The sequence below is a fragment of the Ursus americanus genome, chromosome 26, assembly GCF_024610735.1.
Source record: "Ursus americanus isolate L20-20 chromosome 26, mUrsAme1.1.p, whole genome shotgun sequence".
Classification (NCBI taxonomy): Eukaryota; Metazoa; Chordata; class Mammalia; order Carnivora; family Ursidae; genus Ursus; species Ursus americanus.
Window position 1 is genome coordinate 11,582,749 of NC_142152.1, and position 130,668 is coordinate 11,713,416.

The 130,668-nt window shown below is 47.6% G+C and overlaps 4 protein-coding genes and 1 long non-coding RNA gene across 10 annotated transcripts; 2 read left to right on the forward strand and 3 right to left on the reverse strand.

The window, feature by feature from the left end:
• Positions 1-895: 895 nt before the first annotated feature.
• On the forward strand, positions 896-16,621 carry CHURC1 (churchill domain containing 1). The gene is made up of 4 exons (XM_045810584.2): positions 896-1,048; positions 5,875-6,010; positions 7,432-7,502; positions 14,188-16,621. Exons 1-4 carry the CDS (start codon positions 929-931, stop codon positions 14,278-14,280), a joined length of 420 nt encoding a protein of 139 aa, XP_045666540.1. The 5' UTR covers positions 896-928; the 3' UTR covers positions 14,281-16,621.
• Positions 16,622-19,985: 3,364 nt separating this feature from the next.
• Positions 19,986-23,431, reverse strand: GPX2 (glutathione peroxidase 2). Its single transcript, XM_045810583.2, has 2 exons — positions 22,923-23,431; positions 19,986-20,662 (listed from the first exon to the last, which is right to left on the reverse strand). Exons 1-2 carry the CDS (start codon positions 23,142-23,144, stop codon positions 20,312-20,314), a joined length of 573 nt encoding a protein of 190 aa, XP_045666539.1. The 5' UTR covers positions 23,145-23,431; the 3' UTR covers positions 19,986-20,311.
• A 2,515-nt stretch (positions 23,432-25,946) lies between these two features.
• On the reverse strand, positions 25,947-48,354 carry RAB15 (RAB15, member RAS oncogene family). Of its 6 annotated transcripts, XM_087856016.1 has the most exons (9): positions 38,789-43,588; positions 38,518-38,667; positions 38,353-38,427; positions 32,281-32,341; positions 31,409-31,469; positions 30,872-30,949; positions 30,092-30,181; positions 28,849-28,914; positions 25,947-28,686 (listed from the first exon to the last, which is right to left on the reverse strand). In XM_087856016.1, the coding sequence occupies exons 2-9, from the start codon at positions 38,606-38,608 to the stop codon at positions 28,528-28,530; spliced, it is 681 nt and encodes a 226-aa protein (XP_087712142.1). In that variant the 5' UTR covers positions 38,609-38,667; positions 38,789-43,588; the 3' UTR covers positions 25,947-28,527. The 6 variants fall into 6 exon arrangements, 5 of the variants coding, with proteins under 5 accessions (XP_087712142.1, XP_087712141.1, XP_087712140.1 ...); XM_087856015.1 differs by lacking the exon at positions 38,789-43,588 and adding an exon at positions 48,068-48,144 and having other exon boundaries at positions 38,353-38,667; XM_087856014.1 differs by having other exon boundaries at positions 38,353-38,667.
• A 10,192-nt stretch (positions 48,355-58,546) lies between these two features.
• Positions 58,547-120,053, forward strand: FNTB (farnesyltransferase, CAAX box, subunit beta). Its single transcript, XM_045810579.2, has 12 exons — positions 58,547-58,772; positions 72,351-72,415; positions 83,079-83,151; positions 85,420-85,511; positions 92,839-92,985; positions 93,087-93,170; positions 97,861-97,947; positions 104,081-104,210; positions 107,086-107,218; positions 112,890-113,001; positions 113,801-113,915; positions 118,537-120,053. The coding sequence occupies exons 1-12, from the start codon at positions 58,629-58,631 to the stop codon at positions 118,666-118,668; spliced, it is 1,314 nt and encodes a 437-aa protein (XP_045666535.1). The 5' UTR covers positions 58,547-58,628; the 3' UTR covers positions 118,669-120,053.
• On the reverse strand, positions 96,290-102,409 carry LOC123800742 (uncharacterized). Its single transcript, XR_006782004.2, has 3 exons — positions 102,068-102,409; positions 97,770-98,000; positions 96,290-96,407 (listed from the first exon to the last, which is right to left on the reverse strand). It is a non-coding gene; the product is annotated as an uncharacterized LOC123800742 (long non-coding RNA).
• Positions 120,054-130,668: the final 10,615 nt, after the last annotated feature.

Genomic DNA, 130,668 nt, shown 5'->3' on the forward strand with positions numbered 1-130,668 from the left:
TGAAAGTATCATACAAGTGGAAGGCATTGTAATTATTCCAAGAATAGAGTGAACTTTGAAATAGTTCTTAATCTTTTCTTTAAAGAATCTGGATCCCACAGTCTCATATGCTCCCTGATTCTTCACTGACTTGACTACAATAGGCAGGGTTGAGGGAGGATGCTGATGGTCTTATTGAATATCTCCATTGGAGTAGCTGGGTATGATGAAGACAGGTTGTTCAGAAACACAAAGACAGATTTTGGATATTCGTATTCAGGTTCATTATGTTACTGTGAAAAGTAAGATGCTTTCAATACGGAGGAAAAGGAAAAGGCAGAGTTCCAACCACAAGTATTTTCAGCCCCTGCAGGATCGACCTGGTCATTTTCTATTTGCATAGTGTGTGCCTGTCCCGGAGGTGCTTCTGTGACACAGAAACACGTTTCCCACCGCTAATGGGATAAATAATGGTCATTTATTATTAACATTTTAAGAGTTCTTTTTGGGAGTTTTAGGAGATTCTCTGCAGAGCTGTAAGTGCCTCTTCCCCGACACTTCGGTTATTGCTTATTCACCTGTTGAGAGCTGATTTATCACTATCACCGATATGATGTTGTATATAAATCATTATAATTTCAACTTTATGTACGGAGTAAGCCGAGGAAGAGAAACAATTCCCTTTCTTGTGTGTTGTGACTCGCCTTTCTGTCAGCCCAGACTCAGGAGGGCGCCTGTAGGAACTCTGCTCCGTGGGAGCTCCCTTTCGCTTTCCCGCCACAGGCTCCACGGTCCCGCCCTTCTTCCTCCTTAGGTTTCCCAAGTCCCACTCCGGGGCCCGGCGTCGTTGCCTAGGAGACCAGGCGCTGCCCGAACAACAGTGGCTAACGGGCGGAGACTTCGCGTAAGTTCCGAGAGCAAATACTCCAGAGCCGAGTACTTCGGGCGCATGCGGCAACCTTCCCTTTGCTCTCGCGAGGTTTCGTCTTCCCGGAAGCGCTGGAGGACCGTCTTCGTGAACGGCGTCGGGATGTGTGGGGGCTGTGTGGAGAAGGAGTATCCCAACCGGGTGAGCGAGTGGGCGCTGAGAACTTCTCGCTCCCTTGGCCCGTGGCCAGCCCCTGGGACTTCTCGTGGCCCCGGCTGGCCTTCCCTGAGAGGCCGGGTGTAGGCCGACCCAGCCGCTCTGCCCATTCCAGTGACCCGGTAGCTGTATTTAGGCACTTGGCGGGGGTGGCCTGTGGCCGTCCGTTCCGCCGGTCCCCGCCCTGGCGGCTGACATCAGCGGTCACCCCGCTTCTCTCGAGCTCCAGGGGACAACCAAGGAAACCCCATCACCACCAACAATCCAGTACGACGCCAGAGGGACACGCTTTCCACCCCTCCCACACACACACTCCTGGTTTCATTCTCAAGCTTGATTTGGTGAAATTCACTTTTCTTACTGAATTCTAGCTCTGGAAGGGACTTCTGAGGCCATATGTTATAACCCAGATTTGCAGATGAAACTATTGCCCAGAGAGGGGAAATCATCACTTGCCCAAGTTCATAATTCTCTTAAGAGGAGAGCCAAGGCCAGAATTCAGGTTTCCTGGCTGTTACTTTTTGAAAAATCTCGTCTCCTCTCAAGCTCGGGAGGTTGCCGAAGCTTGTTTACTCTCATTCATTCCAGGTATACTTACTGAACATTTATGTGTGCAGCTAGATTACTTTGCTAGGCCAGAAAGGGATACCAAAGAAGAAATCTGCAGCTTTCATTGTATCTGAGGAGTATGTGATTAACAAAAAATGAGTAGTACAGTTCATAAATGCTGTTCAAGTTCAGAGAAAGGGGAGAGAAATAGCGCTGTTCTCCCAAAAGGAAGGTGGACTTCATTTGGGACTTGAAGGCTAGTTGTGACTAGGGTAGAAAAGAAGGAAAGGAGGAGCCAGAGGTTTGGGGAATATGACAAGAACAAGGATTCTTGTAATGGTTGGGAGGTAGGAAATCTATAGTTTCTGTCTCTTAATATCCTAATACGTAGTTTTTGGGGAAGGATATATAACGAGAACACTCATGGTACAACCTCCTTGGAAAAAGGTTTAGCATTATCAAATGAAAATATGCATATGAATGACCCAGCAGTTCCCATTCTAGAGAAATAAATGCATTACATATGTTCCTGGAGACTTGTATAAGAATGCTCACAACAGCATTATTTGTAGTGGTACACTGGAAAAGTGTGATGCAGTCATAGAATGGAATGAATGAATAATGAAAGTGAATTAATTAGAGCAGTGGTTCTCAACTAGGTGAGATTTTGCCTCCCCAGGGACACTTAGTACTATCTGTAGACATTTTTAGTTGTCACAGCTGGGGGTACTACTGACATCTTGTAGGTAGAGGCATTATACTGTATATTTATGTTTCATATACTTTATTGTGTTTTATTTCATGCTTTTTTAAAAGTGTAAAATTTTTTTATGAATCCAATAATGAACACTGCACGTTTCAGAGACCACACGAGGGAGGTGTTTGTAGCAAAGAGTATTAAAGAGATTGGGTTGGATTCTTAAGAATTGACCTAACTAATCAAAAGACTTAAAAGTTGTATTAAGTTTAGATTCTACACTTTAGGCATTGGGCATCCATCAAGAAAATTGAATAGGTAAATAATTCTGAAATCTGTTATTTAGGAGAATGGAATCTTATGGCTGTATATTGAGGTTATGGTAGGGGGGGAAATAGAAAAGGGAGAGCCCTACAGAGTATTTGGGGAGCCATGGTAATAGTAGTGTAGGCATGAGATAACGAAGACCTCCTGTCAAGGAGAGAATTACTAGAACTCAGCCAATTTAATGGAGGGAGGAGCATAGATGATCTTAGGGTTTTCAATCTAGGCAGTTGGGAAATTGGAAATATCATTACAAAAATTGGAGGCATATGGGAGAAAGAACGAAAATTGGGGTGCACATGGTCAGGTTGTTTTTATCATGTTTCATCTAAGATTGAGAATGTAACATCCAAGAAGTCAAGTGAAAATACAAGATTGCATGCAGTTTAGGTGTGAAATTCAACCAGATGAGTTAGTGGAATAAAAGTGTCAAAATAGAAAGGATTTGTTTTCTTGGGAAAAGAATATGGAGAATCAAGCAGGATCAAGGACTGAGCTTCAAGGAATAATTTGGAAACTGAAAATAAAGTATAAGAAGAAGAATAGAGAAAAGGATTGAGGTGATGGGGAAACCAGAAAAGTGCCTTTCATTGGCACTTTTTTCTGACTTAATTCTGTTCTAAAATAATTAAAGGGCTGTCATTCTGGAATTTCAGAAGGCAGATTTAGAAATCATTAGTGGGTGGATGTTATTGGTTGTAGGCTTTGAATCAGAACAAAACTTTCTAACAGATTTTCAAAAGTGGAATGGGCAACCCTTGGAGAAATTGAACTCTCTTTCTGTTGTTCAGGAGGGACAGACCATTTGAAATCTGAAAGGTCCTTCCAACTCTTGGAGTTTTCGAAGTCATGCGATATTTCTGAGGGCAGTAAGAACAGAAGCCACTTTGAGCTTAGCAAAGGAAAGGACAATAAGATGATAGTAGCAAGTATAGCGTACTCATCCAAAAAATTGTTGGAGAAAAATAATGGATTAGCATGTCAAGAAGTTCTAAGTGCGGAATGAGTAGGTAATAAATATTTATCTTTGGTTTCGTAAAATTTTCTAGAGATTTGTGGTAGATATTTTTCATAGACGAAATACTAGTCTTAGAAGACAAACACAAATAGTGAAAGAAAAAGTTTGATAAATTGGACTTCATAAGAATCAAAACTAACTGCTCTTCAAAAGACATTATTTAAAAAACGGCACGCCAGTAATAGGGAGAACATATTTGTAATACAAATCTGACAGAGGATTTGTATCTAAGATATATAAAGAACTCTTACAACTCAATAGTAGCTCTTACAACTAGATAAGATAACCTAACTTTCAAAAAATGGTCAAAAGACTTGACTAGACACTCCACAAAAGAAGGTACTGTGTAGGCACCATGAAAAGATGCTGAATGTTACTAGTCATGAGGGAAATACAAATTAAAAACTACTGTGAGATACCACATGATTAATATGGCTAGATAAGAAAAGACACAGTACCTCAAGTTGGTGAGGATGTGGAGCAACTGGAACTCACAGTGCTGGTGGGAAGAGAAAATGGAAAACTAATGGGCAGTTATGACGTTTATATGGACCGTATTTTTACCATCTGACTCAGCAACTCCACTTCAAGTGTTTACTGAAGAGAAAGATATATGTTTCCACAAGACTTACTGAATCTTTGTAGCTGCTTTATTCATAATAGCCCCAAACTGAAAAAGACCCAAAAGTCTCAACATGAATCCATGCTGTTTGGCAATGAAAAGCAATGAGCTACCAGTACAACAACATAGGTGACTAATATGGACAGAGCAGGAGAAACTGGATGCAGAAGAGTATACCTCATGGTCCTATTTGTATAAAATTTTATAACAGGCAAATCTAATATCTAGAGATAGTAATCAGATCAAGGGGTGCCTGAGGCGAGATAGGGGTTGGAGATAGTCTGCAAAGCCTGAAGACTGTCCTAGGAAGATAGAAATTTTTATATCTTGGTTGGGATAGTGATTACCTTGATACACATATCTGTTAAAAGTCATTCACCTATACGCTTACAGTGTGTGGATTTTATTGTATAGAAGCTGTACTTCAGTGATGTTTATTTTTAAGAAAATCAAAGCAAAGCACCTGTTCTTAATAGCTGGAAATTTATACTTTAACCCTAAGGCCGTTTTCCCCCTTTAATAGTTATGTTGATGTGCCTGTGATTTAGTATCTCCCAACTACATAGATGGATTTCCTCGCTTCCACCCACCCCGGCCTCCAGAGTTAATCTCTACCTTAATATATAGCATCAAGGAGTCACTCAAAAGGGAGAGGTTAACTGTGGTGCTGGGAATCCAGGAAGGCTTCACTGTGGCATCACTTAAAGCTGGTCTTCCTGATAGTTCATAAGCTCCTTGGAGGAAGAAAGAGGTGACTCATTCTCTGATCCTTCACTTGCTCTTGCACAGTATCAGACACATAGCTGCATCGGAGAAATGTTGCTTGGACTGGTTTTTAGTCACATGGACTGTTAAAAATACTCTCTGTATTGGTCAGAAATGAGGTTGAGTTAGATTCTTTATAAAATGACTTTCTGAACAGTTATTAGTAAGCCTTCAGCAAAGACCTCCCTTGAGCTAGGAGCATAAGGTGTTTACAGTTTCTTCGTGAGGAAGCAAATCCCTTTCTCTTTTGAGTGCCATGGTGTCAGTCTGATGAATTGCAGAGCTTATCTTCTCTGCCTGAATCACACATACCCTAAAGGACTGGCATCTGTAGAGATGAGAGTTTATTCTTGTTTGCTTATCTCGTGTTATTTTTTAAGGCATCAGAAAATGCTATTTCAGTAATTAACTGAGCATCACACTGTATAAGATCGTTTTTATCATTAGTTCAGTATTTCCATTTTGATTGAATTTTCATTCTGGTTTTATGCTATGCCTCATTGAATATTGTTGGCTATTAGATTTTTCTCATTTTTCCTTTTCACATTTTATATTATTAAAGCTTCATTAAGTTTCTAAATATCCATTTGCATTTAGTCCTCTCAAACACAGTTGCAGTCCTCGGAGACTTACAGCTTTAACACCGCTTCAGTTTTCTTTGCCGTAAATAGCACTTCTAAAGGAAAGCTAGTAATTTCCAAAATTACTTGGTGCAGACTTCAAGCAAGTAAATTCTAGCCATGTTTTTTTGCCTTTAGAAATTTTTAGTCTATTAATTATTTTCACTAAGGGTTTTAAAATAGGAGAAAATTAAATTCCTATTTTTAATATTTTAGGGTAACATCTGCCTGGAGAATGGATCTTTCTTGCTGAACTTTACAGGCTGTGCAGTGTGCAGTAAGCGGGATTTTATGCTGATCACAAACAAATCTTTGAAAGAGGAAGATGGAGAAGAAATAGTTACCTATGATCGTAAGTAGACTTTTTTTTTTCCCGCAAGTCTGGTAGCAGATACTGGCTTTTGAAAGCTGATAGTGTTGTACCTACTGATATGTTGTGTTTTATGAGGCCTGTTTCAATATTGTATTGCAACAGAGTTGCTAGTTTGGTTTTTAAGAGGAAAACAGAGATGATGCTAGCATCATCAGACTCTGCATAAGTGACTTTTGGAGATAACTGAAGCTTATGATTCAGGCACCATTTTTTGTTTATTTTTAAAGTCTTTATGCCTTCTGAAATGAGAGATTTTTTTTTTTTAACCTTCGGGTCATTCATGTGAGTTTTCTTTTTTTATTATAGTCTAATACAGTGATGTTCTCCAACAGCTACCGAAGTGTTTAGGGCTCTTTGCTGCCATGCTAAATGACCCTGGGATGTTATGGTTTTTTTAGTCTTGTTTCTGCTCTCATAGCTTTTTTTGTTTTCTATCTCATCGTCTGTCTGTTGTTTCTTTTGCTGTGCTACCTTCATCTGCTGCTCCTCATCCTCAGCACTGGGGAACTAAATAAATAAACTGAGGTTGGCATTCTAAGAATTTTTATGAGTAAATTAAGTATATGTACATTTTAGTTGCCAGGTATGGTGAAAAGAAATTAAACTGTTCACACCCCCTTTTGCATGTTTCCTGGTTCTTTGGTATGTTCTGAATATATGAGGAATAGATGTGCAAATAATGATATTTTTAAAAAGGAATATGAAGGACACTAAGCCTTTAGAATTGAGTCAGACTATTGAAAATATTCTAAAGTAGAACAATCTTTTTCTTTATTTTAGTCATAACCCTTTAAACTCTGTTTTAAAGAGGTAGTAGGATATAGTGGTTACGAGCAAGGGCTCTGGAGCCAGAATGAATGGGTTTGAATTCTGTTTCCAACACTTCCTACCTCAGTAGTCTTGCTAATTACTTAACGGTGGTGTGGCTTTGTTTCTTTATCCTTAAAAAGGTGATAACAATAGTATCTGCTTCTCTGGGTTTTGAGAAGATTAAGTAAACAGATAAAAACTATTTAAAACAGTAAGCACTCAGCACTCAATAAATCATAGTTATTATATGTTTTTACTAGAGTCTTTTGTTACTATTAAATTCACTTTAATGTCTAGCATTGGCTTTTTATTTATGATTGTTTTTAGTAGCACAGTGTCTCTAAGTCCTGAGAATGGGAATTAATATATGCCTGTTAAATGTCTGAGTTGAGGCCCTTCGTTATGTAGCATTGCTATGTGATGGATTTTGGATTTCTTATCAAGGCAGATATTATAATGGGTTTCCCGCTGCTGTGTTAAATATATCAGTTAAGAGTCTTTTAAAGCAATACCATGCTGAAAATAGAAATTTTTCTGTCTTAAGGTACATTCCAAGGCTTAATTATTTAAGTCTCCCTCTGTTTCGGCAGATCTGTGTAAGAATTGTCATCACGTAATAGCCCGGCACGAGTACACATTCAGTATCATGGATGAATTTCAGGTAAATGTATCAATGTGGTCTGTTATTGTGGGGAAGGGGGAATAATAAAAGTACTTTTGTAAATCTAGATATAGTTTTAATAAGTGAAGTACTAGTAAATATAAAAAAGGAGACCATCCTTCTCTTCTACTTGTGTATGTTAAGAGAGACACTTTAGACGTGAGTATATCTGTTCAAATCTGTCTCCATAAGAGTCACAAATCAAAATGCATGCCTTACAAGTAATATCGCAGGCCTGTCATGTTTGTTTATAAAGAACAGCACATTGTGGCTTCTTCTGAGGTTACAGCTGTGCCTGTTTTTTCTCTATCCAGTTATGTAATTGCACAGTTGTTGGTTTTATAAGTGTTGGCTTGCCCACTGCCCCCATGCTTGCTGAGCATGGAAATTTTGATAAGGAGGTTATCTTTGTCTTCCCCCACAGGCATGTAGAGTTGAGCAACTCTGTAGTCTCAGTTGTGGTAAGGCATTTTAATATAACTCACTAAGTAAAGTGACAGGGTGGGTGTATCAAGGTTGGAGGAAAGAAGCTGGACCGCCATAAGGGTAGAGAGTAAGTACTTATAAGGACGAAGCCCTGTACAATCATGAGAGCACGTGAAGAATTGTACGGAAGGCTACTGTATGCCTGAGTTGTTGATGATTCACAGATCTGATGGTCAGGAAGAAAAGCTGGACAGTGGGGCGGAGCCAAGGGTAAACTGGAAACCATAAGGACACACTGGAACCTCTGACTGTCCCTTACTGCCTCCATTTTCAAGCTTTCAGATTGAGTTACTTGCTTAGAGTGAACTGTGTATTCATCTATAGGATATAAATATCAGGTTGGAGCTTTTCACAGGCAGGGGAGTTTTTTTAAGTCCTTCAAATTTGGGTAGGATTTTAATGAGAAAAAAATAATAATCTTCCATAACAGAATCTGACAATGTAACCGCTCTCGTTCATTCGTATTTTAGTGTAGAAGAGAGTATTCACCTGTGAGAATCTGGTCTGATATGTTGTGGTTCATCTGTAAAACATCTTGACCACATCTTCTCAGCATCCAAAAATTATGCCTCAAAAAATGTTTAAATGTTATATGTAACAAGGCAAAATCCAGATTTCAGTGAATGAGTAGTGGCCAAATAGGGGAGGGAGCTTATCATGGGCTTAAAGGAGCAGCTCTGTCCTTTCATGAGAGGAAAGGAGGGCTTATAGCCATTTTGCAGAAGCTTCTGAAGCCCCTGGGAGCTTTTTAGAGCCCTAAATGGATGTTAAGATTGCCCTAATTAAGCCATTGTCTATCACTGCCATGAAAGCAAAGTCTAGCTGATTTTCCTTTATGACTGAACATAGCCATCTTCAAAGCTGCCCCAGAAATGACTGTGGGGTAGGAAGAAGAAGATAAAGGAAGATGGCTGGTATTCACAATGCCTAGCCAGTAAAATTCTCTTGCAAAAAAACCCAACTCTTAAACTGGCCTCTCCACCTCCTCTTCTCTCTCAACATCTGCTTCCCCCCACCTGTATTCTGTATCCTACCATCAGATTCATTTCCTGAAAGTGATATTTTAGACGACCGCTTTGGCCTTTCCATAGCTCATTTTAGCTACAGTGTAATATATCTGAGCTCCTCATTTCAGGGTTCTTACGGGGCTGGCCACCTTCCCTTTCTCTTCTTTCCCACTAGTCTCTTTGGCTCACCACGCATAGCATTGTCCAACCTCAGACTCTTCCCTCTGTCCCAGTAGAGAGGAAAATTTTTATTCCTTTCTAAGGCTACCCTTTCTGCATTTCCTCACCAATCTGCTCTCTACCCAGCATATTCTTTGTCTCCCTGGGATTTAAAATATTTCTTACAGTAAATATACTTGATTCTTCTTTGGTTAAAAAATAAGTTAAAAATCCTTTCATTTCACTCACCTACCTCTGTGATTCATCTTCTAATCATCTCTGTCCTTCCTTTTGCTTCTTTACTTGAGTAGGTCTTTACTCTATTTTCCTTATTTCCCTGTGCTCCTCTTAACCACCTGCAAACTGGTTTTCATTTTCACTTTGCTAAAACTATTCTCTCAGAGGTCTCCTATAATGTAGCCAAATGCTGTGACCTTGCCTCAGTTCTTAGCTCTTTTAGTGTCTCTCCTGGGTCTGGTTTTGTCAACCATTGTGGTTTTTGAAGGATTTCTTCCCGTGAGGTCCATAGGGCCAGACTTTTTTCTTTCTTTTGAAATCATTCTGAGTCCTCTTATGCTTTTTCCCTGGTTTCCTTTCCTATTGTTGCCTAACTGATTTTTCCCCTGAGCTTTGGTCTCTGGTCTGGAACCTTCTCTTTACTTTCTCAAATAGTGAGCACGCATACACTCAGGCTCACCTGAAACCTATCAGCTGTCTCCCAAATGTCCTTCTTTGATGCTAACACTCTGCCTGCCCTCCTTTCTTCCTTTGTTTCTCTTGCCTTTTTTGGCCCTTGCTGCCACATGTCATGTCAAGGACCATACCCACTCAAACCTAAATTACTACAGCAGCTCCCAAACTCTAGTTCTACGCACTGCCGTCAAATTAATCTTGCTCAAATATATCATCCTGCTGATCTCGCTGCTCCATGTGGGAAATGTTTGCCCTTTCCCTCTCACTGTCCTTATTCCTGCTTTTTCCCTGACTTGACTAGTCCCTTTCTCTACCTTCAGGTCAACTAAATCTTACTTCTTTCAAGCAGAACTTAAATTCTGTCTCCTGCTTGCTCTTGATAGTCCAGCCCATACTGCTTTCCCCCTTTCCTTATACCGACAGCGGGCCCTGACTCATGTTAGTAGCCACTTGGGAACTTCCTTCTCAGCCCCACGGGCACAAGAACTCTTTGTTCTCAGCTTCAGCAGTCTACTTCCTCATTCCCACCCTGCCCCAGCACCTGTTTCACTCCAGCAATAGTTCAGGTTCAAGGTGGGATTCCCCACATTGGTAATGTTTCGTTTTAAATGTCTTATGGGCGAAAGTAGGCAGAATAGTGTTTTAACCTCCACCACCCAGCTTCAGTTTGCTTTACTTTGTATCTCACCATTCCCACATCGCCCTACAGGATTATTTTGAATCAAATCCCAAATATATCACTACTTCTGTAAATATTTCAGTACATATCTCTAAAAGATAAGAATTCTGTTTTTAAAATAACCATAATATCATTGTTAAAGTGAGATTTTCCGATGGCACAAGTAGGGGGGGAAGACAGAAGTACAGAGTTTGAACAGAAAATGCATTATAAATGATTACTGGTGTCCTTTATTTTTTATATCACCCTAAAAGCCATTGAAAGGACTATGTGTTTGCCTCAGGAAACAAAAGGGGAACTGTGAGACTGCCTTCTCTTCCTCTGTGGACTAGGGAAGGAGAGGAGTTGGGGTCAGAATTAATAGGTAGTAATAGAAGAAGAGGGCCATGGGCCCCTCAGAATAAAGCAAAGGATCTGGCCTTCCCAAAGGTGATTCCACACACTCCTCCCTTCCTTCCAGATCTCTATCCCTGTGCTTTGCCCAGGTGGAGACTTTGAGGGTTTCCATGAATGACTTGAGGGGGGTTTTTTATCCTCCCAACTTGGCGAGTTTTGATAAGAGGTGTCCTGATCCTGGCAGCACGGGGGGATGTGTTCCTGGCATTCCAAGTTAGAATTCTAGATTTTCCCACAGAAGCACTGCTATGTATGTTTAGATTCTATGGTACTTACACAGTATGAGTTTGAAAGACTCCCTGGAATTTCCTGGCAACCTAACTGCTGTGTACAACATTGCTACTATGGGAAACTGCTTTTGAAATCCAAATAATTGACTTACATTGAAACTTGGATTCCAGACCAACTATAAATTAAAGATTTCAGGTGTAATTGGTCTTACTTATTTCATAACCTTTCCAGAATATACCATGTGTTAAGTTTTTTTCTTGCTCTCAAGTTAGATTGTAAATTTTGAAAGGTCAGACCTTGTCCTTGCCTTCTCTTATGTCTGCCAGTGCACCTAGCTTATTGCAAAGCATTTAGGCACTTAATAAAAACTTGTCAATGGATAGATTGGGTGAAAACTCAGATGTTTGTCTCGCTTCACACATTTTTCTGTTTTGACTATTGTTTTCTTCTTCATTTCCAGTGAAAGGTTCACATCCTACTGGTAATGTCTGGCAGGTGAAAGCAGAAGTATTTGAGAGCAGTAAAAGACCTAGAGGGTGGATTTTTATTTCATTGTTTTAGAAAGATTTCTTTATTTTGGGGGGGAGGGGCAGAGGGAAAGAATCTTGAAGCCGACTCCCTGATGAGTGCAGAGCCCTGGCCTGGGGCTCAATGTCATGACCCTGAGACCATAACCTGAGCCAAAACCAAGAGTCAGACACTCAACTGATTGAGTCACCCAGATGCCCCTATTTCATTTTTTAATTTATGAGACCCGTATTTGTTCTTTGAGCTTTAGCCCCTATTTATCCCTATTGTGTGTGTAGAGTAGACCTTGAAATTAAGTGTGGTCTCTAAGAAACAATCTTTCTTTTGCCACAAGTAAGCTCCCCTGCTGAACTCACTCATACGAAACAGAAATGCACTTGCCTGGGTTCTGAGTCTCTGAACCATAGTCATTGTTTATCTCTGTGACCCTCTCTCTAGTGACTGTTCAGACCCATGAAACACAAACTGCCTTGACTGACCAATTCCCAGACAGCTAACAATCTCAGTTTGAAGTGTGGAAATACTAGTAGATTTGGCATTAGGTTTGTTTTCCTAAAGAAGATAAGAAAGTTTTTAAGCAAAAGCTTGAAAGGAAATATGTGTGTGTAGTTTATGATCTATATTAAATATTCTAGAAGGGGAGGACTATAAAAACAGGACTTTGCCCTAGGAGTTTTCCCTAAAACAAAGCTTCTTCTGTCACCAGCCTGGACATTTTTTAAAATTTTAATTCCAGTATCAGGAACATACAATGTTACAGTAGTTTCAGGTGTACAAGATAGTGACTTAACCCTTCTCTACAACACTTGGTGCTTATCACGGCAAGTGCCCTCCTTAATCTCCATCCCCTATTTCCCCCATCCCCCTGCCCACCTCCCCTCTGGTAACCATCATTTTGTTCTCTATAGTTAAGAGTCTGTTTCTTGGTTTGTGTCTCTCTCTCTTCCTTTGCTCATTTGTTTCGTTTCTTAAATTCCACATGAGTGAAATCATATGGTGTTTGTCTTTCTCTGACTGACTGACTTCACTTAGCATGATATACTCTAGGTCCCTTCATGTCATTGCAGATGGCAAGATTTCGTTCTTTTTTTTTTTTTTAAATCAGCCTGGACATTTGTTAAGCCCAAGAAACATAAACTCCTGAAGTAGATCAAATTCCAGACAGCTAGCTGTCTAAATATGAGGCATGATGAGTGGATTTAACTTAATTGTTTCTTTTCTTGGAGTAGATAAAAATAGTTGTTTTAGTTTGGGATCTTTCTTTCTTTCATTTTAAAAAATCATTTCTGTTGCTTAGTAGTCTTAAATAATCTAGAAAGAAGCAACTTTAAGAATAGGAATTTGTCCTTAGGGGTCCACACTCAATTTGCTTCACTCCTTTATTTTATTTTAATTTTTTAAGATTTTATTTATTTATTTATTTGTGTGAGAGAGAGAGTGAGCACAAGCAGGGGGAGTGGCAGAGGGAGAGGGAAAAGGAGGCTTCCTGTTGAACAGGGAGCCCGATGCAGGACTTGATCCCAGGATCATGACCTGAAGGCAGATGCTTAACCGACTGAGCCACCCAGGTGCCCTGCCTCACTACTTTAAATAGCAGCACTAGGGCACCTGGGTGGCTGTCAGTTGAGCTCTTGGTTTCGACTCAGGTCATGATCTCAGGGTCGTGAGATTGAGCACCCCTACTCCCCCCACCCCATGGGGCTCCATGCTGAGTGTGGAGCCTACTTAAGATTTTCCCTCTCCCTCTCACCCTCCTCACCCCAATCCCCCCCCACTAACTCTCTCTCTCTCAGTTAATTAAATAGCAGTACTAATTAAGCCCAATATGTGTTTGGATTTTTTTTTTTAAAGATTTTATTTATTTATTTGACAGAGATAGAGACAGCCAGCGAGAGAGGGAACACAAGCAGGGGGAGTAGGAGAGGAAGAAGCAGGCTCATAGCCTTATAGCGGAGGAGCCTGATGTGGGGCTCGATCCCATAACGCCGGGATCACGCCCTGAGCCGAAGGCAGACGCTTAACCGCTGTGCCACCCAGGCGCCCCTGGATTTTTTTTAAGAGAGGGAAGGTGGGAAGGGGCAGAGGGAGAGGGAGAGACTCCTAAGCAGTCTCCACGCCCAGCATGGTACCCGATGTGGGGCTCCATCTCATGACCGCAAGATCGTGACCTGAGCCGAAATCAAGAGTCAGACGCTTAACTGACCAAGCCACCCAAGCGCCCCTAGCCCAGTATGTGTTTTATGTCCAAGAAATAGCCATGCATTTCCAAGATGACATTCTTGTATACACAGTAAATAGAGCATCAGCATGTGTTCAACTTACATAAACAAGAGACTCTAGGATACGCAGAATAAACCTAAGACATCCCTGATAGGTATTGAAGAAATCGATCTAATGTGCAGAAGAAATATCCATTTCCATTTATAGAGAATAGCTTTACCAGAGTAAGTTCTGAAGGTCTTTCTCCCTGTTCCTCAATGTAATTATGCACTTTATCTTGTTCTAGGAGTACACCATGCTGTGTCTGTTATGTGGCAAAGCTGAAGATACTATCAGTATTCTCCCTGATGACCCTCGACAAATGACTCTGTTATTCTAAGGATCCTTCTGCAGTTCTGTAGTAACTATGTTGTGTTGGGTTACAGTACAGCAAAGCAAGCCTCATGGTTTGTCTTCCTTCATTTATAATGGAAATTATTTTGCATATTTTTTTCTGCTTAGACTTAACTATCCTTTGAAAGAAAAAGTAATTTAGGGGATTAGGTTCTTCTGCTGAGCTCTTCTGCTAAAGTTCCCAGTTCACATCAGAATGAAGAATCTCTGTTAGAAGCTGTGTGGCTGGAAAATAAAACTAGAATGGGAGCACACCTAATGCTCAGGTCTTGGTGCCAATAAAAGGAGCCAGGGCTCCTTGGAGAAATGATTGACTCTAGGACTGGGGCAGTAAATATACAAGATGAGCTCGGAGCATTTTATGCCACAAGGAAAGTGCCCAAAAAACCCCCCAAAATCCCCATAAAACACAATGATTGGGAGTATGGCAAAAGGACAAAAGAGCCAGCTGAAGGAGCTCCCAGTGACTGAAGTTGGAATAGTTTCAGCAACAAAATAAAGGAGTATTGAATTATAACCCAAACATTAAATATCCATGAGCCCTTACTGATATAAATAAGTGATTGAATAAATAAAGACATAGATTGGAAGGATAGACATGCAGAAGAATTTCAAATAATACATGTAGATATTCCCCACTCCTTAAGGGTGGGTTATGCATAGCAACTTCCTTCCAAAGAGGAGAGGAGAGTACGCCAAGGGAGAAGAGTAACTTTAAGTGGAAAAACCTGACAAACACTAGCTCAACCAAGTGACCACGGTTAACATCCTCAATGATAATCCTATCGATAATAGCATGTACTCTTGATATGATGTGGTGAAAGGGTACTTTACCTTTATGCTCTTCCTTCCCTAGACCCATAACCCCACTCTAATCATGAGAAAAACATCAGAGGAATCCAAGTTGAGGGCCAGCCTGCAGAATAACTGACCAATACTCCACAAAATTGTCAAGGCCATAAAGACAAGTCTGGGAAACTCGCACAGCCAAAAAGAGTGTAAAGAAACGTGACAACTAAATTGAACAGAGTGTCCCGGGACAGAAAAAGGACGTTTGGTTAAAACTAGCAAAATCTGAGTCAAGTGGGGACTTTAATTAATATAAGTAAATAGAATGATTTCAACTGCTGTAAAGAGGTCTTAGAATATCTCACCTTGTATAGTTGAAAGAACACTGGCTTGGGTGTCGGAAACCCTGGCATTTAGGTCTCTCTGCCATTTGGTAGCAGGATAACCATTAAGCAAAGCATACCTCTGGTCTTTATTGTCCCATTTCTATTAGATTGGGCTAAAAAAAGTTGATATTTTACTTCCTTCACAGTATTGTTAGAAGATCCAAATAAGCATATAAAGTACTGTATACAATGAGATGGCTTTTGGTTAGTTCTTCTCATTCTAGGACCAAAATTTAAAGGATCAGACATAAGAAACAAAATTGTTTCCTCTTCATATCTAAGAAATTAGAAAATTCTAAACTAAAGCTTTGCTCATAAGGGAAAAAAGTGAGTCAAGTGTTCATTGTTGATCCCAGGGAAGTTTTGTTACATAACAGGAATAATAATAATAATAATAATAATAATAATAATAATAATAATACTGAGGTTTATTGAGTCTTTACTATGTGCCAAGGCCTTTTTAAACACTTACTTCGTCCTCATTAACAATGCCATGAAGTAGGTACTATTGTTATCCCAATTTTAGAGCCAAAGAAATTAAAGCACAAAGAGGTTAAGGAACTTAGGTCACACAACTAGTATAGTGACTCCGTCTCAACACAACTGTTCATGACACATGAAGTATAAGGGTCTGGCAAGGTAAGGAAGAAGTTGAAAATGTCGGCGACAGCACCCTAAGGAATCTAGGCATGTCAGACTAAGACTTGTTATTCAGAAAAGTTAAGTCACCTGTTCCTTAGGGATCAGTTGCATTATTCCTGGAAAATGTTTCCCACTTTTCTGCGAATCTATATCTGACCTGCTGAGGAAATCGTTTGGTGAAATGGATCCAGAAAGCAGAGAAAATGCTTCATTACTTTAAATAGCAGCACTAAGCCCATTATAGCCTCTGAATTGTCCCTTCTTGGAGTTTGCTAATGCTTCCAACTTAGTCATTTGGAGCTCAGGAGTATGATTTTATAAGCCCCAACTGATATCCTCATCTATTACAGGCTGTATAATTATCTGTTTTGGACTATATATTACAAAACTTAAAACATGAGATCCTATCCATATTTGCCATTATTAAACTAACTTTGTGCTGTGTTTTGTGATACTTTATTTTCTAAAATTCTTCTATGGATCTAATCAAATAAAGACCTTTTGAACCCAGTTATACTGAATCCATATTTTTCTGTTCAGATAAAGGGGAGCCAGGCAAAAATATCAGTTTTCTTTACTTCCCTTCTGGAGATACAGGAAAGAAAAGGAATCATCTATAGATGTAATTGGGAAAGTAATTGGGCTTGTCCTAGCACCTCATTCTTTGTCTGCTTGCTCTATGATGTATAGATCTGGAGTCTGTATACTTAAGCTCTTGGAGTCAGAGCTCAACGTGTTTGTTTTGTTATTTTAGCTGGCCCAGTCTTTCTCAAATGATCTTGGCTTCTAATACTAATTAATTGATATATGATATATTGTGGGCACAACCAGATATGGTTTGTTACTTAGCAGTAATTACTAAGAAGTATATGTTCCCTGTTCTTTATCAAGGTATCAAGAATTCTTTGTTTCATTCCTCTTTTTTTTGTGTGTGAGCAAGGTTAAGTTACTTCACTGAATTTGAGGCTCTCAGTTTCAGTTGTGTGTTTCTCGACCGTAGTACAGTCTCTATTGTGAGATACAGTATGGTTGAATAGAGAGGAAACCAACAGACTTAGGTCTAAAATTAGCTTTGCCACCTGCTCGTGTTGGGATATTAGGCAAGTAACTTATATGCACCTCGGTTCTTCAATGGAACAATAGAAATAATCATGCCTCCTGCAGAGTTTTTAAATCAAATGATGTAAGTGAAAATGTTTTTAAGTTGTGCAGTGCCGTGTACAGGCAGCTAACAGTGGTCTTTCTGAAGGAACTCTGAGATAGAGGCACTATTGTGTTGTATTTAAGAGTGCAGGCTTTGGGCCATCTGCCTGGCTCAGTTAAGCATCTGACTCTTGCTTTCAGCTCAGATCATATCTCAGGGTTGTGGGATCAAGCCCCATGTTGGGCTCTGTGCTCTGCTGGAGATTCTCTCCCTCTCCCTCTGCCTTACCACACCCCCAAATAAATAAATAAATAAATCTTAAAAAAAAAAAAAAAAGAGTACAGGCTTTATAGTTGACTGACCTGAGTTTAACTTTCACCTCTGCTACTTGGAGCCCTTCGTCCTTGGCAGGTCTTCTTCACTTACCTTCTCTTTAAACAGAAAAATTTCTCATAGGGTCAGTATGAGAATTAAGTAACCTAATATATATAAAGTACTTATGCAGTGTGTGAGTGTAGTAAATATTTCATAAATGATAGTTTGGATGACAGTTGTAATGGTGATTATAAGAAATCAGATGTGAAATCACCGATTAGATTTTGGCCCAGTGTTTCTTAAACTAAGGAGATTTAGCTGTGGGAACATAGTCATGGAAATAATAAATTTCAGTCTGTGTACCTTGGTTCCCTACAATCATTTACCCCAAGCTTTATTTTTTTGTTCGAGCCCTCAGAGAAGTGATTGTCTCTGTCCCTCCTCTAAATCCAGTGGCATTATCTCAGCTCTCGGGGAAAGCTTGTTTGTGAGACACCTTCCTACTTCCTGAGTGCCCCTGGGGAAATGTGATGAAAAGATTGAAAGTGGGTGATGATATTAAACTTTGCCATATCTTGTTTATGACCATATGCTGATACTTCTGAGGATGGAAAAGGAGACAAACGAGATGAAGAATAAAGGAAACAGTTTCTCACGTCTCTTCATCTTAACAACAGCACAACTAAAGATTCAGTAAGAACGAGATGTCCTTGTAAAAGAAGTTCCTCCAGTCCTGCCTTCCCTGTTCCCTCCTGAGCCAGACTGGTTAGGTCCCTTCTGAAGCATGTAGCATTCTCCCTGCCCAAGTGGGGAGCCCTTTTCCTAGCTTTATGGCCCTTACTGACTCTCTGCAAAATCACTTATACTGTTAATTCCTGATCCTTTGGGAATCTTTAAATAATTCCTTCAACTCGAGCCTCATGGGAAAGAGCCAACACGTTGTACTGGCGTATCAGCCCTAAATTGCCTGTGGCATAATGCCAACATCAGGACAGCTGCTCTGTTATTAGACATAGCAACAGCCTTTAGCACTATGGAGATGTTGAACAAATCATGCTGGTAGCATCCAGTATGAAATCTTTATTTCATTTCTTCGGAGAAGCGATTTGACTTTGTAGTTATTACTCTAAAATCAGTGCTTGGTCCTGCCCTCCAAAACCCACACCCCAGCTGTTGGCTTTAAGAGCAGGCATCTTCAAAGGCTTGAGTTTTCGAGAGTCAATTTAAGGGTAGCCTTCATTTAGCAGAAGGCCCTGCAAAAGGGTGCCAGGGGATTCCCACTATAATGCTCAGGTTACCCCTTTTGAAATAAAGCACCGCGGATGGCATAGCTTTAGTTGAAGGTCAGGGAGGATCCTTAACCTCTATTCCACATTGACTTCTCAGATGATGCAGGTGCTTGGAAGACAGTTATGGGAACACACAGGAAAGGGATCTCCCCTCAGCATTGGGGTTCGTAAGTTCGTGTCCAGTTTGGAGAACTGTCTCTTGAGGGCTTCAATGAAGAAAGTAAAATATTCCAACTAGTGGTCAAAGAAGGAAAGGTGAAGTGAGCAGTTTCCAGGAAAAGGTTTGTGAGGCAAAGTGACAGGGCAGTGGCCTCTCAGCAGGTGTCTCTTCCAGAACATGATAGGATCTGGCCTTGGTGGTGTTGGTGCCTTTGGAGTATGCCTGTACTAGCTGAGGAATCTGGGTCACCGTCCTTACAAAGCCATTTGGCAGAACAGAGAAGAGCTGTCCTGTTGGCAGGTTATGAACAGTCAGACTGTCTAAAGGGAGGCCCTCTTCCATTCCCACCCTCATGGGAGAAAAAATGAAATCAGTCATTCATGCCTACAACTGGTCTGTCTTGTGCCTGGATCTGTGAACATGTGAGTCTGAGGAAGACAAGAGTAGCATGTGAACTGTGAAAAGGACGGAGTCAGTCTAGCAAAGGATCAAAAACAAATGTGACTCAGCAAGGTGATCAGGAAAATAAGTACTCTTCGTGTTCCCAGGAGCTGCACCCTCCATACCCTTGCTGTCAGTTAAAGTTGACCAAATTTATGTCACAGCAACGTCTCAAAGTGTAGGTAATGCTTGGCTGGCCCAGTACTTACAGTGATAGTGACATCTTCCTGATTGAAGTCCTCTAACGAACCCCCCAGTACTCTCCACTGAAAGGCCCGCTGTCTTTTCCTCTCCTTTACCTCCCGTTACCACCCCCTCCCCCGCCACCTTCCGTTCTCGGATTTAATAATACAATTCACACTTCCGGCGACTGCACCTGCCACCACAGACCCTGGCCAGAGGCTGAACAGTCATTGGGGTGTCCCCCTGATCAGAGCCTCCCTCTATCAAGCCTTTGTGTGCTGCCAGCTCTCTGTCCCACCTGCGGTTTTGTACCATCCCTCTACGCTCCGTCAAGGAAGAAGACACAGAGAGCCTGGCCATTTGCATGCCTGCCCTTTATTGGATGCATCTAGCAGCGTGGCTCTAAGCCCTTCACACTTCTCAGACACCGCCCACACAGTTTAGGGAGGCGCCATCATTCTGCGAAGGCCCAGAGCCACCCAAATCTTGGAGCTCCAAGTGGAATCACCAACCCGAAGGTGGGGGAGGGAAGGGCGACAGGCGGACTGGAAGGGCAAGGCTCTTCGAGGGGAGGCTTTGGTCCAGCAGGGTCTCCTGCGGGCACACTGGACCCTAAGGAAAGATAGCAGGGCTGGATGGAGTAGATCTGCGTGCTGAGCCGCTCGGGCCTATATGGCAACTTTGAGGAGGCGCTTGATGTCAGGCTCGATGTTGATGGTAGGGAAGGTGCGGCTGTAGCGGCGGAAGGGCTCCCCCTCCGGCCCAATAAGGAACTTCTCAAAGTTCCAGGCCACATCGGAGCGGCGCACCGGGCTCCAAATGACGAACTTGGGATCGGTCATGAGGGAAAACGGGTCATCATAAGGGTAGGGGAGCTTGTCTTTCAGGTAGGCGAAGACAGGATGCTCGTTCTGACCGTTCACCTCACACTTTTGGACAAGGGTAAAGGTAGGCTGGAATCCACCCCCGGGGCGGACATACTTGAGACTGTTCAGGATCTCCTCATTCTGACAGTTCTCCTGGGGGAGGAAAGAGACACAGAACATGGAAGAGGGAAGGCGGAAATGAAGGATCCACAAAAATCTTGCACCCTCCTGTACTCCCTTCCCAGGATCATTCTCTTCTACGTAGCGCCCCCCACCCCCACTCTATTCTTTCTCTTTCCTTCTTCACTAGCTTTGTCCTACTCTTGACTTGGAGATTCCTCACGCACAGCTATTGTTTGATGGTTTGCTAGGCCATTCCTGAAAATTCTTGCAGTTCCTAGCCAGGCTGTTCTTACAGTGAATGACTTAGCACTTTCGAACTGCTGAACGACCCTGAACAGTTCTTAGGGTATCTGTCTGAAACTTCAAGCAACCTTGAGCTCAGGGCAGTAGAAAGAAAGGAAAAGGAGGCTTAGGTGATGCCACCTAGAACTCTCCCTTCCATTGCTCCCCCCCACACACACTCACACTCCCACACGCGTCCAGCCAAACCTTCCCTTTCCCTCTGCCCTGATTTTGCCTCTGTTGCTTCTAATTACATGTGAGTGTTGAGTATAGCCTCTGTCTCTATCCTGCTCATTTTCTCAAGCTAAGGGTGATAAGTTGGAGATAATAGTGGACGTACCCTAAGTGGAATTGCTCGGTGACCGACAGGGATGTACTCAACCGGGTAGGGTGTTCAGGGTTCTGGAACAGGCCAGGCCGTAGGAAAGTTAAGTGCGGGCTTGAGGGTTAAAGTTTGTAAATGTGTAGTTATCATTCCGTTTACTTCCGGACTGCTCTTGCAAGACTTCTCACGCTCACTCGCTGGACTCAGCTTTGAAGGCTTCAGCTCTGAGCCTGTTACCTGTCCACCCCCCGCCCCATCCCTGTCCTGGCCCCACTCGGCATTCCCCACCCCTGACAACCCCCAAAGGCCCATGGAAACCCTTATTTTCCACCCCTCCCCCTGGGTCTAAGAGTCCGATATCTCCCTGTGGGAGAAAGTTCTTGCCTCTGACCTACTAGAACCAATCAGTACAGTCAGTTCCAGGCCATCATGACACCTTGAGCCCAAAGGTGATCGCTATTAGACTCCTTATCTCTTAATGCAAATGGCCGGCCGGCTACCAGCAGGTTACGGATTCCCTCCAGCCACTAGCTAGCCTGAAGTGATGGTGTAAGGGTGGAGGCAACTCTGGGGCCAAAGAGACACCCCTAAAGATGTTTTGCCCTTTCCCTCTCCAGCCCTGGCCAAGCCTAGAAACAGACTGAGACAGGGAAAGAACGATGACAGCAGTGATGGTCTGGGCTCAGGTTTGTCACAGCCAATAACACTTCAGCCTTCCTGCTGTATGTCGGCTAATCAAGTCCTTGCCTTCACGCCACTGTGAATTGAACTGAGGGGGTAATAATTAGAGGGTTCACTTGAGGACATTCTGCCTGCTGGTACTGTTAAAATGATAAGTGAAAATAGAGGAATCCCTAAAAGACAACTTGAGGTGTGTGGGCTGAAGATCTAAAACTTGACCCAGTAATCAGAGACAGAGATTTGATCCCCAAATGGGACACACACACACACACACACACACACACCAAAAAAGAAAAAGAAAAAAGAAAAAAAATCAGAGACAGAGAGGTGCATGTGACACCCACAGGAGACCCGTGCACATTGCACACCCTCAGCTTTCCACCAAATCACTCTCCACTCGGCTGATTTAAAACAAAGTCCTTCAACCTAAATAATACAGTTGCTTTTGCTTTCACTTGCATATTACTTTATATTTTTAAAGTTATTTTTGTATCTCTTACCCTCTGAACCTCACAATTATCCTATAAGTGGCGTTATCCCCTCCCCACCCATTTACAGATGAAGAAACTAAAACAGAAAAATCAAGTGACTCTTCCTAGGGCACAGAGCCGTGGAACAGCAGAACCGCGTCTAGCTAGAACTCAGGTCTCCTGGGTCAGCTCAAACCTGGTTTGATTGTTGATCTTCTATTTCCTCCACTTATCCGCTCCGCGGGTATTTACCAAGTGCCTTCTCGACAGTGGAGGGAAAAGCAGACCCGGTACCAGCCTTTGTGGAGCATATGGGAAGACAATAAACAACAACCCCCCCCCCCCCCGGCGCTGAAGCACAGACAGAACTTCGCATGCTTCCTCTGGGTAGTCACCTGTACCCACAGACCGGGATTAACAAAATGTACCTACGATTCCAGACGCTCCGACACACGGTCCCTCTCCCCCTCCCCGTAGCCTACCAAAGCTTCAGCAACCCAGCTCCTCGGGTACGCGACAAGGCACCCCTCACCTGATGTCCAAATTGGTTGCAAGGGAAGCCAAGAACCACCAGGCGCCTGGGAAAACGGCATTGCAGCTCGTTGAGCTGGGTGAAGTCCCGGGTGGTCGTGCCTCAGAGCGAGGCCACGTTCTCAATCAGCACGGCCCTGCCTCGGAACGTATTGAAATCTACCTTCTCCCCGTCCAGGCTGATGGCACTGAGGTCGTAGAAGGACTTGGCTATGTAAGCCATGGTGAAGGGGCAGAGTGAGGCCTGCAGAATGGTGGAGCCGACTTCAGGGTCTGTTAAAGGGGTGGGGAGGAAGGAGGAGCCTGGAAGGACAGGCAGGGTTTCACAGTGGGGCTCTGAGCACCCCCAGGATGACTTAGCAAAAACAGTCACCCACCTGTAGGAGTTTCCACAAGGAGGTGCCTCCTCCTATTTACAGACTCTGAACAAAGCCGCCTGCCTGCCCCACCCCGCTGGCAACCTGGGAAGGGCCAATTTGATATCTATGTGCAAATATGAATAATTCACTACTTGCAGGAAACTGGAGCCCCAAAGGTCAAACGGGGAGGAAAAAAGGGAGGGAGGGATGCCGGATTGACTCTGACTTGCCGCAGCAAGTCGTTCTCGCTTGGCACAGACATTTCTTGTCGGCTGAAGGCCAAGCCCTGAACTGCGCGATTGAGAGGTCAGGGTCTGCCAAGATCTGAAAATGAGGAAGAGAAATGGGGTGAATGTCCCCTTAACTCAGACCGTAAACTAAATATACATAGGCCTGTGCACATCGCTTTCTTTGGCTGTTGTTTTCCACAAACACACAATCAAAGGGATCCTTAGGAGGACAGTCTGATTTTCTAGAAATAATGACTTTTAGTGGTCAGCATGTGCCAGGCTGAAGAGCTAAAGTTTGTCATGAAGAGTCTTTCAGGGAGTGATGTTGCTTCTGCTGGAGAGCACCTTTGCTCTTGCCCCCTGCATGGCACCGACTCCTACACTACGTCCCCCACTCTGCCTCCACAGGCTCGCGAGGAGGCCATCAGTGGTGGCCGGGGCGATGGTGAGGAGTCACAGAGCAGGTGGGTAACTCCCAGGACATGAGCCACACCTGCCTCGTCTCAGACAAAGGCTCAGTCCCAAAGACTTCTCCCAGCAGGCTTGTGCTGCCCATTACCCTCCCCTCCCCGAAGGAAGGGTTCAGGGAGTCAAAGCTGTTATGGTTCTAAACCCAGCGGAGCCGCCCAGGTTTTCAGCACCAGCCACAGAACGTACTGCAGGATGTCTGAGGATGTAAGCGAAGGCCTAGGGCTTCACTTCATTATTCCAAGCACCCACCCGCTCAATAAATCCGATTTTTAAAAAAATGTCTAGACTTCACCATCAGAAAGACTGGCATTTAGGCTTGACCTGGCTTTGGGATTTTTGGAGTGTTACTTCAGTAACAATGCAAATGTTTACTCGAGAGTGTTTTCGCGGGTACACATCCATTGGGAACTCTCTTCTAGAACAAAGAATAAGCAAGGCTTGGGAGCAGCTGGTATTGAGAATCTGATTTGCTGAGAAGATGGAGGAACTACTCACCAGGGAGTGCCCAGCTTTTCTGTCTTTTGTAACCTGTTCTGTGGCTGTTCATAGCACGTCAGAACCCATGTCCCCACTGGCTGCTCCCTCAAAACAAGCCTCCATGACTCGAGTGGGAATGGAATCTTTGGCCATTAAAAGAGGTGGCAGGAAATGCAGTATGAAGTATGTTCCCTGATGAGACCGGGTAGAGTTCCTAGAAACAGCCAATAAATGTCCCTACCAGGCCACTGCATCAGAAGAACTTGGCCCTGCCAGTGGGCTGAACCTCAACGTGACCTTGCCAGACTTACCTGCATGCCCAGAGCTTCCCCAGGACTCCCAGGCATCTGGACACCTCATATTGGCTGCCCTTCTGGGCCTCTGTCCAGGAAGACCATGGAATTCCTGAGCTGGGGGCTCATGGGGGCTCCCTCTTCCTCAGGGACACACATCCCTTTTCTCCAAGAACAACTTAGGACCCTCTGTCATGCAGGCTCTCACCTTTCACGATTGAATAAAACTGATGGGCTCTCTTAAAGCACCTTTGTCTCCAACTTTACCTCAAACTGTCCCACTTTCCAGAAGCTTATTACTTCGGACATGCACTAACAGGTGTGTGATTCCCATGGCTTTCCACAGGGACAGTGGTTCTGGAAACTGCACTGGCTTAGTAGGCAACAAGTCTAGGTAGGTGGTTCTCCACTCTGGCTACAGATGACAATTGCTTATCGAGATTTTTCTAAAGAGAGATGCTAAAGCTTTTCGCTCCAGAGATTTCAGTTCTGATGTTTCTGGCCAGGACTCTGCCGCTGCTACTCGTGGCCCTTAGGCACCTCTCCGTAATCACCCTCCTTATCTCCCACAGAGATGATTGTTAGGATGGAAGAGATGAAGTATTGCAAGTTCTCCATAAACTGTAAAGTGCAGGTTAAGATCTTAGGCTACCATTGCCCGTCTTGTTTGACTCTTTCCTTCTTCATCTATCCTGACTCCCATTTTCTGCCTCTTCCGTCAACTCTGTGCCCCAAAGTATAGTATTTGGCACCCCCAGGCCCCCGAGATAACAGTTTTCCTTACTTCGCTGGAGTACCCAGTCGCAGGGCTAGGACAAACTTCTGAAAGATTTAATCCCTCCTGGTGCCTTCAGGGAGACCTGTTCCTGTTCCATCTCAGACGGATGAGAACCTTCTTGGCTTTAAAGACTCCCTCAGACACAGGTATCCGGCATCCTGCCGGTGACGCCGTCTTCTTTCTGTACTTGTAGGCCCGCTGCAGAGCGCCGGGGGCTTTGCTGGGGCTCCCCTGCAGGTGGCGTTGGGAAAGGTCCAGTAAGGAAGGTGACAGCCTTGATGCTTCTGTTGTGATTCTCCTGCTGTTGCTTTCTAAGGTTCTGGAGCCTCTTCTGCCAGCACTGCCTCTCCCCCTCCCCCTTAACTGCCAAGGTCCGAGCGAAAACACCTCCTAGGGACTCATACAGGCAGGCACACCTGTGGTTTGAAATATTCTTTATTTTGTAAACATCTGTGTTTAAAATAGATGAACCCTGCTCACAATTCATATATTGGACCCAAGACACAGTACACGAAGTTCACCCGTCACAGGGAGATGGTGGGGGCTTGGGAGCAGGTGGAATGCCTGGGGGCTGGGCTGAGTCTCAAGACAGCAGGTGCAGAGGTGGTGAGGAGTAAACAGGCAGGAGCGCCTGCTCAACAGTCTGGGCCTAAGGCCAGATCCCAGGCCACCTCCCGGACTGGAGAAGTTTATGAGACGCCGACTCCGATACCCGGTGAGCGTAGCTGGCCCTAAAGCTCCAACCCTCCTGCTCCCACAGCTCTCCCCAGCTGTGGCCCTGGTGGATGGGGCTCATCGGTTCATAAAATCTCCACCCCGTGTTTTCCCTTCCAGAACCCCTAGGTACAGTAAAAATATAGTCCCTGTGTCCCGAGGGGGTGAGGAGGGAAAGGCAATAACGCTCTGCTGGATCTTCAGGGAACACTGCAACACTGATCCACAGGTTGGAGCCGACGCCCAGCACAACGTCTGCTTTCTGGAGCCCCTGGCGGCCGGCACCCCGCAGGCTGGCGTTACCGTCGCCCCACCCCTGGTGCGATGCTGTGTCCTGACACCCGAGGAGTCAGTCCTCAAGGAAGCATCCCAGCCATAGTCATGACTTCATCCTAAAGAGTCCGCTATCTAAGTTTCTCATGAGCTAACAATTTATAACTGTCCTGTCCTCCTTTTTCTCACACTATGTGAGCCAGTCCCTGGTCCTACACCCTGAGCTACCGTCTCCTGCTCTGGTAAGAGTCAGGAGGAAAGGTTTGGTGATTTCTTCCCCACCTTTTTTTTTTTTTTTTTTTTTTGAGGAACAAGGAAGTGGGGCTCTTAATCCTTCACATGTGTGCCCTGACTTTGGGCCTTAGTTGGTGAATGTTCAGTGCTCGAGTCTTTGTTTTGGCTCCAGCCCGAGCCATGTGACACAGCTAATACATAGCTTAAGAATGAGCCTCCGGCCCTGGGAAGTGGGGAGGAACCCCCCCAGGGCCTGTCACTGACCTGTCCCTTCTTTAAAGTGCCTCCTTCAAGCCCCCTTTGGGCCATGTGGGGTTAAAGAAACTTCTTCCTGAACAAAGAGCTCTGGAGGAAGGAGTCCGCTTCCCTCCTCCTGTGGCCACAGTGCAGTTGGCTCCTCTTCAAGGAGCTAGAGGGGCAAGATGAGCACTTTGTCTAGAAGGCTGAAGAGAACAGCACCAAGCATTTCTACCCAGGGCCTTCTTTCTCTCTCTCCCCATGAAGCCCCTGCCCTTCTCCCACAGACTTTGAGTCTCAGGAAAACCTTGAGCGCTGAAGGCTGGGTTCAGTGGTTACATCACCTCTCACGTGCCAGGGGGTTGTGGGGAAACGCCCTTCTTACACGGAAAGGGAAGTTGCTTCCATATTCCCCTCTGGTCTGCAAAATGCTGTCTCTGGCCTCCTCTCCCTCGCTTTTACCTGATATGCAGGGGCTAGTCCTTCATTTCCAAACACTCCCCTTCCTGGGGTGTGTGGTTGGCCCATCAACATCACTGGCTCCCTGGGCTTTCCTCACCCCTGCAGTGCCCTGAGGCCTTGGTACACATCTTTAAATTCAGGAGCCCAGGTGGGGAGAAACTGTGCACACGCTGCATGGGAGGTAGAGAATGGAGGTGACCTTTTACTCCTGCCTCCCCTCAACCTTTTATTTCTCTTCTCTGAAGCACCTGCTTCTGAGCTCACTTTCCCCAAGAGGCAGGTGGGCAGGCAGCCAAGCAAGGCCAAAGCTGGGGGAGGGTAGGGGGCAGGCAGGGAAAGGGGGGACGGCCCCAGTCTTGAGGACCACCAGTTTGGTGCTTCCTTCCTACCTTGAGGTTCCACTTTCCCAAATCATTGGCGAGGCAGGCCCATGACACGGGAGGGGACGGTGGGGAGGGGAAGATAGGAAGAAGCACCCCGCGGGCCTTGGCCCCTTCACAAAGCAGGGTGGGGGCTTCTCCCAGAAGAAGAGTATGGAATATCCCCATGAGCCTGAGTCCATTCCCTTGGACAGGGTTAGGAAGAAAGGAAAGAAAGGAGCTGCACTGGCAGCCACACAGCGGGGCAGAGAGGGAAAGAGGTGCAAGGGGCTTTGATACAGAACACACTTGAGGGGGGAAGGGAACAAGAAAGAGAGGAGGGAGGAAGAGAGGAAAAGCAGAGAGGAGACAAGATGCACTGAGAAAGGAGGAGCCTCAGAGTGGCCTCACTCCAGACGGGGCCAGTGTCTGGGGAGCCTGGGGCGGCGAGACAGCGCGCCCGTAGCATATGGGGGCTCGTGGCAGGCCTGTGGCGGGGAAACAGGCAGAAGGGAGCCCCTCCAGGCTGGAGGGCAGGGGGCAGACGCTGCTCCGAGGTGACAGCGGGGCTGCTCTCAGGGCCAGGCAGGGGGGGTAGCAGCTACTGGTATTCCACAGGGCCACCCGAGTGAGAGGGGCAGCAGGGCAAAGCCCGGACTCCCTGTCTGCCACAGGCCTCCTGAGGGGAGGGGGATCGGTGGGTGCTCCACGCAGGACCCTCAGCACCAGCAGGTTTTCGAAGAGTTCGCTGGGCCCTCAGGTTTGCCCTCCTCCTCCTCCAGCTCAGCCAATGCCAACTCATTGCTGGCACATGTCCGGAGACCATCCAGCTCCTTCCTGTGGGCCTGCAGCACCAGCTCCGTCAGCCGCGTGAAAGACTGGGAAACCAAGGGTGGCGGGTGAGTGGGGCGCCCCTGTATGTGCCCCAGGGGAGGGGTTTCATCATCTGACCCCGGCTCCCCTCCGCCCCCGGCCTGCCTGCTCCACCCCACGGGACTGGGCCACAGAGGTAGGGCAGCGGGGGGCTGCGGGGCTCTCACCTCTTTAATGTTGAGGTTGGTGCAGGCACTTGTTTCATAGAAGTCCATGCCATACTCCTTAGCCAGCTGCAAGAAAAGAACATTCCTGAAAGGGAGTCAGTAAGGGAAGGGAGGTGCCCCTAGCACCTGGCACACACTTCTGCCACTGCCCTCACAGCCCATGCTGAGCTGTGACAGCTTCTCATAGCAGGTCACTTCTAAGACACGGGCTAGCCGAGAATGGAGAAGATGCTCCGCAAACCCCCGTCCGCACTCTGCACCCACACCCCGCGGACACACACCCCTGCCCCCAGCACACACCCATCATGCATCAGGAGACCAAGGTCCCCAAATCTTGTGCAAGATGTGGAATTAATGAAAAACACGGGCTTTGGGGTCAAATGGACCCAGCCTTAGACGCCAGTGCCGCCACTCAGCACCGTACAACCTTGGACAAGTTACGGACTCTAAGCCCCGCGCTGCTATCTGTTAAAGGGGGACGACGGTGTCTATCAACAGAAGTCATGGAATGACTAAAAGGGGTCATGCATCTCAAAGCACTTGCTTAGCACCAGCCATACGTACAGTGCTCGATACATACTATTCTAGGAGGGTTTATTCTAGTACAGTTTGCCTCTACTTTCAGATTTTTCAATGACCCTGTATTTGTATGCCAAAAATCCATTTTATTTTAAGGGCTTTGGGCAGAAAGAGGGAGAAAAAAGCTCTCGAGGTCCTCAGAGTGGGTGGATGACTCTCGTCTCCATGGTATCCGTCCTTCTGTCTTTTGGGAGGGCAGTGTCCCTCGGCACCACCTTCCTACCCTCTCTGCCCCACAGCTTCTCCGACCATGGGCCCTTTATTCCTTTATTTTCCTCCCTACCCCTTCCCAGTATAAGGACAGGGCTGGGATACCTGTAGACAGTAGCCGTGCCCGGATGCTGCTGGGGAAGCCAGTAGCTGGGAGCCCTTCCTCACCATGAACACTGGGATGACCTTGTTAGCAGAGGGTAATCCTGCTCTGGGGCCCTTAGAGCTGGGAGAGGGGCTGCCCGAGAGGTCTTTGTTTCAGGGTGGCTCCCAAATCACTGTCCCAAAGGACAGAAAGCAAACTCTCAAGGATGGCAACTCGCCCGGAGCCTTGGGGAACTGTGGGAGGTGCAGGGTGCCTGAGGACGTGGACAGAATCCTGGGTCCCAGCTCTCAGGACTGGCCCTGACGACAGGAGGCCCGAGGGACGGACTCAGCCAGTTGCTCCACTTACCTGCTGCCCTTGCTCCCTTCCCACCTGCCGCTTCTGCTCTTCATCGGCCTTATTCCCTATAAGGATCTTCTGGACACCTTCCGGTGCATACTGGGGACCAGGACAGGCAGAACTCCCAGTGAGTGCTGTGTCCCGCCCCCAACTCCCCACCATACAGTCTACTGGCCTCCACACCAGCACCAAGCTCCAGAGCCCTAGGGACAGAGCAGGCTGGCTCAGCGGAGGTGCAAGCCCCTCCCAAGTACCATGGCTGACCCCCCGGGGCCCAGAGGCCTGTCATGGGGACAGCTCAGAGTAGAAGACACCCTGGCTACTACTGGTACTTCCTGGGGTCAGACAGCTGATATCTGACCTGGCAAGGACGTCGCACTTAAGCCCACCCCTTCATTCTACAGAGGAGAAACTGGGGACTCAGAGAGTTCAAACGGCTTGCCCAAGGCTCCAGAGCCAGGACTAGAACCCCAGACTCACGACTCCTCCTGCTCCTGAGATTTCAGGAAGGCAGATGGTCACAGGGTAGGCTCTGACCTAACTCACTGCCAAGAAGAGACAGCCATGGCGGCCTGGCTGGGTGCAGAGCATGGATGTCGTGGCAGCTTGGGCTTCTTCCCCATGTCTTACTCACCCAGAGGTCTTCATCCAGGGCTGGGAAAGGCAGGGTTTCCTGGGAGTGTTTGCTCACCAACTCCGAGAGCTTCGGCCCTTCCCATCTGGCCCTCACTTTGCCTTCCCCTCTGAGGCACCCTCCCCCACCCCCAGCGGTGAGGCAGCATGTCCTACCTCATCCACATCACTGACCCACTTCATGATGTGCTGGTAAGAGCGCTCGCTGCTGATGTCGTAGACTAAAAATATTCCCTGAGAGTGAGAGAAGGAGAGAGAGACGGGGGAGGTAGATCACAGAGACAGTGCACCGTCACGGGTCCAGAAGCAGCTGTGGTACCTTAATGCGGGCTCCCACTCTCCTTCTCCCTGCTTAGCATGATGAGGCTCCCTCGGCACCCAGAAACTTCTCCTCCTCTCTCATACCCCCAACGCTATTGTGCCCTAGGCCTATCACAGAACTCCCTGAGGTAGGGAGGCGCCAGATCTTCTGACCGGGGTCTTTGGCCCAGGGTGGAGGGTGGGGAAGAGGTTGGGGGACCCGCCTGTGGTGTGTGCTCAGAGAATAATTGACGAGTGAGTGACGGTGGCCCTCCCCAGCAGGCAGTCCGAGGGCCCGATTCTGGGAGGCGGTGGCATAAATATCTCAAGCGCTCAGAGCCAGATGTGTGGACGGCAGCGTCCCACCTCCAAACCCTGAAAATGGCAGCTCACCTGGGCCCGTCGGTAGTACTGCTTCGTGATGGTCTGATATCTCTCCTGCCCCGCCGTGTCCCTGCAGGTAGAAAGCCAGGCCGTCAGAAGACCAGGGACTATGGAGCCAGAGGGGAAGGGATGAACGGAGCTGGGAGACCCTGTGTCCTTGCAGGAAAAACTGGGGAGCTACAGGGTGAAAAGTCAGGAGTTTTGATCCCCAAAGGGGTCTGAACATACCCGACTATGCAGGAGAGAGGCCTGATTATCTGGTGCTGACGGGGCTTATGGGGGCTTGTCAACTCTCTCTGTGCCAGGAGCCCCAAACCAAACCGAGCTTTGGACAACTCTCTTTAGAGCTGGGCCGTTGTGTTCAGACAGGTTGGACTGCTCCACCTTGGGTCGCGGTGGGGCCTCTCAAGGCAACGTCCACAGCATTCTCCAAACTGGAAGCAGCGCCAAAGGCTCGTGAAGGCTGCTTTTGCAGAAACCTCAGGCCAGAGAGCCACAGCGGCCCCCTGTGGCCACTGGTGTGAACTGCACCATGCTGTCCTGGGGATCTCTCCCCAGGGTCCCATCCTCACTATGGGGTGTAACCCTCCCTCCTATGCACTGCGGCATGGCCCAGGGGCAAAGCCTCATCCTAAAACAACCCCCCACTCGTGAGTTTGCCAATTCCTTCTAATTCCTGCCTTTTGGTGACTTGTGGCCAATCCCATGAAGTTTCCTAAGAAAAAGAGATTAAGGCTCATAGGAGCAGGAGGTGGGCTTTGAGACATCTGGTTCTCTCCCTAGAAGGGGTGGCCAGTTATCCCAGACGCAGCTTCGGGATTCTCACACATGGCAGCGGCGGCCAGGGAACAGCCCCATGTCTCTCCTCCTCCCCAACTCACCAAATCTGTATCCGCACTTTGATGCCATCTACTTCTATGGTCTTCATCTTAAAATCCACGCCTGGGGAAAGGAAGAGAGCAAGGAAGTTAGAAAGAGTACCATGGAGACTGAATAGTAAAGGCCCAGGGCACTCGCACTGGATTACCTATGACTTAACATGGCAGAAAGATGGCATGAGGTAAAGGCCTTCTTGAGCCAAAGATTGACCCTAAGGAAGTATCTGGGGCTTTGAATGGGGCTTCCCCTCCTCCTTGACCTGAGAGTTGTTGGCAGTAAAGGGCAGGGGTGGGGGGAGGGGGATGCAGGAGGAGGGCAGAGTGAGTAAGGGGGAATCCACTCCATCACTGCCTCACTCAGCCCCCAAATGTGTCTCCCTCTCCTCAGTGTGATGTCTTCCTATTTACACTGCTGGAGAGAACTTCAGGTATTTATATATCCCCCCTGGAACTCCAACCCTTAGGAACAGCAAACTACTTAGTTTGCCTGTTTGTTTTTCTTTCTCTGCCTTATTAAAAACTGAGAGGGGATGTGGTGCTGACTTGAATGTGGGGAAGGCACACGGACCCAGGAGAGGGTCCCTAGCGGGGACCCTAGCAGAGACCCCCCCCCAGAAGGCCTGGGGGCTCTGCTGTTGACTCCCCCATTTATCAGAGGAGGCACTGTTGTGTACTCCTTTATTTAGAAGGAGCATGGGCTTTGAAGCCAGGCCAGAGCTTGAATCCTGACTCTGGCCACTTCAGTCACAGCTATGACTTGGGACACTTGCTTCTCTGAGCCTCCATTTCCTCATCTGTAAAATGGGAACATCACCAATCATTTTAGAGGGTGGACGAGAAGACCAGATGAGATACAGGGCCCAGCACCTGGGAGATACTCAGTTGACAGCAGTTACCGCTATAACCTGTACAGTCCTGGTCCGTCGTGGATGCTTGTAAATGACGACCAGCGACCGGAGCACCGGGCAGTGGCGCAGCATGCTGCTGCAGGAGGGACGGGAGGACTGACAGGCTTCTTGGGCTCATCTGCCCGAGGGCTCGAGGAGCTCAGCTGCCACAAGACCCAGGAAACATAAGGCATTTGGCAAAGCAGCCCAAGGCAGAAACATATTTGGGGAAACTTGCAGGAGGAGTCAGCAGCACCCGCAGCACACAGGCTTGAATCTGAGTGATGACGGAGACGAGGGGAGACATTTTTATCACCACGCCTCTTCCCAGCCCCAACTGTGCCCGGGCACTGTGCCCGGTGATGCAAGAGCTCTAGCGAGTAGGTTAATTAAGCTTAAGTCTTCGTGTACTCCCTGGAGACAGGTCAGGAATGGGCATCATTAACCAGTTTTCAGGTGGAGAACACGGTCAAGGCAGAGTTCCAGACGGACAGAAGTCACCAGGCTGCACGGCACAGCCCCAAAGACCCCGAAGGTACCAGAGTCCCCAACACCACCGCTGTACCCCTCAACATTAGTTCTTTACCATTGGGAACATGTCTCCCCTTCTCCGGCCTGTCCCCAGGCTTCCACAAATACAGACAGATTAAATTCAGGCCCTTCCTTCTCCCCATCAAGACCAATCATCATTTAACTGGAGGGGGGAGAACGACTCAGAATGGACAACCCAAACTAGATCAAGTCGGTCAGATGTGAATCATTTTTCGCCTGCCCAAGCTGATTCATATCTATTGAGCTGTACTTTTCCAAATGGGGAATGTCTGGCAGCCATTCTTCCGAGTGTGTGGAGAAAGCAAGGGTGGGGGGCACCGGGCCTTGGTCGGGGCAGGGGCGTGCTCACCCCCTCCTCAGACAGACAGTCATCAAGAATTTGCTTCTTGCCATCTCTGGCATCGAAGGGAATCAGGAAATTCTTGTTCTTTCATGGGCCAGCGCTGGCTTCCCAGGAGAACCAGCAATTTGGTTCATCTTATAATCAACCTAGCACATCATACTAGTCCAGCAAGCCTGGTCCAGGACAGTGCCTTGTGCAGAGAGGTCACAAGGTGGCAGGGATGGAGACAGAAGGCTCTACCTTTCTTTATTCCATACACTTCTGTGGGAACTTACTATGTGCCCTGCACAGTACTAGGTGCAGACAGAATGGTAAAAAGCACATAGGATCCTTGACCTTACAGAGTTTAGTGGAAAGGAGACAAAGGCCCAGAGACGTAAGATAACTAACCCAAGGTCCACACAGCAGGTGGCAGAGATTCAAACACAGGCCTGTTTGATGCCAGAGCTCGTGCTACCCCCAGCACTGCTTCTCCGGGGGAATGAGAGCTGTGTATGAACTAGACACAGAGGACTTAACTATGCTGATTTCCCTTAGGTCCTGGAGCAAGGCTTAGCCGGGAAGGAGCACCCAGCACTAGGGGACTCTGCCCGAGAATGTCAGCAGGTGTTAGAAGAGGCAGCTACCCTGGGAGTGAGCACCGGGCTTGGAGTCCCTCTCCCGCTTTCCTCACTTCTTAGCTGTGTGGCCAGGACTGGGGCTGAGGGACTTGGGGGGCCCACAGCACCCCTGCACCCATCCTCTTACAACTTAGGTCCTCCTGACCACCCAGTAAAATCTGTGGAGCTCGGAAAATGCTTTCATTTTGTCTATTCATAGGCACTAAGCAAGAAACTCAGTAAGTCTAGGCCTTTTGAGGGATTTTCCTCCCCCACCCACCTTTTTTTTTTTTTTAAGATTTTATTTATTTATTTGACAGAGAGAGCACACAAGCAGGGGGAGCAGCAGAGGGAGAGGGAGAAGCAGGCTCCCTGCTAAGCAAAAAGCCCGATGCAGGGCTCAATCCCAGGACCCTGAGATCATGCATGACCTGAGCAAAGGCAGACGTTCAACCAACTGAGCCACCCAGGCGCCCCCACTTTTTTTTTTTAATAAAAAAAGATGAACAGCCCAGTGACCTTCTAGTGGACTCTATTCTTTCTATTCTCCCTGGTCCCATAGCCTAGACCTCCCACCGCGGCCACCTACCAACCCACAGCCCACCATGCCTGTGGCCCCTCCATCCCCCCATGTGGCTGTTAGTTTTCTCTGCTGCTGAGCACTGCAGGGCAGTCAAAACGCTGGCCTGGATGGTCACCCACAGACTCGTTTTCCCACCTCAGTGGGGCCCTCGTAGCTGCTGTCACCCCATTTATATGGAGGTGTGTCCCCCCATCCCCTTCCCCACAGCCACCGTCCCCTCCCTGAAGGCTTCAGCCCCCGTGCTCCCCCTCCTCAGTGCCACTCACTCAACAGAACTCCTTCTCCACTCTCCAGGGGTGAGCCGAATGCTGCCTGATGAAGCCGTTCCTGAGGCCCACCTCATTTCCTCAGAGTGGGCCTCTGTTCTCTTTGCCTTCCTTGGGGGAAGAGGCCTCTTTCCTTCCCAAGCCTCAGCTCTCAGCCCCTCATCAGCCCCCTCTGGGTGCTCGTCCTCTAACGGTCTGGCCCCTTTCTGCTGATCTCCAAACTCTATGGGGAGGAGAGATGCTCTCCCCCGACATCCATCCCCTGTGTGTCCTCTCTCTGGCTCCCCCAGGGCAGCCCTCCTCAAACGCCAAAGTGCACACAAACACTTGGGGATTGTGTTAAGATGCAGACTCTGGTTCGGTAGCTGTGAGATGAGGCCCGAGATGCTGAGTTAAACTTCCAGCTGAGGCTGGTGCTACTGGCCCATAGACCCCACTTTCAACAGTCAGCTTCTAGACCGTGCTTCTCAAAGTGTGGTCCCCTGACCAGCAGCAGCATCGTCATCAGCCAGGACTTATTAGAAATGCAAATTCTTGAGTCCCACCTCCGGCCTACGGAATCAGAAACTCTGGGGGTGGGGCCCAGGAATCTGTATTTTAACAAGCCCTCCAGGTGATTCTAGTCATGCTGCAGTTTGAGGTGTGGGCTGCAGCTTTGCACCTGGAGTGCCAACTGGGGCGGCCTGGGCGTGCTCCCATTCTCCGGGCGTGCTTGGCAGGAGCTCAGCTTTAGAACCCCTGGGCTGATTTTTTTTTTTTTTTAAATGCTGCTACCTTGACTGGCCTCGTCTGAATCCAAATCTGAGGGCAAGGGCCAGAGACCTGTACTTTTAACAGAGTGATGGGGGATTTTTAGAGGAAAGTTTGAGCTGTAATACAGGAAAAGAACTATCCATCAATCAGCCTTAGAATCAGAAAGACCTGGGTCTGAATCTAGATTCTGGCACTTGCTGTGTGACTTTGGGCAACTTTCCACTTCTCTGAGCCTCAGTTTTCTACCTGTGGAATGAGAACAGCACTGGCCTCCTCAGGGCTGTTGCGGGATAGGAATCAGGCCGTGGATGTGAAGCATTTGCCTACCTTCCCTCTGCTGAATAACCGCTTCCCAGCGGGCGGCCGGGCAAACCAACCCGGAGAACCCTTGATGTGGAAAGGGTTACCGGGTCTAGTCCCTTGCTACCTTACCGCTCTTGCGAGTCCAGGCACCGGCATCAATGTCATCAGGGAGCATGTTAGAAAGGCCATTCCCCAGGCCCACCCAGACTGAGGTTCGAGAACCACTGTCTAGCCCATCTCAAGGCAGAACCACACCCACTCCATTATCCTCACAATGATCCTTGCAGCACGCCCCTTAGCCAAGGAATCCAGAGGCCTCCGTTCTCCAGCCAGCCCTGCGAAGGGAAGCGGGGAAGAGTGGTGCTGACTAGTGGAGGCGCAGAGAGGCCAGGTGACTGCCTCCTGCTCCCACACCCAGCGGCTGAGCCAGAACTGGAGGACTGGCCTCCCGGCAGCCACCCGGGGCACGGCTCCCTTGACCAGGCTGCGGAATCTTACTGCCGGGCATAGCCCATACCTGTTCTGCTCTGATGAGGCATCTAGAAGCTAGGCCCTGGGCACTTGGGGAGCAAGCCTACCATCACCTAGCTTCGGGAACCCCTTGGTCCCTGAGACAGGTCAGGATGGCCCTCAGCCCAGACGCATCACCTTCACCGAGCCACATCACTGTCCCCAGGCACAGGGAACACCGTGGTGTGAAGAAACAGGCTCACCACCTCCACACCACTCCAGCAGACGTTCTCGAAGATGCGGGGAGCGCTGGGAGAGAAAGTCAGGAAGAGGGGGCCCTCTGCCAACCAAGTACGGAAAGCACAGTGAGCAGCGCACCATTTTTCTCAGCACCTGGGATATGCCAGTCATGGTGTCTGCCACACCCAGCGTCCTTTTCTGGCTGGAACTGCCCTGGCCAAAGCTTCTGCTCAGGGAAGCAGGGCTGGGTACAGTGTGTTCTCTGTGGCGAAGCAGCTCCTAACTGGACCAGAGGTGGCTATCTGACCACAGGAGCACAGGACGCTGGTCCATCAGTGGGCTTGCTGGGGACCCCCAAGGTGACCTGGCCAACACAGGCAAGGGGATCTAGCTAAGCCGATCAAACCAGCTCCCTCCAGACGGTGCCGAGGGGATTGGTCAGCTGGTAACAAGAGGAACATGAGGCAGGTGTGCAGAGAAGCAGAGATGCCTAGCGGCAGAATGCACTGGCCAGAATGGGGGCTGGGGGCGCTGGATCCTGGCACAGACCCCACCTTCCAGCCCATGGGTACTTCAGAGCACACCTGCCTTCCCTAGTGAAGCCTGAGGGAGCCTGGGGATTCCCTGAGGATTCACATCCTGTGTCTGTCTGCTGCTGCCTAATGCCCCCACCTCCCCCCACCCAGGGCAGGCGGGCAAGATGTTTCAACTACGGGCCTGGGAGGGAAACTCCCCCCAAATTCCCTGCTTGTTGCCGCCTCCTAGTTTTTGTCTTCTAGCCCCAACTAGATGCAAAGTACCTAAGGGCCAGAGAGTATATTTTGTATTTGACAATATTTTTTGTTTTTAAAATCTCTGCCTCCAATCCAGCAGAGCACTGGGCATAAAGCAGCAATTCCACTAGTGGCTCAGAGAGCGTGAGGAGGGTGGGCACCCGTGGCTCAAGAGCAGCGACATGTGTTCTGCCATGTGACTGCCTCACAGGCATCGGCAAGACAAGCCCCTCAGCTAAGTGGCTCCTGCCGATGACTGTGGACAGTGCTGCCCTCGCTACACGGACGGCCTCTGGCCTTCCTGCTTGTTCTCAGTCCGTACGTACAGCCTCTGCTTCTCCAGCAGCAACCCTCGGAGACGGTGAGGCCACAGTGGAGTGTGGAGCGCCGTGACAGGGCCACTGTCAGAGAACAGGGGGAGGGACAAGGTTGGCCTCTGGGTCCTGGGGGCTGGAGCAGGACAGAGGTACAGGACAGGGGAGATGGCTCACCGGGGGTGGTAACACTGCAGCGCGCTGACTGCCCCCTCGGTCTAGCAGTGAGGGGCTGCGAAGATTGTGGGAAGAAGGGAACAGGGCACATTCAGGGGAAAGAACACCCCTTCTCATCACCAGCTGCCTCCAAAGAGAGCCCCAGAAAGCCTGGAGGAAGAGTGGCGCGGGCGGTAAGAACACAATCGCGTGGTCAGAGTTCGCTTCCCATCCCGCCTTCCCCACTCATTGCCTGTGCGGTCTTCCTACCCTCCCTTTGCTGTTTCCTCACCTGTAAAATGGGAATGACGATCCCGGACGTCAGAGACTTTCTGTGAGGGTTGTGAGAGCAGGTGTAAAGCCAATAACACAGGGCCCGACACACAGTTTCATGAAATGTTAGCTGAAGACGCTATTAGCTCCCTAGGGAATAAGGGGATCAGGCAGCCCAGGGTCACAGTGCGGGGAACAGACAGGGCTCTGGAAAGGAGGAGGGGCTCACACTGGGGAGAGGAAGGAGGGCAGGGAGGTGAGGCAAGGGCCAGCCCTAAGTCACAGTGTTCCAACAAAAAGAGAAAATGCCACCCACCACGGAGCCCATATGCCTTCCTCCCACCCCCACCGAGTCTGCCTACAACCTAATTCTGGCAAAGTTCAGGTGTGCATCTTGGCAGGCCAGCACCTAATGGGTTAACGTCAGGGGCCAGCTTGCCTGCCTGCCAAGGGCTACATGTTTCCAGTGGAAATAAGGTTCTTTCTGGGCACCCACTGTTATCGCCCCGATCAACTGCAGCCCAAAGGACCAGCAGCGTGACTTGGGCCTCTTCATCAGCAGCGAGACGCCACGACAGGAACAACTTGATACAGCTGAAACCCAAGGCAGACACCCAATCCCGGGAGCCACACTGGCTCCGGTTACGGAGCCCAAGGCCAGGAAGGCCCCCAGCCCCTCCTCGGCAGGAAACCAGCATGTGTTGGACATGTGGGGCTCACGGGGCAGGAGGTCACCTCCAAAGAGGTCACCCTGAACAACCCCAAAACAAGCTTTAGGGAAAGGCAGGCCCGGCGAGGAGGTGGCCGCCTGACTGTGCCACCCCAAATAAGGCATCAGAGTGATCCCCATCTCAAAACCCTCTCCTCTCGGCAGGAGAGAAAACCCCTACCATCCAGAGAACAATGATGCCATCTTCCCCCAGATGAGGGACAAATGAGGGGAAGAAGGGGGACAAGGACAATACAGAAGGTGAGCTAAGAGACAAAAGTCCCTCTTGCCAGGTAGGTGCAGGGAGAGGGGAGAGTGTCTCTGCCCCAAACCTGCGACCGGCTGCGTTCTTCTTCCTTCTGTCTGGGGACACTGCCTCACTGTCTGCTGGGCTGCACGCTGCCACCTGACTTCCTCCTCTTACCCACTCGCAGACTGACTGTCCCTCACGCTGGCCTCGCTCTGGGGAGAAGAGGCACCAGGTTCTCTCAGCAAATGCATTAGTCAGCATTCGCGCCCTTTCGCTCTGGGAGGGATGGGAAGCAGAAATAAAAGAGGAGGCCCTGGTGTGTGGCAGACAGAATCCTGAGCCTTGAACTCAAGGCTGTGTTTTCACCCCTAGGACACTGAGTCAGTGGCTCTGATCAGATGCCACCCACAAGAAAGACTGCAGATTTCAGAATATTTTATCTCTTTCTTTTTTAAGATGCAAACAACATGTGCGTGCACATACCACGCGCGTGTGCGCGCGCACACACACACACACACACACACACTCCCTCAATGTGATCAGAGGTGATATGGGGGCCAGGACAACTCTAGAGGTTACCACCTTCACATAAAATCTTGAAGGGCCAATCTTTGTTAACCCAGGGCCCAGAAACCCAAGGGCTGTTACCACGTAGAAGGATTTCCCAGTCAAACACGGAGTCCCATGAGGCTGGAAGGAATGCTTGTTCCCAGGGCCTGAGCTTAGGTGCTCCCCACTCTAGAGACCCTGGCAGGGAGGACAGAAAATAAGCACACTTATCAATACTTTCAGAGTGATGTTAAGGGGCAAAAGCAGAATAATGGAGTAGACAGTGAGGAGATCCGTGTGAAAGCTGCTTTAGATTGGCTGGTCAGCGAAGACCTTTTAAAATAGGTGACATTTGAGCTGAGACCTAAGGGACAAGAAGGTACCATCACAAAGATCTGAGGGACCAGGGCCCCAGGCAGGAACACACTCCAGTCAAAATTGAAGTACCTCAGAAGAGGCAACGAAGAGGGATCCACATGGCTCTTTCCTTTGTGATAGAGGCTGGGGTGGGCGGGGTGTGTGTGAAGAAGCCCAGCAAGGCCCTCCCCTTCTCTGGGATCTCAGGGGGACCCAGCCTCATATGTGCACATACATATAAACTTGCTTGGAGGATCTAACCTGAAGAATGTACCAAGAAAATTCTCAAACTTGGGGCCAACTTGGGGACTTGTTGCCCCCCACTTTATGATGAGATCTCTGTACTGAATGGCTCATATGGGTAAAGCACAACTGTTCCCGTGCACACAGTAGGTACACTGAGTAGGTACGCAGGACACGCCAGTTCCCTTCCCCTTGCCTTTCCCACTGCCACGTGCAAAGACCTACATAGGGCCTCTGTGACATGTGCTGTGTGTTCCAGCGAACCCTATCCTGCTCCCCTCCGGCACACCCCTGACCTGGGCCTTGCCTCTCGGAACCTGCTACTGAATGGTCAGTGGGCACTGCTGAGGCAGCCAAGGCCTGCCAAGCTACTGACCACTCACCCTTCCATCCTCCTCCTGAGTCTCTTCCTAGGCAGGGCCACGCTGATAGGCAGCAGAAGGTTCCCAAAGACTGGGGCTGGGAGCCTCAGGAGCAAGCATCTTGTAGGGGGCAGGGCCTCCAGATGTGTCTGCCGTCACACAGGGCCAACAAAGCTATCTCCTAGCAAGGATCGATGACCGTGGCCCGCCACTACCAGCTGGCCCAGCCAGGCAGGAGAGTAGAAACCCCAAATCATGAAGTGTTCTCTACAGCACCTCCTCCCCCACCCTTTGCCCCCTGAGGAACCTCACTCAGTCTTCCAGGAGCCACTCCAATGTCACGTCTTCTGTGAAGCCTTCTCCAACCAACCCAGGAGGAGTTTATCAGCTCTTTGTGACTCCCAAGCATGCTGACATTGCTTTGCATACCCTTCTGCTTGTCTGTTTGGATGCCTGACTTCCCAACTGTCTGCACTGTGAGCTCTCAGAGGGCAAAACAGCATCTTACTCATTTCACGTTCCCATTGCCTGGCAGAAGGCAGATATAATAATACATATTATTCAACAAAATTGAATACAGGAAAGAAAAAATGAATGTGTGGGGGAGTGAGAGAATAAAAGAGTGAATGAATGAAGTCAGTACATCCTAGGAGAAAAGATGAGTGAGAAAAAATTTTGAGAGCGATCTGGGGATGACCCACATTTTGAAGCCAACTGTCAGCCTTCTCTATAGATTACAGGGCCCCAGTCACTGAGTTCTCAGCAAATATGTTCTCCAAATAGTAATATGAGGGCAACACTCAGATCCTACCCTCAAGGGTCCCCCAGCCAGGCTCCTTAATCCTAGCCCCTGACAGTTCCCCAGCGGGTCATGTCAAGGAGGCCCACTTGGCCAACAGCAGAGGCACATGCGTCCCGCCATCCCAGAGCTCTCGGTGGGTGGGGGAGGTACACGTCTGGTTCACTGGAGAGAGGTGCTGCTTGGCAGCCTGTCGAAGGGTCTTCTGGGATGAGCAAGGGCATGCCCAAAGCCAGTCTGGAGAAACGGCAGAGGAGGTGGTTCAAAGTTGGGCCACCCGCATGCAAGCTGTGAGCCATCAGTTTTCTTGGGGCCTTAGTTTCCCCTGCCACAAAACCAGGCTGATGATGAATCCCAGGGAATTAAACGTCCAGGAAGCCCTGTGGCCCACGACAAAGCACACTGCCCAGGCAGGAGAGCCAAGGACAGGTCACACGCCTGTGCAGAAAACTGGCAGTTTTACAGGGAAACAGCCACAAATATTAGATTACAGAAGAAGGAACTCTGAGAAAGAACTGGCAATCAGGGTAGAAGGGTAATGGCCAAATATCGACTTTCATGCTATAAAGCTCATCACCAAGATGTCTGGGGAGTGGGGGAGGATGGGAGGAGAACAGGAGGAGAATGGAAGGAGGGGGGAAGGGGCAGGAATCTGGGCCCTCAAGCCGGGGGTGGTTCTGCAGAGCGGGGAAGGTGGCACAGGTGTGCAGAGCAGCTGAAATGAAAGCCTCTGAGGGTTTCAGAGCTGTTCTTGGGGATCACATCCTTGCAGGAACAGAGTGTGCGGAATGGGGTGACACCAGGCAGAGCCCTCCCCCCTCGGTACTATGGTCTCAGGTCACCTGTCCCTCCTCTCCTTCCCACCTCCTCCCCAACTTACCCTTCCTTCCCAGAGCCTCGCACTGCTGGGGCAAGGGGGGGGGGCTGGCAGCAAAGCTGACACAAAACCCAGAGCCTGCTCCTGCAACCCCCTGGAAGTGAGCTGGTGCCCCGGCTCCTGCCTGCTCCCTGCTGTATCCCCAGCTCCTCGCAGGTGCCTAGCTCAGGGGTGTTCGGTAAATAGAGCCCAAATCACCGAGTGCGTGAGTGATTGGCCTGGAAGAGCATCACTGACAGTATATTAATCTCTACAACTTTCTTATGAGCTAGGAATAACAATAAGAATAAGAATGGTAATAGTCATATAATCACAGCAGCTACCATTTCATCTGAGGGCTCTGCCAAGTGCTTTGCAGCCATTAGCCTCCGTAATCTTCGCAATGACCTTTAAGGAAGAGTCTGTTACTCTCTTCAATTTACAGATGGGGAGACAAAGGAAAGCGCTGTTAGACAAGTATCTGAGGGGGGCGGAGCCGGGTGAGGCCATGGGACTCTCCTGCAAGTCAGTGCTCTTTCCATTCTCCCCTGCGGCTTCTCCCCTTCCCGGCCTTCCTGCAGCAAGACGCCCCTCGCCCAGAGCAGGCACAGCTCCCCCAAGCTGCAGGAGGCACCCCGTGCCGGAGCAGGTGTCCCTCCACCGCTGCTGCAGGATCCATGCCCCTGCCCCCCCCCCCCCCAGCCCTCTCCCTCCCCCTCAGTACCCTCCACCCCAGCCCTAGCCCCAGGCAGCCCAAGCCAGTTCGGACAAACTTTCAGAGAAAGGGGATCCCGCAGCAGCAAAGCCAGCCCCAGGAAGCAGCCCTGAAGCCACAGCGCGGTTCAACCGGTCAGACCGGAAAATCACCGCAGCCTCCTTGGAACCCAGGTGGCCTTTAAAACAAGAAGGTCTGGAGACTATGTGACCCCGTTACTCCAGGAAGAGCAAGGATGGCCCTCCCATCAGCTTCAGGAGAGGCTCACATGGCTCCTGGCCACCCCGTAGAAAGGGAACAAAAGGCCCCCTGCACGTGGATGTCACATAGGCTGGGATTTGGTCTCCCTGCCCGGGCAGGCAGCGCAGGTCACATGAGGCCCTCTGAGAAGTTGCCAGCGGGGCTGGTTCAAACTCCCTCCACTTCCCAAGGGGGCGGAGACTCGGAGCCGGTGTGGAGTTTGGTGTGGTGGCCACAGGAGGGGTATGTGGCAGAGAGAACAGAGCTGCCACCACAGCCCTTGACTGGTCTCCCTGCTGCAAGTTTTAACTCCCGCTCCCAGCCAGTACCCTAAGTGCCACTGTCACCATGTCATTGCCCAGCCCAGGAACCTTCTATTCCACGGCTGAGGCCCTAGGCCCACCTCCTTAGCCAGGCCCTCAATGTCCTCTGCCCTCATCCATCCATTAATTCAACCACATGTATGAAGCTCGAGCCTGGCCCTATATAAGGACGATGAAAACAGAGGTAGAAGACTTGGCTTCACCCTCACGCCCTTAAAGTAGAGTCTGGAAGAGATAAACAAGAATGTTCTCACTCTTCCCCTAAAACCTCCCTTCTGTTCTAGTCAGACTGCCCAGAATCCCATGAGCGCCCACTGGATTCCCACCTCGGCCGTCTCTGCTCCTGGTGTTCCATCTGCTCCTTTCCCTCCAGGAACTGAAAAGCAGCCCACACCGCAAGGCCTCCCCTCAGCCTTCCTTCTAGAGCCTTCCCTGCCACTTCTAGTCAGCAGGGCCTCCTCTTGTCTGGCCTCCTCTAGCACTTAGTCACAGCACTAGCACTCTTTGTCCCCTCCCCGTCACTGGCTGCCTCTGGCACCCTGGGATCCTTCTTTAGCTGCTGGTAATGCCAGCAAGAGCTCCGTAACAGTAAAAATGATCCTAATTCATCCCCCACATGTGAGGACTGCTTCACCAAGTGCTTCCAGATCTGTTGTGGCCTTCGCTCTTTTTGCCTGTGTGCAGGAAAAGGTGGACTGAATGTCTCTAAAATGCCTGGCACAGTGCTTTGTAGTGAATCCTTAATTAATTAGTTTGACGGGTGAGGAACCAGCCATTAAGGCTTGGGCTGCCCACCTGTACACGACCCCGTCCGGGTCGGCACAGCCACATGGGGAAGGCTGGCTCATGGCACTGACCCAGCCCATGGCCACCTGTCTACCTGCTGACTAAAAAGAAGAGGGGCAGTCAGTGCCTCAGCCGGCCTGGGAGGCCTCCTCACTGCTCCCTGGCAGGCCCTTCTCTGGAACACCACAGGCCCTTAGAGTAAATGGCATCAACAGTAAATCACAAAAGTGCCAGCCCAGGTCACATCAACGTGATCCAAGAATCTGAACTCTGTCTTGGCAATAACTAGTGAAATGCCTCGTTTTCCCCATTTCACCAAAGTCGCTCCGGGAAAGGTGCCTAGATCAATGTCCAGCATGGTAAAAGAATGTGGATGGAGCGGCTTGAGAGAGGTGGCCACGCGTAGTGTTCATCTTGGAATCTCCAGGCCTCAGCCCTGAGTCCAGCCACGGGACACGTGCACTTTCTCTGAATGGATAAATTAATATGACTTGGTAGTACCCATTTTCTTGGCTCCTTGATTTGCTTCCTGGCTGCCCTTTCTAACTCCATGGGAAACTTTCTGGGTCACTGCAGGGAAAGCTTTTCTTGACCATCCAGCTCTGTCCCTAAGTCATGGTTTTTGCTGAAAAACATGCCCAAGAGGAGGTAGAATCACAAGAGCCTCAGGGAGCTTCAAACAGAACGCATTCAAGAAGCCCAGGAGGCAGATCGGAAAAGGCTAGTGTGAAGACAGACAGGTTTCTTTCTTTCCCATGGAGACCAAGCTCCTAAGTCCTCTGCGTCCTGGGAAAAGGTGGACCCAACCATCAGAAGCAGAGGAAGCACCCGCTCAGGTTTTAGGTCAATACACCAAGGGCCTTGAGGGGATGGGATGGGGAATGTGCTATAGTGAGACCCCCACTCATCTCGCTGATTCACTGCCTCAAAAGTGGTCAGCCCCAGGGGGACTCTGAGGACGTCCCTGTGACCTGTGAAGGGAAACTGCACATTTGCCCCTCCTCTAGCAGGAGGAAGGTGTCCGAAAAGGGAGAAGACGAGGTGGGAGAGACCTTGGGGGCAAGGGACTTAAGGAAAACATAAGCCTCAGAAGGGCCAACTTGGGATTTCAGAAACATCGGTTTTCTCATTTGTCTGCGGGAGCTAGCTCCCCTAACAACGCCGAGCAGGAGCCCAAGAGCTTCTGAAATGAGGTGGATGAATAAAGTGCTCCAGGGGAAAAACCTCGGTCACTCCTTGGACTTGAAATGTGGCCAGAACACCAGGGCGCAAACTACTGCTCATCAGGCAAAGTCTGGGGGCCACACTCCCCCAGTCTCCAGAAGCCCACAGTCCTCTGTGATACCTCAGCAGCTCCTGGCATCAAGCCTGTCCATAAAATAGCCACTGAAAATTTCCTTACGCGCTACCCTGCTGCCCTTTGTCCTCCAGCCTGCAATCTGTCCCCATATCCCACCTGGTTCCTCAGCCCCTCCCTTGCTCACTCCCAGGCCTTTCCCCAGTGCCTCCTCTTTCTGAGGCTTCCCTAGAGGCATGCAGTCCTGCCTTGGGTCTAGTACCCGGCCCAACCCTCTAGACAGGTATCTCTCATCCAGGCAGTGGCCCAGCCTGAGCTCCAGAACTCCTAGTAGCTGGCCTCACAGCTCCCCTGAGAAAGATGGATGTATCTGTTCCCTCACCCTAAGTTCCTTGAAGATAGTGAAGCAAGGAGGGAACAAGACCCCGGGAGCTCAAGGACAATGACAACAGTAATAACTAGCATTTATCTAGTTATCTAGTGTCCAACTTTGTGTGAAGTGCTTTTACAAACATAAAATCATTTAATCCTTAGAGCACCTCAGGAGGCAAGTACTGTTATTATACCCATTCTACAGATGAAAAATGCAAGCTCAAAAGCTTAAGTGGTATTCAAGGTCACACTGTCCCAAAGTGAGGTCTCCAGGCCTTTGTGACAACACAGACTGCCTCTTAACCACGAGTCTCTGTCCCTCCTGGCTCTCCCTGCTCCCTCTTCTGTTTTGACAAGTAAGGTGTGTTGAGAGGGAGGGTGGAAGCCTGGAGTGGGAGCTGAGTGCGGGGGCTCTCACCCACTGGAGGGGGGACCGGGGCAGTGCTGAGGCTCCTCCAGGGCAACAGTGGGGGAAGCTGTTAGATGCGGGGGAATTCCCTCAGCTCAGACCCCCCCCCCAGAGGAGGCGGTCCCTCAGGTCCCCCTGGGGGGGCGGGGGAGAAACCCCCTCAGACGGGATCTACCCACCCCCTCCCATAACAAAGGATGCCATCACAGTCCAGTCTGGGAAGCCACCAGATCTCGTCCCTCTGAGCACAGGCTCCAGCACTGCCATATCAAAGCCATGTTCTGGAAGGTGGGTTCTATCAGCCGTCTGACTCCGAGGTGTGGACAGTAGTCCTGGCATTCCTCGTCCTCCTCAGCCTCCTTCAAAACAAATCTTTTGCCAACTGTTTTTCTGGAGCTGGCTGATAAGTACCCCTTTCAAACGCAAACACGCTCACCGAACCTGAACCTGTGCCCTCCTCCAGGTGTCCCACCTTGCGGCTTACCTTCACCAGCTGTGCTCTGGAAACTCGATCCCTTCGGCCCCTCCCTTCCTCCTGTCTTCCCCCTCCTGGCTCCACATTGGGTCACCCCTGAACTGAGGGTACCCAGTGACTCAGTGACGCGGCTCTCCACCCTGAACCCCTCTTCCGGAGCACAGGCTTTACTTCCCCTCCCCCTCTCCACCTGGGGGTGTGGGGAAGTCATTTCAGTGGCTATGATTCTCGCTGCCCCAGCTCGGGGTACCCAGGCCTACACGCACCCCGGTTGTCCAGGCTCCAATGGGCAGGCTCCCCAGTGCGAGGCCGGAGAACCTATCCCTAATCACGGACAACAGCAGGGACGCCCTCACCGCCCGGACCCGCGGCTCCAGTCCCCAGGCGGTGGCCGCTCACCGGGATTTCTTCCCTGGTCCTGGCCTCCCGCGTCAACGCCTCCAGCCGGACAGGCGGACGGTTCCCCCGGGCTGGGGCAGGGGCAGGGGTGGGAGGCCGCCCGGGCCAGCCGTGGCGGTGGGGAGGGTGGGGCGCCCCTCCGGCCACCGCCCCTTACCGATGGTGGAGATGTGCGAGGAGTGGAACTCGTTGTCGGTGAAGCGGCACAGCAGGCAGGTCTTGCCCACGCCGGAGTCCCCGATCAGCAGCAGCCGGAACAGCACATCGTACTGCTTCGCCATGGCTGGGGCCGGCGCGGGCCGGAGGGCTGCGGGCGGGCGGCGGGCTCAGCCCCGCTCGGCCGCTGCCATCGCGGCGCGCGCCCGCCGGGGGACGCCGCGGGCTGCGAGGAGGAAGCCGGGCCGGCCACCGCGCCGGCCTCGCCCGCTCGCTCGGGGCCGGGGAGCGCGGCGCGGCGGGAGCGCGGGTGGGAGGAGAGAGCGAGGGCGGCCCCCGCCCGCCCCTTCCCCTGCGCCGCCGCCGCCGGCGTCCCGGGAGAGGGGGCGGGGAGCGCGCGCCGGAGCGCGGCGACCCCACGGCGGGGGCCCGGCGGGGGCGAGGCGGGCGCGCTTCCCGGCGGGAGCTGGAACCCAGCCCCCTCCAACCCCCGTGTGACGGACCCGCGACCCCGGGGAAAAGGTGCGGACGTTCCGAATGCGGGAGTTGAGGTGAGCTCCCACCCGGCCCACCTCTACCAAACTCGGCTTACGGGTCTGCTCACTTCTCCCCAGATCCCATCCCGATCCTGGCCCTGCTAACCCCGCCCCGGCACCCCGCCCCTGCGGGAGCCGGGTCGGGCCTCCCAGAGTTGGTCCTCACCTGGGCTCACCCCAGGTCGGAAGGCCTTGATCAGGGTCTGCATTCAAACACCCATCTATTCTTGAAGTCGCTGTCTCCAGGGACGCTCGAGAGTGTTGCTAGAATTCTCTCTCTCTACCATCTGGCTTGCCGGTAACCCTGTGTGATGGTGTCTGCCCTCCTCCAACCCCTCATCCCAATTTTAATTTAAACGGGTAAAATTTCTGCTGACCTCTTCCACTGGGATGAGAAAGAACACAGATGATCATAAAAACACTTCTGAATGCACAATCCTTCAGACAGGCAAAAGTATCTGTTTTGGGTCTAAGATGCTTAGGGTAGGTGCTCAGGATGCCAATACCTTATTTCAGACCACGCAGTATTTCAGCTGGTGTACACCCATAACACCAAAGAACGCATGGGCCTCCTTCAAGACCTAATTTACTACCACTGAATGTGTTAACACCAGAGAGAGGCAAATTCTGTTTTCTGGAGTCTAGAAAATTGTGTATTCCTAAGAAACAGTATTAGGGGTGAACAAGCCCAGCTCATTAGATCTTTAAAAAGTGATGAAAAGTGTGTATCTGAGTATTGGATAAGAGAATATATTCTTCAGTAGTAGGTTAAGGAACACAGTAAGTCCATCTTCTTGACTTGAAGAGTTGTATTTCAGGCAATGTGTCTAAATTTATAATAAAGAGGAAAAACTCCTGAACCTAATAGCTACTTTGATGACATAAAAAGTTAAGAAAATGGACCCCCGTGAATTCCATTAAGAGTTTTTAGATTTCCAGGCGTATTTTTCTTCACCGGATTTACACTGGGTTTCAGGTGCGTGCTGGGGTCTCTGGAGTTGGGCACACTCCACAGCTCCTCCACTCACTAGCTGTGCAACCCTGAGCATGTTACCATACACCTCCATGCCTCAGTTTCCTCATCTGTAAAATAGGGATGTCCTCACAGGATTGTGGGAAAGATGAAATAATGTATGGCGAGGACTTAGCGCAGCACTTGACGGTACTCAGTAAGTGCTGGGGGACAGAAACCACCTGCAATGTTTTCCCTATGCATACATGCGTGCTGAGTGTATCCCACAGATGGTCAGGGATGTTTTCCAGGAACTCAGGCCATCCTGCCGGCATTCTCATCCACACGACCACACACAGTGTGGAGTGCAGGTTCAACTCAGCCTGACCCCCTTTGGGCACTGCAATGGGAGTTGATTGGCATCGTAGTGGTAAGTACTCTCTGCAGCGTGCTTAGTGGGACCATTAGTGGCTCTCTGTGTGCTTCTGTCCAAGAAACAGGAAAGAAGATGCTACCTGAGGTAAGTTCCTAGTCCAAGAAGAAACTTCACTTTGAAGGAAATGGCTTTCCCTAGGCAAGACAGGAAAGGAAGTGAGGTTTCCTGAATGAATCTGGGGAAATAAATACTCATTATCCTGGGCGGATGTCAAATTCAGTAGCTTACATTGTTTTAAAAACAGAAAAGAGAAGAAAAAAGGAATCATCTAGAAGTCCAAGCTGCTAGGCACCTGGATGTGTCCATTCACATCCTAGCTCAGCTACTTTCAGAAATACGTGTATGTGTGTGTGTGTGTGTGTGTGTGTGTGTGTGTGTGTTTCACACACTGAGATGGAAGAGCTATGATTTTGGGACAGTGTTAGCAAAAGAACTATATACACTAGTGAAGACAGCACAGTTTGCTTTAACCAGGGACTTTATAAATGAAATACCTAATTACACCTCCTTATGTCAGCGCTCAGTGGGACGTTCTGGCATCCTCCCCAGTTGAGGTCAACTTGGGCTGGGACAGGTTTCAGTAGAGCTGGGAGACGTCTGAGAATGGTTGCTGGATGTCTCTCCCACAAGAAGCCTCCAAGAATCAGTTTCTCAATTATGTTATGCTCATTTTTTACCAGGGAGACAAGTGCCTGTTCCTGCTTCCTGCCACCCCCAGCCCAGCCACACTGAGCATGCTCCCTGTTTAAACAGCGAGCAGGGGGCACGATTGTGGGATCTGCCATCAGAGAGGAGCGCGCTGATAGGCAGCCTACGGCTGAGACCAACACAGCTGGGCCATGGGGCTCCTCATTAGCAAAACTTTATGCGTCTTCCAGACTCACACCTGTGTTTCCAACTTTGGCTGACATAAATCATGTGCTCACCTTGTAGAAGGATTTCCGCCTTATCTCAGGATTAGAGGAAACAAGACAGAACCCCACTTCCCCATCATCTCAGTGTTGTCCTCCATTCATATCCTCTTTCCCTTCTTTTTTTAAAGATTTTATTTTTAAGTAATCTCCATATCCAACGTGGGGCTCGAACTTAACAACCCTGAGATCAAGAGTTGTGTGTTCTATCTACTGAGCCAGCCAGTTGCCCCCATCCTTCTCCCTTTCTATCTCTAATAAATGGAGAAAGGGGGGAAGAGAGTCTGAAATGACAAGGGAAGAGGGGAGAGAAGGCAAGTTCTCAGAGACATGCGCATTTTGGGATGGGGACTAAAGGAAACAATCCTGGTGGTAAGTCAAGCTAACACAAAAGGACCCACAGTACCACTTCAGGTTGTCCTTGGTGTCCTGGCCACCACCATCAGGACTGTATTAGCTCAGGCTGCCGTCACATAGTACCACATACTGGGTGGCTTAAACAATAGAAGTTTATCTTCTCACTGTTCTTGAGGCTAGAGGTCCAAGGTCAAGGTGTTGACAGGGTTGGTTTCTTCTGAAGCCTCTCTCCTTCCACCTGGCCATCTTCCTATTCATGTTCTGTGCCTTTCTGTGTCCTACTCTCCTCTTCTTACAAAGACATCAGTCACATTGGATTAGGGCCAAAACATAGGACCTCATTTTACCTTAATGGCCTCTTTAAAGCCCCTATCTCCCCAAATAGTGACATTCTGAGGCTTTAGAGGTTAGGACTACACCATATGAACTGGAGGTGGGGGAGACACAATTCAACCCATGATAAAGAACAAATCCGGGAGCCTCATCAGACATTTCCTGGGCGCACATAGTTTTTAGGAATGATTTCATCATCGTGGAATAGAAAGTGAAAGTTAAGCTTTCCCTGTGGCTTCCTAATAGGTGGTCTGGACTGTCGATGAGAGGATTTCATGATGGGAAAACCTCAGAAGATTCTTCCCTTTATGATTTATGAGACTAGAGTTGAGAAGACATAACTAGTAACCACCAACCAAGCAATGTATGTCATATCAGACTTTTACTGTCAAAGTTATGATGGGGTGGGGACAAGATATAACCTGCAGTTAGGAATCTATGTAGGAACGAAGTCATAATGGTAGATACCATAACAGATAAACCCTTCACTCTCAGGCGCTCATATATAAAGACTTCCCTCTCATGTAAAGTGTGTTCGGCAGCAAGGAGGTGGGAATGGGGATGGCTCTGTGCTACAAAGTTGTTTAGGCCCCCAGGGTGGCAGAGGCTCTGATGTCTTCAAAGAGGACTCCCACTGTGGGATTCAATTTAAAAGCAAGACATGCTCTTTTTAGTATCTGCCTTGCAGGAAGGATGGAAGAAAGTGCCCGCCAAACAAGGATTGGGAAATACCACCCTCCAGTCCCTCACACTTCAAGCTTACAGGCTTTCTTTTTCTAACTAATACCCCTAAGACCCCCTCTAAGACTGCCTTGTACACAGCAGGGGAGGAGGGGGCCCGTGATACTTCGTAGGGAAGATGAAACTTTGGGACACTCAACAGGGGAGGGGAGAGTTGACCCTGTAGTCTTGAGTTTGCAAACATCAGGGTAAACATCAGGATAAACATCTGCCTTCGGCTCAGGTCAGGACCCAGGGTCCTGGGATTGAGCCCCACATTAAGCTCCCTGCTCAGCGGAGAGCCTGTTTCTGTCTCTTCCTCTGCTGCTCCCCTGGCTTGTGCATGCTCTTTGCCACGTAAATAAACAAAATCTTAAAAAAAAAAAAAAAAAAAGTCAGCAAACTTCAAAAAGCCTATTTGAAAGGAGTAGTGATAATATACATTTGAAAGAGGTCACAATATTTGTCCAGAAAATCACTTGGAATCTCTAAAGGGATTATGGCCATTTGTCCAGTGGAAGAAAACACTTAAGATCTCTTCGTTACTTGAGATTTTGAACTTTTAGAACATGGGGCATGAAGTTCTTTTGAATATGGAGGGCTGCCCTGGGCACTGACATCCTGCTGGGGGAGAGGGGAAGAGAGGAAATTGAAGGGCTGGACCTGGATGTAATGGATATCACTTTTGCCAGTGGTCCACTGGTCAGAACTCAGTCACCAGGCCCTGCCTAAATGCAAGGGGGACCACTGGGCAACCAGTGCCCATCTGTGACTCCCTGCTCTGGAGGGGGAACCGGACTCCGGTGGACAGCCAGCATCTCTGCTGCATAGACAGCTCCCAACCCTGCCTGTGTATCTGCGTCACGTGTGGTGCTTTAAACAATGCATGTGCCGGGTCTCCAGCCCCAGGGATTCTGACTCGGCGGGCCTGGGCTGGTGCCTGGGAGAATCTGTATTTTCAAAGGCACAGCCTGGGTTGAGAGTCACTGGAATGCTCTGGAGTGGGTACCCCTGACACTGTCTCTCAACAGTTTTAAAAATCATTTCTCAGCCTCCTCACAGTGCTCTTTAATTGGCTTCAGTTTTGTATCTGTTGGTAAAATACTTTTTGCCATGATCGAAGGGGACTAAGAGTCAATACTTTGGACAGGTTTTCAGTAATAATGTATAATGATTAATAATATATAATTTGATGAATTTTATATCAATATATAACAATAAAATAATGCAGGTATGTGTAATTGATGACTTATTGATTTCTGAGAAGTGCAGTTGTTCCCTGTGCCATAAAATCATTGTATTCAGAAAACTATTCTTTTTTGAGCGATTTGAAACTTTTTATATTTCCTTTTGTGTGCTATAGGAAATAAGAATGAAAAAATAAAATGTCACAATTTCCAAATTCTAATGTAATCATTTAAAAATGATTACCAGAGAATATTTATTCTGTTGTAAGTATTACTAAACAGGGGCACCTGGGTGGTGCTGTTGGTTGAGCATCTGACTCTTGGTTTTGGCTCAGGCCATGATCTCAGGGTCCTGGGAACAAGCCCTGTGTCTGCTTGAGATTCTCCCCCTCTCTCTTTGGGCATCCCCCACACTCTCGCTCTGTGAAATAAATAAATAAATCTTTAAAAAAAATGTATTGCTAAACACAAATATTACATATTAAGGTGCTATCTTCATTAAACAGATTAAAATTAACTACTCCTTTCCCATTCTCCCACTGCATTTTGTATATGTGTCTTATTTTGTTCATATTTATTTAAATATTTTATTTTATATTTACTTAAATAGATTGATTTATTTTGTATGTATACAGCGTCTGTTTTTATTAGCTAGGGAGCTCCTGACAGGTAAGGCCAGTATTATGTTCATTGCCTTTATCTTCTACAGTGTGTTATAGAAATGAGTTACGCAAAATGTATATTACTATGACTGGAGATCACTCACATCATTTAACCTACTCAATGCCTGATATTGCCAGAGAATAAGCAATGAACAGTACAAAAATCTCTGTCCTGAGAGCTTACATTTTGGTAAATAAAATAAATACATTAAATGTAGGGTCTGTTTGCTGGTGATAAGTGCTATGGAGAAAAGTGAAGACAGCGTTATTGGTACAAGATGGCAGCATTTCAGCTTTGCATGGAGAGCCCAGGAAAGGCCTGAAGGGAAAGGAATTTGAGTTAAGCTAAAGACTTGAGTAAAGACTGCAAGAAAGGAGTAGACAAGTCTTGTCTAAATCTGGGGGCAGAGCATGGCAGGGAGGGGATAGGGAGCATAAGCACTCTGAGGCCGGCCTGAGGCCAGTGCGGGGGACAGAGTGAGCAAGCGGGACAGTACAAGGAGTAAAGGCTATGTCATTGGGGTCTTCTAGGCCATGGTTAAGAACCTTGATTTTGACCTTGAGTGACATGAGAAGAAGGCTTTGAGCAAAAGGGTAACTTTGCTTATACTGAAAAGGTTCAGTCTGGCTTTTGAGTTTGTATTTGGCTGCAGAGGGGCAAGAGCAGAAACACGGAAAACGGGGAGTTAAGAGATGAGGGTAACAACCCAATAACATGGTGGCGGCTTGGACCAGGACCCTAGTGGTGGAATCGATAAGCAGTGGTCTGATTCTGGATATGCCTTCCACAAGATTTATGGGGAGTGAGAGAAAGAGAGGCACCAAGGATGGACTCGAAGTGGAGGGATTATGTTGGCGCAACTGAGATGGGGAGACTGAGTGCAGAGGTTTGGAAGGGGTGGACACACTGTTGGAGACGCCTGTTAGACATGTAAGTGGAAATTCAAACAGGATATTAGATATGAATTCGGGAGTTCAGGACAGAGATCCAGGCTGGAGATATAAATGAGGGAGTTTTCAACCTAACAGTGGTATTTAAAACATCGAGACTAATTGAGCTCACAGGTGATGAGTGTAGACAGAGCCCTGGGGTGCTCCAAAGTTAAGATGTCAGGAAGATGAAGAAGCAGCAAAGGCTAGTGCTGGACCCTACAAGAAAATAGTTCTATGAGAAGGGAACTGCTAATAACAAATATTGCTAGGAAGTCAAGCAGGAAGACAGATGAGGACTGAGAACTGGCCCTTGGATTTAGCCACATGGAGTTTAACAGGGACTTGACAAGAGCTGATGGGGAAGCCAGAAGGGAATGGGTTCAAGAGGGACTTGGAGGAGAGGAATTGGAGACACTGATAGGGAGGAAATGAGTGGTGGGAAAGTGGCTAAAGGAGGGTGGAACCAAAAGGTTTAAAAATGTCTTTTCCCCCCAAGAATGGAGAAGTAGCCTATTTAAGGGTGATGGGCATAATCAAGTACAGGGATAATGTACTCGACATTTTAAGAAAGACAAGGGAGAATTGCTGGAGTAACATCCTCCAGTAGGGCATGAGGGGAGAGGGTGGGGCTGACCCTCAGTAAGAGCTGGGCAGTCATCTGTCCAGAGAAAGAGGGGAACAGGAAGGACAGAATAGGATGTCACAGATGTTCGTAGAGGAGTAAATGTGGGGAGGAAATTAATTACCTAGCAGGATAATAGATGAGTTCTTTCCATTTTCTAATCTTTACAAGATGTGTATTATTATATACTTTCAGAAGATATTAAAGGAAATAATTCATGCCGACATACGGGCTTCTGTGAGTAATGCAGTGAGCGCAGTTTTAAAGCCTACTCGATAAGCTTACTCTAGGGTCAGGAGCGACCTCTAGTGGTTCCTTTGGGTCATTACTTTTTTCTTGTTTTCTTGCTCTTGAATGTACAAAACAGTACTATCCACATTTTAATTATTTTTAAGAAACAATTACGATACGCAGCTTAATTTCGAAAAATACCAGGCATCTGTAAAATAAACCCAAACCATCTGCAGTCCAAGCTGTAGTTGCTTTTAATTATCATTATTTTCTCCTGTAAGTATATCATTCTTTGCCATACTGCCAATATTTACGTTCATTCTGCTTCTTGAACCAGTGGTTTTATCAAACCCAGAGGAAGGACAACTGGTGGGCCATTGCTGATCCAAGACTGAGCAATCCTCTCAGTGCTACACAGAGTACAAACTCCTCATATGTTTCATTCCTTGTTTCCCTTAATCTTTGGTTGTCACTGGGTTTCCTCTGCCTGGGATATCCCCTCATCCTGCATTAATTAACTCATTTCCTTATGTGAGTCTTTCCTGATCTTCCAGACTACCGTAAATTTTCCCTGTTATATAATCTCACAATGGCCCACGGGTCTGCCATTTCCCCCAACTGTAATGAAATAGTCAATTTTGTAATGATTTTTTAATGTCTGTTTCTTCTGGTAAATCATGAGCCCTGTAAGGGTTGAGACTCTGTCTGGCTTTTTCACCACTGTCTCCTCAGCACTTAGCCCAGTGCTCAGCACATAATGGGGACTCAATAAATACCTATTGAATGAATAGACGGTATCCTGCAGGAGATTCTTGCCATGCCCCTTTCAGGTCCCATTGCAGAAGAGATTGCATTTCAGAAATGGATTTCTATTTCTTGAATACAATTCGCAATTGCCTTAGGTGCACCTGTAACAGATATAACAATTTGTGACAAAACTGTTCCAGCTACTCTTTCAGTAGCTCGATTTATATTTCTAGCCAGCAAAGCAACTCTTTACAAAGAAGGCTGAATCCTTAGATGTGACTCAGACCTTTATCAGACCATTTCCCCCCAGAATAGAACCAATGGAAAGACAATAAAATTCAAATATAGAGGGAAGTACAGTGCAGCCATATCCATGACCCCAACCCACACAGTGTTACTTATCCTCAGATTTAGAAACATTCTGCCACCTATAGGACTTAACTCAGCAACAGGACCACTAAAATGGACATGATGATAGTGTTTACCTGCTTTTAGGTCACCCCAGCCTCATCTTTAGAATCTTTCTGAGAGCTTCTATTTAACACCAGAGATGGGTAAGAGGGGAATGGTTGGTTGTGACATACCACACCACAGTTCCTTGTGTTCAAGACTTGTGACTTGGAATTGAGTGGGAACAGAGTAAATACTCTAAGCAGGAAGTTGTCAGACTCTATTTGGAAATCCTGTCATTATGGTATCCTCTGTCCCTCTTCCCCAATTCTTGGCATTATAATTTTGATGTAGTCCTTTCAGGGCCCTGAAAGAGGGTTTCTTCTAATCCTTGTCCAAAGACAGGATTTTCCTAAAATCACAACTTTAACATTTTTATGTAGGCACATATGATGATTAACCCTACTCAATATGAATTTTGTTTATTCTGAACATCTTCAGATTAAATCAACAGATTTAATATACATACATATATCTGTGGCAATGTTCTCTCAAACTTGTTCCTTCCTCTCCTGGATTTCTTCCTCATCTGGTTCATGTGGATGGCTCCTTGTCGTCCTTTGGGTCTCAGAGAGGCCTCAGAGAGGGTTGGCCTGATACACAATCTAATTAGTCCCCTCTTCCTTTCCTCTCTCTCTCACAGACCCTGTTATTTTCTTCCATACCATTTATTGCAAGTCTTCATATATTTACTGTATTCATTAATTCTGTCTATTCCACTAGACTGTAAGGTTCCCAAGGGCAGGGATCTTGTTTGTTTTGTTCACTTTTGTATTCCTAGGTCCTCGCACAGTGTTTGACGTATTGTTGGTGCTTCCTAAACAACTGAATAAACGAATATTTCCTTTGTCGTTTCACTTATGCTTGTTCCTTCTACTGCACTTTAGTTCCTGCTACTGCATTGTAACTCTCTGGCGGATAGGAGACAACTCCATTGCCCCTTCCCTCCATCACGGAGTACAGAGAAGGCAATTCCCTTGTTGAGGAGCCCAAGGCTTCTCCTGGGCGGCTGTCACGCACCCCAAAGGTGCGCAGTGATTCTATTCGTGTTTGAGTCAGGAGAGCTCTCAAAAATGTTTTTACAGTTCCACTCACGGTTCTTGGGGACCCAAAACTGAGAACTACTGCCATTACAATTAGGTGACAATTAGCACAATGTTGAAGTGTGCGTGCGTGTGTTAATTTGCATAACGAACCGAGGCGTCCTACACCATCTCTCTGAAATGAAATCCAGATGGATAGACACATCCTTCCTTCCTTGCGCGCCAGGAAGCTGAGCCTCCTGCAGCAGCTCCTCTGCCCAATGGGGGGCGGCAGCATCCTAGTAGCTCGCTCCCTGAAAATGTGTAGGTGGGTGGAGAGAGATTCGCGTTCAAAGTCTTTTTGACTCTACCGCTCTCCGTAGCTTCTTAGCCCGCTTGAGTTTCAATGCGCGTTGTTGTTTGACGAAGGGAGTCCTATACACCGCCTGCTGCTCTCCTGATCATGGCTTCTCCGAGTTCCTTCACCTACTATTGTCCTCCATCTTCCTCCCCCGTCTGGTCAGAGCCGCTGTACAGTCTGAGGCCCGAGCACGCGCGGGAGCGGTTGCAGGACGACTCGGTAGAAACAGTCACGTCCATAGAACAGGTGAGGTGGCCGGACTGAGCGAGGCGCCCACGCGGGGGCTTCTGGGAGCGGGAGTCCCGTCCGCAGGGCCGTAGGCGTGCGGAACTCACCGGGGAACTACTACTCCCACAGTGCACCGCGGCGCCTCCCCTCTGGGAAGCTCTGGGAGCCCAGGCTTGGTTGGGTTGGGGAATGAAGCGTTTGTGGGGCCAGGTTGGGGAGGGGTCGTTTTCAGGGTTGGATTTGGAGGGAAGGACAGTACCTGGGTCCTCTCTGCCTAAGGAAGCGGAGAGAATCGTGTTCTGTGCCTGGAGGACTGAAGCAGCCCGGGCGGGTCAGACAGCCAGTTTCATTCTGCCGGGACATTGGGAGGTTTTCAGATGGGTAGTGCTCTTTCCTCACCCTGCTCGTAGTTTTGGGACTTAGAGGGGAGAAGTGGCCAGACTGCGGTCATGCCATTCCAGGATCTGTTTAATTGCTGACCTGCAGTGCTAGGCGTAGGGCCTGCCTCGTGGGTGGGCATTTTAGTAGTCATTCAATCATTTGAGCGCCAGCAAAGTATTGGACACAATGTGAAGCGCTAGAAATACAAAGAAAAGAACAGTTTCTGACCAAGAGCGTGGCACAGCCTGGTTGAGGAAAGCAATACTGTCTGGAAAGCGCTATAATAAAATTATACATTTTTAGACGACTTATCTTTAATTCACTAAGGCCTCGAACCTATAATTTTGAACAGTGCCTGAGGAATGAGTAATGAACTCTAGTTTTGTTTTTCTTTTCATTCTCCATTTGGAATTGTACCCAAGTTATTGTGGAAATGTTTGCCCATCCATCACTAAAAGTGGTTGAGGTGATTCTTTTTAGTACTAACAAGCATCAGGCGTTAGTACTAACAAATAAAATACATCTCTTAGCAAGGTCAGTACCCAGGCTTATGCTCGGAGGGACTTGCTTTGACTTTCATACCTGAACTTGGAAGCCTGCATTTTGGCAAAATTAGTAGTGATGGTTATCATACTTTATATTTACGACTATGAACATAATTATAACTTTATAACAAAAAAATAAGGACTTGAATTATACGCATAATAGCTGAAAGAATATTATAACTGGAGATTTATGCTACATGGGTTTTAACCCTTACCTTTTGAATCTAGCTCCCCAGCTTAAAGTTAGCCCACCAGTGTGTCCTTCTACAGAACTCTTTTGCGAAAGATTGCAAAGAAATCTCCCATCAATGAAAAACCTACAGAATCTTTGCAGTATTCCTAAGCGACGGGCTGTAGAGTTTATTCAGGTCAAGCTTTTTCCTTTATATGTGAGGTAAGACTATTGGGTCACTTTTTATGTATTTAACTGACCCAGCAGATAAGGATATGGACAGAATACTAGTGGAGAAAAGGAAATCAGAAGCGGGTCTGTTAATTTAGAGACCAGGACAGAGACTTACATGGTTAAAGAAAGGGCAAGTCAAAAACAGGAACAGTATCAGGAGTTTTACTGATCTGCTCTCTTTTTCCCATACTACTTTATTTTTCAGTTGAGTGTCCCTGCTTAGTTCCTGCCAGGAAATACTAGCACTTATATTTTAAATGTCTAGGCATAATAAGTGATGCAAAAATGGATGCAACAAGATTCTGGGCTGCCAAGGGTCAGCCAAGGCCAAGGCTAGGCGCCAATATGGAACATTGTTATTACAGGGTGTCTTTCAAATCTAGGCCCAACTATGTGATAGATAGTAGAGCCTCTTGTTTGTCTTTTCCATCATTCTTCCAGTTCATATTCTAAAAGTCTGGGATAAACAGTTCCAGAGAGTAGGAAGATGATGCAGTATCTCATACAAATGGTTACCTCAGGGTCGGCACTACTAAGAATCATAGTAGTATCCATTTACTGAGTCCTAGTTCTGTGCTAAATGTGCTAAATGCTCTCTATACATTGTATCACTCAATCATTTTCCATTTCACAGACAAGAAAACTGAGGCTTAGGTACTAGGTGGGTAGGTTAATGATGTTATATATTCATAAGAAATACCAACCTTGTTAGGGGGAGTTGTCTACAGAAGATACTAGTTATTCTTTTGGTTCTGTCCATTTATTCATAGGGATTTACTGACATGGTTTAATTTTGTGCCATTGCCAATAAGAACAAATGCTTATCTCCTGTTTCCTGTCTGATTATCAGGAGACTTTATTTTTTTGTTAAGCAACAATTTGATAATAGGAATTAAACCTGTAAACAGTGTAAGGAGCCCTTAGCTATGGATTCTTCTGTTCTATTCATTCACATTTTTATTTGTTCAACAAATACTTGAGTGTCCTCTCTGGGCCAGGCTCTGTTCAAGGCAGTGGACAATAAGGCAATAAACAGAAGAGGCCAAGTTGGTACCTTTATGAAACTTTTCTTCTAGGCCAGGGAGACAGTCAACAAAAAAGGGAAAAATATCTATCTATCTATCTATCTATCTATCTATCTATCTATCTATCCATCCATCCACCCATCCATCCGTCTGTCTATCTAAATATCCATCTATCTGTCTATATGACTTTAAAAGAAGTGCTGTGGAGAAAAAGAGGATAGGAGAGATGAAGTATGCCAGGAATGGGTGGGGTAGGAGCAGGAACGGTTTTTATATCAGATGGTAAGGGAAAGCATCTGATGATGTGCCTGCCACTTGAGCTGAGACCTGAAGTAAGTGAGGGAACAAGGCATGTGTGTGTCGGCAAGAAGCATTCTGGGCAGAGAGAGCAGCAAGTATAAAGGACCTGAGGTCTTCCTAGTGACTGGTGAGTGAAGAGTCACTGTGAGGAGAGAGGTTAGTAACCAGGAGAATAGGAGATGAGATCTGATCGTGTGGGGCCTCACAGACCATTGTAAGTATACTTTCAGTTCCCCTGAGTGAGGTGGGGAGCCCTTTGGCTGGATAGCTTCTTTTAACCTCCCCAGATCCACTCTATCCTTTTCCACCCGGCTCTGCAGATGTGCCCCAAGAGGTGGACCTGCGTGGACAGGCTCCCTCGCCTTATGGCTTCTGGGTGTATTTGGCCATGGGGCGTACTGATAGGGAATGAGAGAGAGGCAGAATGAGACCAGCGCATTTACTCCTTTCCTGAGAGATGCGTGGTCTGGAGGGTTTCTAGACTTGAGGTCACAACTCTTTTCAGGTGCCTTCCATTGGAGCTCTCTGGCACCCTCTCCACGCCTTCTCTTCACACTTTTCAGGCCTAGGGGGGGATTGAGTACCCCTGTGTTGCCTATCCTAGAGTACTGCACCCTCTCTTGTGGTTTCCCTACACCTGCCCACAACTTTGTAACTAGTTCCTTTATAAACTCCCCTCAAATCACCCACTTCGAACATGCCATCTGTTTCCTGCCAGGAGTCAGACTGATCCAGGATCTGAGAGCTTTGACCAATCTGACTAGCATTTTAAGAGGCCCATGTAGGTCACTGTTGGGATTGTGAGGAGGTGAAGAGGGGTGCAGGGGGACCAGTTGGGAGGCTGTGGCAGTAATCCAGGTGATGTATGATGGCAGCTTAGCTCAGGGCTGTGGTGGTGGAGGTAATGAACAGTGGTCAGGTTGTGGGTATTTTTAAAGATTTCTGCCTTGACAAGCTGTTTCCCTGACGGGTTGGTACATGGAGAACGTTTTACAACTCTAGAAAACAAGCTGTGGTTGTCTTCCTTTTTTGTGCTATCTGCAGTTACCCCTTTGCAAATGCTCTGTGATTCAGTCTAGTAGGTTGATACCGGCATAGTCTCAGAGGTAGCAGGCCTGCCAAAAACAGCTGTTTACAGAAGGTACTACTGCTGTTTTTCTTTTAGTTTGTCCTTAGAAACAGGGGCAAGAGCATCCTCCACTTGAAATGGCATGAGGTCATTAGACAGCATTCAGTCAAGTGACAGTCAACTATGAGGAGTATCTGGAAGGATTATCAGTCCTAGTTCCTGCCCTCAAAATTCTTTTCTCTTAGAGAGAAAAAAGAATATGCCTGAAGCAACCACAGAATAATTTACAGAAGCACGTAAGTAAGTGCTAAATGATGACTGCATTGCGCAAGGGTTTGGGGGAGCGGAAGCCATATGTTGTGGGCTGAGGTGGTCAGGACAACTTCATGGAGGATGTCGGATGGTAAAGGATGGAGTTGGGGGGTAGCCATTCCAGTGAGAGAAGCTGGTAGGAGGGAAGACTCCACCCTACCGGGCATGGAGGGGGCAGGTCGGCTGTGTAGGAAATTAGGTCAGCTGGGTGGGTGAAGCCACTGGGATTGGGGGTGGGTGTTGGGAGTGGGATGGAGACAGGCTGAGGAGCTGGTTTCAAGTGTCGACTTGTTTCAAGTTATAATCTCTGAAAGATCATTAAATGGAGGTGAAACAAGTCACTGAATATGATCAAACTTACTAGTTTTTTGTGCTTCTGATAAAAGAGATCAGAGCTCTGCTTGGTTACATGGTCAACAGGCTAGCTATGGTGAATTGGTTTTGCTGTATCGAAATTCAGCATGTATCATGTTGCTCAACTCTAAGACAATTCCAAATATCAAATTTCCCCCAATTTCCCTATTAAAAAATCCAAAAAAAGTTTTTTTTGCCAACTTGAAAATACATGTACTTTTAAGTATGTAAGTGAACAAATCAAAATTTACATTTTATTTATTTATTTTTAAATGTTTTTTAATTATATTATGTTAGTCACCATACAGTACATCCCTGGTTTCTGATGCAAAGTTCGATGATTCATTAGTTGCGTATAACACCCAGTGCACCATGCAATACGTGCCCTCCTTACTACCCATCACCAGCCTATCCCATTCCCCCACCACTCTCCCCTCTGAGGCCCTCAGTTTGTTTCTCATAGTCCATAGTCTCTCATGCTTCATTCCCCCTTAAAATTTACATTTTAAATTTAGGTACATGTACCTGTTTAGAATCACACACTGTAAAATCACACTAATTTAGAAATATTGTTTTTCCTCTTTATTTATAAAAAAATTTTCTCCAAAATCTCCACGTACATCTTTGACTTTAGTATTTTTATCTTGCTGGAGCCACATTTTGGGTAAACCAATGTGTTTTTCCGGACCACAGTTTCAGTGTTTTGAGATAAATCCCTTTTAAATACGGGTAGGAATATTTTATCCCAAGTTACAGGTACCCACCTGTGTAACATTAGGATCCTTTTACAACGTGTCCAGTTGGTGTGTATCTGTGATCACCACAACTTAACTCCTATTCATTTTTTAAGATAATCTTTAGAAGGGTTTACAATGGCAACTTAACATGTAGAAGTGTGAGTTCATATCCTCAGGAATAATTGCTAAATCTGTGCTTAATTTGTCATCTTTCTTTGGTACCATCAGCTTACCTCTATAAGCAGCCAAAACAAACCTTGGCTGAGGTTGTTTTAGGCTGAGTATGTCAACCCCAACTGGTACTTTGTATTCAAAACAAAGGATTGAAAGAACTCCTTATAGGAAGAGGTGCCTTGTAAGGATTGCTTATGAAGTGACTTGTTTTTCCTGAAGGTTTTTTATTTTGTTTTGTTTTAGGGAAATCCTTGCCTTACATTTAACCTACTAATGATTCTTTTACTGGATCTTCAGCATTAGCGTGAGTATCAGGCAGCAAGTCCACTTTCTGGAAGGGTCGTCCTTTGGAGAGAGGGGGAGATGTAGGAAGGAGTGACAGTTCATGGTATGAAAGTTGGTGCCTCATTAGATCGGCTTTAGATAGATGCTGTGGAAGAGATGGTTTTCACCACTCATCTGTGAATAGAAATTATTCTGTGCTTCTGAGTGGCCTCATTCCATCCGGCATTATTTTGGGGCTCCTGACAGTTACCAAGCTAAGTTCTTTAGGACACAAAACAGGCTCGTAGACATTTATAGCTTCTGGGGCCATAGTTCTTACGTATAAAATAAGCAGACATGCCAGAGGGTGAGCACTTCATTCTTTAGATTTTAAGGATCCCATTCTATCATTATTAATTTATTATTTTTCTTTTAGTTAAGCTTTACCTCATGTGCACATTAACAGAAACCAACAGTACTGAGGAAATGGAAGTGTGGACACCAGCAGGAACCAAAGGACGAGGGACTAGGGAAAAGATTGAACCAGCAGACCTCAAAGAAGGGGGACTATGGACTGATTCCAAACCAATGGAGTATTGCAGCCGCCACCACTAGTTCCCAGCGTGGAATCTGAAGATAGAACCGAGGGCTGGGGCTTAGAAGTTACTGCAGCTTGGCTAATAGAACGCCCCGTGTGCACCACCAGCAATTTCCAGTCTGGATTAAACCGGCAGACTCCATTAATGGGGACTGTGGACTGGAACTGGGGAAGGGAGTCCAACGCGGAATTGCAGATTCAACCAAGGGCTGAGGACTGGGGCTAGGCCGACCAGTAACCCTAGACTGGCAAGCCAGTCAGATGGGGAGCTCCACTGAGCGAGCTTGCTGGCGGTCCTCAGCAATGGCGAGAAAGACCATGAACTCAGAAGGGTTTGCAGGGCACCATACCTGTTTCTTGTTGTCTCCAGATGCCACCACAAATTTGCTTTGGATCCCAATGCTGCCACCTAATCTGTTAAAGACCAAAATTCAGCTGAATAAATTTGAAGATCTAATTGGCTTTAGTAAACAATTCATTAATCGGGCAGCATCCCATTTAGCAAGTAGAAAGGAACTCCAAAGGGCTACAGAAAGGGAAAGGTTTTAAAGGCACACAGAAGAAAAGGTTTATTTTGGGTGAGGTCCCCCTTCCATGGTCATGTCCACAGAGAGGGCCCATGTGACAGGTTAACATTCTTGACTGGTTAAGATTACATTTCTGGGGGAGGTTGGAAGTGCAGTTAGGTTAGGTATTAAGCCCCAGTTTGGTGACCTAGCATAAGTGACTTTATTTTGGGCCTGTGGCTTTCTTTTTAACACTGTTGTTGATTTTTTTTAATCCCTTCTCCTCTTGATGGACAACTGAGCTATTTCTAGATTTTGGATATTAATGGCTATAAATGCTACATTCTCATAGAAGTCTTTTTTATGAGCATATGTTTTCATTTCTGTTGAGCGAAGACCTAAAAGCAGAATTGTTGGATCATAGGGTGGGTGTATGCTGAGTTTTATAAGAGACTGCTCTCCTTTTTCAGAGTGGTTGTACATTTTATACCCTCACTTGCATTGTATAATAAGAGTTCTGGTTGCTCTATGTCCTCGCCAACATTTGGTGTTGTTCGTTTTTTCAACTTGAGTCATTCTGCCGGTGGTTGTGGGTGGTACTGTTAAGGAGAAAGTTATTTGTGACACTTGTTAAAGGAAGTCTCTGCTCAAGACTTTATTACTACAGCGACGTTTGCAGTAGGGGAGAAAGATTGGGCTCAACTCTGAATACGACAAGGGAAACTGGGAATTTATAGCCAAGGAGCAAGGTGGAGGGATTCCTGGATGGATGCGAACTTACTAAGAGGAATGGTCAGGGGAAAGGAGGAATTCGGGGTAAGCCAATTTAACAGGCTTCCTCCTAAAGGGAGGCCAGGGTGAGCCGACATCACTGGGGGATGATGGAGGATGAGGAACACAGTCAGATACTGAGGATGATCAGATATTATGGGGAATTCTATCGAAATCAATTTGGTAGGATTCTTGCTAAAATTGGGTGATGAAACCATGGCCACAGAAGTACAAAAGTCAAGGCTTAGTTGGGATATGGATGCATCGTATGTGTGTCTGCAAATGTATTTGACTTTTCAGAAATTTTATGCCTAGATATAGTAGTCATGGTGAAATTTGGGTATTAAGTGTTTTGTTTTGATATGACTTGATTCTTAATAATTCCCTCCAACATTTTATTATAAAAAATTTCAAATATACCAAACAATTGACAGCATCTGTTTACCCTCCACCTCATCTTTGTCCTTCATATAAACTGTTAAAGGATACATTTTAAAAGAGGATAAAATCAAGACTCATACAAATATAAAATGAACACACCAAAGATTTTATTTAACTCATGGAACTGATAAGATAGGATAGCAGGTTCAGAAGAGAACTCGAAGTGCCACGCATTCACAGACAGGTAAGGTGCTGAGATGCTCAGATGCAGGTTAAGAATGCTGAGGTGAATTTACAAATGCATGCAAAACTCATCAGTATACATACAGTGATCACTAATTGTATTTTACCAGATACCATATTCATGTCTATGGGTAGAAATTATTTGCATAACTATCAGTTTTCTACACATCAACTTCTACACATACAGAGTGTGAAACAGCCTAGTTAAGGACAAAAGAGGAGGTAAGCCAATGGATCATGTAGCCAGGACACAATTTCTTCTGTGTGTATGTGTGTGTACACACATGTGTATATATGTATATGACTAATTTTTTCTGAATCTTTGACAATAAGATAATAATAAAGCATGCATCTCCAAAGAATAACATTCTTCTACATAAGGACAATAACATCTCACCTAAGAAAATAAAATAATTCTATAATATCATCTAATATCCCATTTTAAATTTTTAAATTTCCCCAATTGTCCCAAGGATCTTTCTATCTCTTTGTGTGTATGTGTGTTTTGAACTAGTCAAAGTTACTTTTTTTTTTTTTCCAGGCTATTTAAGAATTTTGAAGAGCTAATAATCCCTTGGGACTAAATCTTCTGGTGACTAATCCCGGTGGCCTTTCTTATAACATTTCATATAGCAGTGTTTCTGAAACAGATCAGATGCTTTAGCCTGTCACCTCCTCCCAAAAGAGTCATATCATTTTCGTTAACATGGTCATGAGCTGTGTGCCCTGTGCCCAAGGGAAATGAACCTATGGACCGTTTGCTATTTATACAAAAGAAAATTATCTGTTGTTATGGGGCTGTTAATCAGCCTTTGTATTGTACCTGGTTGCTGACTGCCTTGCCTGTTGGGGTTCTCATGCTGAAAGGAGAGATTGATTAGAATATAATAGTCTGTTCCTTTGGGATGGAATGGAAGCATGAAAATCCAAGATAAAATGAGAGCTCAGGGAAAGTGGGCGTGGTTTAACATCCGTATGTAGTATTGAGGCTGATTTTTTTTTAAAAATTCTGATTTGAGAGCTATATAATGTTCAGAGTTTTCATGGCTAGGGTGACTTTGTTTTTTTAATACTTAATGTCAGTTCTCTTATATTTAAAGTGAGGATTTTGATATATTCTTAAAAAGGAATTTAGCTGTAGGGGTGCCTGGGTGACTCAGTCGTTAAGCACCTGCCTTCGGCTCAGGTCATGATCCCAGCGTTCTGGGATCGATCCCCGCATTGGTCTCCCTGCTCAGCGGGAAGCCTGCTTCTCCCTCTCCCACCCCCCTGCTTGTGTTCCCTCTCTCTGTATCAAATAAATAAATAAATAAATCTTAAAAAAAAAAAAAAGGAATTTAGCTACAGATCTTGCCTGTAGATATTAAGCAGTTGTTATGACTACTTTCCTTAATTCTATCCCAAACGTTAAATTTCTAAATCTACTAATGTATTAGAGGTCCCCAAGACCAACTCTAGTTGATTCACCACAGGGATTCAGAGAACTCAGCATATAGTTGTACTTATAGTTATGATTTATTACAGCAAGAGGCTACAAAGGAAAATCAGCAAGTGAAAGGCTCTTAGTATAGTCTGGAGGAAATCAGACACAAGCTTCCAAGAGTCTTCTCCCAGTGGAGTCACATAGGACGTACTTAATTTCTCAGGCATCAAATTGTGACAACACATGCAAAGTGTTGTCTACCAGACAAACTTCTTAGAGACTTGTTGCTCATGGTTTTTACTGGGGGTTGGTCACATATGCACCTTCTGCCTAGCACGTCTCAAAATTTCAGACTCCCAGAAAAAGGTAGCTGCTCAGCATAAACCAGGTTGTTCATGCAGTTTCAGCACAGTGAGCCACTCATCAGTTCTTGGAATGATGGGGACCCTCCCCAAGTTCAGGTTTCTTTTCTTTTCTTTTTTTTTTTTTTAAAGATTTTACTTATTTATTCGACAGAGACAGAGACAGCCAGCGAGAGAGGGAACACAAGCAGGGGGAGTGGGAGAGGAAGAAGCAGGCTCATAGCGGAGGAGCCTGATGTGGGGCTTGATCCCAGAACGCCGGGATCACGCCCTGAGCTGAAGGCAGACACTTAACCACTGTGCCACCCAGGCGCCCCAAGTTCAGGTTTCTAGACACCAGCTAAGGGTCAACCGTTCAAGCTGGTCTTTCTAAGGATAGCAGTCTCACACCTGCTATGGTAACTCCTTTGTATATGACTAGCTTTTTTCCTTTGCTTCTGCTATACAAAGCGGAGCAAAGAATGCTTGCGTCTTCTCAGTAACAAATTTGCTCAGATTTTATATAACACTTGGCAGGCCATATGGGGAGAAGGGAAGGCAAAAAAGGATGTTGCATGTTTTGGAGACGACTTTGATTTTCTCTTCGCCAGATGAGTTCTTTTTAATTTCTATATTAATCCATTACTATTTGTCAAAAAAAATTGCAGGCGTATTGCTGAGTATTATTTTTAAAGTTGTACTCTAGAAACCGTACTGTGTGCTCTAAGGTGATCTTTTTCTAAAATATACCTGTTCCTAAAGACAACACGTAGAATGGGAGTAAATTTTGTTTTTTTTAAGGTTCTCCGGTTTAATCTCATCTATTTTGAAAGAAAGAATGAGAGCAGGGGGGGGGCAGAGGGAAAGAATCTCAAGCAGATTCCCGGCTGAGTGGGGAGCCTGATGTGGGCCGGATCCCGTGACCCCAAGATCATGACCTGAGCTGAAACCAAGAGTCAGTAGCTCAACCTACTGAGCCACCCAGGTGCCCCATAGAATGGGAGTAAATTTTTGTAAATCATGTATCTGACAAGGGACTTGTATCTAGAAACATAAGAAGTTATTACAATTCAGTAATAAAAAGACAACCCAATTTAAAAAAAAAGAAGTATCTGAATAGACGTTCTCTAAAGAAGATATACAAATGGCCAATAAGCCCATAGAAAGCTGCTCAACATCATTAGCCATCAGGGAATTGCAATCAAAACTACAATGAAATATTGCTTCTCTCCCACTAGTATGGATATAATCAAAACCATGGAGAGTAACATGTGTTGGTGAGGATGTGAAGAAATTAGAATGCTCGTACATTTCTGTTGATAATGTAAAATGCTATGACTGCTTTGGAAAACAGTCTGATAGTCCCTTAAAGAGTTAAACACAGAGTTACCATATGGTCCAGCAATTCCACTCCTAGGTATATACCCATACCTAAGTAGAAATGAAAACATATGGCCATCCGAAAACTTCTACACGAATGTTCATAGCGACTTTATTCATAATAGCCCCCAAATGGGAATAACCCAAATGCCCATCAAATGATGAATAATAGATTTAAAAAATGTGATATATCCATAAAATAGAATATTACTTGGCAATAAAAAGAAATGAAGTAGTGGTTCATGCCAAAACACGGATGAAGCTTGAAAACATTATGCGGAGTGAAAGAAGATAGTCATGAAGGACTGTATGTTGTGTGATTACATTCATATGAAACATCCAGAATAAGCGAATCTGTAAAGATAATTGAGGAGTAGTTGACAGGGGCTGGGAGGATGGAGGGTTGGGAGTGACTGCTAAGGGGTGCAGGATTTCTTTTGGGGGTAGTTAAAATGTTCTAAAATTGATTGTGGTAATGGATGCACAACTCTGTGAATGTACTGAAAGCCGTTGAATGATACACTTTAAATGGATGAATTGAATGGTGTGTGAATGATATCTCAACGAAGCTAACAGAAAAATATACTAGTTCTTAAAGAGAAGATAAAGGGAATTGTTATTTGTCTATTTTTATGAACAGCTGACCTCTAACACTCAGGTATTTGTTAGAATTCATAACTTAGATTTTCAGACATGAGTCCGTTACTAACTGCATTGGAATATCGCTTCTTCATTTGCAGAAGAGTGATTAGGAAATCTGAAGAGAAATGACACGGTGTTGGAAATATTTTAAGCACTTTCTGCCTTCTGTCTGTCAGGTATCCTAATTTAGCAGTAAAACTCCATTTTCCTCATCTAGTACTTGGCTGCTTATGTTGTCTGAGGGGGAGCTGAAGGTGGGTCTCCTCATGAAGGAGTTCTTGGCTGGACCCTTTTCTCTCTAGGGGTCTCAGTGTCAGAATGCGAAGGAGGCGATGGGCTCATCCATCAGCCTTGGGATATTATTAAGTCGTGTGGATTTGAATCAGCTTGTATTTGGGTAAAGGAAGTGAGTTTTCCTCCCATTTTGTTTTTGTTTCATTCAGAATTCATCAATTCACTTAGTTGAAACAGAATATTGTAGGCAAATCTTTATTGCATGATCTTACTGACGTATGTTTCTTGTATACTTTTCTGTCCCTTTCAGCTTACAGCTAAGGAAGGCACATGACTGAGAAGTGCAACCTGTCTTCCATTTAGGCTGGTGCTTTATGCTAGTCTTGTGTGAGAGTCTGGAAAGGAAAAGAATTCTGAGGAATCGGGACAACTTCCTTATTCCTCCTGAGTCAGATTCTGACAGTGGCTTCAGTCTGTTTTTTGAAGTATTATGAATTCCTAGCCATATTATCCCTCGAACTCATGTTCAGAGGCAAATATCAGAGTATATCCTGAAACCAAGTATACATGAATTTTAGATTGGCTACCATTTTAGATGATTCGCATCATTGCTCCCCTCATCATCACAAATACTTGCACATACGTCAAGGGCCCTAGACGCTCTAATTCAGTGGGTGATTCGGAAATAAGGAATACATTTTGAAATTCCCAGAGAGGACATTATTACGTATCTTGAAATCTCAATGAGGACATGCCTCACTACAAGAACAGGGATGCCAGTGAAAGGAGAAACCCTGTCTCCTGTTAACCAACCTGCTTCCACATTGCTGTATCCTTTCCTTATAGAAGCTGAACCGTGTGACCACATTGTGGTATATCTTGAGAGGAAACAGGTGATCTGGATTTTTTTGTGACCTGACCTTCTGGAATCCTTCGTATTATGGGACTGTAGAGTCCTGTGTGTGACATAGGACCAAGGACCAGATGTGCTGTGTCATTGGTGTTTCAATGATCGATGTTCTTGTAAATCCCTTAGGGAGTTTTAATACTGTTCAGTCTGTATTTAAGCGGTTCAGTCTGACAATAAGAAGTGTGACCCTTAGCAGGAATTAGTTTTGTATTTGTGAACAGCCAGTTAAGTGAACACCTAAACGGCTTCCTAGAGCAGACAGGAGTCAGTGTCTCAAGCAGAATGCCTTGTCTGCTCCCTAAGTAAGTGGTGCCAGTGTGCCAGAGTGCCAGACTCTACAACTGCCATTAGTTTGGATACATGGCTGGTTTACTGGAGAAGTGATTATAGTGCCAGCATGGTATAGGACATTCTCTCTGTTTCGTCTGTCTTGAGCCTGCCATCCCGCAGAGCCCCTGAATCGAGTCTTAAAGTCCCATGAAGTACAAAACCACACCAAGCAACTGTAGCCAATGGGCATTTGTGGCAACTGGAAGAAAAAGTTGACAAGAGGATTCATTTGTATTTCTTTCTCTCTCCCATCTCCTGCATTCTTACCAGGCAAAAGTAGAAGAAAAGATCCAAGACGTCTTCAGTTCTTACAAGTTCAACCACCTTGTACCAAGGTAAGCTGTGGTTAGGAGTTTGGGGGGATCTGGGAGATACCACCTCCTGTGCAAGCCTTTCTTCATTCGTCCTCGAGCCTATTCAAACTCAAGGGATAGTCTGTTGGGAGAAGGGTTTCTTGACCTTGTGGCCACCTGGTAAGCTTATGACCCCAACTCCTTTCTCTATTAGAAAGCTGTTTAGAGGAGACGCTCTCCTCGACCTGAACCATCAGATGTTACATGGGAGACCCCCCAAGGCCTGGACTCCGAGGTCTGAAGATGGGGAGGGGAAGTTCATGTTTCTGTTGCTTAGTCGTGACCTGCTGCTCCAGTGTTCAGATCAGAATTCTCAAGATTTTCTTTTTCATATGACACTTTGAAACAGATGGAGAGTCCAGGGGGTGGCAAAGGATGGATTCTTTTGACGTATATTGTGATTTGACTGGGAAGAGGTGACGAGTTTGAGCTTCCCCCAGCCCGACCCTTATTGGTAACTGTGGAGCTGCTACCAAGGATGAAGTTTCCAGGGAGAAAATACAGTGCCTTTTGTTTTCCTTGGCACTTAGCAAGTTGAAGTTTTCAAAGCCATTTGATGTCAGAAATTCCAAAGGGCACTATAAGCAGAAACTTATTTAAGTTGAACCCTTATTTTCTCTTGTTTGTGGTTTATAATGTATCACACTAGGATTTCATGAGGATATTTCATCCCGCTATTAGCATGTCTCTCCCAGTCCCAAGTTGTTTCTCCAGAACCATCCTGTGTCATAGTTCCAGCCGTCAGAACGGATCAGGAGTCTGAAACTGTGTGTGGTCATGGTTTTATCTTAGTGATACAGCACTCTGCCTTGACCCCCTCGGGACAAAGGGCAGTTGGGCTGCTGGCTGATTCGCTCTGGCTGGGAAACGGGGAGCTAAGGTCTTGCCTGAGCCCTGAGCCCCCTGCTTCAGAGACCGAACAGAAAACTCCAGGCCAGTCAGGCTCTGGGTGCTCTGACTTACTGGACCACCACGCATGGTTCCAGCCTGAGTTCACTTTGTGTCTTTTTTACCACCATTATATTTTGCCATTATTTCCTTGAAAAAGAAATTTTCTTCTGGAAATTCTGATTAGCCAAAGCAGAAAACAACTGGAAAAGGCAAATTGGAAAAAGGAAAAGGCAGGTGGGAAGGTCATCTTCATTTTTCTTCCCTGGGGAAGGAAAGAGGGAAAACAGCAACTAAGTAGAGGAGTCTTTCCCCAAACTGCTGAACTGAATCTGTGTATGTTAACTTAAAGCTCAATCCCCAATAAATGAATTGTTGCTCGTCAGGAGCCGCAGCTGGAGATTAGAAAATGAAGCCGTTCGTTTAAACGGCTCGGGGGCTGGAGCTAATATAACAGCGTATGTCAAATCTACTTAAATAACATTTTTACAAAATAGCTTTTTAAACGTATTTTATTTTCTTCCAAGTTTTTATTTAAACATGGTTTATATCTTAGAATAATCTCCAAGATATATTAAATGGAAAAAGAAAAATACAGAAAAATATGTGTCATAATCTGCCATTTGTGCTAAAGAGAAAGCAGAGTGTTTTTACAAATCAGTCAACAAACAGCTGAGGGGGGCGGGTGGGCACCAGCTCTGCCCAGTACAGGCGAGGCTTCTTCAGAGGTGGTGGGACTTGGTGGTGGTGAGGGGTGTGATTGCTTTAGGGGGGCCTTTGTGCCTAGCGGCTGCATCCCAGTGACTCACCTGATTGGGCTCTGAGTCACTGTCTGCTGTCTGGGGCTCTGTGGACACATGTTCCCTGTGTTTCCAAGGGGACTTTTGATCATTTAACATTCCTTTTCACCCACCGTCAGAATAGACCCTTGGACTTTTCTTTTATTCTTACTGAGATGTGAGGGAGAATGGGAGGTTACGTAGTCTGGGAGGAAGAAGTGGTGTTTTGGGAATGGTGCTAGAGGACAATACAAAAATTAAGTCCCCTGAATTCGCAGGTCTCAGGTCAGGTGTGGGTAGAAGACAAAGATGTTCCTCTTGGGTTTGGATCCTTCTGGAAGCAGAATATGTCAGGGCTCTGGGTTTATTTCAGGAACCTGACATTTTCCATTTTATCATTGTTGCCTATGAAAGTGAGTGTTTTAAAAGATGCTAATAAGCTTCTCATTATGTCACAGCATGCTAATTAATACTAGAGATATTACACATTTTAGCAGAATAGTTGAGTGAATGGCTGAAATAAAGCAACATATCAGCATAAAGCTGAAGCCAAACATCACCATCGTAGAACAAATTTCTAGGATAGAAGAATAAACCTGAAAATTTAGCAGAATTTTAAATTATTATCACAATTTCAATATTTAACATTTTAGAAGTCCAATTTTAAAAGTCTGACATAATGGAGGAACAAACCTTCGTTTTTAGCTAAAGTGAATATTCAGATACTAGCAATAAATCTAAATGACACGGCATGTTTGTTTTTGAGGTTATGTTGCTGATCAGTGTGATAGTATCACACACACGCCCAGGACCACTGACCGCACACAGCTCCAGGGATGCCAGGAATGATGCTGAGGGAGGCATTTGCCCATTGAACCTTCCAGTGCCACAGTCAAATACCAGATTTGGCTGAAATTCAAGGCTGAAGCTGAATGTCAGTACTTTCTACAATTATTTCCCATTCCAGAATGATTTCCCTCTCTCTTTAAGACAGTGAAACCTGCATCCTATCCTGGAGGGAAGTAGTCCCTCCCAGGGAGCTTTTTTTTTTTTTTTTTTTAAAGATTTATTTATTTATTTATTTATTTGACAGAGATAGAGACAGCCAGCGAGAGAGGGAACACAAGCAGGGGGAGTGGGAGAGGAAGAAGCAGGCTCATAGCAGAGGAGCCTGATGTGGGGCTCAATCCCAGAATACCAGGATCACGCCCTGAGCCGAAGGCAGACGCCTAACGATTGTGCCACCCAGGCGCCCCACCTCCCAGGGAGCTTTTTGACCGTGCTTTTAAATTTTGTTTGTCGGTAGCCTGCTTTCCCATGAAAGCTAATTTTTCCTTCCCTGTGGTTATTCTCACTGTTCCACACACTTAGGAATTTACCCCTTTCCATTTATTACATTAGCTTTAGTAAGAAATCCAAGATGCATACACTAAAGTCTCTCTCTCACATACTCCCATGTCAGTTTCCTCTTGGGAAACAGGGTGATCAAGGCCGACCCAGGTCCTACCCCCACTGGGCTCTTAGTCTCATGGGGGAGGTAGCCATTAAAGAAACAAATGCAAATACATAGTTACCAATGGGATGAGTGTGAAGGAAGGGAACGGGATGCTCTGAGAAAAACAGGGAGGATGTAATTTAGGTTTGGAAGTTAGGGGTATGCCTTAGTCTGTTCTGGCTGCTATAACAACTTATCGACGGAGTGGTTTAAACAAGAAACATTTATTTCTCACAGTTTTGAGGGCTGGGAAGTCCAAGGTCAAGGCACCAGCAGATTCGGTGTTTGATGAAGGCCCACTCCCTGGTTCATAAATGGTCACCTTCCCACTTTGTCCTCATGTGGTGGAAGGGGTGAGGGAGCCTCTTTTATAAGGTCACTAATCCCTTCATGACCTAATCACCTCCCAAAGGCCTTACTTCCTAATACCATCACACTGGGGATTAGGATCTCAACATGAATTTTGAAGGGACATTAACATTCAGTCTGTAGCAGAAGGCCTCTCAGAGAAAGTGGCTCTCAAGCTGAGACCTAGGGGGTGAGTAGGAGTTGGTCAGAGTTTAGGAGTCTAGGAGGTGGTCACAGTGTTGCAGACAGAGGGAACAGCGTGAGCTAAAGTCTTGAGACTGAGAAGAACAGAGCACAAAGAAGGCAGTGTGACTGGGGTTTAGTGAGGGCGTGAGGTGAGGTTGGAGAGAAGTAGGTGGAGGCACGTTATGCAGGGTCTTGAAACCCAAAGGGATTCACATCATAGTGAGAAATTACATTGTATTTACAATTTACATTGCTGCCCAGTACACATATATCTCTAAGCTCCTTTTCAGATAGTGGAACTGGACTTGCAGTATCCTTAACATATTTACTTACTTGATCCTTTCTCCTGTGTGTCCCCATCTCCCATCCCCCTCTGCACAGCCACATAGATGTCCTTCTCATCCACACGAGCACTGACATCCTGCATTCCCCGCCCACTGCCCCACTCCTGCACAGAGCCTATGTTCTTCTGCTTCTCCTAATGGCATGGCTGTAGGGCCGAATTGTTCAGGAAGGAAAGGCAAAGAGCTCTAGCTTTTCTATTTTAACTGCTTACACAGAAAAGATTTTTGGACAGAGGTGAATTGAGAATTAAGGAATAGTAAGGGCTGCTGTAACGAAATACCACAGACTAGGCGGCTGAAACAACGAAAATTTATTTTCTCGTGATCTTGGAGGTTGGAAGTCTAAGATCAAGGTGCTAGCAGGGTTGGTTTCTCCTGAGATCTCTCTCCTTGGCTTATCGGTGGCGTCCTCCTCATTGTGTCCTCAGATGGCCTCTCCTGTATATGCTTCTCCCTGGTGGCTCTTCCTCTTCTTATAAGGTCACCAGACCTCATTTAACCTTAAGTAACTCTTTAAAGACTCTCTCTCCAAATACAGTCACACTGGGGGGTTAGGGATTGAACGTATGAATTTGGGGGGACACGGTTCGGTTCGTATCAATAAGGCTCTTAGTACAGTTTCTGTTGACCAAAAGAAACTGGATATATGTCCCTTCAATTTAAAAGAATCATAAGCCTCAGAGGCAAAAATTCAGTCAGCATTGTGGCCCTTGAAGCTCTACATAAACACAGAAACCTTTTGCAAGTTTTTAGAATAACCTGTGCGTCTCAGCATTTGCGTGTGTGCGCGTTTATGATTAAGTGGGCAAAAATGAAAGAGAATAGTTTCCCTCGTGGAAATGCTCTCTGCATAGAATTCCTCTTTTCCTGCCTGGGGCTGGCCTTCAGATGAAACCAGCTAGAGGAACTTACTAGTTCCCTCCCGGCAGGGCTGCTAGGGCCTGGCTGAGTGAGGTTCAGCTGGGAGGGCGCTCTGGGGGAGCCTGCCCATAGGGACCAACCCGGAGCTGCCTCGAAGGTGACTGAGGCCCCCTTCAGTTAGGTATTTCCGGGCAGGTGAGGCTCCAGGTATCCGAGGCAGGATTTCTTACCTCTGGAGGCAGAAAAGCATTTGCCCCTGAGGTCTTTCACTTTGTAGTGACTAAAAAGCCCCTTGCCTGTCAAGTGAAGAGAAGACAAGGGAAAAGCTTTTTTCTCCAGGTTTCTCGTTTCTGTTTTCCCAGTAGGAGGAAGGGTTTGCTTAGGTGCGTAATTGGGCTCTCTCAGAATTCTCAGTCCCATAGGGCAGGGCGGCCTGTGGCGGGCGGGTCTCCTCAGCGTGGAGGGCGTGAGCACACTCAAGAGTCAGAGGAGCAGACCCCTGAGCCAGTCCAGTCACCTCTCTCCATGCCCTCAGACTGAACTGAACTCCCCCGGAGGTTTGTCATTCATTTAAACTGAAGGGACATATATCCAGGGAGAACACTCTCGTTAGGTCGGTCGGAAACTGGCCTTGCTGTGTACCTTTATTCTTTCCTCTGTTCGTTCGACAAATACACGTCGAGAGCCTGCTCTGTGCAGGAAACAGATGTGGAAGCCAGGCAGGAGCTCTCGTCAGAGTGACAAGGCAGTGGAGCAGGGACGCAGACTGACCAGGTGGTTGCAATAAGTGCACCCCCTTCTCACCTGGTCCCTTTCCCTAGCATTGTACTTAGGATCCCCAAATCCTATTTGCAGGACCCCTTCACCGTTGTCTTGCCTCACAGTTCCCAGTGAGGTGGCTAGTGTTCTCATCTGTTTTTCGCTTCTCTGCTCTGTGGCTTAGCCTCTCCAGGTTGGTGTATTCAAATTCTTCAATAGAAAAGAATTGACCTATAGAAAACCCACACCGTGAATGGGTCCTTTCAGATTTAGAAGTCAGGCCATCTGCCTCCAGATTCTGTACTTGCCCTCACCTGGCTTGGGTTTCTCAGCCTGCCCTCACTGATGGTCTCGCGGACCCTCCCGGTTCTCCTTGTCTGCACTGCCATCCTGGCCGCCCTCAGCTTCTCAGCCTGCGCCAGCATGCTTCACAGCTATTTGTCACCAGTTCCCTGGTCTCATTCAGGTCCCTCCTGCCTCTGCTTTTCTGCTCTTCCCCTCCTCCCAGGCCTTACCATGGCACCCCTATCCCTGCGTCTGCTGAAGGGGCCCAGCAAGCTTTCCAAGGAGAAAAGTCATGTGACGTTGCCTGCTGAGCGGCCTCACCAGAAGTTTTACTGCAAGCCACTACTGCTGTGTGCTCGCCTTACTCGTCTCTCGCAGATTCCCTGACACACTCACCGCCGTGACCAGTCTTGCCCCCTACCTCCTGAGAAACTCCAGGCTGTCCCACATGAGTTTCCTTCTTTCCCACTTCCAAGTCCTGTGTGTGACTAACTTCACACTTTCTCTCACTGTTTGCATCTCTGAGAATGGAGCATCCGTCCTTGTTGCCAGACTCCTCTCTCCTACTGAACTCTGCCCCAGCCCTCCTTCATCCCTTTTCTTAGGGACCGTCCTTGGTGGATTTTCTCTGGGCTCTTGCATTTTCAGCATCTTTGCTCTCAAGCAGTTTTTACCTCTCCTCTGGCTGAACCACCTGCCTTCCCCCCAGTGCCCCCTCAGGCTGCCAGTCTGTTGTCTTTCTTCCTTCACACGCGTCACATCACGCTTGGATTGTGCATTTGGTTTCCTGCCATTAGGCTTATCCCCACCCCAATCTATTCAGCATGCTGCAGCTCCTGGGATCTAGAAAATGCAGATCTGACCATGTCTTTCCCATGCCTAAAATACTTCAGCGACTGCTTTAAACATTTTTTTTACTTGCTTTTTTTTTTTTTCTGGTAACAGCTTTGAGATATAATTCAGATATCATACAATTCACCCATTTACAGTGTACAATTTAGTGGGTTTTAGTATATGGACAGAGTTATGCAGCCATCACCACAGTTAACTTTAGAGCGTTTTCGTCACCGCACAGAGAAACCCTGTCCCCTTTAGCTGTCACCCTCCCATTCCTTGGTTCCCACCCAGCCCCTGGCACCCGCTTCAGCTACTTTCTGTCTCTGGATTTGCCTCTTCCGGACATTTCATATAAATGGAATCGTACAATATGTGGTCTTTCTGTGACAGCTCCTTTTACTTAGTGTAGTTCCGAGGGTCATCTGGTGTTGATAGCACAGTGACTCCCGATGCATTTGGAAGTCCTGCGTGATCTGGTGGCTCTGTAGCTCTCCAGGCTGATTTCTCACGGCTCACTGCCTTGTACTTCTGCTCCGGCTGAACTAAACCTACACAAATGTGCCGTGTTGTTCCCTTCCTGAAACACCCACCCCATCCCCTTCTTTTTGGCCGGCTAACTCGTGTCCTTCCGGTCTCCTTCATTCCTTGACGCAGTGCTGTGTCCTTTGGGAAGTTTGTTCTGATCGCGCGCATGCCTTCCCGTGTGCTGCCAGAGCCCACCACGCTTCTCTCTCGGCCGGGGCTGTCACTGCCATGGACTTGTCTGCGTCCGCCTCTGGGCATAGCTCTAGGGAGCAGAGTCAGTGTCCACCCCACTGCGGGACACTCAGCCTACACACGGTGGGCTCTCAGAGTCCCGGCTCTTGGACCTCCTTGAAAGAGACATCGAGTCTGGCCTTCTCTTCTCCTTTATGCTCTGGAATCTGCCCTCACTGCTCCCTGAGCTCTCTCGAAGGTCACCAGACACTTTGTCATTTGTTCTCTTTTTCCTCAGTCTTGCTACAGCATTTGCGACGGTTAAATACCTCCGTGGAGTTCTCTCCTCCTACACGACATTCTTTAATTCTCTCCTCTGGCTCCTTGTCCTCTAAGCCCTTAAGGATGGGTCTTCCCCAGTTCAGCATTCAGGCCCTTCTCTTGGCTTTGTCCTCTACTCCTGCAGCTTCATCTGTCACCTGCGTGCAGATAAATGACTCCCAGTCTGTCTGTGTCACTTGGAGCGCTCTCCTGAGTCTTCTGTGTGTTTCCAACAGTGCAACCGACGTCGTCACCCAAATACACTTCCCGTGCCATACAGCCCACCTGCCCGTGGGTCATTGTGCTAATTTGAGCCCTAAGTACTCTAAGTACTTCCTCCCTGGTTGACACTGAGCACCGCCTTACCCCGTCTTCCCACCTCGCCTATCTCCACACTTCGTGGTCTCACTTGGCCCAGTTTGTAAACACATACTGAGTACCCGCTGCTGCAGATAATCTTTCTCAAGCATAGTTTTGGTCATTGCTTTTCTCAGCTCAGAACCTTCAGAATTTCACCTTCCACCCATCAGAATGGCTAGAGTCAAAAAGACAAGAAATAACAAGTGTCGGTGAGGATGTGGGGGAAAAGGAACCCTTGTGCACTGTTGGGAATGCAAACTGTCGTAGCCGCTGTGGAAAACAGTATGGAGGTGCCTCAGAAGATTACAAATAGAAGTACCGTATGATTCAGTAATTCCACTACTGGATATCTCCCCAAAGAAAACAAAAACACAAATTCAAAAAGATATGTGCACCCCTGTGTTTACTGCGGCATTATTTATATGGAAGATATGGAAGCCGGCTAAGTGTCCATCAATAGATAAATGGATAAAGAAGATGTGGTGTATATATACAATGGAATATTACCTAGCCATAAAAAAGAATGAGCTCTTGCCATTTGCAGCCACGTGGATGGACCTAGAGAGTATTATGCTAAGTGAAATAACAGAGAAAGACAAATACTATATGATTTCAGTTATATGTGGAATCTATAAAACAAATGAACAAACAAAAAGCAGAAACAGATCCATAAATACACAGAACAAACTGGTGGTTGCAGAGGGGAGGGGTGGAGGGAAGGCAGAATGGGTGAAGGGAAGTGGAAGATTCAGGCTTCTCGTTCTGGAATGAGTAAGTCACAGCATAGGAAATATCGTCAGTGGTATTGTATGGTGATAGATGGTAGCTACACTTGTAGTGAGGATAGCTTAATGCATACCCTTGTTGAATCACTAGGTTGAAACTAATGTTAACATCGTGTGTCAACTTTACTTCAATAAAAAAAAAATTTAAAAACACAGTTTAAGTGGAAAAAAACCCAAACCTTCAGGGTCTGTAGCCCTGGCCTTGGCCTTGCCCGTGCAGAAATTCCTCAGCTGGCATCCCAAACCTCTGTAAAAGGGCTTCAGTTGCCTTTTTGAGGACTCTTCTTTCATTCCTAGTATTCAGGCCAGGTCCCCCACCCCTCTTGCACGCTCTGTGCCTGCACTGCACAAGACAGTAGCCGTGTGTCTCCTGCAGCTACTTAAACTGAAATCAATTCAAATTAAATAAAATTTGAAATTCAGTTCCTCGGTCACACGGGCACATTTCAAATGCCCACTAACCACACGTGGCTGGTGTCTGCCTACTGGACAGCACAGATCCACTTGCATCATCGCGGAAAGTTCTTTTGGATAGCAGCTAGTCTGAACCTTTTTGTTTCTGCTCCTTCTGGCTACCGTCTCCTCCCCTCCTCACCATCCCTACTTGTGAACATCTCTCCCTCTACCGGGGCTTCCCACCTCGGATTCCACCTCTTCCACACAGCCTTTCCTGATCCTTCCTTTCTTTATGAGATGCCCTCACCCCTTCCCTTTAGAGCCTTGATAGTATTTTATCTGTGTTTCCTTTATGAAACCTACCCTTTTTTTTTCTCTGGTTGTAGCCACTTGTGTCTTTAACTCATTTCCAGTAGTGAACTGGGAGACTCTTTGAGGTCAAGACACATGAATGCTCTTACTCTGGGCATGATACAGAGAAATCGTTTTTGAACTGATCACCCAGAAGAGAATGGTTCTTTTTTAATTTGTGGAATTAGTAAGCACAGGGACTGTCTGGCCATTCTGTTCTTTTTTCCTTCCTCCCACAATCACACAGGCCTCTGCTGTGAGATGGAGCAAGAAGTGTAGCCCTGGCCTTGGCCTTGCCCGTGCAGGTGGCCATGGGCATGGGCGGCACATTCCATCTTCCAGCCAGAATTGCTGACATCAGCGCCAAGGAGACCAGCTGGCTCAGAATACAAATAGGGTCCTCCGGCCAGCGCAGTGGGTCAGCACGGAGGAGGTGGAATTTCAGGGAGGGAGTCGTAGACACACAACTGAGGAGCAGGCAGGGTACAAACGACCCGCCTGGGAGAAGTGAGCCCAGAAGAAATGACTGGAATGACAGACGCTGACCAAGTCAGGGAAGTGGTAAGGCTCAGGTTGGAATTGCTCACAGGACGGGGAGCTGCAAGGTGTCTGTTCACAGTTAGACCCCGGAGAAGCTTTCTGGATGGTTTGTCATTGCCTGGCCACATGTGTTCATTGTGGCTTTTTGCTGAGCCAAAGTTACCTACCACAAAGGAGAGGAACTCACCCAAAGCGTCAGCCAGCACATTTTCAGACACTTTAGGGACATTCAGGTGCTGGCCTCTTCTGTCTGGTTTAGCTGCCCTTGGGAGCTAAAGAAGATGCTGGTTATCCACTTGTTGACCATGGGGGGGATGTCCGGCAGCTGAGAGTGTGTGCACGTGCACACGTGTGTTCTCTAGTGGGGTGGAAGAGAAGCATAAGACTAGGTTTTCAAGCTCTTTGTCTTTCCAGGCTAATTTTGCAGAGGGAGAAGCACTTCCATTATCTGAAAAGAGGGCTTCGACAGCTGACAGACGCCTATGAGGTAAGCACACTGCCCAGGGGCTCAAATGGATGGTCAGCCAGACGTCTAGTCCTTTTTTCTGTTGGAATGTGAAACACTTGTGGGCCTGACCTGCTGCCCAGTCACTCCGTGAACCCGTGGGTGTGGCAGGAGCCAGGTACGCAGGAGCCTGGACCCCCAGAGCCGGGACTCCCCGTTCTGAAAGGGCAGAACCAGGTCTCTTGTGGTGTCCTCCTCTCGGAGGGACAGAGCACCCTAGATGGAGTGGGACTTTCTTGCACCATTAGATAGTGGTGAGGGGTTCACGTGCTTTCTTCTGGCCACCGCTTGTCAGCTGGGGAAAAGGCAGTTACTGTCCATCCCTAATCCTTTGCCCTGTAAGCGGATGGATCTAATTCCTATGCCGGCCAAAGGATCAGTATATAAATCCCAGTGAGGACTTCCACAGTTGAATATGTAAAAATGCCCACACTTAAGGTGCATTTTAAATCACATTCCTCAGAGTCCTGGGGTTCCACAGAGGGGCCTCAGGGGAGGGCAGTGGTGGTAGAGGAGGGGGAAGGGTGTTGGGAAGGTGGCAGGCAGGGGATGAATGTGAACAGGAGGGCTCCAGTCTTCCTGCTTCACCTTATTCAAAGCAGCTGTGCTTTGAATTTGCTTTTTATTTGGGAGTCTACATTTGATTATTTACAGCAGGGATTGGCCAGCTGAAACACCTGTAGACCCAAGCAGGTAGCATATATAAGAGAAGTGGGCAGGTGGGAGGGAGACTGAGGCACACCCAAGGCCCCGTGCTTTCCCTCTGTTCCTGCCAGGTGCTGATTTCCAGGAATGCAGACCCAGGCTGGCCAGATCTCTCCTTCTCTCTCTCTCTCTCTCTCTCTCTCTCTCTCTCTCTCTCTCCCCCCCAAGTTAAGCCAGAAATTCAGATTTCTTTATGAATCTCCCAATGCCTAAATGTTGCAACTAATTCTAATTAAAAAACAAAACACTACAGGGAACAAGCAGAACATGCCTGTGGACTAGACTTGGCCTTGGGTTCAGAGTTTCCAATCCTTGACACAGGTCCTCACTGGTTAGGGTGCAGCGAGCCCCGGTACAGTTAATACCGTACCAGCTAACAGTGGAATGAGTGCCGAACGCTTACCATGCCTTATCTCACCTGCTTATCTCACCCGGTACAGGACGTAGGTCAGTATTGTTTACAGGTAAGGAAGCCGCTGTCGCAGGATTAAATCATTTTCTCAGAAGCACAGAGCTATAAGAGGAGGAGCTGGACTCTATCCCAGGCAGGTGGGATCCAAACCCCTTCTCTCCAGGTGGTGGCCTAGCCACAGCTGGGGACGGTCAGTGCATTTATGAAGAGGGTTGCTGGGGCCAATGGAAAGAGCACTGGAATGGGAGTCTAAAATCCTGGCTTCTTGTCTCAGCTCTGACATTTGATGGTCTTTGTCATCTGGAAAAAGTTAATCCCTGTGGACCTCATTTATATACTTTTAATCTGGAAAACTGGAGCAGTAAGGCTACCTGCCTGCCTGCCTTGAGCGCTCTATCCATGTTGATGGGTTGAATTGGGATCCCAGGCGGCTCACACTTCACCTTGGGAAGCCTATCCCAGCCCCTGAGGCAGAATCAGGCTCTGCATGCGCTCCCTCTGGACTCAGCTCCTGCCCATTGCAGCGCACGTGGTCATTCAGGTACGTGCACGCGTGTCATGTGCGATCTTGTTCCAGAAAGCCGTAAGGTAACTCGTGCTTACATGCATCTGTCTAGAGGCCTCTTCCTCTACCGAGAAACACACACGTTCTATATCCCAAGCATCTCAAGAGTAGGAACTAAGTTTTATTCATTATTGTGCCCCCGCCCCGTATCTAATACAGTGCTTGGCACACACAGGAAGTACTAAATATTCGTTGAATCAAGGAATGAGTTAATCCGGGAAATCGCTGTCTGAGAGCCTAGAGCTCCTTGGGTCTACGAGGAGGAAACAGCATCACTTAGCTTCCTAGCATGTGGCTGCTGCTCTGCTGAGCCTTCCTTAGGCGCCTCTCCGGGGAGGACCTGGTGGGCTCAAGGTAAACTTCTTTGTCCCAGTGTCCTTTCTGCACATACGGTCACTTCAGCTGCTGACTGGGGCCACAAAGCAAGCGTCCTTCGTTCACTAATTGTTCAGAGGGTGCCCTCCTCCTCCTTTCCAGGCTGCCGGGGTGAGACAGATGGTGCCTTGTCAGCGGCCTGGTGGAATGATTCTGAATAAGGGGTGTGTTTTCTCCCCTGTGCCTTTCACAGTGTCTGGACGCCAGCCGCCCGTGGCTCTGCTATTGGATCCTGCACAGCTTGGAACTACTAGACGAACCCATCCCCCAGATGGTGGCCACAGAGTGAGTCTGGCTTCAGGGAATCTGGGCTGTTCTTGAAAAGTCCGTTTTGAGTTGGGGGTTCTTTTTGTTTTGTTTCTATTTTATTGATTTTGAATGAAAAGCACATCGTGCTACAAAGATACCCTTGCCCTCCCCTTGACCCCAGGAACTTCCTGAAACTCCTCCGCTTTAGAAGCCTGTTGTGAGCTCGTGGGTAGAACAAGACTTTGAACTCCCAAGAGAAGGATTCTGGTTTCTTCTGTGGCCTTTTCTTTTGGCTCTTGCTCTGGTCTTTGAGAAAATTCTTCATCATCAATTCTGATTTTGCCAGAAAGTACAGTGTGAATTCGAATAGCGTCTGTGGGGAAGCATGTGCCAACCCAACGAACAAAAATGCCTTTGCCTTCCCTAAACACCTCCATAGACATGTCCCCTCACCAGTGCCTGGGGGACGGTGTAGCTCTTGATGGTACTAGATGTCTTACAGCCTCGGTGTGCAAGTGCCTCGACCCACAGTTCTCTTAAGCTTCGGATTTATGAGTAGAGATCTAAGCAACTAAGATTCTCCCCAAACTGCCGGTGCAGATGTGTTCTGGGAACGACTGTGGCACGTCATCCTTAGAAGCGCATCACGATTTATATTTTAAAGCAGAAACTTATCATCACTGCAGTCTTAGGGATACCTGGGGTAGGAAAGGGCAGCCGGGGATTGGATCCGATGCCCCCGTTCTCAGGGAGAGAGAGCACATTCCCTTGGCAGCACCTGGAGTTCCTCTGCTCCCCTGGCGCTTCTGAGGTTGAGGAGTCCGGGAGGGAAGGCCCAAGAGCTGGGTTCACGTTCTCGCAGCACGCAGCGCTGGCTGTGTGAGGATGCGTGCAGGCTAGCCTGGCCCCGCCCTGGTCCCAGTGCCCCTGCCTGGGTCACACTGTCAGGTCAGAAGAACAGAACCACACATTGTCTCATTCATTCTGTCTTAACAATAACCTCTCATTCTTGCCTTCCTGGGCAGGGTGTCTTGTGATGACTGTGGATGGGGAAGATAATAAAGAATTAGGCAATTAACCCTTGTGATGTGTTCGCTGCTCTCTGAGGGAGAGGAAAGATACGCATTGTCCTCATCATGGTGCTGCCGAAAGCCTAGTTGCTTCTAGCTGTGGAAGTAGAATTGGACCCAGTTTCTGCAATAACAGGAATTTAATTGTCAAAGGCCCATGTGTTTTTGAAATACCAGTTGGGGGTTGTGGATTGTTTGGGAAGTTTCTCCCCCACACATACACAATCAGGATGTACAGCAGGACAACGGGAGAGTCGCACATGAGAGAAGAGAAAGAGAAATAGAGGATTCGGGGGCAGAGAAGAACAGGTGTGCCCGGGAGGAAGACGTGGTTCCTGAAGAGGAAGACCTGGGGTCACACCTGGGTCAGCATCGATTTTGGGTTTGCTCTAGGTCATAGACTTGGTGTTGTATAGGTAAGGCTTTGCTCAGGAAGTGTCAGAGCGGCGTTCGTGGTAACGTCAGATAGGAGGAGAGGACCCCTTTAAAGGGCTTTTCACAGTGAACAACTGGACGCAACCCCAATACCCACAGTAGGGATGTGTTAAAGTGTATTTGAAGCTTAAGTAAAATACGGTGCAGTGCAGACAGTGAAATACTGGGCAGCCATTTAAAACCTAAAGGTAACAGATGTTATCTAGACTTGCTGTGATCATTTTGCAATATATACAAATACCGAATCACTGTGTTGTACACCTGAAACTAAATGGAACACATCAGTTATACTTTAATAAGAATGTATACATATGAAGTGCATATTTGTTTATACAGATGCATGCGGACTCCCTGCTCCGGGGGCTGTCTGCTTCTCCCTCTCCCTCTGCCGCTCCCCCTGCTCATGCTCTCTCTCTCTCAAATAACTAAATAAAATCTTTAAAAATGCATACATTTATGTAGAAAGATGTTCATGATTTAAGTGAAAAAAGGTGGTTAAAAAGATTCAACTTCTGAAGGTGAAAAATATAGCTGGTTACATGCCTAGAGAAAACCAAAACGTGCACACACCTGGTAGTAGTTATTTCTGGATGGGGGTTATTTGCATGTTTTAAAATGTTATTTACTTTATTGTTTTGTAGTTAAAAGAATGCTTTAAATCTAAAAAGCTGGTTTGTTCTAATTTCAAACACCACGCGATAGTGATGAGACTTTCTGCTTCCCAGCTGCCTTCAAGTCTTTACTTGTGGTTCTTCTGGATATTGATTTAACAAACTTTTAAAGAATTCCTTGAACTTCCCAATAGTGAATTTTGTTTTGTGCCTAGCAGACAGTTAATTCTAGGTGCAAATAATATCTGTTATCAACAAGCTTAGTAGCTTTGACAAATAAGGGAATAAACTATTTTTAGTAAGATACGGAGAAATCTTACTGACTTAAAATATGGGGGTTTTTTAAAAGACAATCTGATATCGGATATTGCCTTTTTGTTTATTTTGCACAGAGAAAAGAAACGCTTTGAAAACGTGGTCACGTTTCTATTCCCCTCTTCATACAGGTATTGAGGTGCAGAGGTTAGGTCTGGAGTATTATTATTTTCCTGTCCTTTTCCTTCCCCACTCCACCACCTAGTATAGGTGTCTCTCTCTCTCTCTCTCTCTCTCTCCACCACCTAGTATAGGTCTCTGTCTCTCTGTCTCTGTCTCTGTCTCTCTCTCTCTCTCTCTCACACACACACACACACACACACACACACACACACACACACGTTTCTCTTTCCTGTTTTATTCAGTGTTGTGCTTCTGTTTGTTTAGGGAACAGTATGATAGGCTGAGTTCCCTCTAGTGGACAGAATCACTTTTTCAGCTACTGTGACTGCCAGCTGAAGCCAGCAAGGCCAGGTTTTTACTGCTGGTCTCAGACCGACCTTTCAAGAACAGTATATTCATAGGTAGGAGTATAGCTTGCCACTCTGGAGAGACTGTCTACACATTTGCACATGTTTACCTGAAATACATGAATATCTTGGAACCAGACTAAGTACATTTGTTGGTGATATTGCAGCACAGAAGGAAGCACCCTTTAATGAGAATCCCATGCTTTGTTATTGAAAACTACTTGAATGTAACACACAAAGTGAAACCACAGGGAGACCACTGTACTGTTAAAGTTAGGTTGTTAGCTCCTGTAAGAGCTAAAAATTGTCTCTAACCTAATTGTTTTAGGACTTCTCCGCTTATAAAGTTTTTTCCAAATACTAAATTTAAATTTTCATGTGTCAGTGTTCTACTGTTTCCCTTTCAAAAGGTTATTAGTAGCTGATCCTCTTAATAGCTCTTTAAATATTTTTCCTTTTAATTTTTAAATACAATTTGTCTGTTTCCTTACCTTTCTATGAAGATACCTCATCTCGTCCTTTGTGTTCTGGGCATTTTTGGGCCAGACGCCTCTGGGGGCTAGTGGGTCCAGGTCAGGGGTGCTGCCACATATCCTCCATAGGACAGTTCCCACAGCGAACAGCTATGCAGTCCAAAATGTCAGTAGTGCCAAGGTGGAGAAGCCCTGCTCTAAAATGACCGACTTCAGCCTTGACCATAGTTCCAGAAGAGCAGCGTCCAGAGGATGGCCGCTCTTGGTGGAGTCAAACAACGTGTCAGACTCTGCAGGCCACACTGGGCTCCTGGGATCGGTGCAGAGCCCACCTGCCTTTCACCCGTTCACTGCTGGCCTCTGCCGGGAAGGACTTTTCCTCTCCCTCGCACTCAGCTCAAGTTGTATGGTACCTTGGAGTTGAAAACCTCCTTTGAGTTGAAAAATGGAGGCTTGAGCCAGATACAGTTGTGACCACTGTGTTTAATTAATTAATTAATTAAGATTTTATTTATTTATTTGAGAGAGAGCACGAGCAGGGTGGAGGGGCAGGGGGTGAGAGAGAAGTAGGCTCCCTACTGAGCAAGGAGCCTGACGCTGGGCTCCATCCTAGGACCCTGAGATCAGGACCTGAGCCAAAGGCAGATGCTTAATGGACGGAGCCACCCAGGTGCCCCCAGCACTGTGTTTATGATGCTCTTAACAAGTGTTCTCATTTGTGTTCACAACTCATGGGCCCTAACCTCTGGTCCTTTTTCTCCTATGTTCCCAGTCCTTTCCCATCGTATATTACTATGCTTTAACTCACCCCCCACTCCTAGCGTCCCTAAGTATATTAGCTGTTAACTTGTCCGTGCTTTCATTTGTTTTATTCTTATGTGCTTCTGATTTGTTTTATATTATTCTGGACTTTAATTCTCACCTTGGAGGTGTTTCTCTGCTCCTTTGGAATTATTTGCTTGTTCACTGTACATGCTTTAGAGTCCTTCTTCCAAGTTGGTGACAGTGGTGCCCAGAATCAGCCACTTTAGGTCAGTCTTCAACCATCTCACCTCAAAGTCTGAGTAAACCCCTTACAAGGTTGATACTCTTGCTTTGAACTTGATCTCCTTACAGGTCTCACATACTTTTTAATAGTTGAATGATAGAGCGTGGATGTTCGATATTCACAGTAATGGAAATGTTCTCTATTTTGTGGGAGCCACTGGAGACATGTAGCTATTGAACAGGTGCAGTGTGGCTTGTGTGACCGAGGAGTTAAAGTTTAAATTAATTTAACTTAATTTAAATAATTCAGTGTAAAATTTAAATAGCCTCATGTGGCTAGTCGCTGCCTATTGGACAGCACAGATCTCCCACACTGCTACCCAAAATGTGGCTCCCCAGACCAGTGGCATTGCTGTCACCTGGAGTTTGCTGAAAGGGCAGACTCAAACCCATCTCGCTCTTCTGAGTCAGAGCTGCATTCCAGCGAGCTTCTCAGGGGATTTCCGTGTGCACTCAAGTTTGAGAGACACTGATACTTGGCTGTACATTGGAGCCACATGGGAATGTTAAAAAGTATGGCCACTTGGGTCCCATCCTCAGTGATTCTGATTTCATTGTTATAGGTGTGGCCTGGGCATTGGGTCTTTAAAAATCATCCCCCACGGGATTCTAATTGCTCAGCTAAGACTTGTCGTTCTCAAACTTTGTATTAACGTCATCTGGGAAGTTGGTAAAAATATGGAGGCCCAGTCTTGTTTCTCCTTCAACAAGCCTGCATCTCTGTTTTCTCTACTCGCACTCCAATGATTGTGATACACACATTTTGGGTTTGAAAGTCCCTAATCTTAAAGATAGTTTCCCACTTTGTTGGTCATTGTCACGTTAGCTAGAATGAAACACCTTGCTGACTTGAAGGAAAACAGGTCTCCTAGCCCTTTTAGTCATATGACTAAATGAGTGATGCATGCAAACTTGCTCTTTCACAAAGTCTGCCACTCTTGGTATTTGCACCGTGTTTCCTGCTTGTGATTTTTTTTTTTTTAACTAGTTGATGAATTTCTGGTCTCTAAGATAAGTTTTTCCTCCCCCTTACTATAGATAGAAGTCTCATTCACATTTTGGTTTTCAGAGTTGCTAAGAACTCTGCTAGTTGACGGCTGGTAGCTTCATGGTCAGTTTGCCAGTTCCTTAAGGTGTGAGTCGGAAGGCCTCTGGAGCAGAATGTTCTGTAATATGGAAGCGTCTCAGAGTCCAGCAAAGCCCAGCCCTGCCCCCCAGCATAGCCCCATGGCCAGTCAGATGCTGTATGTCAGCTGAGGGAGGTTGGCATGGAGGGATGGTTTCAAGGTGTCTGGTACATTCAGATCCCAGCTCACCAGACACTAGGCTACAGGGTCAGGGGTGTTGGATTTGGCACGATTCTATCTTGGGAGCTGGGAAGGAGAATGGATAACTAGGTGACTCTTTTTCTTTTCATTTTTTTTTTAATGTGCTGTTAAGTTTTATATCAACTAAAACCTTTTGTTTTTGTGATACAGAAAACTCTTTGTATGCCAGTGCAGCCAGACTTTGTCAGGACATGAATTTATTAGCTATTTGTTTCCCGGAAATAGGATATGAATTGATGAAGGTTTGGAAAATATGTTAGGAACAAGCTCATTTTCTCAGTGAAAATCAATTGATATTACGGATACGCCACAGTACTGTCTTCCTTCTCTGATGATCAACTTCCACTTCAATCCTCGTGGTTCCCGCAGTAAAATCAGAGGTGCAGGTAGAAGTAATTTTTTTTTTTTTTTTTAACCTGTGAAGACTTCAGAGCTCCAGCAGCGAGTCAGCAGCGTTTTCTATTGCTGCGCCTGTGAGATAATGGGAGGTCTGAAATCAAAAGTCATCAGATAGGATGTGGAAAAGCCATAATAAGCTTGTGCCCTAGAGGAGACGAGCCGGACTCTATGTGGTCTCTCTGGCAGCGGTAGATAAGAAAGAGGGAGATCAAAGAGTCCAGGGGAAGAAGGCTCTTAGCACTAGGGCAGAGATTTGCAGCTTGTTCTCTTCAATGGAAGCTTGTCCGAATAGGAAGCCTGTGATCCCGGCTGAGTTGTGGGGAAAGAGCTCAATAACCAGGACTTTCCTGGGGCACCTCTTCCTGGTGAACTTCAGAGGACCTTGGACACATGGGGCTCCCTTGGTTTGACCTCAGACAAGAATGTAATTTCTGGGCCACCTGATGCCATGCTTGGAGGCAAACCCTCAGTAAACAGTTCTCTCAGTTGCGGAGCTGTAGCCTCTGTGGATGAGTGTGTAAAATTCTCCAAAAGCCTACAGGCCCAGGTGAATCTGTGTGATGTGAGTCAGCAGTGCTGACGTTCGCCACAATTGAGGGGAGCGCGATAGAAGTCCACTTCTCTTTTGTTCTAACCATGGAGGCAGACTCCATTAGAAGCTTCTTTCTTGGTGGTGGTAGGAATAAAAGTCAGAAGCCCTGCGGCTTAGGTGGCAATGGGAATAAGAAGGTATCTCTTTAAATATCCTGGGTGGGCCTAGGTGGCGGCTCCAGACCAGGGTGGTCAGTGTGGACAGAGGTTGGGCACCATCAAAATTTAGGCAAAATTCAGTTTAGGGACCTCAGAGGCAAGAAGGGGCTGGGTCCACAGATGCGGCGTGATGAACCGAGGGGAAAATATGGGAAAAATTTGGTCAAGAGGCATGAGACTTACTCCCAATTCTGTGAAAAGCTGTTGGTCTCTGCCTGGCCTTCTGCTCCTTGCTTCACAGCTAGGCGGGTCCTTAAATGCAAAACTCGGAAAGAAGGGCATTCAAAATAGCAGGGTAGAGAGTTAGGCCCTTTTCAGAGGTTAATTATATTCAATATATGTTCAGTAGTTGGGAGGAGAGGGTTTTTTTTCCCCTTTTGAGGGAAAGTCATGGACGCCGGTGGAATTCGATGTTTTGAAATGAATGCTGGCTGACTTTGGTTTTTCCTTTGGCTGTGTACCTAGCGTGTGTCGGTTCCTGGAGCTGTGTCAAAGTCCAGAAGGTGGCTTTGGAGGGGGCCCTGGCCAGTACCCGCATCTCGCACCCACGTATGCAGCAGTCAACGCGCTCTGCATCATTGGCACGGAGGAGGCCTATGGCGTCATTAACAGGTACAGCCAAAGCCAGCAGTGCGGGACCCCCAGCGGGCGGCCGCCTGCTGACACTGCACTGACCATTGCTGTCTCCCGCCTCTCGCCTGTTTGTTTCCCAGAGAGAAGCTTCTTCGGTATTTGTACTCGTTGAAGCAACCCGATGGCTCTTTTCTCATGCACGTTGGAGGCGAGGTGGATGTGAGGTGAGTGGGGCTTTTCTCAGGCTGCTGCATCAGTAGATTCTAGAGCTTATCTGCCAAACCCAAGGAACAACATGGAAAATCTGCTGCTTTGTCTCACAGAATGACACGTAGAATGATGTGTCAGGGACACAGTTCATAATCATGGCAAACACGAGACAGATGTCCTCAGGTGTCACTGTCACTTGCCTTCTTCTATGTAAATGTCCAAATATAAGTAAGACAGGAACAAATCAAATGCTTTTAAGAGTCAAAAACTTATTTGGTTGATAGAAAATGACATACCATCACATATAATAACAGTAGAGTGTAATATAATCTTTCATCTCTCTGGGATAGGAACGGGGAAGGAAGCCCAGTAGGGACCTAGTAAATATTTTCTGAATGAATTTGATGAAATGGTGAGAATGTCTATCACCTGTATGAGGATTGCTTTGAGAGGTGCAAAAACCCTTGGGGGCCCGTAGAGTGCAGGGAAATAGAGTTTGAATAACTGATTAAAACCAGTTGGCTCAAAATTATTATTTCACTCTAGAATGATCGAATGTACCTAGCAAGCAGCTCACTCATCTGGCAGGAGATTACTGAGGCATATGGGGAATTCACTAAGTCATTTCTCAAAGGTTGTGGATCATTGAGATTTTATACCAAATTCGTATTATTTAGTCAGAGAAATATGGTTTGTCGAGCTTTCTATAGCAAAGTCATCTTACTGCTTTACCTGTAAATATGTTTAGCTTCTCTACAAGTTGATTAATTTTCTGGCTTAACCATTGGTTTGAAAGTAAAGGGGGAGGAAAAGAAAAGTGTAACATGTCCATTCAAACCAAAAATCTGTTCTTCCCTGGAAAAAAGGTTTCTTACAACACTTCCCACACCAAACACCAAACGTGTGTTTTTTTTTCCTCATGTTAAACAATCCTGACACCAGCTAACCAGATTTAGCTCAGATTCCACAGGTTAAGGGCTCAGTCCCACAAGATCACCCCCAGTCAGATGCCAGTCACAAGTGTGTGTCCCCGTGTTACCCACACTTCCGTCTGACTTGGCTACAAATCAGAGGTTCCCATGACCTCTCTTTGGGTTCAGTAGTTTGCTACGATGGCTCGCAGAACTCAGGGAGACGCTTTAGTTACTGGTCGATTACAAAGGATATTATAAAGGATACAAATGAACAGCTGATGAAGGATGAAGGATGAAGGATGAAGAGGTATATAGGGCGAGGTCTGGAAGGGTCCAGAGTGCAGAAACTTCTGTCCGCGTGAAGTTGGGGTATGCCACCCTCCCGCCAGGCACATGGATGCATTCACCAACCCGGAAGCTCCCCAAATCCCTTCTTTTAGGGTTTTTATGGACGTTCTCTTGTGTAGGCATGATTGATGAAATCGTTGGCCTTTGGTGGTTAACTCAACCTGTAGCCCCTCTCCTCAGGGGAGCGGGGCTGAAAGTTCCAACCCTCTGATCATGCGGTCAGTTCCTTTGGCAAGCAGCCCACCCTCCAGGAGTCACCTCATTAGCATAACGCAGGTGTGCTTGACCAGGGCTTGTTCCGAATAACTAGAGACTCTCCAGGCTCTCCTGTCACCCCTGTCACTCAGGAAATTCCAAGAGTTTTAAGAGCGCTGTACCAGGAATCTGGGAGAAGACCAAATATATATTTTTATTATATCATACCAGCCCAGTGTCTGTTGTTAAAACATAAACTGAGGCATATTTAAAAAATGTAAGCATTTGAGCAAAAATCTATTCGAAATGGCTGCATCTAACCCAGGAGATAGAAAGATGCCCCAAGGAGCTACACAAAATGAGAGACTTTTATGGGCAGAAGGAACCGGGAACAAGGAAGTTAGACTAGGCAAAAAGTGGGTCAGTTATTGTGGGGTTACTTTCCTTTAGGGGACAGCAGGGTTCTATCAGGCAGATGACCCAACCAGTGCTTCCTGATGAACTGGTTTAAGATTTCGTTTCTGGAGCGCTGAAACTATGATTAAGTTTCAGTTTGGTGATACGGGGCTTTAGCATAAGTGACTCCATTTGGAGCCTGTTGTCTTGTGTTTAACCTCGTAAATGCCAACAAAGCCAGTATAACTACTGAGGAAAAGCAGTATTGTGTTGACTCTTCTTAAGGTAAAGGTTAAAAGTTTTTTCCTCCCTCACAGACACTACATTTTCCTTTCTGTTCTACAGATAGTCCAGCTGAATATGCACCATCTCAAAATTTAGTTTTTTAAAACTCCTGACCTTAGGAGGCAAAGCCGGATTGCTTTGCCACTGTATCACATGCCTTGTTCAGATATGATTATTCTCTAGCTTATTAGTTCCAGCGTGAGTTTTTTCTGGGTTCTTATTTATATCTGCTAGACAAGTGCTAGAAGACTTCTCCAGGAAAATCGATCTGTTCCACCCAAGAGCCTGCAGCCGTATCTCACCTGTACCTAAGCTCCTCCAGTGACAGGCTCGGTCCATAGGATCAGAGATGCAAATGCTTCCTTGCTTTGCCTGGTTTCTAGTACCCCCGTTCCATCATTTCTTGCTTGGTATTTAATTGTCCTTTGCCTGAAAGCGTCAGCCAGGACTCCAGAGTGCTTGTTGAGTGGGTTTGACTGGGAGAGAAGCCGAAGTTGGCGGGGGAGGGGGGGCAGTGCATTTGGGCATCTGGAAGCTAGTAGGTCTCATTCTGGGTCAGAGTGGCCTCTTGATCTTTCCCGTCTGTCCTGATTCCTAATAGTTTCCAGGATGAGCTCATTCAGGGCTTCATGGCACAGGTGTGCTGCCGGTGATCAGACCGCAGTGAACTCCTAGCAAGCGCCGTTCTTTCTCAGTCTCAAGAAAGGAGCAGTTACTGACCGCCTAATCTGGGTTCTAGAACCTGGAGCATTCCGTGAGGGGAGGGGGGAGACGGAGACCCAGCATTTGCCGAAGTGGAGGTGACAGGGCATAGGGTGTGTTCAAGAAAGCAGGTTCGTGTTGCTGATTTATAGAAGGCCTTGTGGGCAGAAGTGAAGGTGGAAGTGCAGGCTGGGACCAGACTGAGGGGTCCTGAAACCTTAAGAAGTGGGAGGTGAAGAGCAGTGGGAAGCCACTGGCCAGTTTTAAGTAGGGAGTGAGGTGATCTGATCTGTGTTTTATTAGAACTTCTCCAGTTGCAGCAAATAGGTTGCAGTGTTTTAGTACAAGTCGTCTGGTTTCAGGGCTGGAGGGAGGAAGACCAGGCAGGAGCTTGATCGGGGTGCCTTGGATCTGGGGGACAGCAGAGAGGATGGAGAGTAGTGAACAAATTTGAGAGATGTGATGAGCAGCTAGAAGGAGAGAGGAAGAAACGGCACGAAGAAGGTGTGTTTTGTTCCCTCCCCGTTTCAGTGTGCGATCTAGGACTCGTGGCTTCTGGCATCACGTCTCCATTCTGCCTTTTGTGAGAGGCAAACTGCATTGTCGGCCATCTCTCCACCTGAGAGGTTACGTTAGGGTTCAAGAGCAAATACTGTGGAACCCCTCTGAGAGGCTCAAAACCTCCAAGAAATGAGATCAGCCCTCTGAAGTTAGCTGATGGTCGATGATAATGTTTGGCACGTAGGACTCTTGCACGCTTCTGATGCCCGCTGGGCTCACTCAGCCTCTGCCGAGCCGTGGCCGGCGTGAGCAGCTGATCAAAAGGCAGGGGGAGCGTAATAAAGCTTGCAGCTTCCGCGGAGAGTTCTTCGGAACACCTCCTAAGTTTGGCTTAGTAATTAGGTCCATATTGAACGGTATGGAAACGAGACCCTTCTCTTTCCTCCCTTTTATATTCCTTAGGAGCCCTTAGAAAAAGGATCTGTTAGCAGAATTAGAACAAACAGTTTTTGTCTTCATCGTAAAATGGAGCTGAGATGCTGGATATTTGAAAAGGGCGTAGAAGGAAAGAAAACACGGTTTGTATATACATTCCGTAAAAAAGGGAGAAGCTGAAATAAAATGCGTCCTGAGAAGAATTAGGGCTGGCAGGATGGAATGGCAAGAATTATTCCAAATCAAGTAGGATAACATTAAAAAAAAAAAAAAATGTTCTCTTTGTTTTTCATTTAAAAGTGTGTGTGTGTGTGTGTGTGTGCGCACGCGCATGTGTGTACACGTCCTGGTGGGGTGTGTGAAATCAAAGCTCTTTTCTCCCTCTGAAGGCCTACGGAAAGTATCTGAGTGGACTCTTGTATTCCTGTGCCTCTCGTCTGGCCTAAGCAGCCATTAGGGTCTAGTGCCCTGCTCTGGAGTGGCTGTTGCAGACACTTGAATGTGTCCATGCTATAAACAGAAATCCTGGGTCTAAAACATGACTGACGTCGAATGAACGAGCGTATCAGAAATAGCCGAATGACACCGTGGAAGTTTGGGAACCACGATAGGTCTTTGAAAGAAGAGCTAAATTCCCTTTGGACATGAATTGATATGGCTCTTATTTCCTCTGATGTAGATTTGACCATGTGGAGGTAGGGAGACTAGAATGTCATGTTCTTTCTGAAGCCATGCTGTGAGCAACCCTATCCAAACAGAATGTCAAGCCTCTCTGTCGGAGACCCAGGAGGACTGACCGAGTGCCAAGAGTGAGGACAGGAGGTGGTTGCAGCTTACCAGGCAGGGAGCAATCCGCCTGAGTTCAATGAACCTTAGTTCAGCTCTTCCTTAAAGCTTAACGCTATCCCCTCCGTTTCTGTCCTTCCAGAAGCGCGTACTGTGCTGCCTCCGTAGCTTCTCTGACCAACATCATCACTCCAGACCTCTTTGAGGGCACTGCCGAATGGATAGCAAGGTGAGAGATGCCGGGATTTGTCCCAGCCTCTTAGGAAGCAGGTGGTCAAGATTCTGAAAATAAAGGAAATGAAAAAGGAATGGAAGGGAATGTAAAATTACAAGAGATGGATTGGGCTGGTAGCACTGTGCATTTCAAAAATACTTTACAGGCTTATTCCCCAAACTTTCTTCAATGTTGTATTATTGTGTAGATTGGCAAGGATCAACCCCCGGCACAAACAGTGCTTGTGGGCATCTAAATGGATTTAACCAGCTTGGAGAGTAATTTGGTAATACCTTAAAGATGCCCTCGCTAATGTCCCAATAACCGCACACCTCCCGAAACTCACACACATGCACGGAAGAGACACACGTAGGACTTGTCTGTGATAGCAAAACCCAGAAATGGGTTAAATGTGCATAAGCACAAGGTGGAGAGAGTCGTGGTATCGTCACGCTGCAATATAAATGAATGAACCAGAGCCACGTGTACCCAGATGGAGAGATCTCAGAAACGACACTGAGCTAAAACAAAGGACGTTGAAACATGCAGATTAGCACGTTTATTTAAAATTTGAAAACATGCACAATAATTCTATATTGTTTATGGGAAGAATCACATGTGGTGATTTCAAAACATGCATGGGAAGGATAAGCACCAAATTCAGGATGGTGGTTACTTCTCAGGGAGAGCAGAGGAAATGAAATCAAAAGATGCCTGCCCATGTCCACGGGAGACTTCCACTGTATCTGTAAGGGTTCATTCCTCCAAAATGAAAGAAAGAAGTGTATTGGACTCAATTAAACCTAGGTGTTACATACATGTACATTCTATGTATTATGTGCTGTACTTTCCTAGACGCTTCAAGCATCTCGTGATTTAAAAAAAAGAAAAGGAAAAGTATAGTAGATACCTATGTACTATTATGGGATAATATCCAAGCTGTATTATTTTGTTTTTTACATCTTTATTCTTACCAAAGTGGTACCTATTACTATGAAAATATAATTTACAGGTAAATCAGATGGTAAACTGTGATCATATTTACTTTCCTATGTAATTTTTATTTTCCTCAAATTAATCATTACCTCTTTTTAAAAATGTATACATCATGAATTTATTCCTAGATTTTCTGCCAGAGCTATAAAATCACTCTCAATGCAAACACTTTAGGTAATGTATCAGTTCTCGTGTGTGTGTGTGTGTGTGTGTGTGTGTGTGTGTGTGTGTGTGTGTTTTGAGTTCTCCTTCCTGGAGCCCTCTGTCCTCCTGCCTCAGTCTGGACAGATTGCTCTCAGCTTGTTGCACAGCAGGCATCCAGAAGCTTCCTTTCAGCGTGAAATTCACTTCACTTCTCTCCTTTGTTGAAGCCCCTGCCCTCCTTTTTCTTGGCTTTCTTACACATTTTCATGAAGCACATACTCCAGTAGATCCCACCCGAGAGCACTTAGGAGATGAATTTTTAAGATTGTGCAGTATAGTTATTCTAGTCTCACACTTGATGGAGATTTTATTTGGTTAGAGATTTCTAAACTGGAAACTGTATCAACTGTATCCCTTCAGATTTTTTTAGCATTCCTCCATTATCTTCTGGCTTCCGGTGTCATTGTGGAAAGGCTAACAGTATTAATAACGAACATTTACTGAAGACCTGGTGTGTAATACTTACTGGGAAGGTAGGTCTAGTTTAGAGATTGAGACTAGAGGCTTTTGAGCTAACTGCCTGGGTTTGGTTCTTTATTACACTTTCTCTTTCTCAGTTAAGCGTCGCCATCTTTTTATTCATTACAAGTGTATTTTTTTCCATTTCCCTGAGGTAAATATATAGTTACAATATCTGCTTTAAAATTCTTGTGTGGTAATTTCAACATCTGGCTATCTTGGCGTTGGCATGTCACATACTCCCGATTCTGCATACGCCGTGTAATTTTTGGATTGTATTGTAGACATGGTGATAGTATATCGTGGGGACAGGATTCTGTTAGATTGCTCTAACAAGTGTTGATGGCTTGGTTTTAGCAGCAGTCATCTTGGTTAGACCCGAAGCGCGGATTGTCGCACGTGCACTGGGCAGTGGCTCCGCTGTTTGGTCAGTTCTCGGGTCAGAAGCTGATTTCAGTTTGCCCGATGCATGTGTGATCCAGAGTCAGGCAGAAACGTCAGTGACGTGTAAACACGGAATTTGGAGTTTTCCTTCTCTGGCTCTCCTCTTTTTGGTATTTCTTCTCAGTTTCTGTCAGCCTGGTTCTTGTTACCAGAAAAATGGTGGGCCTTCTATTTGTTTCGGCTGCCTTCCACCGACCCCTCTGACCTGCCGCTGCCCCCACTGGGTGACCGCAACCAACCGTCCTCAGGGCAAACTGGGAAGAAAAAAATGGGGTGGCGGAGGGAAGAGACGGCCTGCCTGCTGTCGTCTGCTCCAGCTTTTAAATCCCCACCAAAATCTGCCTGCCTTTTTTCAGTCTACTGAGTCCTCGAAAAAAATGTTTCTGTGTATTTTGTCCAGAGTGTGTGGCTAGTGTTTGCAGGAGGGTCGGTTTGTTAGGCACTTACTAGACACGGAACTCTGACTACCTGGGTTTGGATCCCAGTTTTGTCATTTAGTAGCTTTGGACAAGTTATGGCACATCTCCATGTTATGGTTTCCTTGTATGTCAAATGGTGGGTATTGAATTGGATATTGAGCTGAAATACAAGGAATGTAAGTGGTCAAAGCCTGTTACGCTAACCACTGCCTCCCAGTGCTGTTGAATTCCCAATCCATCGTGTGTGTGTGTGTGTGTGTGTGTGTATTTAAGATTTTATTTATTTGATGGAGAGAGAGAGAGAACATAAGCAGGGGGAGCGGCAGGCAGAGGGAGAGGGAGAAGCAGACTCCCCCCGAGCAGGGAGCCTGATGGGGGCTCGATCCCAGGGCCCAGGGATCATGACCTGAGCTGAAGGCAGACACTTGTATTTTGTTTCTCTTTTTCTCTGTCCCGCCATATCCCCCTCCCTAGAAGTGTTTTTGGAATCTTTATTCTTGCTGTTTGGAAACTTCATGCTGATGAACCTGATATGGATTTTTTTTTTTTAATCTCTTTTGGCGCTCAGCCGGTATATTCAGCCCGCAATTACATATACTTTAGTTCCAAGAATCTTTGTTATATTATTTCTTTGATAATTTCTTTCCCTCTGTTTTCTGTGTTTGCTCCTTTTACAACCTCCCTAAGTAGGGTTGGTCCTCTAATTTTTCAAATAGTTTTGCCTGTTTTTTTTCACCCTTAATTTTTCTTATTGTACTTTCTGAGAGATTCCCTTACCTTTTATTTTCTAATCCTTCTGTTGAGTTTTTATTTCTGCAATTCTGTTTTAAATTTTCCGGAGCTTATTTTATTCTCATTTATAAAATAAATACTTTTTAAATATACTCTCCTGTTCTTGTTTCAGGCATATTTTCTTCTTGCAGTATTTTTATCTCATATAATATTTTATCTAAAAAGTTTCCTTCAGGGGCGCCTGGGTGGCACAGTGGTTAAGCGTCTGCCTTCGGCTCAGGGCGTGATCCTGGCATTATGGGATCGAGCCCCACATCAGGCTCCTCCGCTGGGAGCCTGCTTCTTCCTCTCCCACTCCCCCTGCTTGTGTCCCCTCTCTCGCTGGCTGTCTCTATCTCTGTCGAATAAATAAATAAAAATCTTTAAAAAAAAAAAAAGTTTCCTTCTGCTCCCTGTGTTATTTCTCCAAGTTATTTTTGCGTGTCTGCTCCAGTTTCTCCTTCATGTGAGATAACTGCCGAAATGTCCCGTGTTCGGAGTTAGGAGCCAAGTGCTGGAAAGCTGGTGGAGAGCTAGCGTGCCAGCATTCAGCCTTTCACCCCACTGGGGTTTTCCCTTGGGCGTATCTGCTTCCACGGAGGAGGATCTTCCAGAGTCCTGGTTGGGGTATGAAGTTGGCAGCCCGCTTTGTGAAATACTAGGAGGAAATGGGGTAGGGGGTGTTTGCGTCCAGATTATAGGTTCTCACGCAATTCCCTGCTCAGTGTGGCGCGTCCCTCCTGCTCTCAGCTGTGCTGGATATCCTGGCGTTAGATGGTCTCGATTAAACCCCTGAAGCCCCCGTGTTCTGCTGGGTACCTGGGAGTCTCATTGATTCTTACCTACATTTGCAGCCAGTTAACTTGTTTCCACCCTATGCGACTTCTCGAGGTATCCCGTGCCTCCGGTTCCTGGTCCTCCCCCGGAGCGCATCTCCCTGCTTTCTGTTGCCTCCTGCCCCCGGGCTCGTGTAGGTTTCTCTAATCTGTTAGGCCCGTTACTTCTTATCTCTCTCCTTTCCTGGCTTTCGAAATTTTGTTATCTCCTGTCTGTGTTCATGTCTTCGCCTATGCTCTTTACCCTTGTGGGTTTATCCCTTTTGAAGTTCTTTTCCTTTCCTTTTACTGGGCTCTTGTGCTCGATCTGTTAGGTTGAGCTAGAAGACACTCCCGAAGAATTTTACTAAATGTACTAATTTACAATGATTAAAATTGCTCCCATGTGTAAAAAAGGGATGAAAAGTGGAATGTAAATCATGTGCGTTCACACTTTGTGTGTGTGTGTGTGTGTGTGGAGAGAGAGAGAGAGAAAGAGGCGGAGGCACAGAAACTGAGAGGGCACTGCTGTTGAGAGGGTGGGGGGCTAGGGTGGGCAGGAGAGTTACTTCTCATTCTTTATTCTTTAACCCTGTCTGGTTTTTTTAATTCAAAAATATTTTTGAAAGTTGAAAAATGCTATGAGGGCCCCGGCATATGCCTCACTCGCCAGACCCTTCACACTTGAGCTATTCCTCTGCTCCATGCGGCCAAACGTGAGGGAAGGAGCCCTCGCCGCTTGGGGGGTGGCAGGGTCCTGAGACGGAGGTGCTGAGGAGAGGAGTCTGGGCAGGGAACAGTAGCCCGTTTTTGACTTGGCAGTCTGCACTTGATGTCCCTGGGCCCGGGGGCTGCTCTGAAAAAGGCCTGTGAGTTCCCAAGATGCCAGGCCTCTGGGGAGAGGTGCCTGGAAGACGGGCAGTATTACTGCTGCTTTCCTCTTCCATCCGGAAGTCCTGCCAAGTTTTGGAGTAAGCGCTTCTCCACCTGTGCACCTGTTCTCCAGCTGGGACTGGAGGCGGACACACCTGCAGCGTGCGGGCCGTGTGCATACTCGGAGAGCACTGGAAGGACAGTCCCACACTGCAGAGGAAAATACACTAAAAAGAAAACTTCTTTATTTCACAGAAAAGACATTTATTATAGGCAAGCAAAAAGGGGAACATCCAAACCGCTTGTAATCTACCACCAACCACACATTTGGTGTCTATCTGTCTAGAATTCCAGAAGAATTATACAGTACATTGTCACTTTATAACTTTTTTCATGTAATGTATTTGGAACATCTTTATACTTCACGGCATCATTTTAAATGAGTGGTTTTCTGTTGTACAAAATGCCATAATTTATAAAACCAGTCCCTTACTGTTGAGCTCCTGAGCTGTTTCTAATATTTCACTGTTACAAATGGGAGTATGGTAAACATTCTTGTAATCTCCTATTTGAATCATTTTTACTTATTTTGTAGGATTAATTCCTAGAAATGACCCTATATTGCCGGTCCAAAGATTAGGCGTGTTTTTATGACTAGAGAATACACTATTAACATATAGTAACCCCAAATAATAACAATTATGATAATAATAAATTACTAATTTGAATGTATAGGAAGTTATCATTTAAAAATAAGTCTATTTTGATGGTAATAGAGGTATTTATGTTCATTATAGAAACTTTTTGAAAATACAGAAAAGAGGAAAAATACTAGCAATAGATACAACATTTAAATACCAGTTGTCATACTGTACATGTGATTTTATAACTTTTTCCCTAAAAGCAAAGATTTGAGATACTATGTTTGTTACATAAGTAGACCATTTCTGAGTCCCCTCCCCCCCCCCTTTTTGGAGGGAAAGGCATTTGCATAAGTTAATTAGCTGACATCTTTCCGTTCATAGCTGAGATGGTTCATGTGGTGACCTGAGCAAGCTCATTCTTTGCCATCCAGGACAGTTGCACACTTGTGCCCCGCCCCCACTCCCCCGGCCGCTCGTTGGTTGACACCGACCATTCAGCCTGCTCTTCTCAATCTCCTCCTAGGTGTCAGAATTGGGAAGGTGGAATTGGTGGGGTGCCGGGGATGGAAGCCCATGGCGGCTACACGTTCTGTGGCCTGGCCGCACTGGTCATCCTCAAGAAGGAACGTTCCTTGAACTTGAAGAGCTTATTGGTAAGTGTCTGTTGACCCCTCTTCGTCTCGGGCCCCAGGCCCCCGGTGATGTGACTGCTCAGACTCACAGGCTTTGGGACTGTTTGGCTGTGGGAAGGGCCGACAGAGTTCCTGCCCTGAGCCCGTGAACTAAATGTCCTGTAATGAAGCTTTTCAGTGCAGTTGTTGGGGCGCTCAGCACTGTTCCAAGAAAGTGGGAGGGGTGAACGTCTGCTCTCGGTCTTGGCTCCTTCCTTCCTGCCTTTCCATCTTCCTGTTCTGACCCTTTCTGTGGTGTGTTAGACCAACTCCACAGTCTTCTTGAGTCCCTCACACAGTTGGCATGAGCCAGAGTGCCTTCCTCATACTTCCAAGGCTGTAGCTTCAGTCTCTTAAATTTAGAAGTCGTCATGTGTCTTAGAAAGAATCTTCTCAGAGGAAACATCATACGAAGGCTCACAGGCCTTTTGAAGCCGAGCTTTTATTACTGACCACAGTGCGTGAACATTTCGTAACCACATTTAAATGAGCTGCGCAGAGCACGGTGGTTGCGTTGAGCAGGTAGCCCAGGCATGTATGTCTGGACTCTAAGTTCCTGACAAGTATTGAGAGTGAACTCAGAAAGCAGTCAGCTTCAGGGGTCACTAGATTGTACTGAAATTATCAGAGGCCTCGTGTACAAACATACACACACCCCCTGCCACCGTCTTCTGGGAAGCATTTGCTCCCGACCATGACCTCAAAGTAACCAGCTGCTACTGACATTCATCTCCTCTCCCCAAGTTCAGATGTCAGCCTCTCATCATAGGAACTGTCATGAGACCCATCATGAGCTTGCAAGAAAGTTTCTGTTAACTCTGTAGATACACGACCAGCAGTATTTTGTCCTCACCCTTAGGAAGCCTCCTATAGTATACTTTCCTGGAAGGTTCATGCTGAAATGGCCAGCCTTGTGCACTAGACTTAGAGTTTGTTAGACATTTAAAAATCTGCTCACGAATAAGGCATGAAATATGAAAGTCCCATTTCCCAGGCAGAAATAAGGAATATAATTAGCAGAAGCTTCAGTTACAATGGCAATAGTCTAGATTTGAGCCCTGTCTCTACCACTTCCTAACCATGTGACTGTAGGAAATTTGTCTGTTTTAGCTTCAGTTTTTTTCTCCTCTATAAAGTAGAGATAACAATTTTTTGAAGGTTAAAAAGGAGAGGTTAGCACTCTGGACTGAGAAGGTTAAAGGAGAAAAAAAATCCATAAACCAGCCTGGCATATAGTAGGTGCTCAATAAATGTCAGTGTCCTTCTTACCCAAACCACTCTCTCCCCTCCATTTACTTTGGGAGAACTAGGACCCATGTCTGAAGGATTTTATGAATTCATATAGCCAAGGGAAAGAGAATTAACCCTTGGGCTTAAGCACTGGAAAAAATTATTTAGTCTAACTTAAAAACCATTAGTCTGGGGGAAAAAAACAACCCTTAGTCTGTAGGGTGAGTAAAATTGAAGAATGAGGGGCGCCTGGGTGGCTCAGTCATTAAGCATCTGCCTTTGGCTCCGGGCATGATCTCAGGGTCCTGGAACTGAGCCCCACGTGGGGCTCCCTGCTCAGTGGGAAGCCTGCTTCTCCCTCTCCCTCTGCCTGCCGCTCCCCCTGCTTGTGTTCCCTCTCTCGCTGTCTCTCTCTCTGTCAAATAAATAAAATCTTTAAAAAACAAAACCCAAAGAACAAAAACAAAAACAAAAATGAAGAATGGACTCCCCACTGTAGCACCTGTTTTCTCTTTCCTTGAGTGATGCTTTGCCTACTATCATTAAATGGCATCATCCCTAGAGCACTGGCTCATTGAAGACTCACTGGGGACATACTTGTGCCTGCCCCTGCAGTCTAGTTTTTATGTCTTTCTTCTGAGAACTTGGGACTTGACTTGTCGGTGAGTGTTGCCTTGAACAGGGATATAATCTAAACTCCACAACTGCTAACTAAAAGGCGGGCTGGACCCCCCATTCCAGAAAAGGTCCTTGGTGGCTCCTTTCTGGAACTCAGTCTAGTAGGGGGCTGGGGACGAGGAGGTGCCCTGCTCTGCACCATGGTTCTGCAGGTCGGTGGCTGGTGGCTGGAACTGCCTGGGAGGGAAATGGAGATGTCATTATCTGCTCAGCCAGTTGGTTCTGCTCATTCCCGGAGGTCAAGCCCAGGGCTATCTTGATCTTGGTAGCAGCGTGTGTTCAGGAGACTTGGAGATAAGTGGGGAAGGGCAGCATCATGGGTGACAGCTGAGTGACATCAGGAGCCATTTTACAGGGTCGGAGTGAAAGATTTTCTTCTGTTAGCCAGCCAGGTTCCCCCGGAGAAGCAGAGGGGCTGGACCGCACAGAGCTGCCATTGGTGGTTGGGATAATGGCTTCTGCTTCCAGCCCTGCAAGTGACTTGCTAAGAAACCTGGGATGGATTTCTTCAGGTGCCAAGTCAAAAGAACAGTTTGAGATCATCTGATGCGATGTAGCGCAGAATTCCAGTTGAGTGCTTTTAATAAACTTCCCTGAGCAGGGAAAGTGGTTAGAAACAAGCCCCTGCTGGTCTTGCCTTACATTTCCTAGTTAAGCCTTGTTTATGGGAAGACATTTGCAGGCCTCCTTACAGGCCAACTTGGCCTCTTCATCCGGTCAGCACCAGAACCCACCTGAAACCCGGGAAGAGGTGGTCTGTTGTCTGTTAGGCACGGAGCCGAGATCAGTACTGGTTGCCCTGAAGGGTCCAGCTTAAGTGCTCCACTCCGCGTCTGCGGCAGTGAGGGCGAGGAGGTAACGGCCAGCGCGCTGGGACTGCCGGTGCCAAGAGGCCAAGAGATGGGACCTCCGCCTACAACTGCCTCTCCCTTGTCTGTGTCATTCTCAGCAATGGGTGACCAGCCGGCAGATGCGCTTCGAAGGTGGATTTCAGGGCCGCTGCAACAAGCTGGTGGACGGCTGCTACTCCTTCTGGCAGGCGGGGCTCCTGCCCCTGCTGCACCGCGCGCTGCACGCTCAAGGTGAGCCCGGGGGCCGTTGGCGGGGGGGGGGGGGGGGGGGGGGGCTGTTGGCGGGGGCCCGGCAATTTCCCCGGCTGCTCACCGAGTCCGGAAGCCAGAGTGCTTTTCTAGAGGGGTGGAAGTGAGCTCTGTCTGTCCTGGATTTCGAGTGCCCGGTGTGGAACCTCCTGCCTTAGGCACGCGTGCGCCGACAGGATTTAATTCTGGTTCAGTCGTGTTACGGTTGCTGCTTCAAACTGGCTGTGGCTAGGAGCAGGCCGGGTGCGTGTCCCGGCCCGGGGTGACTGCCACCTCAGCTGGGTGTGAGACCACAGTTTCCAGTGCAGAGTTCCAGATCAGTCATATCGGAACTGGAAACCCACGCTGCGCACGTCATGGCCACAACAGTGACCAAACAGGCACTTCCAGAAAGGGGCAGAGAAACAGAACCTGTGGGGAAAAGATCACCATGTCTGACCGGCTTTGTAGTTGCCGCCATCAGAAATAGCATAAATTCGTTGAAGAATCCTAAATGCAAGTTTGTTCCCCGCCCCCCCCCCCCCACGCCTGGAGCGGAGAGACCTGTGTTCATATCTGGGGAGTCTCAAATGGCAATGCAAAACCAAAGCACTTAGAGACCAAGCAAAACTTCTGGGAGCCTTCCTTTATTACCTCTTAAAACCTCAGGTTGCCTGCAGACTCCCAAATCATCTTTCTTATTTATTTTATGTGAGAGCAGGGTGTCCCTGAGGAAAACAGTGGAAGAGGGGAAGTCATGGCTGCCCCGCTGGGTCCTGATCTGTTCTTGGAGTGAGATCCCTAGGCCCGGAGGGAAGGCTTTCTTGGGGCTTAGTAGTTAGGTAATTCATTGCTCAAATGTGGAAGATGAGATTCTTCCCCCCTGCCTTGCCATCCCCCCCATGCTTTTCTTTCTTCTTTGGCTGTTCTTCCTGAGCCCCTTTTCTTTAGTTTCTTCATTTCATTTGAGTTGTGGCCACTTTGGATGCAGCCTTAAAGTAAACAGAACCTCTGCCCCGTCTTCCCATTCTCCCAGTCTCCGTCTGTCCTGAGATTCCTTGCTCGGGGCCCCTGGGCTTTTGGTCTCAGGGCATTAAGGTACATCATTCCCCTGACTCTGGAGCCTGCACTGTCTCTGGCTTGACCACTCTCAGAGAGAAGTCAAGAAATCCCTGAGAGTCCAACGTTTTCAAAGCAAACCTAGCTTGGGGTTTTAGCGATTTCTTGATCTGGAACTGGCGAGGGGACGCCCCTGGTAAAGTGGTCAGCCCCTCCCGGACCTGCCCTGGCGGGGATGCGATGCAGTCCTGGTGCGGTTGCCGGGGCACCAGGCGAGCTGGTGCAGGGGCGCCACCCGCCAGCGTCTTCAGGGGCCCGCTGACATTTTGTTCATTGTAGCACACGCTCTGGAGGCCTAATCGCATTCAAAGCTTTGCCTGTGGGAAAGGTTGCCTGTGAATCTTGGGCCTTGCAGCTTTTTTCACTGTCTGGAAGAAGGTTGGGCTGGAAGCTCACCCACTTCTCAGCACCAGTGAGAAAGGAAGAAGGGAAGTGTCTCCAGCAATGGGGATAACACTGACATTGGGAGTCAAAAGGAGACGACATGTAGAAAGATATTCATAATATACTACGGTCAAAGGTTCCAGAGCAGTGTGTATATAATACCATGTTTTTTAAGAGAGAGAGAGTGCAAGCGGTCGGGGGGGGGGAGGAGAGGGGCAGAGGGGGAGAGAGAGAGAGAGAGAGAGAGAGAGAGAGAGAATCTTAAGCAGGTTCCACACACAACGAGGAGCCTGACTCTGTGCTCAATCCCATGACCCTGAGATGGTGACCTGAGCTGAAATCAAGAGTCGGACACTTAACTAACTGAGGCACCCAGGTGCCCCTATAATTCCATTTTTAGTGAAGAGTTGACTCCAAAAAATTACTAGAAGGTATCTGGGTTGTGAAATGACAGATGGTACTTGTTTTCTTTCTTATTTGTATCTTCTGATTTTCTACAATTAATTTGTATTTCTTGCATAAGGAAAAACAAGTTATCTTATAAAAAAAGAGAAATTCTATAAACAAAACAAGGAGGAAGGTGGGAATAATTGCGACAAATGACAAAGGGCTAATTTCTTTAATTTGAGAGACTCCTACAAATCACTAAGAAATAGCTGAGCAACCCCCCTGAAACCCAGGCAGAGGCTCTGAACAGGGAGATTCAGAACAGGCGGGGAAAGAGCTCCTGGTGTTGTTTCTTCTGCCACCACTGCCCCTCCTTCTGGCGGCCGAGACTTGCCAGGCACTCAGCCTCGGCCTGGGACTTGATGGAGTCCTTCACATGTATTTTCTCATCTGAGCCTCAGAACAATGTCATGAAGTACGTACTCTTGTCACCCCCATTTTACAGATGAGGAAACAAAGAACAGCAAGGCTAAGTGACTTGCTCTGTGATGCCCGATCGCCACCTACGCCGGTGTAGACCTTGCTTGTAACCGCCACAGGTGGCAGAAACGGAACAAAAGGATGATAGTGAAAGACATGCCAATAAAGTCGGTGGGACGCTTACTGTCAGGTCGCCGCAGATGAGAACACATGGTGCCCAGCGCGGGGGAGAGTGTGGGGACACAGGTACTTTTGTACTGTCAGTGTGGGTGTAATAGCTGAGTCAGTTTTCGGAGGGTAGTTTGGAGACTTGTTTAAATTACTTAAACTGGGCTAGTGCCTGGTCAAGAATTTACCTGCAGCGACATTAGCCAAGGATGTATATAGAGGCGGAGTGTTACGGCAAACAGCCCAGCCGCTTATGGAAAGGTTAATAGGGGTTAAGCAGTTAAGCGTCTGCCTTCAGCTCAGGTCATGATCTTGGGTCCTGGGATTGAGCCCCGCATCGGGCTCCCCGCTCGGGGGGGTGTGCTTCCCCCCGCCCCGCCCCTCCGTGCAGCTTGTGCTCTCTCTCTAATAAATAAAATCTAAAAAAAAAAAAAGAAAAAAGGTTCATAGTTAACTATATCATGATTTCTCCATTCCATGGTTACGTGCAATGGGCTGCCATGGAAAACTCTCTGGAACCCAACATGAAGTGTAGTAAGTGTGGTCTGTGTGCACACGGCTAACAGCCCCACAGCTTTTCCTGGAAGCGAGCTTTACCCCCCTTACAGTGGGCACCTTTGGGAGAAGGATGGGAGTTGAAGGGAGGGAGACATATGTATTGAATTTTTTTTTTCCTTCTGGACCACACTCTGCTTTTTTAACCATGTGCATTCCTACTTTTATCTCAGTAAGCGACCTAATACACTTTTTGAAAGGCAGTGATCCTATTGCTAGCTAAAGAGATAACAAGGGGCCAACCCCGGCACCCCCAGCAGCGCACACACCCAGTCCGACCTCAGCCGGCCCACGGCTGTCGGCAGTTCCACGCGGCTCGCTGCCCTGTGGGTGTAGGACACCGTGGTTGACTAGAAGAACAAATCATTCAGATTTTTAAAATATAAAATGCTGACTAAATTAGAGAGTTCTCTGGTTTCTGTGGAGCCACAGGAAAGCAGTAGGACTGTGAGCGTGTGTTTGGATCGGCGCTTACCGGGGGCTCGTATGTTCTCGGAGGCGCACTGCAGGCCTGTTTTTGTCCACCTGCTGGGCTGAGCTCCATGTCGCGGTACCTGTCAGTTACTGTGGGGGAACACTTTTGAAAAGGAATCTTTGAGATGCAAAATGACATGATGGTGGGGATTCTTAATTTAAGGGAGAGGTACGAAGGATTTAGAAGGCTGATTCCAGTGCCGTCAGCGCCCTGTAATCACTTCTGCCTTCGTCTGTGATTATGTGTGATGCTGTGCGAATTCCAGGATCCCTGGAAGCTCCTTGTCTGGTCTGTGAACTTGGAGCTTGCAGACTTCAGTAACAGAGCACGAAATTGACCCACTCTGTAATCTATCCAATAGTAAACAGAGCGGTTTCTTTTCAGGTTCCAATTTTAGTGATAGGTTAGCCCTTACCTTAAAATAATAGTCTGATTTCTTGTAGGATATAGAATAAAGGTGTATTTTGTACAGGTGTTTAATGCAGTTTAATATACTTGCTTTTTAAAAAAACTATAGCTTCCTTGAGATATAATTCACATAACCATACAATTCACTTATTTAAAATACACAATTCAGTGGTGTTTAGTGTAGTCATGGAGTTGTGCAACCATGACCATAATCAATTTTAGAATTTTCATCACCTCCGCAAAGTCCCTGTACCTATTAAATATACTTCTTTAAAGAAGAACTCAGAAGGGAAAAATCAACAGTATGATTACAGCATAGAAAAACGTATGCTTATAGTGTTAAATGGAAAACACAAAATACAAAATTATAATAACTCTATAGAAAAATGCATAGAAACAAAAAAAAGACAGGAAAAAGAAAAATTAGCTTTTAATTGCTATTTACAGATTGTTTGCTATCTTTGTAGTAGCCCAGGTCTCAAAGTATAAAATTGACCGAGGACTGAATGCATGTGTGTATTTTGTAAAAACCAGTTCCCATGTAAGTGCTTCTGCAAACATCCATCCGTTGGCAGTCTTTCTGTCCTCCCCACTTGATAACTGTACGGCCCACAGAATTCTCTGACCATATGGATTCAGCTGCAGAGTGGAGAAGCCCAGTTGCTTGTCCCTGCTTTAGTATTATTACCAGAATTGCCAATTTCTGCTCCTGCTACCATATTAGACGACACACGAATCCTGGCAGTTAAGTACTGCTTCTTAGGAAAAGTTCTTGAGCCAAGAGAAAAGTTGGAGAACGCCCTTTGGAGATAGATTAAGTTCAGGCTTAGAAAAGAGAAGGAGGGGTGCCTGGGTGGCACAGCAGTTAAGCTTCTGCCTTCGGCTCAGGGCGTGATCCTGGCATTATGGGATCGAGTCCCACATCAGGCTCCTCCGCTATGAGCCTGCTTCTTCCTCTCCCACTCCCCCTGCTTGTGTTCCCTCTCTCGCTGGCTGTCTCTACCTCTGTCAAATAAATAAATAAATAAAACCTTTAAAAAAAAAAAAGAAAAAAAGAAAAGAGAAGGAGCGGACATCAGCCCTGTTGAGAGTTCTCTTAGCCAGTTAGAGTCGGAGATGTGCTAGAGGATGTGTCTTAAGGAGCCCGAAGCAGCACAGGGCGCCAGGCTGGCGCAGCTGGCGAAGTATCCGACTCTTGGTTTTGGCTCAGGTTGTGATCTCAGGGTTGTGGGATCAGGCCCCGTGTCGGGCTCCATGCTCAGCGCGGAGTCTGCTTGGGACTTTCTCTCCCTCTCCCCGACCCCTGCCCCTCAAATAAAGAAAATTAGGGGAAAAAAAAAAAAAGGAGGAGTAGGGACTTGTGGACTGAGTCAGGAGCGGTAACAGGGTGGACCTGGAAGGCGGAGCTAGCCAGCTGCTCACGCCTTCAGGGATGCGGTCTCGGATGGGCGCCCCACGGCCAGGGAGTACACCTCACGCACGGTGCCCTCTGCCCTGCTGCTCTGACTCGGGTCAAAGGTCAGGAGGGACTTGGGTGACGGTGTTAAGTGTCCTGAGAATGTAATTGTCAAAATTCGTCCAGGAAGAATAGGGAAACCTTAACGGTCCCCAGCGGGTAATTAAATACAAAGACGTCACTGACCCTGCGCTGGCTGTCTCCCAGGCCTGGGCCCGCCCTGACCCTCTGCCTTCCTGCAGGCGACCCTGCCCTCAGCATGAGCCACTGGATGTTCCATCAGCAGGCCCTGCAGGAGTACATCCTTATGTGCTGCCAGTGCCCCGCCGGGGGCCTTCTGGACAAACCTGGCAAGTGAGTGCCTTCTCTCGGAGGGGGGGTGTGTGTGCCACTCAGGGGTGCCAGAGCCAGAGGGCAGCAGCTGCTGACCTTTAAAAGCCGGGGGGAGTGGGGGGAGTCCCTTTCCATCCAGCTGCTTAGTATTAGGGTGAAGCACCCCTGTGGGGCACCCCCAGTGCCCATCCTTTCCCCGAGCTTACATGCCCCCCCCCCCGGGTAGGTATACAGATTGCCAGTGGGTAGCTTTGCTTTCCTCCTCCATTTTTTTTTTTTAAACTAAACTGAACTAAATAGAACAGGATACAGGATTTCAAAACCCTTGAGTGTCGTAAACAGAAATTATGATCACCACAACTATTGCCACGTAGATTAAGTGTCTTTAGCCGCCACTGTCAAAGAAAGGGGAAATCAGATAAATCCTGTCCCCCTGGCTGCTGGGCGTGCACCCACCCTGCCCCTGTCGACATCCAGGGGAGGGCGCAGCTCAAGGCTGGTCCCCAGGAGTTGATCAGGAAGAATTTGGCCCATTTCTAGGGATTTTGGTAGTCTTTTGGAGAAGTGTATTAATTTAGCACCAGCACCACCCTGGAGAGCCCTTTCCAGAAGACGGCTGCAGGGACCCTGGGGGGGGCCGACTCCACAATGACAGTGCCCGCTGTGGGGCAGGGCGGAAAGACGGGGCTCTGAGAAATGCCGCCCGCTGGCAGTGGGACGTGGGGGAGCATCCTGGGCCCGGATCTCTTGTTGGAGGCTGCACCTGTGGGGATTTGTGGGAGCAGAGGAGCCCGTGCTCAGAGCCACCTTGTCCTTGCAGGTCTCGGGACTTCTACCACACCTGCTACTGCCTCAGCGGCCTGTCCATAGCCCAGCACTTCGGCAGTGGAGCCATGTTGCACGACGTGGTCCTGGGGGTGCCAGAAAATGCTCTGGTAAGACGGGGTGGGGGGGCTTGACACCCCTTCTCCCCAGGGCCCCCAGGACGGGGCTTACCCGGAGAGCAGAGCGGCCACTCTGGCTCTGCAGAACTGTCCACGCGTCTCCTGTGCGCAGGCCTGTGAGCCGTGCGCCCCTTCCTGGATTCGCAGCCTTCTGGGAGGAGCTTGTGACTGAGGGAACCACCTCCAGGCAAACTCAGGGTTCCAGGTGGGGGGCTCCAGTCTGCGGCAGAGGTTCTGCCTCGGGACCCGGGCCTGTTAGCGTTAGTTCCTCCGAGGAAGCGTACTCAGAGGCAGCCACGCGGCACTCACCGCACGGCCTGCTGCCTTCCAGAGCCCTCAGCTGGCGTAGCGTCTCTCCAGAGACGCTTCCTAGACTCCCTCGGTAGACCAGGTCTCCCCAGAATGCGCCGCCATGGCACCTTCTTTGCGCCCTCCCTAGCACTCAGCACAATTTGTAGCGCGTGTGTTTAACTTGCTTTTGTCTGCTGCCCCCCAAAGCTCTCAGCCCCCCGGGGGCAAGATGTTCAGCGCCGCCCCCAGCCCTAGCTCGAGCAGCGCGGCCGCAGGAAACACCCCCGAACCCAGACGCGAGCCTGGGACATGAATCCAACTAGGACTGTCCACAGCCGCCAAATAATGGGGCGCGTGCAGGCTGTCCGAAGTAGTTCCAACAGAAGGAACACACGTGGCCAGGAGATGGCTGAAGAGATGCCCAGCCTCACCGACAAGCAGAGAAAATCCGAGGAACCACCACTCAGCTTTTTCAAGTCTTGACATTTTTCCATATCCGCCTCCACGCAAGCCTTCTCCATTTGCCTCCCTCCCCTGTCCCAGCCTCCCCTTTTCCTACGTTTGACACTGGTCATGGCTGCAGGGGTCTTTGTGCCGTCGCGCTGTGTCCGTCAACAACACAGAGAGGGTGTGTGTTCGTGCCTTTCATAGCAGGTCTGCCGCACCGCGGAGCGTGTGGTGCTTTTCTTGCTGGCCGTGTACTTCTGGCGTTTATCCGCGTTCGTGTGTGGCTCTGGTTTATCCATTTTAACCATATGGTGTTCCTGTGCACAAACGTACCCCAGTTTCTTTTCCTTCTCCTGTTGGCTAACACTGAGATGGTTTCGGTCCGTGCTGTTGCGGACGGACTCGAGTGTACCTTCTTGTGTTAGTTCGTCTGGGGGAGACTTGCTGGGTTGAGGAGAACACACACCTTCGTCTTCACTAGACGGCGCTGACCCGGCCTCGACAGTGGTGGTGGTATTTGACGCTCACGCGGTACCCAGGGGCATCACTCCGTAGCCCGACCTTGCCTTTCTGCCATTTGATTCATGGGAAATGGTACCTCGGTTTTCCTTTTGCATTTCCCCGATCACTAGTAAGCTGGAGCATCTTTTCGGATGTTCATGGCCCATTTGCGCCACGTCTTGCATGAATTGGCTGCCAGCTTGCTTTCTTGCAGCTGTGTCATTTTACTGGTTTGCCCTTTTCTTATCCACTTGCTGGCGTTCTCGGTGTGTTCTTGTCAGTGATCCTGTGTCGGTGGTGTGTGTGTAGTGAATCTCTTCCAGCTCGTGACTTGTCTTTTCACTTTTTGTAGTAGTTTTTGTTGTTGTTGTTGAATAGGAGATTTTTAATTTTATATTGAACAATTTTATTGCCTTTTTGGCTTTTGAGGGTGTGGAAGGGTACTTAAGAAATCTTTCCCTACCCTGAGGTCATACATATATTTTCTTCCAAACAGTTTAAAGTTTTGCTCTTCCCATCTGGATTTTTAATTCTCCTGGAATTGATTTTTGTTTGTGGTGAGGGTTGGATATAATTTTCTCTTTTTTTCCATGTGGATGACCAGTTGACCAGCAGCACCGCTAATGGAAGTTTGCAACTTTCCTACTGATATGTGTCCCATGTAGGTCACGTATTCGAGTTTCTACGTCTGAGGTGACTGTTCTGTTCCTTTGGTCTGTTCGCCAGTCTGCACTATATTAAGCAAATCTTAAATGCAGGACTTAAATGCAAGTCCCATTCACCTTGTTCTTTTTATTCAGAATTGCCTTGCTAGTCTCTGCTTTCTGCTTTTTCCTGTGGATTTTAGGGTCAGCTTATCAAGTTCCACAGAAACTAGAATGGAATTTTTATGGGAATTTGCATTGGATTTAAGATTAATGGGAGAGAACTGACTTCTGAGGCTTTTCCATTTGTGAACACGATTTTTCAGATTATTTTACACACCTTCAATGGTCTTTTATCATTTTCTTCATAAAAGACTAGCACATCTTTTGTTAGACTTATACCTAGGAAATTTATAGTTTTTGTGTCTGTTGTGATTAGAATATTTTTTCCATTACATTTTGTAACTGGTTGTCACTAAGGTACAGAAATGACATTTATATTTTAATTTTGTATCCAGCCACCTTGCTGAACTTGCTTCATAGTTTAATAGTTTGTCTGTAGAATCTCTTCGATTTTCTATTTAGAATGTGACGTTATTTTAAAACGAGGACAGTTTTGCCTTTTTCTTTTTGATTTTTTTTAAAGATATTTATTTAGAGAGAGTGCAAGTGGGAGGAGGGGCGGGAGGAGAGGAAGAGAGAATATCCTCAAGCAGACTCTGCCATGGGGCTCAATCTCATGACCGAGATCACGACCTGAAGCCGAAACCAAGAGTTGGACACTCAAGCAACCAAGCCAGCCAGGCGCCCCTTTCTTTCTGATTCTTAAGAGTTTTATTTCTTTCTCCTGCCTTGGGATATTGGCTAAGACCCCCATAGAGTGCTGACTGGAGACAGGGGAAGCGCCTGTCTTGCTTCTGGTTGTAATGGGAAGGCGTCTATAATTTCACCATTACGTAGGATCCTTACTGGGTTTTTTTTTTTTTTAAGATTTTATTTATTTATTTGAGAGAGAGAGAGAACACAAGCAGAGAGAGGGGCAGAGGGAGAGGGAGAAGCAGGCTTCCCACTGAGCAAGCAGCCTGATGTGGGACTCCATCCCAGGAACCTGGGATCATGACCTGAGTCCAAGGCAGACCTCACCTGGGTGGTTTTGATAAATACTTCCGATCATGTTAAGGATGTTACTAGCCCTCTCTTTCTGGTTTGCTAGGTTGTTGTTCTGTTTGTTTCAGTCATAATCTATATTAAATTTATTGAGTGCTTTTTCTGCACCTGATTTTTCTCCTTTAATCGAGTACGCTATTATTTTGTTGTTAACCTTACATTCCCAGGATCAGCCCTTCTTGGTCATAGGACACTGTGTGTGTGTTTATTTAATACATTGCTGGATTCAGTTTGCTGGTGTTTCTTGGCTAGTATTATTTAGGATTTTTTGCCTGATATTCATAAGAAAAACTGATCTAAAATTTTTGTTTTATTATATTGCTCTTTCCAGTTTATATTTCAGGATAATACCATAGCCTCATAAAATTAGATGGGTATCTTCTCTCCCTTCCAACTCCCGCCTTTTTTTTTTTTTTTTTTTATTCTTTGAGAACATTTGTATAGGTTAGAGATTATCTATTTCTTGTGGGTTTGATAGCACTTGCTTGAGAAGCCGTCTAGGCCTGGTATCCCGGGGCAGGAATGATGGTAGCAGAATAAGCAATTGTATTATTGATTTAATTTATTCATATACATTCTAAAGAACTTCTTGAGTAAATTTTGAAAATTTATGTTGCTCTATAGAGTTATTCAGTTTATCTGTACTTTTATATGTTTTGGCATAAACTCTCTCATAGTACTCTCTTAAAAGTTTTAAAACCTCGGGGCACTTGGGTGGCTCAGTCAGTTGAGCGTCCAACGGTTGGTTTGGGCTCAGGTCATGATTTCAGAGTCATGAGATCGAGCCCCCAAAGTGGAGTCTGCTTGGGATTCTTTCCCTCTCCCTCCCTCTCTCTCCCCCCACTCACTCACTCTCTCCAAAATAAATAAATAAAATGTTAAAAAAAAAAGTTTAACAACCTCTCTTGCAATTCTGTCCCCTTCTTCATTCTCCCCAGATGGAAGAGTCCTGAGCACTTGCCCCCAGTTGTGCTCTGTCTTAGACCTAAAGTTTCTTTCTGGTTTCTGTGATGTAGTGGAATACTAGAAAAGAATTTAAATATGGCCTGACACCTTTACTGCATCATAGGGTTGTGGTCCTTTTTCCTGATTACAAATGTAAATACATGGTGTTTGTTTTAATAATTGGAATATATGCAAAAGTATAATTAAGAAAATTTAAAACAATCATACCACTGTTCCTATTTAGGTGTATGTCCAATTTCTGCCTATAAATCACATCTGTAAACACATTTTCAAAAAGTAAGTTTGGGATAACATTGTGCATACCTTTTTCCTCACTTAAAACGTTATAAGGATTTGCCCATATCATTAACTATTTTGAAAGCATGTTTTTAAGTGACTACATAATATTCCTTTGTGTTCCACATACTATAAAATGTTTTTACTAATACCTTGTCATTGGACATCAGGGCCTTGGGGGACAGATCTCCGTGAGTATCTGTGATGAGTCCTTCTTCTGATAAATTCTTACAAGTCCATTTACTTTAACGGCTTCAAGGCTGTGCACATTCCCGAGGACCAGCAGGGCGATTAACTGGCATCTGTCCTTCTCTTTGCAGCAGCCCACTCACCCTGTGTACAATATTGGACCAGATAAGGTGATCCAGGCCACCATGCACTTTCTGCAGAAGCCAGTCCCAGGCTTTGAGGAGCACGAGGACGAGGCACCCGCAGAGACCGCCACCGCCTAGACGACAAGGGTCCCGTGGCTCTGTGCTCACCCACCTCCCCGGTCAGACCAAGGTGTATACATTTCGATACATACTGCATTCTGTGCTGCACAAGCCTTGGCCACTATGGAGCTGTGGTCCTTTGTCCTTTCTTGTCAAACAAAACAAAACTGATGGCTCTGGGTTTGGAGAACATAGTGGCGTGGTTTTTTAAAAATCCTTTCCACTTCTGGCAAACCAAAAATATGTCAGCCCGCACGGCCCCTGAACCTGGCTCTGGCCCAGCCCCGGTTGTTGGGGAACAGTGCATGCGGGGCAGAAGCAGCCCCTCGCCACCAGCTCTCCAGCCCGGACAGTCGTATTGAAATGAATGGTGTCTATGAGTCACTGCTGCGACCCCCCCCCCCCCCGCCCTTGCACGCCACAGTTAAGTCGCCAGGAAGGTGCCCTCCCACGGGTGGAAATAAGTCTGCTCTGTGCCAAGGGGGAGGGGGAGCTTTGGTCCCATCGAAATGAATTCTCTAGAAAAAATCATGGTGGGACCTCACCACGAGATGCCCAAGGCTATCACCTCCCACCGTGGTCATTTGCAAGGGAAAGGAGCTGGGGGTGGGGGAGAAAGTTCTCCTTGGGTTGTGAGCTCCTCCCCTCTGCACCTGAGAACCAAGCCACGTCTCTCCCCAGGGCCCGTTGGGTGCGCGGGCGGGACTTGCTTCAGCCGCCAGTGTGGTGACTTCGACCCAGGAAGCCAATTATGAGTGGAAAATGAACCTCTGGTTCAATTCTGCGCCCGAGGAAGCAGCCCCAGTGCCCACCCCCCATCCACCCCATCATGTACCTTGAGAAACCCCTCTCGTGTCCGCAAGGCAGCACCGGCAGCCTGTGGCCATTCTGCGTGTTTCCATCTCCCATCAGACTCCCAGCCCGGCCCCCTCAAAGATAGTGTTGTCTGCTCTCATCCCCAGTATTAACGCTACTAAGTCTTTCACCGTAATTTGACTCAGGATTTAGTCACGTCCTGCCCACTCTAGGCTCACAGAAATAAAATCAAGTGCCAGAGAGGCTGGCTGCTGCTGAGGCAGGGGCCACGGAAGCCTGGCTGCGGCGGGGCTGGGGGCCGTCCAGGGTGCTCAGCCTGTCGGGGCCTCTGCTGCTCGCAGGGAGCCCTTTCTCGGTCAGTGGGGTGTCGAGCTGGGCCGTCTGGCCAGTGCTACGGGCACGGCGGACTCCGCGTGGCTGAGCTGGCCTTCGCGTAAGCCGCCACAGACGGCGGGCCCGCAGGAGCTCAGAGATGCAGCCTGAGGCTCTTCTCAAAAACTCTGCCCTTCGCTGCCTCTAATTCCCCATTGCTTTGGCGGATCGGGCTATGTATTACCTCCTTGAAATAATAAAAGAATAACATTTTCTATGATGTCTCTCATTTGTAATTGGTACCAAGAGAACTCCCTCAGAACGTCCAGTGTTAGGAGTTGCTGAAGATTGTTGGCCGATCGCCAGTCTCCGGCGTGCAAGGTTCCAGAGCCTGTGTGTTAGCCGTTAACGGGGGTCTGGCTGGGGCTCCACCTTCAGACACTGCCTCCAGGCGAGGCCACGGTGGGCCTCACAGTGGGAGAAGCTGTGTTTTCCCCAGCTCCCCAGAGCAATTCGGTTTACTCCCCAGCACTCTGTACACCACGTCTCACAGTCTGTGCGTCTGTCTCCTCCATCTGTCACTGTAACAAAAGGTCAAACCCTCGCACGCCAGGAGCCTCACACCGGATTAGGGGACGGGTTGCAGTAATGGGTGTGGTTAAGAGACAAGGGATTGCTTGGGTCTGAGCTGGCTTTATCACGCCCAGGCGGGAGGGTGTGAGCTGGCCCCAGGGGTAGGTGAAGTGTGCCTCGGTAGAGAAGAGAGGGTCATTTGCCGGCATTCTTAGGGCTTTATCGGGCATAATCCTGAGACTCCCTTCCTGCTCCCAGTTGGGTCTGGAGGATTTTCTGACTTTTACAGCATTCAAGTGAGTGCTGGAGATAAATTCTCAGATTTATCATGTGGACCCTTAAGTAGAAGCCCGTCGGTAGCATTCGAGGTCGGTTACCCCAAAATTCCCCCGTCAATAAAGAAATACAGAACTACCACAGGTCTCTATATCCAGATGGGCCCCAGCTTCCCCCTTGGATCCATTTCAGACCCACCCCGAGCCCCAGGTAAGTTGGGCAGCCTGCTAGATGCTCTGTGAGCAGAGGGGAGCCTCCTGGATAAGCTGACTCCCCTGGGAGAACCGTACCAGCCAACAATAGTCCTAAACGGCCTTCTTTCCCCGAGTTAGAAACCACTGGTCAGACTCTGGCCCCTGCGTCTGGGGCAATGCAGTACTGTCCTTGACGAAGCCACTTCTCGTGAAGACCTCACACAGAAGCATATGTCATAATATTAAATAATATTGGGGCCCCACGACGGCCTTGCCTTGAGAACTAGTCTGAGAACTAGTCTTGATATGTTGCTTCCTGGTGACTGAACTTAGCAGAGATGGAGGCTGGGAACCCCTGGCAAGTGGCTGCTCATGTGACCTTGGCTATTTCATTAATGTTAACCCTTATGCTGGGCTTGTGGCAGGAGCTTGCTAGAATGACGAGTGGAGCTCCGAGTGCCCTGGGTGGTTGGTGGAAGTGGAATCCACTGGCTTCAGATGTCCGAGGGACAGGTAACAGTGTTGACATTCCGTTATGAAAACCGAGGGACTTGCCGCACCTTCCGACCAGGTTGACACTGAGCCCACCTCCTTACTGAAGGAGGCCGCTGGGCTACCTACAGGAATGCTCCAGTAGCTTCAGCATCCCAACTCTTGAGGGCAGGGTCATGGTCTGGGACAGGAAAATGAATGTTCTTTTTATCTGCAGGCTTTCTTTCCTAGGCCCTCTGTGGACAGGACGCTACAGAGACCAAATATTAACAAAGATGGCAGATATCTCTCATTTTCTGGGCTAGGTTCAGTTCGATGGAAGTCTGTCTTTCTAATGCTGATAATCGGACTGAGGTTAATGATACAGAGGTCTGTCATGGAGGGCTACTCGTTGTTTCCATGTGGGGACACAGGTATTCATTCAGTTGAGGGGGAAGTGTTTGCTAATATTTTATCAGTCTACCATCTACACCAGGGGGCAGCACATTTTCTCTGTAAAGGGCCAAATACTAAATATTTTAAGCTTTGCAAACAACTACTCAACTTCAGTCTTCCATTGTAGTACAAAACAGCCATAGACAAAGTGTGGCTGTGTTCCAGTAAAACTTTATGAAAACAGGTGGTAGGCTAGATTTGTCCCCGTGGGCTGTAGTTTGCCTACCCCTGATCTAGACTAAATCCCATCCGCATTCATTCAGCATTCTTCCACATCTTTCATGGCTGAGATGCTTTCCATGTAATACTAGTCTCAGATGACAAATGTGCTTGGTAAAGTTTATACCAAATATTCCAGCCACCCACATGCACCGTTCAGGGCATTCACTGCCTTTGAACAGGAAGGAGAACTGTATGATTTAAGACGTGGTTACAACTTGCTTAGAGCAAAGAGGAAATGTGTCGACTCACAAACTGAGATGTCCAGGAATTAGCTTGGCTGTATGGCTTTGATAGGTTTTTCCCCCTTTCTCATCTTTCTGTATCAGCTCCAACCTCAGGCTCTCTCCATGTGAGCTCCAGACCTTACATCCTCTCGGGGTGAAGTTCAGCAGACGAGCAGCTGGCACTGTCCCAGTCTTCCTTCCTGGCAAGTGTCACTGCGTTTCATTGGCTTTGATCAAGCCAAGTACCTTTCCGAGAAGCAGTCCAATGGCCAGCTTAGAGCACACGGATTGACCTAAGTCTTGATCACATGCTTCTCCCATGAGTGGGAAATGGGGTTCCGTCAGAAACACATCGTCTTTGGGGAATGGGGAAGGAATGAAGCTGCAAATGTGGATTAGGGTTGTAGCCAAAGGGAGGACATGGATGTTAGTGAGACAAATCACCGTTGCTCTCTGCAATAGTGGATTATCACTGGGATGGAAACCTGTGGCAGACATCGTTGGCATCCGTTCCTCCCCTCCCCAACTGTGGCGGCCAATAGTGTGGATTTGATCCCCTTCCTACCTCCAGGTCCAGGCCCTGACTGGCCTAAGCCAATCATTTTAATCTGTCCCTCTTTGCTTCAGTAATTTGTTCAGGTTTGGCAATAACCCAGGCCGAAGTCAGTCAAATGGCTTGTCCTAGCCTCACAGATATGGGGCCAAGCATGTGGCCTGAAAGAGACCAAAGAGAGAGAAGCCCTCGACATTACATGATGGAGGAAAAGCACCTCTCTCCTGTAAGGGATGGTGGAATGTGTGGCCTGGGACTCAACAACCATTTTCCTACCTAGAAGGAAGCCAGTCTTAGAAGCCAGTACACACAGACTCCCTGACTTACTGAGAAACATGGCCAGAACCCTGATCACACCGCTCCTGCAGCTTGCCTTGTCTCTGGATTGTTCAGCTACGTGAGCCAACCTGAGTTGGATTTACTATTACTTGCAACCGAAAGCATCCCAAAACATACAGAACTCTATCCCATATTAGCCCCTGGGCCATCAAAGTCCTTACCCGCTGCCTGAAGGACACTGCCCACCCTTGCCACATCTACCCAAAGAATAACCCCTAAGAGAGTTCCTCCTGATCTACTGCTTTGTCTCATTTGATCCTTGATTCAGCCTCATGAGGTGGGTGAGGCAGGTGTATTATCTGCACTTTACAACTGTAGAAACAGGGCAGAGAGCTTCAGTGAATCACCCATGTTTCCTAGCTACTGAGTAGTGGAGTCTGAACCTGATGCCACATCTGCTGCTTCCAAGCCCTTGTGTTTCCGTCCCCCCAGGAGTCTAAAGGAAGGTGAAATGGGTGGTCTCAGGAATGGGGCAGGAGCTAAACATGCATGGGTTACCTCTAGGGCTGGACGACTGAGACCGCAAATGCCTGTCCCCATCTTTTACCAGGACGAGGATGGTGACAGCCAACAGCAGGCTCAGGCTCACCTCACCCTTCTAAGCCATCTCCCTCTCTGCCAAGTCCTCAGTGTACAGCGACGCTCCCCGCACCAAGTGGATGCCACCCCCAGTGCAGAGTGTGACACCGTGTGACTCCCAAGCAAGGTCGTGGTGAGTCAGTCTTTCTGGGATCTGATCACAGCCCTGAAGACAGCCCGCCCTCTGCAGCCTGGCCCGGCCTGCCTAACTGGTTCCTGGACATCCTCTTTCACTTCCCGGCAATGACCTCGCCTCTGCTTTCCACCAGCTGCTGCAGGAGGTTCAGAGAACGAGGCCAGGTGGCTGGTGTTCCCCTCCCACTTCTTGGGTACATCCAAGAACAACCAGGCAGGCGGGGCCGGAGTGCTCATCGCCAGCCCAGCTTAATGGAAAACTTTCCCTGCCCTCTGCCTCTCCTGCATAAACACGACTCCTGCAAAATAACAACAAGAACACATTTTAAAAAAGAATCTTTTTATTTTAGGATAGTTTTAGATTGACCAAAAAATTGCAAGCATAGTGGACAGAGTCCCATAGACCCCTACGCCAGTTTCCCGCCCGTTAGTATCTTACAGCAGTATGGGTCACTGGTCACAACGAGGGAGCCGAGAGCAACACATTACTACCAACCGAGGTCCACAGTTCAGTTATATAACGTAGTTTTTACCTAATGCCCCTTTTCCGTCCCCGGATCCCATCCGGGATACCTCATGACATCTAGTCATCAAGTCTCCCCTTCGGCTGCTCTTGGCTGTGACAGTTTCTCGACTTTCCTTGTTTCGAGTGACCTTGACAGGCACCGGTCAGAGAGTTTGTAGAGTGTCCCTCGGTCGGGACTTGTGTGAAAACCGTTAGACTGGGGCTGTGGGTTTTAGAAGGAAGGCCCCAGAGGCCCTCTCTTCACATCCTCTTGGGGGGCATGTGTGCCCCCACGGCTTATCCCTGCGACTCTGAGCCTTGGTCAGCTGGCTGACGGAGGTGTGTCCAGTTACCTGCTGTGAGACTCCTCTTTCTTCCCCTTTCCGGACCGTCCCCTTTAGTAGGAAGTCCACACCGCAGGAAAGGAGTTCTGCCCCACATCCTTGAAGGTGGAGTGTCTACATAAATTACTTGGAATTTTTCGGGAGGGTTGGCTTTTCCTCATTTACTAATTCAACCATGGGTTTCCATGGGTCCGGACTCATGAGTACTGATTTTATGCCTTGGCTTATGCTCCATTCTGTGTTGTTTATTTTACTGCTCAGATCGTTCCGGCTTTGGCCATTGACCCTTTCAGTTTGTTCCTGTGTCCCTTTGACCTCTCCATGCTTCCTTACTTAGAAAATAATAAAAAATAATAATGCATTTTGTTATCCTTTTCTTTCAAGAAGTCTGGCATGCTGATACTCATTGACACTGGATAACGGGTACATTAGGGTTCAGAAATAAAAAGTACTGTATACCGGTGATCTTGGATGTGAGACTTCACGTTGTCATCTGCTGTACCCGTGATGGCCCGGGCTGATGGGACAAAGGTGGTGACAGGAGCTGAGGATGTCAGCTCCCAAGGCAGAGTAGGCTAAAAGTCACAGCCTTGTCGAGGGCAGGGCCAGGGGACCCTGGGGCTGCAGGGGGGCTCTGTCCCCCAGGCAGGCTGACCGGTGCCTGGCAGGATAGTGGCGAGGGTCCGGCAAGGGGCAGCTCTGGAGGGCGATGACAATGGTGATGATGGAATGAGTACCCAGAAGGGCTATGTCACACTCCCAGGAAGGCTGATGCTTTGCTAGGCTCCACCATCGAGTCTCTCTCCTGTCTCTTGGGAACAGTGGCTGCCATGGCCTGGATACCAAGGCAGCCAGTGACTGCGGTGCAACGGGCAGGGTGATCCTGTCCGTGCGGAGCGGAGGCTCTGGCCCACCTTCCCTTCATCCAAAGCCTCCACTGGGCGCTTGTGGGGAGGAAGGAAGGCAAGCACACCAGAGCCTGGGAAGCGATGGCCTGGCCCGTTCTTTGCCCCTCCGCATGCCAAGTGTCTCTCGTGGAGGGCCCGGCTTCAGAACTCCTTTGGCATCTGGAGTGCAGATGTGCACCTCTGTGCCACGTGCTCGAGTCTGGTCTCTACCTCCTCTGAGCTTCTTGAAGGCAGGGCCCGTGCTTCATCAACGGCCGTAGTGCTGGGCTCAACAGACACACTGCTCACACACCCGGGGCTGAACTCCCCTAGATGCAACCCCACAACTGGCCGACAAGTGCACAGAAACCCACCCTGGAGGCTGGACTCCCTTGGCATGCGCACCTCTGTGCATTCGGGGGGTACCCCGAGGTAGGCCAGGCACGGCGATAGGGAGGAAGCAACAAGCATTGAGACCAGGCCCTGGCCTCGGGGGAGCTTCCAGCTGGAAACGCCTGCCGCAGCGTTCCTAGCAGCTCCGCGCAGAGTGGCCACTCCTGGACTCACTGCCTGGGTGGGAAACCTAGTCGAGTTGTTTGAACCAGAGTTCCTCTACCTGAAGTCTCCCACTGGCCTTGTGGTAGGTATTTGCTGTGGACGTGACATTCCTTCTCTCGGCTGGCTGGCCTTGCTGTGGCCTTTGGCCCAAAGCCATCGGCCACTGTCCTTTAGCCCCAGACCTGCCCCTGCCACCTGTGAGTTGTTGATGGCACCGGGAGATAGGAGACAATGAAGCTCTCAGGCATGTGCGTGGGAGCCGCGCTGCCAGCTGGCCTCCTCGGGCTGGGGATGAGGGAGGGTGTGGGCGGCAGCTCTGCACGCCCATTTGGTTACTTCTTGACCCAGACTCTTTATGGCTCATTGGGCTGGCAGCAGCCAGCTTATGGAGTACGTACCTTTCTCTCCTGCCCTGCTATGGTAGCTGTCAGGTTTCTGTTTCTCTTGGCAGGACGCTCAAACTCTCATCTCGTTCAGCACTGGAGTGGAAGGTTCTGGCACAGATTTCTTAACATTGGATCCTTGATTTTTCTTCCCTGCCCTCCCCTCTCTGGCCTTTAATTTACTGGGAAAAATTAATAGAGACTGTGCTGGACAGTTTTGCCCGGAGAAGGCTATCGGTATATAAGGGCCCCACTTCTGCCATGGACATCAGAGGAAAACAATCCTAAATGGGGCCTGGCAGTCGGACAGGCCTGCTGGTGCAGCTGGCATCCAGCACAGGGCACAGGAGGGAGCCTGCCCAGCTGGTTGTGAACTGTCCAGGGCCACCTGTTGGGCTCTCTTCTAGACACGCCCATCCCACTGGGTGTGTGTGCAGCACAAGGTACACACGCGTCAGCCGGCGTGAGCTAGAGCGTGTGGGCCCTGGGGTCTAGTCATCAGACCACATGGAGACAACAGGCTGGTCTGTCCTCACCTCACCTCTCCAGGCAGCCTAGCTCAAGGGGCCCCCGTGAGGGAAGGCTGAACAACAGGGGCTCAACCACTATCGGAAACAGGCCCGGGAAGGAACGAGCCGGCAGTCACAAGATGGGCTTGCAGGATCTCTGGGCATGGCCCAGTGCAGGCCAGCAGGCGACACAGAAACCCAGAGTAAAACCAGGATAGAGAACAGGGCGAAGGAACCAGTATGGTCATGGTTCCTGGTTCTGATCCAGCCAGCAAGGGTGTATTTCATTTCCTACGTCCAGAGTTTTTCAAAAGGTAGTAAGATTTGTGGTCTTGCTCGAGTTCTATCAGAAATCAAGTGAAGCCTATTCGTTACCACCCTTTGGTATTCAACATGCATTTACTTCCTTTCTTTTAACGACTAAAATGAAATGCACTGAAGGATGGATTTTATTCACTCCGTGTTTCAACAAAACTCAAACAGAAACGGTTGCATCGTCCAGCACCTATGATGGCAGACAGACCGAGGAACTGCTAGCATTTGAGTACTTACCAAGTGCCAGGCACAGTGAAGGACTTTCACACTCATGCCCTCATGCCTCACAAAGGCACTTTGTGCTATCGCTGTCCTCATGTTCTGCCTCGGGAAACCAGGGCAGTGTCACCCAAGGCCAACCCAGGAGGCACGCTCAGAGCCGGAGGCCGATCAGGCACCAGCGCTGAAGCGGCCAGGGCTCCTGGCCCCACCCGGACCCCGATGCCGCGATGACGACACTCACCTGCTGGTGAGGGCGGTTTGCCGGGAGAGCCTCCAGAACTCAAGTGGGGGCCTGCCTGATGCCGTCACTCCAGTCCTGCACACACTTCAGCTGCCGATCCAAACTTGTCCAGGAATGGGGTATTTGGCCAGTTCGAGTTCGCCCTCAGGAATTAAGTAGAAAATAGTTTTTGTTTACCCCCGTCCCCAGGAGAGCCTGGCGCTGTATTAACTTCGCCCATGCCTTAGTAGCCCTCCACGTTGGAGGACATGCTGTCTTTGCCCATTCGTGACCCAGCAGTGCTTCCAAAGGGCCCTAGAGCTCACCGTGGTTTTTCCATTGCACGGCCAACGCAGAGGCCGGCAGACTCCTTCTCCCTACCTGGGTTTCCTCCTCAGGCGAGACAAACCGTCTGGAACAAAGAAAGGCTCTAGTTTCACGTTCCCGGAGGCTGTCCAGAGCGGAGCCTGGCCACCGGGCCTGAGACACCGCTTTGCCGTGTCCGGCTGGCCTAGAGACCTGCCTGCCAGCCGGAGGACGGCCGTGCGCGGTATAGAAATGGGTGTGGCCCCACGCCGTCACCCTGGCTCGGGGCTTCAAAAGCCGGCGGCTGGCAGCCCTCGGGAGTGTCAGAGCCCCACCGGGAGAAGGGCGACACCATCCAGGCAGTGCCAGCAAGTGGACGGCTTACCAAGCCCCTCTCCCTTCCCCCACCCTTCTCTCAAGTGCAGCCTTAAGGGCCTGACCTCACACCCACTTTGCTAATTCAGCTCAGCTGTGCCTCACCCTTCCTCCAACAGCTTTTTTTTGTTCTCTGGATTATTTTACTTTTGGGGGTCAAACCTGAGTGCAAGAGGATCATGTGGGAGAGCCTGTTGAACAGAACGACTCTGGCTGTTGGGCACAGTATGCTTTAGGTCAGAGAAGCAGGACTCCACAAACCCTTTTAACAAGCACCCCTGGGCGTGACTCAAGGACCCTACTCGAGTAACGACACCGTGGAAAGAACAGCAAGTGTTCAAAGTTCAGACATGCCAATGAACAGCAGGAGGAGGGAATGGCAGAGCCCCGCTTGGGCTGGCAGCAGATCTAAGGAACCCACAGGTGCCTCTTTGGTTTTAAAGTGTCAGTTCAGTCCTGGGGTCCCCTTGCTGTCTCTTTATTCAGCTTGTAAAGATAGGGCACATCGTAGGGGTGGGAAGCGTTTGTGGGACACTGAGGTGTCTGCCCTCACATACTCCAGGGAAGACTGGTTGCAGGAGCTGGATTTTTCCATCTTCTAGTCAGCCCTGGTCACGTGCTTTGTATAGATGACAGCCGGCACCTGGGTGCTCACTAGGGCCTGAGGTCAAGCACATTTTAGCATTATCTCATTTAACCCTCCCAGCCGCCTTACGAGGCTAGTACTATTATTACCCTCGTTTTATGGATGAGGACACTGAGGCTGGGAGAGGTGGCTCCCCCAAGATGAGCAGCCACTGACAGAGCCAGGATTTTGAACTCAGGCGGTCTGACTTCAGAACCCAAGCGTAAAACACTCTATTATTAGAAACAGAATTCTGCTTTCTTCAGTCCTAGGTCGGGGCTCCATCTCATCTCCTCAGTCTTGTTTTTCAAACTTTTCGCAGCTAAGACGATAGCTCTGCGAGCTGAGGTAATTCTTTGCTGAACTTGTAGCTCCTCGACCTATGGGACCCACCTATCAGGAATTATAAAAACCAGGCCATTTAAAATACCCTTGGACTTGGGGCAGTCGTAAAGGCAGGAAAATATCAAGCTTACCATTGCAAAAGAGAAAGAGGTGGCTTTCTACAGGACGCTCGGTGAGGCCACCTGTTGCTGTGACCCGGCACATCACCAGGTTTCGCGGCTTTGTGCCACCTGCCACAGTGCAGCGACTTGCAGTGAAAGCCACCCAGGGTGGTCAGACTTCGGTGTCCCGGGGGATGCATACCTTGGCTTCCTAGACAGACCAGAAGGAACTCAGCCTTGACTTTCATCTGTCCCCTTCAGCGAGCACAACCTCCAGCTTGGGTCTCCTACCTTGTTTCCCGTCCCAGGCAGCTTCTCCCCATGCCAACTGCTTTCTTCACCACAGCATGTAGTCAGGTGGTTCAGATCTTCCCAGGAACCAGTAGCCTCCTACCGGGGCCCTTTTCTTCCTGGTTTATTCAAATTTTGAGAACCCTGAAACTCAAGGCCTTGTCCAGCCAATATCTTGGAGCCGGGGCTGGCTCTCGAGGACATTCCCTATCCTTGTGCCGGCTCGACTGCCCTTCTCCCCATTCCCTGCCTCCCGCGCACCCAGCTGCACACTCCTTCCACCTCAAAAACACGGCTTCGCCTGCAGCTTGCTCCTGAGGCCCACCCCTTCCGAGCCAACTGTGTAGATTTATAATTAAGGCCAGACATACAAAGAGATATAGTAAAAGGGCAACAAAAAAGAGGAAAGCATGTGAACTTGAGGGCTTATTAAATCGCCTGATTTCTTTCCCATTTTCTTATTCTTGTCTCTTTCCTGTCTTGGAAAGAGTGCCTTTAATAAATGGGATGCTGTTCTCCCAGCATCCTTGTTTTCCTAATTGCAATCATGGTTTTGGGGGTTTGGTTTGATCGTGTTCCAAACTGTTGTAGAAACACGGCATACCTATCAACTCCCATTAACCAAAAACAGATCCTCTGAACTTGACATCTAGTTGACAGGTGCCCAAGCACTACCACTCTAGAGGGAGGGACAAATCAAGGGGCGGATTTAACTTCACTCCCTCCCTTGGTCTAGGAATAGCAATGTTTCCTGTCAGCCAGACAGGAAAACCAAAGCTGAGCTGTGCTGTGGCCATAAATTCTCTTCCTTTCAAGGTGAAACAAGTTCAGTGTTGGTCCCTAGGCCGAGTGGAGCTAATGTGATGCTGTTAAACGAGCCTC

Coding starts and splice junctions, on each gene's coding strand:
- CHURC1 (XM_045810584.2), top strand. CDS start 929: ATGCGGCAACCTTCCCTTTGCTCTCGCGAGGTTTCGTCTTCCCGGAAG. Junction 1,049..5,874: donor AGAAGGAGTATCCCAACCGG/GTGAGCGAGTGG, acceptor TTAATATTTTAG/GGTAACATCTGCCTGGAGAA. Junction 7,503..14,187: donor GTATCATGGATGAATTTCAG/GTAAATGTATCA, acceptor ATCTTGTTCTAG/GAGTACACCATGCTGTGTCT.
- RAB15 (XM_087856015.1), bottom strand. CDS start 38,608: ATGTGCCCTGTTCCCTTCTTCCCACAATCTTCGCAGCCCCTCACTGCT. Junction 32,342..38,352: donor CTGCTGGAGAAGCAGAGGCT/GTACGTACGGAC, acceptor TCCTTTCCCCAG/GCGTGGATTTTAAGATGAAG. Junction 28,915..30,091: donor GAAGGGAGCAAGGGCAGCAG/GTAAGTGGAGCA, acceptor CTTTTCTTGCAG/CTGGCTAAGGAGTATGGCAT.
- FNTB (XM_045810579.2), top strand. CDS start 58,629: ATGGCTTCTCCGAGTTCCTTCACCTACTATTGTCCTCCATCTTCCTCC. Junction 85,512..92,838: donor CCCCAGATGGTGGCCACAGA/GTGAGTCTGGCT, acceptor CTGTGTACCTAG/CGTGTGTCGGTTCCTGGAGC. Junction 93,171..97,860: donor GGAGGCGAGGTGGATGTGAG/GTGAGTGGGGCT, acceptor CTGTCCTTCCAG/AAGCGCGTACTGTGCTGCCT.